The sequence below is a fragment of the Podarcis vaucheri genome (assembly GCF_965113315.1).
Source record: "Podarcis vaucheri genome assembly, chromosome: 6".
Taxonomy (NCBI): Eukaryota; Metazoa; Chordata; class Lepidosauria; order Squamata; family Lacertidae; genus Podarcis; species Podarcis vaucheri.
Window position 1 is genome coordinate 6,623,691 of NC_138764.1, and position 144,179 is coordinate 6,767,869.

Here is a 144,179-nt window from a genome sequence, read left to right on the forward strand (position 1 = left end):
TTTTTTATCACTATTATTAAATCTTTTGATACACCTTATATTTTTTATCTTATTCATTTATTTTGCTATCACGCGTAGTTGAGTAAGATTGTCTTCCATGAATACGATCTTAACAGTGTGTCTGTAGGTGACCGTGGAGGCCAATTCTGGATCCACACATCCTTGCACAGTGGAGACATAGATTTTCGGGTCAGCAACTCAACTACCCAAGTTTGCTATTAATAGTGCATAGGCATTACTTGGGTGGGAAATATATCTATATAATATGACACCCACATACACAGAGATATTGGGGCCAGTGCTGCAAGATGGAATTTGAACTGAATGCACACAAATAAACCAAACGCCACTGAACTACACTTAAAAGGTTTTTAATTTATTTTTTATCTTCTAAAGAACAGATACAGAAGTAGTCCCTGATTTTGACATCCTGGCTGTAGGATGCCTTCAAGCCAAAACAGATGCATCACCTCAGCTACAAAACACACACAGATCAAAACTATATCCCTCCCCCAAAACAGTTCATACAAACAGAAGTTACTTTCTTGAAAACAAATAAACACAATCCTGAAGAAGGAAATAACAAAAAGTACAAAAAGACAATGTGCACAATGCCGCCTTTTAACTTGTTTGTGGGGTGTTAACAAGCACACCTGGGCTTGTAGAAAAAACTGGTCTAAGCTTGGGGGGGCAATCAAAATGAGATCAACTCAGAAAATGGTCTCTGCTTAGCTTCTTCTGAAAGGGAGGTTTTCAGTTTTAATAAAGTGTTCTGCAAGAGTTGCGTCCAAAGCCAAGGGCAGCTGGCCAGTTGCAGACAGGCAGTGCTGAGGCTGGCAGGAGGACAGCTGAAAGCCGTGACTTTCACATGGGCTAGACAAGAGATTAATAAAGGCCCTCAAGAAGGGGGAGGCTTTTAAAATAAAGCATAGCATCCCTAACAAAGGAGGAGTGCCCTAGCAAGTCCATACTGTAGCTCCTTAAACTTGCATTACTCCCCCACCCCAAGGGGCCAAGACTAGCACTAGGAGAAGGATGTGAGCCTGGTGCACTGGGCATCCCCAAGGAACCCCGTATTATGTATAGCTAGGACATCTCTACCCAACTTAGGCCAGCATGTTGGGTGAATGAAAAATCAAAACTTGACAAAACCAAGCTTGGTGTGTGTGGGGGGGGGGGGGCTGCCTGATTTGGCTGGTAATTGCTTGGCAGGGCCAAAAACTCAGCAGGATTCTAAATGCACCCTCAAACCATACCCTTTATTACAGAAAATGTTTGGCTATACCAAAACTGCTTGCTTCAAACTGTGTTATTGGACCATATGAGTCTGAAAAGCAGAGGAAAGCACCCCAAAATGGTTCACCCTTCAACTATGCAACAGTTCCAACACTGTAGCCTTCCTACTGGATTGTGCCCCTCTTTTTAAAGCCATCTTGCACTTTCCCCCAAAAAACACCTTTCCAAAAATGTTTCTGTGTATATTTCCATTAATATTAAATTGTGCAAAATATGGCTTTCTACAGGGAACTGCTTTCAGGATGCTGAGATTTCTTTGTGCCACGATGGGGACTCAGCATCCAAGTGAACAACGCCTTCCTTAATAAAATAATGTTTCTGAACCATTACTCAGCTCTCACTAGGAGCCTGCAAGTTTCCTCTGCCGGAAAAAGGCAGCAGAATCCCTCCATGCTCAAAGGCTCTTTAGCACATACACCCTGAGATGCAGTGGAGGGGTAAAGACAATGTATGGTGGAGTTCCAGTCACATAAGCACATTTTGTAAGAGGCAAATTCACCTGTTGCATGGTAAAATTCTGGCAAAGTAAGGCATTTTCTCAGCATAATGGACAAATAAGAGCTGGCGCATATATTGTTGTTGTTGTTTATATAGTGCTGTCAATGCGCATAGCACCTTACCAGGTAAGCATGAATGTTGGGTCCTTGGCCTGAAGAGCTTATAAATGAAACACGGGAGACAACAGAGGCAGGAGAAGAAGGTGGAGACAAGCTAAACTGGGACTTGTCAGAGGTGGCCTCTCTCCTTTGGAGCATCTTTCCTGCTGATTTCTAGGCCCCGGTAATAAACTCTTAGCTGATGCACCAGCTAGCGCCTGGGTTTTTGGTTTGTTATTTTAAGAATGTTTTGGGTTGATGCTTTCCAATTTTCATTGCCATTTTGTTATATTGTTTGGGCTTTCCCTTATGTTTTATGTATGTCACTTTTGATACCTCGGCAGAAAGTTAATCAGAAAGTTATTTCAGTTAAAAATCAATTCACTTTAGTTACACACTCTGAGCTTTAACTATAACTACCAGCTTATTTGCACAAAATAATTGAGCACAGGAGTGGTGTACTCCAGTGAGCAGGGTAAGTTCAGATAAGCTTCATGACTGCACAATGCCACTTTCAAATCAGCTCAAACGCTGCGGGACAATTTAACCCCTCCTGCTGCCAGTCATAAAAGGGTGTACAGAAGTTACAGCAACTGCATCTATAAGCCAGGATTTCTCTACCTTTGTCACATCCCATTCATAGGAGCTTCTACTGCTACTTTCCAGGTATGTGTACCTGACATTACTTGTGCAAGTGTTATTTGCACAAATGTAGTGGTATGTACAATGTCTGAACTGACTCCCTTTTTTCTATTTTAGAAACAGGCAACAAAGGAAGCAAGAGGTTGCTGGTCCTGTAACACCTGCCCTGGTCATGCCATATTGGCATGGTCTTCTCTGCTGAGAGTGCTTCTGGCATGAGGCTAGTTTTCTCTTGGGAGAAGGCAGCCATTCTTGCTGTAAGTCCTATTTGCTTCAACATGCATTTAACAGATGCATAACACATCATCCCTGATTTACGCTTATCATATAAGTTACCCTGAGCATATCTATATGGAAAGACAGCAAATATATATATATATTTAAAATAAATAAATATAAACCTTAGCCTCCTGGCTCTAGCTTCTTTTCCCTTTGCATGATCCATCCATTTTCTACGAGAGCAGCACATTTTTCTTTCCTATTCCTGACAATTTCAAAGCACATCCCAATATGGGCGCTCTATATGCCCAATATGGGTACTCAGTATGTCCACATGCTCCAAAGGAGTGGGTGGGGGAAGGCAGGGGACCTGCTCTCACTGACTGTGGACATTTAACTGGCTCTGGCTTTGGTAGCCTTTGCATCGTCTTTAAAAGACACACCCATTCCCAGCTGCCTAGAAGCTATCCCCTTTTTCCTGACAGAGTAGGGATTTGCACAGCTACAACTGTTCCCCAACACAGCTTTGCTTTGGCTTCCTTCTGCAAAGCCCAAGGTCATTACACACTGTTCTATGGCCTTATCAAGGCGATCTGTTCAAATATTGTTCATATTACATATTAGTGTTTGCAGGACAGCTCTGCCATGTCCCATGTCCCCAGGCAATGGATTTAGAAGAAGGGAAAGTGCTTTCTTAGGCTAAAAATAAAAATCTAAAGTCAGATATATGAGAGAACATGCGAAGGAGACACTCACAGGAAAGTTGAAACACTACAGCCTTAAAGCAAATTCTGGAGAAGAAGCCTCATATCCATTAAGGCCAAAAGTGCATTTAACTACAGTTGCTAAGCAAAGTTTAGCAAACTGAAGATTGGCCAGTGAGTGTGTGTGTTTCTCTGTGAGTCTGTGTGTAACTGACAAGGGGCTCTTCCAAAGTCAGTTTCAGTTCCCTCTGTGCAGGCTGATATCATGAGTCAACACTTGGGTCTGCACAGTGAGGTCACAAGTGCCAGCCAACAGCTGCTCATAAAGACATGTCCAACCACATTCCAGACAGCACTACAACTTTGTAACCCCACTAGCTAGGGAAATAATTGCTTGCCCATCAACTATACATTATTAACTTGAGGGATGGTTACCCGTAGCATCACCAAAAGATCCATGCTTATGATACAACAGTTGTCTTGAGGCTGAATTAAACATCTGAAGCACTAGAAGCAAGCTGTCTTGGGAGACCTTCATCTGCAATCCACATCACCACAGCTGGGAGCTCCTTGTTTTCTCTCCCCCTCTACTTTTGCCATCGATTAAATCAAAACAACCAAAAGCCCACTTCACCTATTTTTATACAACCAAGTAATGTTTTAAAAGCATCCTGCATGTTACTGGAACAGTAGCAATGGTACAAAGCAGTGGGGACGGATTGGGTTAGTAGTCTTAGAGGCTTATTTGATAGCCTCATGTTGACTGTGATAGACTCTTGACTGAGGCAGGACACTGCCCATAAAGCTGCCATGGCAAACCCATTAAGAAGCAACCAGGCCAATTGGTCATTCCAGGGTATTAAGCCTGACTTTGGGAGCCTACTGTGGTGATTCTGTGATTGCTCTCACAGCAGGAGCTGCCTCTGGGACAGTTGGAGGAGAGCTGTAGAAGGATGTTGTATGGTTCCTCTGATGGTCTCGAAGGTAAAGAGGGATGGAGGAGCTTTTGATGTGCAAGATCCTGGTGTCCATCACTTCACAGTCTATCTGCATCATAACTTCGTAGTCTTGGCCATTGATTATTTTCTCTACAAAAGTAAAAGGAAAGAGTCATAATGGGGAAAACATTTCCCTAACTGTATCATACATTATAACATAATCTAACATAACATAACAATATACATGCAGCTGCTGTACAGAAAAGTTGCTCCTACATTTCTTACAAACTAATTCATATGAATTGAACAACACTTTGTATGAACTAAAAAGAAAGCAGTGTTCTCTTCCATTTTTACTGGGTACATTACTTGGATGGTTTTATGCCATGAAGTGGTCTATAAATGTGTACTATTACAACCACCACCACCACCACCAAATTGTTGTGGAGTTGCTTTCCCACAAACTCAAAGCAGGTAACAGTCTATAAAAAAACAGGAATAACCCCACCACACTTAGAACAAACAAGAACAACTAAAAATAAAACAAACTTCAAAAGGGAGTGATACACAGTAAATTATCCAAATGACCAGTGGGGAAAATATTTTGCACCTGTTACACTCCAGTAAATATGTCAATTTCCAAAGACACCCAGGTTTCAAAATTTAGGACAGGCCACAATAAAGGTCATGTTCCTGGCATCATGGGCAGTACCAGCTGGCCTGATTTCAATCGGCATGTGGGCACAATACAAAGAGAGGCAGTCCTGAAAGTGTGTTCCAGAGCATGTTGATTAAAGATACTACGAAACCCAGGATCCTTCTAGACCAGGGCTGTTTATCAGCCTTCCAGAAGTTGCTGAATTACAAAACCCTCAGCAATTAGACACCTGGCTGAGTCTGATAGAGGGCCACAGGATCCCCACCCCTGTCCTAGATGTACTCAAAAATAGAACTAAACATCCACCAATGAAAATCAGTCCTGGTTGGATAGCATTTGGAAAGTGATCAGTAGGTTTCTATTTATCAAGAAGGAAGAGTGAAGAATCTCACTGGTTTCCAAGCAAAGCTGTATAAAAGTATTGTATGATTTTTAACCTGATCCCTCTGCTGTGCTTAGCTGAAGTGTGAAAAGTTTTATTTGCTTTTCTTCTTTTTTGGGAACATGCCAGCTGTTCTTTTGCACAAGCCCCATGAAACGAGGACAGGCACCCAAGAACAGTGCAGAGGACTGTATCTTGCACACCAGCCTTTCCTTTAGGGCATGGCCACAATGGCTGAGAGTTTGTGCCGAAGGGGCAACAAACCATCTTCAAGAGAATTTTGGGATTTTGCTTTGCCAATTATCTTTGGGAACCATATAATGTGGTGTGGTAAGAACTGGCCCTGAGGTAGAACTTTGCAAAATCACTCCTCACGTGGTCTCTGCCTTTCCATTCGCTTTTTCATTCAATGGACCTGCATCTCAGAGCTGTTCCTGCCATAATGGATGGTATATGGTTATGCCAATATCCAAGCATAAAAAAGGCAAATTTCACCAGATGTGAAAGAGATATGCCACTTCCTCAAACAAGGGCTCAACCCTTGCTATTTCAAAAGGCAAAATCAATATATGTATAGATCACACACACACACACACACACACACGTGTTGTGTGCATGCATTTTTTATTTGCCAAAGTATGTCAGAGATTAGTATTTTTAAGTTTTAGATTTTCCTAGTTCCCTAGAAAGTATCAAGAAACTCTGGCATAAACCAATAATCAGTGCCCAAATAAAAATTAGTTTCCCCCCAAGGAAATTGTCAATATATAACTCAGAAAATACACGTTTCAAGGTAGATGGTGCAATGTCCAGTCCCTGACATCTCTCCATAAAGCTAACTCAGGTAACAGCTGAAAAAGGCTTCTCTCATCCTGAAAATCTGGACCCGACAGATCAATGGCCTGACATGGGCAGTTTCCTATGTTCAACCCTGGCAGGCTGTCCACACGCCTTTGAAGCTCATGGGATTGGGCTGGAGGTGGGGATGAACTTACTTACTCTGGATGTATTTACACATAATGGTAATTCAAGATGGAGAGAAAACAGACCAGAGTGCTGTTTCAGATTATAACAATTTAGATGATAATAGGCTTGTTTCTCCACTCCGCTAAGTGAGAAGAGAAACAGGAATGTGAAACAAGCCAAACAGTTGGGGCTTAGTATTCTGTGTGAATGCAGCCATTCTAAATTTATTCATTCTGAAACTTGTACTCAAGCTTGCTGCCTCAATATTGGATGCTTTTTAGAATTTTTACACTGAGACCGATTAAGAATTAAGAGGCAGACAAGGAATCAGATTTTGCCTAGGTTCTCTTACTCACTGCAAAAATGTTTTGACCGTATTATGAGCCATCTCCCACGCTTGTATAACATAAGCAGTCTCTCTCTGACCTCCCCACCATCCACAATAGCTTTCAACTTCTTTTCTTTCTGCATTCATACAAAATTGCCCTGAAGCTTGCCCCACCCCAGCACCTCTTGGTGGGTGGTCAGCTTCTCATCACTCATCAAGGGCGCAGAGCCGAGAGCAGCTTGCTCCAGGGGTTTCTGCACAGTCAGTCACTGTGCGGCTATTGAACGGGCTCTTTGGATGCTGCTTCCTGCTCTCTGCCCCGCAAAGTCCAGGTGGCTGAACCGGCTAAATGCCTGTTGTGGAACAGTTGCCTGGAGGCTCTTGTGTGCTAAATGATGCTCTTCATCAGGGCTGTTCAAACACAAGGACTACCTTTTTCATTTTCTTTCTTGACAAAACAAAATGGGGAACACATCTAACGTCAACATTTGGGTGGGGGAAAGTGTATGCAGTCCCAGGTGGGACATGCTGGATGCTAATTCTCACTCTTTATGACTGCCCATTAATGAATCATTCACGTTGCACTCTGAGGCACAGAGGTATGACAGCAAGTACTGCCCCTTAGGAATTGAACTACTGTAGGTGGACTGGAGTTCCCTCATTTGACTGGGAGAGAGGAAACTATCAAATTTCTTTTCTTTCAGTCTCCCAAAGCCAGTTTCTCTATGGTGGAGAATCAACACAGCAACATCATTTACTGAGTCAAACCACTGGTCTGTTTTAAACCAGTGCTGTACTCGAACAGGCAATGGCTCTCTACAGTCTTCCCCTGACCTGCTACGTGGATGAGAGTGGGAGCAGAACTATTTCCCCAAACCCAATTTCTTTCTCCCCAGTAATCATACCCCTAATTTAATAGTGCTAAAACAACTTGCATGGGTCACACCCATGAATGCCTTTTGACGTGTGTGAAGCATATGATTCCTCCTGCGTAGGGTCTCTGAGAAACTGAACCTTGGGCAGCGGTGGGGGGCCTACAATCTAGGATCTTACTCTATGCAATTATCTCTGGAATAAACAGACACAGTACTAGAGCCCTGTTTTACCCTATAGGTGCAATCAGTGAAAATCTATTGCTGTTTACAAAACCTAAAGACTGGAGAGCTGCAAAATATCCAGAACAACTGACTGGCCCAAACCAAAAACTAAGGAAATGGTCATTAGTAGTTAAGTGTAGCCTCAAGCTAATAATTCATACTTCGCTCCTGAATAGTCTGAAGACAGATGACACAAGTCTTCTGCTGAGGCTAAAGAGGTCTAGGGCCATAAGCTGCCTGGATAAGAGACCACTTGAGAACCATAAGCAAGCCACTCTGAGTTCTCTGAAGAACAGCAGGGTAGTGGCAGAATGAATATATGAACACACAAGAATAGACACTTCATACATTCAGCAGAGAATCATAAAATCAATATAGGAATAAGTCTGTAATTTCATTAATTCTGTTTCTGGTCTCTCTGTTAAAAGAAGTATTTTATTTATTTAAAAGCATTTAATATCTCCAAGGCGTTTCCGTGTGCTGTGCTGGTGCTGGCTCGCCAGAGCAGCTTTGTCATGCTTGCCACGTGACCCGGAAGTGTCTTTGGACAGCGCTGGCTCCCGGCCTCTTAAGTGAGATGAGCGCACAACCCTAGAGTCGGACACGACTGGCCCGTACGGGCAGGGGTACCTTTACCTTTACCTTTAATATCTCCAAGTTCTCTAAGGAGATATGCATATGATGTTATCCATGACACTTATACAGCTTAGTGAACAACCCAATGTGCTGCCATTAGGACTAAATGTAAGGCCTAGAGGCTATCAGTGCAGTGCAAACTCCTTCCCCTTTAGCTCTCCTACACTGGAACTGGACCAGTGTTAGCAGAGAAAAGTTCTCAATACTGAAGCTGGCTGTTGAATGCAAAGGGGTTCAATGCTTCCTACCTACTCTAAAGTAGTGATATCCAATATGCCTGCCAGTGTCCTTATGGACATTTTGCCAGAGAAAAAAAACAAAGCCAGCTTTGATTCTAAGTGGCAGCCAACTACTGACTTACTTTTTGCCAGTGTCTGTACAATATGTTTTCTAAGCCTAAAGAACAGAAGGCCGTCTGATGGAAACATGAATCACAAGATATGGGATATACATTAAACCCAGTATGCTGCTTCGCTGGATAAAGTTGGGCTCTGTTGGACAGTTCAGAATTACAGACTGCGCCACCATTCCATAGCCAAAGTCACCTGCACAAACCATCAGAGCCCACGTATACATCTGAGGCAGTAACAAAAAGCAGAGCAGTCTCAGGCGCCAAAGGCCCGTAAGAAGAGCCCTTGTCATCAATAGGAACGAAGCCAGCAGGAGTACAACCCCTTCAGGCTCTCAAGGGAGCATATGGCAAGGCAATATTTCTCCATGGAAGAAATAGGATGCTGCCTGCTCATTTTTATTTTTTTTTAGTAATTCTTTTCATTAAACCAGTGTTAGATATGCAAGCTATTCACCAAATGGCTCCTTAAATTTAGGTTATAGGCACAACAATTGAATGTCTAATTGTGTACAGTGGTACCTCGGGTTACCTTTAGGTTACAGACGCTTCAGGTTACAGACTCTGCTAACCCAGAAATAGTGCTTCAGGTTAAGAACTTTGCTTCAGGATGAGAACAGAAATCGTGCAGCGGCGGCACAGCGGCAGCAGGAGGCCCCATTAGCTAAAGTGGTGCTTCAGGTTAAGAACAGTTTCAGGTTAAGAACAGACCTCCTGAACGAATTAAGTTCTTAACCCAAGGTACCACTGTATATTGTACATTTAGCGTTTTACAATTCAGTTGCACATTTTAACAATTACAGTATTATTACAATTATTGTTATTATTATAGTAAAAAATTTTTGGAAACACATGAACTAATACACAATTCACATCAGTAATGCATTTTAATAGCAACTGTTAATTGGACACCACAAACATAAGTGGGGCTCAGGCTTAGCAATAGTGGCCAACCATAAGTATTATGTACAGTGGTACCCTGGTTCTCAAATTTAATTCGTCCGACTTCCAGAATGGTTTGAAAACCAAGGCGCAGCTTCCGATTGGCTGCAGGAGCTTCCTGCACTCAATTGGAAGCTGCAGGAGCCGCTTTGGATGTTTGGCTTCCAAAAAACATTCACAAACCGGAACACTCACTTCCGGGTTTGAAACATTTGGGAGCCGATTTGTTTGACAACTAAGGCGTTTGACAACCAAGGTACCACTGTACTTGGATGTGTGTGTGTGTGTGTGTGTGTTCTCTCTCTCTCTCTCGCCCTCTCTGCCCAATATGTTATGTTGCAACTTCAGCAAGTATTGCAGTCACAGTTAAATACAGTCGTACCTTGGAAGTCAAATAGCTTAATTACCGAATGTTTTGGCTTCCGAACATCACAAACCCAGAAGTGACTATTTCGGTTTGTAAATTATTTTTGGAACCCAAATGTCCCACAGGGCTTCTGCGGCTTCAAACTGAGTGCAGGAAGCTCCTGCAGTTAACTGGAAGCCACGTTTCGGTTTTCAAATGTTTTGGAAATCAAACGGACTTCCGGAACAGATTCTGTTTGACTTCCAAGGTTCGACTGTACGTCTATTACAGTATACCAAAATTCTTGGCAGAACGGGTCTAACAGTGCATTCCTAACCATTTCCACACAGGTATGGATCCTACTGAATGCAAAAGGGACTTACTCCTAGGCAAATGGGATTGGGATTGTAACCTAATTCAGTGGTTTTCAAGCAGTATGCCGTGGCACCCTGGGGTGCCTTGAATGATGGTGAGGGATGCCACACGCAACACTGGTCTCTGTCCCTCTTCCCTCCGCTCTCTCCTCTGATGCCCTCTTGTTTCTCTGCCTCCCAACGGCTTGTGTGACTGTTTGTTGCAGCAGCCCTGGCTAGAAGCTCCACAGGTGAATGGCGTCTCTGGGGCCGTCCAGGGGGTGCTGGTTGCCAGAAGCTGAGGTGGCCTCGGAATACACAAGAAAGCAGGCAAGGGAGCCCAGCCAGCCAGGCCACCAGCCTTGCTGTTAGGAGTGGACAGACAAGACCCAGGCCCTTCTGGGGCAGTGTGAGGAGGCACCTCTCTTTGAGGCGGGGGGCAGGGGCAGCTCAGGGACAGGAGGCGGCAGCAGCAGCTGCCCAGGGGACTCCCAAGAAGGGAGAGGCTGCCAGCTCTAAAGGCAAGGGGTGGCATAACTGTGCTCCTGAACCCCACAAGGATGCTGCAGAAAAAATGTAGTTGGTCAAGGGAGTCGTGGACTCAAAAAGGTTGAAAACCTCTGACCTAATTCATTATTTTTGTGCATTACCTCTCCAGCAGCATGCTTATGAACACTCCATTTGCAAGATTATTTTTTTTTTGCAGGACTGCCTGTACAGCTGAACCTTCAAAATCCTGCTATATAAAAGGTTCTGGTTACTTGGGATGCTACATTTACCATGCAAACTAACTAAATGTTAATGTAGGCATCCCCAAGCTGTGGCCCTCCAGATGTTTTGGGATACAACTCCCATGATCCCTAGCTAACAGAACCAGTGGTCAGGGATGATGGGAATTGTAGTCCAAAACATCTGGAGGGCCGAAGGCTGGGGATGCCAGTGTTAATGCATTTTGCAGACCTTCCTTTTAATATCCATAATTTGAGAATTTCCTAACATTAAAAGATTCATGTAAGCACAATCCTCCCTCTATTCCTTGATGGGTGCCATGTCTTCTCAAGAGTGTTTTATTATGTAAATACAGCTAATGGGATTCCAGTATTGAAGATTCATCACAATAAAACAAGTAGATGTCAGACTTATGCTGCTGTGGCGTCAACAAAACAAACATTTGTAGGCTACAGCCACCTCATGAGACGCATTCAGCAATCTGACAAAGTGGGCTTAAATGTGTTAAGTCTTTATAATGTCATAGTATTCCTTTGGTTTAAAAGGTGGTATACAAACTATAATTACAATATAATGATATGATATGACATAATATGATATAATAAAATAATATATGCCTATCCGTCTGGAATTTGTTGATCATGCCAAGTCCATTTAGTAGAAAGAAAAAATTGTAGAACAGAAATTGGGGTTTTTAAAAACCCACTTTTACTAGACAATTAATATCTCTCAGAATGCCCATTCAGAATTTAACTTTTTCGGTTAGCTTATCAGCTGTGTATAGGATTGCCATCTTTCTCCTGGTGAGCACCTATGGCTGCAGCATATGCACATCAGAAAGAAATTCAACAGGTGATGCTTATTTATCACTGTATGAAATGGGGAGGTCCCAGCTGGTTGACGTCTCAATTCTGCCTGTCATCAAGCTGTCAAAAAGTACAGAAACCCTGACATTAAAAAGTTGTAACTGTGGGAAGGAACTTGTTTATCAAATAAGAACAAAACCATGTTGCGATAATACATTTAACTATGTTTAATGGTTTTGTTAATGGAGTTTCAACGCCTCTTGGCACACTTGACAGGGATGTCATAAGGATTAAAAGAATATATACCTACAGCATCTGAACACTTGCTGCTTAGAGGCCAACTTTGGCAATTAAGAAGCATATAAAGTCATTAATAAAAATACTGCAGCTCATTATTACTATGATGCTGAACTAGAAAGAAATCTGAGAGAGATAAAGTGAAACAAATGTGTAAGTACTGTGGAACAGAGATGGGAAAGTAGATCATTTGGTGAGGGGCTATGAGAAGAGGGGGGGCAGTAGAAATATAATTCTAGGAGAGTTCCTCGTAAATAATGGGGGTTGGGGAAAGAGAGGAGTCCAAAACAGCCTTCCAGCACCTCATTATGTGAAGAAAGGAATGCCCACAAATGGAACCAAGTAAACCTCTTGCCAAAATAACAACAAAGCACCCCCCCATTCTTCCTTGATTCCTCCCCCCCCCCCAGCAAAGCTTATTTTGCTTAAAGGCACATCCATACACACCCCTTCTCTTCTGAAATAAGGGGGTGGGGGAGATGACCAGAAAGAAATTGGGAAGAAAGAAACTGAGGGACACCAATCCACCCTCTCCTATCTAGGAACAAGGAACCAAGAGCAGAGTGGAAATCAGGTTTCATTAACAGGGTGAGAGGTGAGAGGCAGAGGTGGTGGAACAGCCTTCTGAATCCCTGGTGGAGACTGGGAACGTGTTTTGGGGGTGGGTTTTGCTGTCGCAGGAGGACAACTTGCGCTTTGTCTTCAGTTGCTACCTGCAACGTTAGCAATTCAGATCTCCCCTCCTGCTAACCACCCAAGAGAGAAGCAGTGCATCTAACCACAGAAAAGAGCTTTGCAGCTTGTTTACTTGTGCAAACTGTACGAAAAGGGAGTCAGATTCCCTCTTCAGCACATCAAAAGGCTGGTGTAGGGTGGGGTGTAGGGTTGAAAGGGAATTCCAGCAGTTCTATAGCTGATAACACCTTTTCAGCTTTTGTGGTCAGTCAGGGAGGCTGCTGTCCTCTCCCATGGTGGAGATTTCAGTCACAAACCTTTCAGCAGAAATCTCCACTTGGTTGCAAGGGGGCGCTTCTGAGTCGCAAAAGGCAAATAGCACCTTGTTAGTTTCGAATGCTGCATCAAACGTAATTTATAAATAACACCCCAACAATAGAAATGTAAGATAATAATGATGATTTCAAAATTTAAGAACAAACAAACAAGTGGTATGTTGATTGTGATCAAATATTGTAGAATACTAGTGAGGAAACTGTGGCCTCTAATGTTGTTGGACTCTCAACTCCCTTCAGCCCCAGCCAGTGTGGCCAAAGATCTGTGATGATGGCACTATGGCACAGCAACGCCTAGAGGGTCACAGGGTCCTAATCCTATTGCAGAATATTCCAGTTACGCCATGCAACTGATTGGCGTCCAAAATCCACCACTTACAGCCACAGCCTCACCTACCTTCACTACCTCTGTTGGGTTTCAGCCCATTTCTTGTCCCATTCATAATGAAGCCCCCTTCCTATGCACCCTGGCAAGCCCAGCCTTGCATACCAGCTCTTCTGCTCTAGATCTCACCCCCAGTTTTCCTTTCCTTTCCAATCACTGGGAGGTGAGAGGAAAGCAGCACAATGATACCACATTTTTCATTTTCTTCATCAGGAGGACAGGCACACTCCATTCTCCTTGCCTAGAGAAGCAGCTGCCTCAGTGGACTCCATGCATTCCAGAAATCTTTCTAGATCAGGGAGGGGCACCATTGTGGCTGCTCATATACGCTACCTGCTCTTCCACTTCATTGGCTTATTCCTCTTGCCTGATGTAGCCTCACTCTGCTTTAGGCACTTCTGTCTGTCTGTCTGTCTCTCTCTCTCTCAGGCCCTGCGCACTTCTGGTAGTGGAGTCAGGAGAGGGAGAAGAGTGCCGGAACAGACTCGAATATGAACCAGGGTGACTGCTCCTATCACCTTAGGTATTCCTGTCATGAGAACTATCCATTACTGGTTTAACATCTTACTTTCCTCTCCTATCACTTTTCAGGTTACTTCAAAACCATTTGGCCTAAAACTTCAGTTTTGAAGACTTTGCCAGGATGCAGTGAAGTTGGCTGATGCTGAGTTACATAATGTTCGGCTACAACTTGGACATAGTTTTGCCAAGTTGTGTGTGTGTGTGTGTTTTGATGTTTAACTACTGTGAGTCACCTACAATGTATAATATTACATAAATGAAGGCAAGGAAATTACCCCCCTGCCCAGATGTCTGGATATATAAACAAGATCAACTGTTGCCTTTTTCACTCTGAAACATGTGGCAAATCTCAGTTATTATTATTGTTATTATTATTATTATTTAAAGAATGCCTTTTGTATGTAGTATAACATCGGGCTCAGGGTTATGAACTGCAATTTGAAACAGTCTCCCTAATTCTAATCTGACCCTCTAACCACTAGGGAAGGCAGGGCTTCCAGAGAATGAAACCAAGAGGGTCTTTCTCTTCAGGAGAGATGGGCTACCACACTCCTATAGTCAAGGAATCCTATGGACAGTCAAGCACAAGTGAAATCACAGTAAATTAGCTGTGTGGTTTTACTGCAAAAACTGCAAAATCTGCCTGTGGCTCAGGGAATGAGCCCCGAAGACATGGCCACACTATCCAGCAGTAAAATATATGCAAAGGCACTTGACTTGTATAGTCAGTCATGGTGTTTGCAAAAGGCACATTTACACCAGAGTTGTTTGTATGTTTGTGATGCAATATTTGCCTTGAAAACAGGGATATTGGAAGAAATCTCGATAGTCATATTCAGACAAAATTCTATAGTTTCAAGAAGAATACCAGCTCAGCCCATCCCCAATTTTCAAGGGCAACAGGAAAGTCCCGAAGCACACATTTTAACACTGAATCTCAGCCAGAGATCTCACAACGAAGTTCACTATGTATTTCTGCAATGTACCTCTTCTGTTTGAACACCAGTTTCATCTGCTGCAAAATGGAATACAGCAGAGCAGATGCGGCCTTCAGTTTGCCCCTCAGGACTGGACAGGGAGGGGGGAGGCGTGCAGCAGCTAACAAGGACTGAGGCCGGACTGTTTGAATCTGAACAGCGCAGCTGTATCTCATCCCACAGCTCAATTCCTGCAAATGCCGTGACTCAGACTAAACTGCGCTGCTCTAGCTCTACCATCCAGTGTGGTCTGGACAACGTTTCCATCAGAAGAGTTGCTAAGTGTTACCAAATAAGACTATAAACACCCATGGGGCTGTAACAGCAAAAAAATGGCTAAAAATACACTATGTTCCAAGCACATACCAGAACATTTTGACAGATCTCCCTTCAGTGCTTCATTTGTTGACCTAACACATAAGTATCTTTTTGCCTTATGAAACCAGGGACTTCATTTCAATGCAAGAATCTATTTTAAAACCAGTTCCAACCACCGTTACAAGAGACAGCTTCTTCTGCAACACATTAAAAAAAATCTGATTAAGAGTTGTTTGGATCCCATTGCTACTTATGTATAAACACAGAATCCTAGAATTGTAGAGTTGGAAGGGACCTTAATGTGCCACACGGCATGAAACAAAGGGCATCTCACGGATCTGTTTCCCCCACATCCTGGTCCCACCTTCGCTGTGAAAGAGCTATTCCAGTACTGCCAGTACAAGTGGAAGGAAAACAGCTGTACAGACACATCTAAGCTGAACAAAGGGGCCCAATAAGCTTCCTATTTTGCTGCTTGCATGGGACTAGCAGGTCACAACTCATACCTGGTGGGCTGTGATTGGCTAAGAACAGGAACGGGGAACCTGCTAGAGATGAGAAACCCGTGGTCCTGCAAGGGCTGCTGGATGCCTGCTCCCATCTGCATGTCAACTGGTCAGTGATGATGGGACTTGTAGTTCAACAATATTGTGAAGGGCTGCAGGTCTCCCACCCCCAGCTTAGCAGGTTATAAATATGGCTAGTGCACCCCACAATTCCATGGTAGCAACAAAAGTGGAATTGGCCACAAAATGTGACTTTCTGAGAATCTCAACTGTCATTTGAAAAGATCCAGGTTTCCAGCTCCTGTGAGTGTGAAGATATGCTAGAAAGCGTGTAAGTAACACCTACCTATCAGATGCCAAGAAGTTGGCCAAGTTTCCAGTCTGTGGGCTGAGTTTCGATGCTCCAATACTTGCCCAACTCAAGTCAAGTAGAACAATACGCTAGTAGAAAAATATTATACATCATAAAAGAAAATTGTGCAAATTTGCTTGATATGCATAATTTACAAAAGCTACAGAATTCAGTTTTTCTTGCCACAGAATTTGTATGACAGAATGTGATTCGATTTTTTTTTAAGCACAGAACAACTAGGGTTGGGTGTTCACAATGCAGGTGTGAGACGGAAAGCAGCCAACAGTCCCTTGACCTGAGCAAATCTGCAATTTCCCTTGGGATGTAGCAAGACAGCTATATCATGGAGCTCTTTCATGGAAGATGCTATATCAGCCATGATCTCCCTTTCCTCACTATCCGAAAACAATATGCAAGGGAAAAGATGGAAAGAAAGATAAGGTTTATTATGGACAGAGAATGGAGAGCTCAGCCTAGACAGACTGATTTCATAACCCAAGAACAGCCCTGACTCATTTCTCGGACCCTGTTTTATTCCCACGCTTTTGCAGAAGGAAATGTGATGGGAAAAAGCAGAAAGCTGAATCCCAGAGACTGCTAGTCATAAGCTGTAAAACAATAAAAACTGGCAGGGGGGGGAGACTTGATCAGGGATACCATCATTCATTCAGATTAAGTAAAATGCTAATCAAAGCAGAGAGAGAAAGGGCGGGGGGCGAGAAAAAGTAGCACCAATATGTGGAACTTAACTTTTTCAGATTTATAATCATAATCATAATAATTTATTTGTACTACGTGGGTTGCCCCAGCCACTCTGGGTGGCTTCCAGCATATATAAAAACATAGTAAAACATTAACCTTAAAAAGCTTCCCTATACAGGGCTGCCTTCAGATGTTTCCTAAATGTTATATTCTCCTTGACATCTTCTCCTTGACATCTGATGGGAGGGCATTCCACAGGAAGGGCGCCACTACTGAGAAGGCCCTCTGCCTGGTTCCCTGTAGCTTCACTTCTCGCTGTGTGGGAACCGCTAGAAGGCCCTCGGCGCTGGACCTCAGTGTCCAGGCTGAACGATGGGGGTGGAGACACTCCTTCAGGTATACTGGACTGAGGCCATTTAGGGCTTTAAAGGTCAGCACCAATACTTTGAATTGTGCTCGGAAACGTACTGGGAGCCAATGTAGGTCTTTCAGGACCGGTGTTATGTGGCCTCGGCGGCCACTCCCAGTCACCAATCTAGCCACCACATTCTAGATTAATTGTAGTTTCCGAGTCACTTTCAAAGGGAGCCCTGCGTAGGACGCATTGCAATGCTGCTTTTATGACCCACCTTAGGTCAGGCAGGGAACCAGCAGAAGATTCTGATCCACTAGCTGAATGCAAATTACAAGAATCTAAAATGTTGAACAAAAATGGTAGAAAATAATGAAAGTCTCTATTTAAAAAGTACAAATCCTTTGTAAGTGTACAAATGTACAAAGGATTATTACTTAATATGAGTGATTCAATTTGTAATGCAAGATTATTCAAAGAGTTAATGTTTTACAAAGTACTCCTGTGTGACATTCTTGAATCTCTGTTCACAAGGATCATACTTAGGAACTAGTATTTGCTAGTACCTGTTGAGGTCCTATTTATTGTCATTTCTTTTAATCTATGGAAGTCCAAGGTAGGCTACTGCTGCAAAGCTGACATGTCTTTGGGAGAAATGCCACATTAGACAACCTTAGGAGGGACCTCTGAAATCTTTGGCCTTCCTTCTGAAAAAAATAGAGGCAGGCATCCTTGAAGGTTCAGTATTACGATTCTGAGAACAAGTTCACTGTATCAACTTGCTTCAATCTGGTTTGCAAATGATAGTGAATTCAGCTAGATGGCTCTGATAGAGTTTGCTAGGGAGACAAGGTCCTTTGGTAATGCCTTCCCTTCTGCTTGGAAACCTATGCTAAAAAAAACTGAAAAAGAGCTGAAAAATGACACATCGGCGGGCTAAAAGAGATCTAATGCTTGAATCCTAGATCTGGAAGGGACCTCTGTAGAAAGAACCCACCTGTAATTTCCCAGATCCTCCCTAGACCCCTGCTTAAAAATTGGTGTTATACTGGTGACTTTCCAGTCCTCAAGTACAGAGTCTTATCTTAGAGAAAAGTAGCATATTTTTGTTAGAAAGTCAGCAATTTTACACTTGAATTCTGAAGACTTCCCGGATGTATGCCACCTGGACCAGATGATTTGTCTGTTTTTAAGTTGTCATTAAGACCTACAATGACAACTGCCTCAGTTCCTTTTCTAATGTCGACTATGACTGTGTTGGATTTTCCTGGCAACTGTCCGCTTATTGAATTTGATAGCACTATGGTCACAGTTCCCAACTGATTCAACAACGCTTACATGTTGCATCAGGTCCTGGACACTAATTAAGATAAATCTTCAGGCTTGCTGCCCATATGGCCACTTCAATGACCAGTCATTAGATTTTATTGTTTATAGCTAATGGCCATCACAATACTGTATGAGCACTAACCACACAACTACAAAATTTCCATGGCCAACTCTTCTAGGGTACAGCCATTTAGATGACTACATCCACCGAGCTCTTTGTAAATTTTGAGTTAAGAAAGTATTCCTGCTTGGCCCCAAATAAATGAACAAAAATTATTTGTGACACCCACAGTTGCTAAGAACTGTGTTCATCTTCCAAACAGAGGATAGCCAAGCCTAGACGTGATTAGTTTCAGAGATGAAGCTACATTAGCTATCCATGATCACTCCTGCCTTTCCTGACATAAAATCATGATATCTATTCAGTCTAAACACCTCAACAAGTAGTAAGAGAAAATAAAGCACCAGGCAACCCCCTTTTCTTCACTGCTATCAAAGCTGCTGTCTGATCATGTGCAGCCAAAACGCCTTTACAGCATTGAGCTGAACTCAAGGATTACCCAAATTTTCCACCTGTTTTAACTTGGCTACATAAAAATGATGTAATTTATTTACATGCTACGATTGGTATTTTCTTGTAAAAAGGCTGCTTTAACCACAATCTGTCCCTTGTGAACAAGAGGCACCAAATTTACCCTCTTCCCATGATCCTAAAAACATTGCCTGTCAACTCTTGCTCTGCAAGAGAACAGGGCAGGATGCGACAAGATGATACCATCTGTACATGGACTGGCTGAAGAAATATGTTTATACTTACAAGTAAAAGTTAAAGATGATATAAAGCTCAAGGAAATGCACGGTTTACAGCAAAGTTCTAGCAAGCTGTCTATTTCAGCCAGGATGGACACCTATCATAAATCTGTGAACTGTTTCATTAAAAATTTAAAAATAAGTCCTGGCACATACTCCTTTTGAAGTTCAAGACATTGGATGACCTTATTGAGATATTAAATACCGTAGGTTTTCCTGGTTACAAAAAGATCCTGACTGTTCTTCTCTAATGGCATATGCTTGTGTTACAATCCAAATAAATCCACAGAAGCTACCAGAACATGACAAGTTCTACAAGTCCAACTGCCCTAAGATTATAAGCATTATAATCTTAATGCTATGCTTATTTCTTTTTTTGTGAAGACTAGGGCTGGGTGATGTCACCTTTCCAACATTGCGTTGTATCACCAGCGAAACATTGCAATCTGGCGATACATCGTGATGTTGAACCTTGGTTGAACCAGGGCTCGTTGTTGCTGCCATCAAGCGCTGGGAGTAGAGGGACTCCCTCTGCTTCCAGCACCAGGTGGCAGCATCACACAACCTCAGCCCCGCACCCTGCAGAGCACGGCTGCTTGATGCTGCCGCCGCCTTTCCCTTCACCTGGGCTCCCTCTTTCTCCTGGGCGAAGGCACCTGAGGCCCCCACCCCGCCTCTGACTCACATGAGCTGGAGAAAGGGGGCTTGATCGGTTGAGAAGTGGACTTCCTCAAACCCCCTGCTGCAGATTAAAAGAGCCGCCACCACCAAAGAGGTCAGCACAGTGGCGTAGCGGGGGGGGGGGTACAATCAGGCACTCGCATGCAGGTGCTGGCTTCCAAAGGGATCCCTACCCCACCCTGGCAAAGGCAGCAGAGCAGCTCAGGCCCACGGTGAGTGGGTGCGGACAGAGGGAAGTGGGCAAGGGACGACCCCAGTGTAGTCCAGCCTCTGCAGTGTAGTCCTCACTGCAGGAGTTGGGGGGATTAAGGGCCACGTTGGCCAACAGGGCTCTCCCCTGTACAGGCAGGCAGGCGGTGCAGTGCAGTACAGCCCTGCTTGGCTCTGAGGAGGCACTCTGGAGGTATTGGCGGCTGGCAACCCACACTACGCCGCTGGATTAGCAGACCTAAATATTAACAAAAACCATTCGAAAGGTACAAGAGTTGAAGTATTTGATTAAAACAGACTAATCCTAAACCATAATTTATGTTCTGCTTACTGATACTGAAACAAACCAAAATAAAAATGGTTCGAAAATAAAAATCCTGCAACTGCAGGGGCAGAATGAGATGTTTGTGTAGAATATTTGTTTTTCCTTGCTGAGTGCCTAACATAGGCCATCACACATCCAGTCTGCGAAGAGGAATAGATACCCTTTGCTTTAGCAACATAATTATATACAGTACCACATTGTTTCAAACCACACTCTTACTAGTTAGAGAAAAATTCTATGGGATATACTTAGCCATACGACTATTAGAACCCATATGTGTAAAACAGCTGATAATGCTAAACATGAAAAGTCCTAATTCTCTGCCAAGGAAAACCGCAATCATTGCTCAAAGAACTATGCAAATCAATAAGATTTATGCAGATCTGCTTATGGTTACAGCAAGCTCACCCAATTCGCACATTTTATTTTCAATTTCAGATGCTTTTGGGTGGAGATTCTGTTCCATTCAACATTGAGAACTATAGCCAGATTCCCCAGAACATTAAAGAGGCAAATCATTCTCTCATTCTAGCCAGCTTCTATCATCTCTCTCTCTCTCTCTCTCTCTCTCTCTCTTTAAAAAAAAGGGGGGGAGTTTCTGTTGCTTTAATACAAAAGGCGGCAACTTAGAAAAACAAGGCAGGATGTAAAATCCCTGAAGAATTTGCTTTTATATTTAATTTCTCAACTGTTTCCTGTCCAAGTGACTAAACACATATGAATTCTCAAACAGAGTTTCAATAACCTTTATATATAAAAAGACTCAGGCCATTTTTTCTAATCAAGGGTGGCCCTCTTTGTTTTAGAAGTAAAAATATATTTTGCTCACATATGCATATACCTTGGAATGTATACATTTTTTAAAGTGGTCCATAAGAACTAGAGTGAGCTTTAATAAACTGAGAACCACCCAGCCAAACCCACCCTTTCCCAATTTCCCAACAGTCAAACACACCCTTCCCAGACCTTCCCTTAGCCCCTTCCGCTCCCCCATCTGGCCACGCCTGGCCTTCCTCAGTAACATTCTTAAGTCTATCCTTCGCCGCAGTCCCAGAGTGACTGACAACCGACAGTGAATGGCAAGATCCCAGACTCCTCAACATTCTGGAACATGGCACATCGACTTCCTTCAAAGCATGTTAAATAGCTTTCAACTAAGGACCAAATCATTTCAACTATCAAGACATGCCCTCTCTCTTCATCTTCCTGTCTGAAGAGACCACATTACATTTTTGGGTTAGATAACAAATACTTCAAAGGAATAAACAAATGTGGCAAACAGTTATTTTAAAATGGGTGCATTGTATCAAAGCACTCAGGACGCTTGCTGTAGCTCCTTGTCAAGAGTACACACGTTGCAAAATGACCAAACTGTGACTGGCCTTGGTAGTCAGCCGAATTCCTTGTTTCTCACCAATGCTGCTCCTCTCACCCCAGAGGTTTTATTGTGATGCCACACTGCAAGTTAGGGTGCTTCCACAGCCCAGTGTGACTGCGGGAGAAGCCCCTTGCCTTCCTCTGAGCTAGGAGGAGAAGGATGTCTCACTGCTTTCCAAGGCTCTCGGGCTCAGTGCAAGGTCTAAGAGTTCTCCAGCCCTTCTTCAGGCTCAAGGAATCTCAGCAGAACATAAAAATGCTCCTGCCAGTGGCCTCGGAGTGGATGGCAAGCTCCAGTTTCTTGCTGTGTACAATAATCTTTAGCAGCTGACCCTGGCTGGATGACTGCAATGAAGAGTGGCTTTTCATTTAGTTGCAAGTGATGGAATCATGCATAAGCAGATATGTGGAGAGCTGGGTAAAGGGCAGAGAAGGAACCCCACCCTCACAGTGCAAAACGTACAGGGGCAAGAAAGTGCTGTTTGGATGCAGTCAGGGATGCCAGGGATTTAAAACTACAAACTTTTTACACATGTTTGTAGAATTGTTGTTTTCACTCGTGGTTACTCTCTTTTGGAATTTGCTTTAAATATGGAAGCAGCCTATAAACACCCTGCCTCCACATATAAAGGGGAGAAATGCAGAGGAAAGCAGAGAAGCTATTTCTTGTGCTGCTCACTTCTAAGGATCCCTTGGCCTCCTTGTCACTCTGCATGCTTCCTATTTACATGTACCATTCAGTCTACTGTTACATCCAATGATGTTCTGTGACTCAGTAGCTTATTGCACTAAATTATTCCATATGCTAAACATGGTAAAGGTAAAGGTACCCCTGCCCGAACGGGCCAGTCTTGACAGACTCTACGGTTGTGCCCTCATCTCACTCTAGAGGCCGGGAGCCAGCGCTGTCTGCAGACACTTCCGGGTCACGTGGCCAGCGTGACAAAGCTGCTCTGGCGAGCTGGCACCAGTGCAGCACACGGAAACGCCGTTTACCTTCCCGCTGGTAAGCGGTCCCTATTTATCTACTTGCACCGGGGGTGCTTTCGAACTGCTAGGTTGGCAGGTGCTGGGACCGAACGACGGGAGCGCACCCCGCCGCGGGGATTCAAACTGCCGACCATGCGATCGGCAAGTCCTAGGCGCTGAGGTTTTACCCACAGCGCCACCCGCGTCCTTTCGCTAAACATTGTACTGATCTGCAAAAACCCACTCCAGCACAAAACATTTACCATTATATAACTTCCTACATTTGGAGGAGGCCCTTCCTTCCTTTTAATGTAGGGTAGGGCCCACATTTATATTGATTCTTCTGAATATGTCTTATTAACTTGTTACCACTCATTCCAGGAGCCTGGCCACCAGTCTTCCCTCTGCCCAAAGCAAGTTTTACATTTTTTTATTCTTACACACCATTTACTTTTATTTTATTTTATTTTAAAGATATTTATTAAGACACATCATTTACTTTTAATGATGCACGAGAGTAAAAGTGTTATGGACAAGATGGCCCAGCTCTGCTTTTGGACTCTATGGATTCTAACAGAATGCTGCCTTTAAATATCTTCCAAAAGTGCATTTCAAAGTCTGAAAGCACACTCATATTGTTTCCAAGTGTTATGGCTTGATATTTAAAATTAGAAGAGACATTTGGATTTCTTTGGTGAAATACAGACTTCCACCAGAGCTTACTATGGTTGCCTTGTGGAAGGTCAGCTCGGCCACTTGATCTTGTAAGGGCAGATCACTGCCTCCACTTACCATAAGAGGCACCTTATAAATCAATCAAACAAAATAAATAAATAAATAAATGTCAGTCTAGCCATAACACCCTTAGCTGTTGGGCTTCCATGGCCTTACAAGTATATCTCATAACCAAGAGATGGAAATATTGATTCACATCTGGTTTTGTATGCACAAGTATCAGTATGAGTTGAACTGGAAAAATAAAAACAAGTCCATGTTCAGAGCATATCCTTGAACAGTGAACAGGGCACAGCCTTCTTTACAACCTGACCGTTCTAGTGGGGAGGTGGCAGAATCAGCTGACTTTGAGTTGGACAGGGCTTCTAAGGTAGCGTGCTTGGAAACACTATTTTCCCCACGTACAAGACTGATGGGAATCTTGAGGGATCTTCGTGCATAGGAAGCTTTCAGATTTGTAAGGCATTGGGGAACATTTTGAGACACACTGAGACTATATAGGCTCCAACTTCATTTGAATCCCAGCAGGACAAGACTTTTATTGCTTATTATCAACAAAAGACTGCAGAAAATCTTTCCCGAACTGACTTCTAAGGGAAAGTTGACAGAACCTCAGATACAGAAAGTTGGCCCCCAAAAGTCTGAGAGGATGTCAATACCCGACCCCACCCGCACCCATCTTCCACCCCTCCACGCCTCTCCCCCTTTTCTTCCTAATGTCTCAACAAATGAAACTGATTTGTAAAAATGTTACATGGAAAAAATGCAAGAGAGAGACATTGCACATACTTCTGTAAATCAAGAAAATCTTTAATAAAAATACCAAAAAAAATGGTTAATGGGCAGAGATCCTATTATTATACCGCCCTATACCTGGAGGTCTCCAGGCACTTCACAGAATAAAATCAAAATATAAAACCATAATTTATGGAACTTGCTGCCAAGAGTCTTAGTAGAGCACAAGCTTAACATGAGTCAATGGTGTGATGCAGCAGCAAAAAATCTAATGCTATTCTAGGCTGCATCAACAGCAGTATGGTATTCAGATCAAGGGAAGTAATAGCACCACTGTATTCTCCCTTGATCAGACCACACCTAGAATACTGGGCACCACAGTTTAAGAAGGATACTGACAAGCTGGAATGTGTGCAGAGGAGGCTAGTCAAGATGATCAAGGGTCCGGAAAACCAAGCTTTATGAGGAATGGTTGAAGGAGATGGGGATGAGACTGGAAAAGAGGACATTGAAAGGAAATATGATAGCCATCTTCAAATATCTGAAGGACTGTCACATGGAAGATGGAGCAAACTTGTTTTCGCCTGTTCTGTAGGGTAGGACCCAAACCAATGGCTTCAAGTTACAAGAAAGGAGATTCTAACTAAGCATCAGGAACAAACTTTCTAACAGTAAGAGCTGTTCAACAGTGGAATGAACTCCCTGGGGAGCTTGTGGACTCTCCTTCCTTGGGGGTTTTCATAAGCAGAGGTTGGATGGCCATCTGTCAGGGATGCTTTTGCTGAGATTCCTGCGTTACAGGGGGTTAAACTAGATGACCCTCGAGTCTCTTCCAACGCTACAGTTCTATGATTATAAGTTGTGGTGAGGGTCATAGGTAGAGAGAGGTTTAAAATGGGATTCTGCAAATTTATGGAAGGAAAGTCTACCAATGGTAACTAAATGGAACTGCACTTCTTAAAGACAACTGTTGGTGATAAATGGGGGTGGGGAGGAGAGGCTTATTCTTCATTCTGTTGTCTTCCTGCTCTTAACAGAAAGAGGCTCGGCTGGAGACTCATGAGGAGATGTGACAGGCAGCCTCTTCTGTGGGTGGGTACTTTAGGCTCATAGGCTCAAAGTCTAATTTATTTAGATTAAACCAAATCTTTCAATGAAAGCTAATTTACTTTTCATGATGCACAGCTGGGCAGCCTTTTCTGTGGGTGGGTATTTTAGGTTCATAGTCTAATCTGATTTATTTAAATTAGGTTCAGTTTATGGTGCACAGTTTGGCAGTTATTTCACTACATGCTGCTACACTAAGCCTGATAATAAATCAGTGGGGAAACTTACTGTGGCTTTGAAAGTATTTCAAGAAGCAGCTACATCCTTCCTATGGTATAGAAAGCCTCTAAAAGACATGGCCCCTGCTCCTTCCTTTATAAAACCACTACCCAAGGTATGTGACAGCATAATCTAACCAACTCAATTTTTACAGTGAGTTGCTGGAGCCTAGAACCAGCAGCTGGAAAAAGCTAAATGATTTGGGATAAAAGCGTTGATAGAAATGTAACATCTGCAACTGCACAAACAGCTGTTGAACAGAACTGGAATAGCTTTTCACGTTCCTTGGTACAAAGGAGAAAAAAAATGCCCAGCTTTGGCCAAGGGAGGGGGGAGGATGGAAATAAATAAGATTTCTCTGTCTACTCACAATCATGGTGAAAAACTACTGCAGGCTTGATTCAGAAGATTTAGCTAGCCTAGCACAAAAAAAGGCTTCCTATGTATATAAAATTCCCAGAGCTGGCTGTAATGGGCAAGAGAATGATGAGGGAGGTTGCATTGTTATAGAGCTTCATGGAGAGAGGAACACGGGTCCCTGGGCTGTGGGTAAGGATATCTAACCAGGAACATCTAACTAAGCCTTATTATCTAACTATGGGACATCTAGCCAGGCCCTACTGTCCACTTCTGCGATCAAAACACCTGTTCCAAATATCTACATCAGCCTCTGGAAGCTCAAGGTCCAAATCTTGCTGCCTCAGGTAAATCATCTGCCTCTCCACCCCCAACTGCCAACCCAAAGGCTTTTTTAAAAAGTGTTATTTAGAGGGATGTGTGGAAGGGTTGCCACTGTTATGGCAGCAAATTTGCTACCAATTGGCAAGGTGGTGGCTAATCCACAAGCCTCTCACACCCTCAATGTGACTCTCCTTTAAAACAACAACAACCAACAACTACCACTAGTTGCTGTCCAGGCTACAATAACCTGCAGGGAGAGGAAAGAAAAAGGGAGAATCTCTCCAGGAGACAACCCTTTGCACAAAAGTGGCAGAAGCCCCCACTTCATCCTCACACCAAGAGGTATTCTTATTCCATAACTGGAATGAGGCAAAGATGCATGTAGAATTTTTTCATTCATCTGAGAGATGAAATCAATTATCCCTAGCTACTTTATTAAACAGATTGACTAATATTCACCCTTGTGAACTGATGTCTTTTGTTGTCTCAGTGCTTGACTCCCTCACCCCATCCAATACCCTTTCTTGTCCAAGCTTCCCAGTAAATACACTTGAAGACTTTAAAGATCAGACAACATAGCTGCACAATCCCTCTTCCCTCCCAAATCTTTGTTTCTTACATGCTACAACAATTCTTTTCACGTTCTTTGGAAACACTCTTTGCTCCCCTTTGCAATCAAAGGCAGTTTTCCAAAGAAGCTGTAAGATTTCCATATCAGAATTCAGCCTGCAAGCGATAAACCACATGCCTGCAGGAGTTAAATTCAGAGCTTTACTAAGAAATGGCTCCCACTGCATAGGTGTTGGAAACATTCTTCATTCAAATGAATACCAAAACCAAAGTATTATCCATTTTATAACTGTTTCCCTTTCTGCAGTGTGGTTCGATTGTTGCTCTTACGTTTCCATAAAGTTTAGGAAAATATAACTGTTAGGATGTAGACTGATTCATGCCTTTGGCTGAAATTCTTCCTCGTCAGAAAACAATTTTGGTCCCATTGTGGTTCCCCTTCATTACATACACAGCACAACAGGACAATGACCTATCCCCTCCAACAGCATACGAATCCATATGGCTAACCTGACCCAACAACCTAGCCTGCCTCCCTCACACAAATGAGACACACCGCAATCAACTAAACACAACCCACCAAGCTTGGGAACCCCCAACATTTCATTTCGCAATACCAATAAAAACAAATAAGTACACAAACAAAAGGGACGCGGGTGGCGCTGTGGTCTAAACCACTGAGCCTAGGGCTTGCCGATCTTAAGGTTGGCGGTTCGAATCCCCGCGGCGGGGTGAGCTCCCGTTGCTCAGTCCCTGCTCCTGCCAACCTAGCAGTTCGAAAGCACATCAAAGTGCAAGTAGATAAATAGGTACCGCTCTGGCAGAAAGGTAAACGGCATTTCTGTGTGCTGCTCTGGTTTGCCAGAAGCGGCTTAGTCATGCTGGCCACATGACCCAGAAGCTGTACACCGGCTCCCTCGGCCAATAAAGGGAGATGAGCGCTGCAACCCCAGAGTCGGCCGCAACTGGACCTAATGGTCAGGGGTCCCTTTACCTTTACCTTACACAAACAAAGGACCTACCCATGTGATGCTGACACAACCCCCCCTCCTTTCCCCCAACTGCAAGATGTCTATAACAAAAATGTCTCTCACTAAACGTAAACAAACTGAATTAAAAGTGGAGACAACAGATATACCGTTCTGTTTTTCTGTTTACTTTGTAACACAACCCCCCTCCCCAAATGATCAGCTTAAAAGAAACATTTGGCCTCTATTCATTATATATATATATATATATATATATATATATATATATATATATATATGCTTTCGTAGATTTTCACGGGTACAGGAATGCAGGTTTTGGTGTCTTCGGGTGTCTTCCCGTGTAAGAGTCGGGGTGTCTGTGCGACGTTTCGACGAGGTCTCACTCGTCATCTTCAGGCTGGTGCTTTCGGCTTCTTGTTACTGGAACAGAGCAGAGTCTGGTGTTTGAGTTCCTATAAATACTGTTGAGGGGTGTGGTGTATAGCCTCCAACGTTCTGGGCAAAGAGGAAGTTCCTAGATTAGGCACACTAATCTAGGAACTTCCTCTTTGCCCAGAACGTTGGAGGCTATACACCACACCCCTCAACAGTATTTATAGGAACTCAAACACCAGACTCTGCTCTGTTCCAGTAACAAGAAGCCGAAAGCACCAGCCTGAAGATGACGAGTGAGACCTCGTCGAAACGTCGCACAGACACCCCGACTCTTACACGGGAAGACACCCGAAGACACCAAAACCTGCATATATATATATATATATATATATATATATATATATATATGCTTTCGTAGATTTTCACGGGTACAGGAATGCAGGTTTTGGTGTCTTCGGGTGTCTTCCCGTGTAAGAGTCGGGGTGTCTGGGCGACGTTTCGACGAGGTCTCACTCGTCATCTTCAGGCTGGTGCTTTCGGCTTCTTGTTACTGGAACAGAGCAGAATCTGGTGTTTGAGTTCCTATAAATACTGTTGAGGGGTGTGGTGTATAGCCTCTAACGTTATGGGCAGGGAGGAAGTTCCTAGATTAGTGTGCCTTTTCTTCTTTTGTTCCTTAATTACTTGAGGGATATCTTGGGTGATTTCATGAGTGATATTCTGAATACCACTGGGTGGGTCATTAAGTGTAGATTAGTTGCTAAAGCTTTCGTGTCTTGACCTCTTGAGCTTGTGAAGAGTTTTTCTGAGAAGATGGCTGTGCTGCATTTAGTTGTGCTCTGGCTTGGCTTCGTGTATAGGGGCGAGCTGTGATTTTGTGCCTTGTGCCAGCCAGATCTGTGTAGGGATTGCAAGACACAGAAGAAAACAATGGCATGGCCCTCCTTCCTTATATCAAGGGCACTACAGACAAAATTAGCAAAATCCTCCATAAACACAATATCAAAACAGCCTTCTGCACCAACCAAAAAATAGCCAATATCCTCAGAAACCCAAAAGACAAAATCCAGCTGGAAAACCAAGGGGTCTATGAAATACCCTGCAAAGTCTGCCCAGCCACGTACATTGGACAAACAAACAGACGAATAAATGCACGTATCGCAGAACACAAGAATGCCGTCAAAAAAGAAGAAAAAACTTCCTCTCTTTTCCAACACATGAAAGAAACAGGACACGAAATTAATTTTGCAGATTCCAAATTGCTCTTTAACATGGAACATCACCACAAGAGAATAATCATGGAAGCCATCGAGATAGAGAAACACCCTCACAACATGAACAAGCGTGAAGACACGTCCCGCCTGCCAGACATCTGGAAATTAGCCCTCCCCACAAAAACCGACACCAGAACCAGAGGCACACAGAACGCCGTCACCAATCAACCACACCAGACCCAAACCCAGACCCTCTCCACAGACATATTACAGACTCCATCCAGTAGCCAAACTATAGTGGCACCTCCGGATGCTGCACCCCCCTGCAATCCCTACACAGATCTGGCTGGCACAAGGCACAAAATCACAGCTCGCCCCTATACACGAAGCCAAGCCAGAGCACAACTAAATGCAGCACAGCCATCTTCTCAGAAAAACTCTTCACAAGCTCAAGAGGTCAAGACACGAAAGCTTTAGCAACTAATCTACACTTAATGACCCACCCAGTGGTATTCAGAATATCACTCATGAAATCACCCAAGATATCCCTCAAGTAATTAAGGAACAAAAGAAGAAAAGGCACACTAATCTAGGAACTTCCTCCCTGCCCATAACGTTAGAGGCTATACACCACACCCCTCAACAGTATTTATAGGAACTCAAACACCAGATTCTGCTCTGTTCCAGTAACAAGAAGCCGAAAGCACCAGCCTGAAGATGACGAGTGAGACCTCGTCGAAACGTCGCCCAGACACCCCGACTCTTACACGGGAAGACACCCGAAGACACCAAAACCTGCATATATATATATATACACATACATACACACACACACACACACACACACACACACACACTTAATCACTGGGTCTCTGTACTAAAATAGCCAGAATGGTGTCCAAGGACAATTAAGCAATAGAAAAGAACAAACAACAACAATAACAAACGGTAGCATCCAGGCTAGCAGACTAGCACTACCCAATAAAAACTCCTGAGAAAACAAATATGTGCATGCTGGTTTGCCTTTATATTTTATGTACTGTTGCATGAAATGGTGTGCCAGGAAGAAAGTTAAGCAGAAGCCTCCCCCCTGCTGCCCCCTCCCCACCTTGACATGCTAAATTTGGAAGTAAAGGGGCTAGGTTGGGTGTTTTCCTAAAATATTCTAACATTCAGTTCCTCACCCTTGCCTCTTGAAGTGGTATAGTCCAGGACAGGCACCCCCAACTTTCGGCCCTCCAGATGTTTTGGACTACAGTTCCCATCATCCCTGACTACTGGTCCTATTAGCTAGGGATCATGGGAGTTGTAGGCCAAAACATCTGGAGGGCTGCAGGTTGGGGGTGCCTGGTCCAGGAAAAGCATTTCATTCTGCTGACCCTTATTCAAGAATACAAAAGTTATCATGACACCATCATTATAAATAAACACTTCAAGCTTTGTTCATCATGACTTACATTTCCATAAGCAATATACCGTATTTTTTGCTCTATAAGACGCACCAGACCACAAGACGCACCTAGTTTTTGGAGGAGGAAAACAAGAAAAAAATATTCTGAATCTCAGAAGCCAGAACAGCAAGAGGGGTCGCTACACAGTGAAAGCAGCAATCCCTCTTTCTGTTCTGGCTTCTGGGATAGCTGTGCAGCCTGCATTCACTCCATAAGATGCACACACATTTCCCCTTACTTTTTAGGAGGGAAAAAGTGAGTCTTATAGAGCAAAAAATACAGTAGTCAACTGGACTTTTGTAAAATAACTTCTCCAACAGGTTAAACAACACTCACCACTGATGTTTATTGCTGGCAATACTATTGACATCTTTGGTCGTCTGGTCTTATTATGGGTGGTAGCAGGCAACAACAGGTGATCCTGAAAAATATTTAAAAATGCATTAAGTTGCTAAGTATGTATTATGTTGCACTGGGAAAACTGTGCACGTGAAGACTGTGCATTCAGAGTCTTCATAACAAATCAAATCTGAGTTAAAGCAAGGCTAAGGATGTTCATAGCCAAGGAGCTTCTGAAACACCACTAATTCACCATACAGTCCAGAGATAGCAAACTACATTTTCAAGAGTTAGGATCAGTAATAAATCACAAGACAACCCAACATAGGAATTCTACTCAGAATGCCCAGTGGTTTGCTTACGCCAACAAGAAGCAGTGGACTGCTTTGGATTAAGATGGGATGGGCACACTGAGTGTTTTTTAATCAAACCTGGTATTAAGAGTGTCATGACTCCCCTAAGATGCCTTTTTTGTTATGGCAGATGTTGGAGTCTGCTTCAAAGATCTTACAGTTTAAAGAATAGCTATGGCAAACAACTTAAGATTCTTACCCACCACTACAAAAACTGTTGGCAATGGCAACTGCCCTGTTTTTGGATGCTGTTCAATGAAGACAGGAGCAAAATGATCAAAACTGGCTTCTCTAATGGCAGAGAAGCTTGAAACTTAAGAGCTATCTGGCTTTCTTGGGGCAGCTGGAAAATTAATTTAGAGGCAAGAAGAGCCATCTGAACACGGTATAAGTAAAAAAAATGCTGGCTAGATAAAGCCACATTATAAACCAAGGATCATTCAGTCTCAGAAAGCCCCGTAGTTCATTTGATAAAAACGGAGGGTACCAATCTTGGAAAAATAAGTAAATACCACCATAGGGCTTCCTGCTTAGTGGTGCTTCTTCACAAGCCAGGCATCCAGTGCCCTTCCTAGCTGTAGCTCTGGTTAAGAAACTAGAGTTGTTGTTTTTTTTTATTTGATATCCCGCTTTATCACTACCTGAAGGAGTCTCAAAGCGGCTAACATTCTCCTTTCCCTTCCTCCCCCACAACAAACACTCTGTGAGGTGAGTGGGGCTGAGAGACTTCAGAGAAGTGTGACTGGCCCAAGGTCACCCAGCAGCTGCATGTGGAGGAGAGGCGAAGCGAACCCGGTTCCCCAGATTACCAATCTACCGCTCTTAACCACTACACCACACTGGCTCTCTTAGAGCAAGGATGTGGAAGATGGCCCTCCAGAGGCTTCCTATAATTTCTGATGACTGGCTACATTGCAGTGGTCAATGAGAATTGGGAGTCCAACAACATCCAAAAAGCCCACATTCCCTACCCCTGAAAAGAGTCTTCATTCTTTGGTTTTCCATAGTTACTGTATAAGAAGTTTTTTCTATATACTCAGCTTGATTAAAGAAGCATATTGGGTTGAGTTTAGAATGTATATAGAACATCTGGTTTAGGAGGTCACTGAATTAGGAAGATAGCCTTGAAAAAAATAAAACTGCTGGAGTCAGGGGCTAACTTTGGCAATCTCATTTTTCCAAGCTGATAGTTTTCCAGACATCATGCCAAGCACTCGGGCCTAAGACTTCTCCTTAGATTGTCATTTCATCAAAGTGTAAATTTTGGCTCAAAGCTATACTGTCGTCTGTTCTGGTGTCTAAAGTGTTGTGATTTATTCAGTCTATAGCTGACACATCACATGAAAATAGCAGATGGTGGGCTTTTAAGGTTCATATTTCAATCTCTTCCTACATCTGCTACTATTACTAATAACACATTTTGGTTATTTATATCTCAAGTGTTAAAATTGCCAATGAATAGCTTGGGGGTTTTTCTTCCTTGTTTTGGCAGTAACTGAGCACAGGGGTTTAATTACAGACTGATCTAATGAAATGGACCCTAGTTCACAAAAGTGTATGTCATAATAAAATCTTTAAAGGTTCCACAATATCTTCTGCTGTTTTTTTGCTGGAAGGATACTTATTTAGTAGATTTTTTTTTCATTTTAAGATTATGTACACAGCAGGGTAAAAAGTAATTTCTTCCAAATTTCCCCCCTCAAATTTCACTTACTGAATGGACTTTGCAAAATGAGTTCAGTAAAACTGCAGCAGGTTACAGGGGGGCAAAGTAATTTGTTTCATATCCAAATTCATTGCTTAGTGGAAAGTGTTGCTTTGGAATGGTAACTGAGCCCTGCTGAATTTGGAGAATTTGCAGCAAGTATAAAATTAGTACATGTTCTACTTGTAATCTTCCTTTTCTTCTACCCAGCTGTTTTGGACTGTTTAGTATCTACCTAGATATAGGTAGAAATCAAACATATAAGCTGAAATGGAACAGTGGAGCAATCCAGTACTGTGCTTGTGGTACATAAAAGTCTTGCCATAAACAGTGCATGCTTAAGCATGGGAGGAGGAAGGGAAAGAGAACATCTTAAGGTTGGAAGAGAGAAGAGGTGGTGGTGGTGGCGGCGGCACATTACAAGACAAATGGAAGGCAAACATGGTGGGGCATGGGAAGTAGGAAAAGGTGACCTGAAACACAGAGACAATCTTGCATGGTGCTGTGGAATGTGTGAAGCGCATTTCGTCTCCTCCCTTGCAAGTTATCCCACCCTCATGTCTTTGATTGAGCTGAGGGCCTTCTAAGTGAGGCCCTCTCAGAAACATAAACTTTTCCCTGCAGCTCACTTTGGGTAGGAACACATGAACTACTGCAAAGGGTCACGCATGCCAAATTAAAACACTTCCTTAAGCTTTGCTTTCTGGCCCTTTCCTTAAATCTTAATTTTCTTCTTGGACATTTCTGGGGCTCCCTGTTGTCTCCATGCAATACCGCTACACAGAATCTAGATGCCACAGCAATGGTAAATCACCCTCTACTGTCATCCCATGGGTTAATCTTTTATAATAACTGCAGAGTGGCCCTTACATGCTTGGGTGACCACCCAAAATACAACAACATACAAAGGGAAAGCACATTGATCTGACGATGCCAGAAATGGAAGGCTCCACCATGTGTTTCACTGGAAACAATAGAAGAGACCAAATGTTTTCTGGAAACAAGCACCATCTGATCTGTGGCCAACTAAAGGGTTATGCTTCCTTTCATCGTCATAAGTGTCACACACTTTGAAGTTTTCTGATTAATGATTCCAGCTACCTTCAGAGATGTGAAAACTTCTTCTGGGTGCTGTTCAATTAAATATGTAACTAAATCATGTTACAGGCTACTCGCAGGTGAAAAGTGACAGACCACCTCTCTCCGAGGTCACTATAAATCAGAACACAGGAAAGAAGCTCTTGCAGCAAGATGAGGGAGACTTGACTTCTTTTTGTACAAAGGTCCAGTGATGCTGCTCTGGTAACAAAGAGTCTACAAGCATTTGTGGGCAAAATGCCTTGTCTGATGAATCAGAATCAGTAACCTCAAAAGAGGAACTGGAGGCGCCTTAGTGTAGGGCGAGATAAAGTCACTGTGGATCTGATTGGCTTTAAGCTCATCTGTTCTTAAGAGCAAACAGCAGAAAACATGTAGATTTTTTTTGAGTTTGTTCAGGAGATAGCTGTAGAATTTTGCTATTGATGTATTTGTGTGATGATGGTAGCCATATGAGGGGGAAATTATTTCAAGGAGCGGGCTGGTTCCATTTGTACAAACATACAGTTTCATAGATGCTGCTGAGAAAACACTATTATAACCATCTGTTCTGGGCCTCCTGCCAGTTAATCTGGCAATTCCCTCAAGCACAGATCAGGGAATTTTCTCCAGATCTTTACTTGGGAGACTCATCTGATCCACTCTGCAACACAACCACCAGGTCACATGAAATTATGTAAAGCAGGCTTCAAGGCACTAGCTCTTAGAAGCCTAAAGGATCTTAGGTTGTTGTGGTTTTAATGCAAGTCACTGGCTTTAATGGGTCTCAATATATGTTTGAAAATACAGTGACAAAAAGGAAGAAAAATAGAAATGGATATATTTACTGCCCTGTACCATCCAAAGTTTCATTCTTATTTGCTATAGCAATTGGGACGCGGGTGGCGCTGTGGGTAAAAGCCTCAGCGCCTAGGGCTTGCCGATCGAAAGGTTGGCGGTTCGAATCCCCGTGGCGGGGTGCGCTCCCGTTGTTCGGTCCCAGCGCCTGCCAACCTAGCAGTTCGAAAGCACTCCCGGGTGCAAGTAGATAAATAGGGACCACTTACTAGTGGGAAGGTAAACGGCGTTTCCGTGTGCGGCTCTCGCTCGCCAGAGCAGCGATGTCACGCTGGCCACGTGACCCGGAAGTGTCTCCGGACAGCGCTGGCCCCCGGCCTCTTGAGTGAGATGGGCGCACAACCCTAGAGTCTGTCAAGACTGGCCCGTACGGGCAGGGGTACCTTTACCTTTACCTTTTTACCATCCAAAGTTTCATTCTTATTTGCTATAGCAATTAGTAGAACACAAGATTTCAGCTATAGCTTGGTTATAAACAGACTCACAGTCACATAAAAAGGCGAAAGATTTATACGATCTGAAGAGAAACCAGAGTATCACAGTCACATAAAAAGCTGGGCCAAACAGTTCCAGCTCTTAGGAAGAGCTCACTCCAAATAAAGTGTTCTTAAGCCTACCTTATACCCACAGACTTCTAAGTACAGTCATACCTTGGGTTACAGATGCTTCAGGTTGTGTGTTTTCAGGTTGCACACCACGCCAAACCCAGAAGTAAAGGAACGGGTTACTTCTGGGTTTCGGTGCTCACGCATGCGCAGAAGCTCTAAATCACGCTTTGTGCATGCGCAGAAGCACCACGTGTGCAGACGTGACGCTGTGGGTTGCAAAAGCTGTGGGTTGTGAATGTGCCTCCTGCACGGATCACATTCGCAACCTGAGCATCCACTGTAGTCAAGGATCTGCTGCCAGTCCAAGAGAGCAGCCTATAAGGAAAGTGTGAGACAGTAATGGCTATGGAACAACCTGCTATATTTTCTTTTGTGATCTGAATCTTTAGCATTCTTCGCCAAAGATGTTTCTTTAAGTTCTAAATAGTGTTTGGAGGCGGTTGGAGGATGGATGGTGGCTAACAACTTGAGGTTGGATCCCAACAATTCAGAAGTATTGTTTCTAGGGAACAGAGAACAGGCAGGTGTGGGGGACTCCCTGGTCCTGAATGGGGTAACTGTGCCCCTGAAGGACCAGGTGCGCAGCCTGAGTGTCATTTTGGACTCACAACTGTCCATGGAGTCACAGGTTAATTCTGTGCCCAGGGTGGCTGTCTACCAGCTCCATCTCGTATGCCAGCTGAGACCCTACTTGCCTGCGCACTGTCTTGCCAGAGTGGGGCGTGCTCTGGTTATCTTCTGCTTGGACTACTGCAATGCGCTCTACATGGGGCTACATTTGAAGGTGACTCAGAAACTACAACTAATCCAGAATGCGGCAGCTAGACTGGTGACTGGGAACAGCTGCCGAGACCACATAACACCGGTCTTGAAAGACCTACATTGGCTCCCAGTACGTTTCCGAGCACAATTCAGAAGTGTTGGTGCTGACCTTTAAAGCCCTAAACGGCCTCAGTCCAGTATACCTGAAGGAGCATCTCCACCCCCATCGTTCAGCCTGGACACCGGGGTCCAGTGCTGAGGGCCTTCTGGCGGTTCCCTCCCTGCGAGAAGCCAAGTTACAGGGAACCAGGCAGAGGGCCTTCTCAGTAGTGGCACCCGACCTGTGGAACGCCCTCCCACCAGATGTCAAAGAGAAAAACAACTACCAGATTTTTAGAAGACATCTGAGGGCAGACCTGTTTAGGGAAGCTTTTATTGTTTAATAGACTATTGTATTTTAATATTCTGTTGGAAGCCGCCCAGAGTGGCTGGGGAAACCCAGCCAGATGGGTGGGGTATAAATAAATGATTATTATTATTATTATTATTATTATTATTATATAGTTCAAGTCAGAAAATTTAGAATATAAACAGCATTTCTATAAAAAGTTTCAAGATGGTCCAAAAGAGAGCAAAAGTAATCAATTTGCCTAATTTATTTTTCAGAGGCCACTCTCTATAGTGTTGATTATGGTCTAATACCTCAGCTAATCTACCCAATCTGTTTTTATAGCTTTTGCTTCTAACAGAACGAAAGAACAGCAAGATGGGCTTTTTATTTTAAGCACTCTAACAGAAACATTTGAATTCCACAGTTAATAAAACGGTGTAATGTTTCAGATGACTATTTTCTTACAGTCCCAGACAGGCTTTTATAAGGCATGACTAACCACTAGAATGTGGATCAGTCCCTAAATGCTCTGCATTGTTTCAGACTGACCACTCTAGCTTCAACCTGAAATTAGGGTTACCAGGTCTCCTGAGATTCAGACTAAGGATTAAGGGAACCAAGCCTGAAGGCTGTAGGGTCATGACCAACAGATGTACAGCCTAACAGTAAGTATCTAATGGTGGGAGACTGAAGAGCCTATCTGTGCTGGATAACTCAGGATACAAGAGCAAATCACAACACTTCTTAAGCCAAGGGGGAGGCAGCTCCCACCTGAAATTTTACTCTTTCCCTTGGAGATGCAAAAGAAAGAAAGAAAGAAAGAAAGAAAGAAAGAAAGAAAGAAAGAAAGAAATTTCATGTCAAAGATTGATTACTCTTCCTGGAGCCGCATACTAGAAATTTTACAACCACAGTGCCCTAAAGATAAGCAGATACAGGCAAATTACAAGTCCCAATTTACTGCAAAACAAACAAACAAAATCCTGAGAGTTCTTTCAGTGGCACCCTTGAAGTAATCTAGTCCAAATTCTAAAACCAGATTCTCTGTGATGTGCAGGAGTTGTATTCAATGTAGAGCTAAGGTGTACATTTCATCAGCACAAGAGTTTCTCCTTGTGCAGTAGAACACGCTTCCCCTCTCCCACCCATGTGTGCCTCCTAAATATGTTATAGGGGTTCCACTAACCATCCATAGCAAATTTGGGGTTGGCAGAGGGCATACATGGGCAGCAGAGGAGGAAATCTCCTTGCACTAGTGCAAAATGTCAGTTGAATACCACCCCCAGATTTGCTGTAAGACCAGGTCTACACGTGCAGCAGAATGGAACGCACCACTTCAGACTGCAGGTAAGGAATGTAATTTTCTAATGGTTCCTCGCGGGAAGGAACCCTACTATGCCAGGAAGAAAGGTTCTAGCCCAGCCCACACTTTATGGTGCTGGTATTCTAATTGCAGGGAGATGGGGCAGGTTAATGCAAAAGAGCATTATAAAAATGTGATTCCCTCATTCCACCAATTCGGAACGTTAAACAAGTCTCAGGTCCATGAGTTTCAGGCTCAGATGAAGAGATAACTCCGAAACAACAACAAAAATTAGCTGGCAATAACACATGAATTCTTGAGGTTTTTTTAAATGTACTTTTATTTTATAATTACTGTATGCCACATTGTGGGTTTCCTTGTACAGAAAAAGCAGCTTATACTTTTTAAGTAAAAGAAAGCTATTCAATTTTAGGTTGAGGCTCATCCCTCAGAAAGGGAGATGCAGTTAGTTGCCTCTTACTCACTTGGGATGTTTACAGAGTTCTTTCCAAGAACTGCTGGACAAGTGAAGCTGGAATTTACTCTGTTTTCCCACCAAGCCCGATGGCAAAAATGGAATGAAAGCAAACAAGGTGACTGACAATAGCTGTTTTTTCTAATCAGCCAAGCACAACCAAGCCAGCTCTCCACAGTGACTTAAGCTCCAAGTTGGATGGGTCATCCTATATATCTTGGCAGGGAGTTTGGGCAATATTCCTAGGAAACCTAGTGTCTGTGCAGTGGTCTGGCTACAACCCACACTCAAATTCCCACTGGCCTCAAATCCTTTTTCATTAAATAGTTGATTGCATAAACAAACTTTTAGTGTCAAAGCAAACTTAGCATGATATGATTGCTTGTTTTGCATTTGCCAAACGCAGAAGGGACACAGAGCTGATTCACATAAAATGCCAAGAAAACCATTAAAGCCATAAAATGTGTTCTACTCACAAACACCTCATTACACGTGCTGTTAAGTGTGCCTACCAAATCAAGCATGAAGCTGATTGTACTGAGCATGAAACAGATCATAAAATCTGCTCCAAAGGATGGTGGTGCAGGATTCAGATTTACCTTTCACATCAGGCACAAATCTCTATCTTTAAGACCCTCTATCCTTGAAAAAATAAGGAAGAGTCACAAACATGGATCATAAATAGTCATACACAACATGGACCACAAGGTTACTGAAAAGTGGTGTGGGAGAGAGGGAAGCAGCAGCAGTTGGTTTGAAAGGCAGATATACAGAAGCTTTTCCAATCTTCAGGGTGGGGGGTGGAGAGGGCAAGAGGACAAAAAAGGAACAGTATGGCAGAAAGCCCGTAAAAAGGAGAGATTAAAAACAACAGAAAGTGTTTGAGGGTACAGAAGGAGCAAGCAGAGGGGATGGGGGGGTGGTAGAATTGGAGGAAGGAGCCTGATTGTGGAATGTTCTTCCCAGAGAGCCTTACCTGGCACCTACTTTAAGATTTTTCCAGGACAGGTGAAGATCTCTTTATTCCTCAAAAAAAGGTTAATGCTTTTTTTTTTTTAAAGTACAATTCTTATTCCCCATCACTGGTTTTATTCTGCTGCTGTATTATTCTGTTTTAGATTTTAATGTCTATTTTACAATTGTCTGTCTATCTATCTATCTATCTATCTATCTATCTATCTATCTATCTATGCAAGCCACCCAGAAACTTTATCACTCATGATAAAAAAGTTGTAAACCAATGAATTTCAGGTTACACAAAGTCATGTCAACATACAGAAGCAAACATGTCTCACTTAACTTGAATAATTGAAAAGAGAAAGCAACGTGTACTCTTTTTGTATCCCAGGAATGGGGTGGAGGGCCTTGAAGATATAGACTAATAACTTGATGCTGATGTGGAAGGAACAGAAGAGTAAAACAATTTAAAAACAAGAGAAAGTTTTACTGGACAAATAGGGGCTCTCTCTTTACACATTTCATCTTTCCCAAGAAACACCTTTAAATGTTTTAATATTAAAGAGGTATGCCTTAAAACAAGCTGTATGTGGGTATGCAAGAATTGTGAGGTAAACTCTGCCAATGTCATCCCTCGCCCCCAACAAGCACTTCAAGACACCAGCAAGAACTTCCTGATCCCTGTACTCTTCCTTCTCCTGTATCTCTGGCACCAGGAGAGCACTAAGGAAGTACAATTCACACACATCACCCTTTCTGTCATTCCTGGAATGGGGCTGAGGACAAGTGGCAGCCACAACAAACAAGAGGTTGGGACAGGCACATCAGCAGAAGCAGAGAGAGATTTAAAAGGTGCCCCTAGCCAGTAATACCCAATTCCTGGGTGCTGACACCAACCACTTCCATCACATAGCTAAATGCTTGGCCAACTTCCATGAAAACTGCTGGGAATGCCTTCTCTCATCTGCTAAATCCCAGATTCAAAGCAGAGGGAGGCAAGAACAAATTGGTTTTGTTTTTTCATGCAGTTGTCCAATTTTCAAAAGAAAGATACATGAAATAAAACAGAAGTCCTTCCTGTTCTCATTTGAAGAAGAGGCAGCTGTTCAAGATGTCGTGGTTGTTTTGACTCCAAGTTCTCCAATTATATCCCAGGAGTAGATCAGCCTCGCAGTTCCATCTCAATGTGCCAGAAACAAAGCACAGCACCTGCAGAAACGTTCTTGCTCCCTTCCCTTTCATCCCTACCCAGCCACACGCACTTAAGGCAAAAGGAAGCAGCCTTGCTTTCATAAACCTTTTTTTGGGGGGGTATTGGTTATGCTACAACCAGCTGCCAACTGGGAACGGGCAGCGTGATCTCAGGCACCCACAGCGCCAAAGCACCCAGGTGGTCCACAGAGCACCCCAAAGTAAGGCTACCAGATTTTTTCCAATGAATCCGGGGACACTTTTCAACTTCCTACTAAATAGATGGGATTTTGTCAGGGGACTGATTTGTAAATCCGGGGACTGTCCCCAGGAAACAAGGACGTCTGGTAACCTTACCCCAAAGAGCTCCAGAACTGAACCACTACAGAAGAAAAGGCAAATTCAGCTTTTGAACCCATTCACATGATGCTGACTGCTGTGGACCTTATGGAGGTCAATCTAAGGGTAGACACAGGAATGCATCTTTCACAGAGCTATTTTTCACTGCAGAAGCTGCAGTTGATAATGGGGATAAATAAGATCTTCCTCTTGGCTTTTCCTTGTTGGCATTCCTGGCATAATTCCAGAGCATTGTTTAAAATTTTGGTACTATTTTATGGGTGGTTTTTGATCATGTCATTGTCAACTGTTCCTCAATCTCTTGCCATGGTGCAGCCTACAACATTTATTGGAATGGGGGGAGGAGAGGTTATGGGGCTGTGGCTGGAAGCCACATCAATGAACCACCCATGAGAAGAAGCAACACCTGTTTTACTGAAACTGCTCTGTGCTCCATGTATGAGAGATGTTGGTGTCAAGGAGTATGAAAAACTAATACAATATTTTGTTGGGCTTAATATGAAAGCTTTCAGATCACACAGAATTATATCTGAAACAGAATATAGCACTTCTGTTTTTCTTGGGTCAATCTACCACACATCAGCTTAAGAGGCAGACCTACCAAAGGCACATTCTTTATAAAAATGTGCTTTGCTTCACAAGTCTTGTGCTATCCTTATGCTATATTTTAATTTTACAGGGACAGAACTTTTATCCACAGGAAAAAAGTGACACTAACCCCAGATTTAAGTCCCCAATATTCTATCATGTCTGGATTACATAGCATCCTACAAAACTGAAAATACTTTTGGACATCTACACTTAAGCACAACAAAGAGCTTCCAAACTGATTTCAATGCAGATTGCATGCATGAGAAGAGCTCTATACCGTATCTTTCCATGTATAAGACAATGATTTTGGGGGGTTGTCTTATACATGGATGGTGAATGCACAGAGGTATGAGCATGGGCTCTGGTGTGGGCAGCCTGGCCTTGGGTTTGGGCAACCCTAACTTTAGCCAACTTCCCTCAAGAAAGCTCAACAACTTTGGGTGACCTCCCCAAAAAGCTCAAAGTTGTTCTCTTTGATGTTTAAATTTTGGGTTCAAATAAATAGGGGTTGTCTTATACATGCGGGCGCCTTATACACAGAAAAATACAATAATTAAGGAGATCTATTCTTTTAGCCAGCAGGAGGTGCTGTGATACAGGAAAATTGACACACCCCTAACTGCTGCACCTGGATTTTTATAGATGCTGTCTGTTGTGTAATTGTAGACTTGGCAAAACACATGGTTCCAAATTGCATGGGAGGGGAATGGCTTCATCTGTATGGAATTAGCTCTTAAAAGAAAAATCAGCTGTACGCAAGAGAAACCTACAGCTTGCCTGGTGCTAAGTGTGCTTAACCAACGTACAATGATCTTCTTAGTGAGATCAATACTTCAAATTGTACACAAGGGAGCCAGACAAAATGCAGCTGGAAATGGTCAAAAACACAATTGTCGACTTATGCAGTCAATGTGTAAAGTCATGTAAGGATACTGGTGCATTCCCACCAAATGACTGCAGTGGGGGCGAAGGAGGAAAATCTTACAGTGCTGGAGAAGCAGCACAATCTTCATAAACATTTTCTCTCTTTGTAGGTCTATAGAAAGTAGTTCCTGTACATATTGTACCAGTTTCATTTATCAAAAATGACATTATTAGACATCTCTAAGGAGCTTGCTTGGAAAATGAAGAAGTGAACAGCTTTTCAATTTATTCCTGCCCATACATTTCAGTATCGTCAACCATACTCGGAGCCAGAATTAAGGTTGTATTGGAGTTATCAAACAGTATTTTTGATGGGGGGAGGTGGGTGAAACAGGGTAAAAATCCCCCCTGTGCCACCCTTATTCTCATTTTATAGGTACAGAGCAGTAGAAAGGTGGCACTTGAGCCCACAACCCTCCATTATGTCTGGATTGCAGGTTCTTAGGAATAGCAGAGGCTGGCATGGTAGCGTGGGTGGGTGGGCTACACGCCACTGCCCGTTACTGAGGGGGTGGTGAAGGCAGCAGGTAGCTCAGTGCAGGGCAGCAATGCAGCCCCACCAGTACCGACATGCTGGCAACCACTGCTTAGAAAACTGAACACGCTTTTATGCACAACTAAAAGCTTTCAAAACTGATGACAGCACAAGTATCAGAATGCATGTGAAAAGCTGAAATATGCTCAAGGCTTCCATTCCTGCCTTCTGGGGTGCCAGAACCTAAAAGAAGATTCTGCTAAATCTGACTGGAGTGCGCTCATCAGCTGCAAATTAAGATACAACGTGGTGGCGTCCCTGATGCACAACTCTCCCCACCTGTCTTTGCAGCTTTCATCAAAATGCATTGGACTGCAGCCACACTAAAAAGGTAAAGGTACCCCTGCCCGTACGGGCCAGTCGTGTCTGACTCTAGGGTTGTGCGCCCATCTCACTTAAGAGGCCGGGGGCCAGCGCTGTCCGGAGACACTTCCGGGTCACGTGGCCAGCGTGACAAAGCTGCAGCTGGTGAGCCAGCACCAGCGCAGCACACAGAAACGCCGTTTACCTCCCCGCTATACAGCGGTACCTATTTATCTACTTGCACTTGGGGGTGCTTTTGAACTGCTAGGTGGGCAGGAGCTGGGACCGAAAGACGGGAGCTCACCCCGCCGCGGGGATTCGAAACGCCGACCATGCGATTGGCAAGCCCTAGGCACTGAGGTTTTACCCACAGCGCCACCCGTGTCCCTTACCCGTGCAGCCACACTAACACACATTAAAAAGCATGGAATGATTATATGAAGTCATTAGAGATAGTACTCACTACAGTGGTACCTCGGTTTACGAACTTAATCTGTTCCGGAAGCCCGTTCTTAAACCGAAACCATTCTTAAACCAATATGTGCTTTCCCTAATGAGGCTTCCTGCCACCTGTGCCCTTCCACCATTCGGATTCCGTTCTTAGACCGAGGTAAAGTTTGCAAACCGGGACACTATTTCTGGTTTTGTGGAGTTCGTAAACCAAATCGTTCTTAAACAGGACTGTTCTTAAACCGAGATACCACTGTAAACTTAATCCAGCCCCAACTCCATCTTGAAGTTCTCTGCTACAGAGATTCTTTCAGCTACTCTATTTCCTGCCACTTCTACAAAAGTAGAACAACAAGGAATTATGAATCTGAGGGTTGAAAATTCATGAGGCATTGAGGAAGATGGCCAGTATGTTAAGCAGAATAGAAGATCTTTGAGAAATCATTTCCCTTCTTGATGAAACTAATCTCTGATTTTGTACTTTTAATAATATCTAAATATGTCTCGCAGATATATTCTGCACCTTGGAAAATCGATTTCTGGAACAAACTCCCAGGCACTTGAGAACAATTGCTTTATGTCTTTAGTATTAATGACCCTAGAAATCTAAATTATATAATCTGATCTCCCCCTGGAACAGATTTCAACTGAAAAGCACACAACAATAAAACAAACCAATTTCTGCTTAAGTATTACACTTTGATCTCTTAAGCACTGCACCTATAAATTCCCTTTCTTTGCACAATATGAAATTATTAATATGAAAATCCACACACTACAGCTAATTTTACAAATGCTCATAATCTTTCCTCATTTGAGGACTCTGACCCATAGAACTGTATAGCTGGAAGGGACCCTGAGGATCATCTAGTCCAACCCCCTGAAATGCAGAAATCTTTTTTCCACACATAGGGCTTGAGTTGGCCCTGCTCTTCTTTTAAAAGTTGCCTATATGTTGCCCAATTTCCCCCCATATTTTTCTTTTTGACTGAGATTACTTCCAAGAGTGATACCCATCACGGTGTTTTGGGCTCTAACAACTTTTGGTACCTTGTCCAAACTTTATATAGTGAATTCCTGATTGTATGATTTAGGAACTCTTTATGAACCACAACTTTGTTGTAAACTAAATATGCATGCCAGTTGTATCTATTATTCCAACCCTCTAGATTTCAAATGCCTGTGTTGTCCAGCATAATCCACTCCTTAATCCGGCAAAAGCATGCGGCTTCATAATAAATTCTTAAATCCAGAAGAGCAAAACCTCCCTGTTCCAATTTATCTGTTAATAACTTATATTTAATATACAGCTTTTTACCCTGCCAGATAAATTTTGTTAAGTCCATTTTCCATTTATTAAAACAATCAATTTACCAACTAAACCGGCAGAGAGGGACTGAGAGAGATTTGAAGGCCTCGGACGTGAGGAATCCAGGCTAAGAACTGATATTATGGACATATTTTGGGGATTGAAACCGGGAAAGGGGGCGGAGAGTTTTTGAATCCAAAGGGTGCATAATTTTATGTTGTTTTTTTGTTAGTATGTTTAGTAATTATTATAAAATTGGGAAATCTGTGGAAGGGAATTTGGGTCGACCTTAGAAAAAGACGTAAAAGATTAGTATTATGAATTAATTGAGGTATAAGTTAAATTTGGTTAATGAAGAATTTAGTTAAATAATAATAATAATAATAATAATAATAATAATAATAATAATAATAATGTAAAGGTGGGAGATAAGAACTTGCTGAGTTAACTATTGGAATTAGGATGTATGAGGGGGAGGTGTGGGGAAGTCAGGGAAAGTGGTTAAGAAAGTAAGGATTTGACATTATGCATGTTTGTGTTCGTGGTTGTGTGTCTGTGTTGTGTATTGTGTGTTTATATAAAATCTGAAAACCCAATAAAAATTTTATTAAAAAAATAATATTAAAACAATCAATTTCCCCTATTATGGGGATCATTTGAAAAAGGATCAATAATTTATTTTTATTGCTAAAATTCTACCCCATAGTGTCAGTTTCAATCTTGCCCAGATTTCCGTATCTCTTTTTATCTCCTTCCAAATTTTGTTGTAATTATCTTCAAAGTGATTTATATTTTTCATTGTCACCTGAATTGCTAAATATTTAACTTTTTTTACAATTTGTAGATCTGTTTTTTCTTGTAGTTCCTTTTTCTCCTGATCTCCCATATTTTTAACCATTAATTTCGTTTTCTCTTTATTAAGTTTAAAACCTAAACTTTGCTGAAATCTGGCATTTTTTCAAGGATTTTAATGATACTCTCTTCTGGGTTCTCAATCATTAAAATTAAACCATCCGCAAATGCCCTTAATTTGTATGATTTGTTACATAAAGTTTATTTCCTGATCACTTAGAATGTCATGATTAAGTATTTCCAAAATTAGAATGAATAATAAAGGAGAAAGTGAGCATCCCTGCCTAGTCCCTTTTTCTATATTAAAATAATTCTGTCATGTCATTATTAATTATCAAGTTTGCTTTTTGCCCTTTGTAAATTGCCTTTATTCCTCTTGTTCCCCCATATCCATCTGGTCTATAATTTCCCCCAGGAATTTCCATGATAAGTTATCGAATGCGTTCTCTGCATCCACAAACATGAAGGCCACTTTTTTGTTTGGTTTCATATCTAAATATTCAATTGCATCTATAACTACTTATTTGGATATTTGGATATAACTATATCTAGTTAATATTTTAATTTATCTAAAACAATTTCCAACCATTTTTTCAAACATACATTCATACAATAGGGTTTGAACAAAAATATATTTTAACACAGATTTTTAAAACTGTTTGATAACATGCTTTAAAATTGTTTTATAACATGCTGCTAAAACAAAGCCTGCTCCAGACTCACAAGCATGGATGGAACATGGCAGGATGTAAACGTACAAGATTGATTAAACTCCCCACTCTAAAATGTGAAAAGGAAAACTGCACATCAGTCAGGAATTACCCCAGGTCCCAACCAAATGCACACCCCATCTACACTTTTACCCAGTCACAGATGTTGGCAAGCATTATCATTACCTGTTTAAAACTAGGCAACTAGGCATTATGCTTCAGCAACTAGCAGGCCTGTTGGCTAATGTTTTATGGTGGTGAATCTAAAGCTACATTGGGATGGAGGCAGCTATCACACCTGTAAGGCAGGAAAGGTCTATACAATTAAAAATGTTATTTTATTCAATAAGTTTAAGAATGTAAAATTTGTGCCTAGTGCTAATCATCAGCCAGAACAAAAGGCAGGAGTTTTACTTTTTGCTAAGGAACTGGGCAGGATACAAGGAACAAGCACATAGGCTATATTTCCATAAAAGGTGGTCTAAGACTTGTTTTAGGGGACACGGGTGGCGCTGTGGGTAAAACCTCAGTGCCTAGGACTTGCTGATCATATGGTCGGTGGTTCGAATCCCCGCGGCGGGGTGAGCTCCCGTCGTTCGGTCCCAGCTCCTGTCCACCTAGCAGTTTGAAAGCACCCTTAAGTGCAAGTAGATAAATAGGTACCGCTTTATAGCGGGAAGGTAACGGTGTTTCCGTGTGCTGCGCTGGTGCTGGCTTGCCAGAGCAGCTTTGTCACTCTGGCCACGTGACCCGGAAGTGTCTTCGGACGGCCTCTTGAGCGAGATGAGCACACAACCCTAGAGTCGGACACGACTGGCCTGTACGGGCAGGGGTACCTTTACCTTTACAACTTGTTTAGGAATATTTCTAAGGAGGCAGGACTTGCAGCAGCATCTGACAGTGACTGTGTCCCTGCTTGTGTTGCATCTATTCTAGGACAATCGGTTAGGAGGGGAGGAAATTCATATGAATATGAAATTATTTCCTCAGATCATGCTCTGATGTCAGCAGAGCAAAAATATGTGCCACATAGCATTGGAGCTGCCTGCTTTTCATCTGCAAAAGGGAAAAAAAACATAGGCCCAACTGTTTCTGGAGTAAGAGAGAGACTATGAATTAGACAGGAAGAAACATACTTGTTTGGCTCCACTGAATGCCAACTGCTTTTTGTAACTTTGTACATAAAAGATAATATTTCTTCTCCATTATCTGCCAATGAGAGAATGCCATAAGTCAACCTTGCCAGATCATTCAAGTTTGCCAATAACCAATACTTTTTTTAAAAAGAGCAATCCTTGCTATGAAGTTCCAGAGGGTTCTCAGAAATGTTTTATTAAATACAATGGCTTTTTTTCAAGCAATTCTGAATGACTGGAAATGCCAAGTTTCTTAAAAACATTTTCTGCTCTGCAAACTCAAAATTACCACTCTTTTCTTCTTAGACTTTGAATTTTAACACTTTTAAAGCCCAATTGTATGCTTAGAATAACAGAGCCACTGCATACAGGGTGACTCCTGCTTGGCAGGGGGTTGGACTCGATGGCCCTTGTGGTCTCTTCCAACTCTATGATTCTATGATTCTATGACTTTCTTCCAGAAAGTAGAGAGCTGTACAACAAGATGGTATAGGATGCGGGGAGGGGCAGAACTACTAGGACAAGCCCTCAAAGCCTTTTGGGGTGGCCCTCAACAAGATCTGATTTCCTCCCAAACTGCAGCCCTCCTGCTACCTTCCCAAAGTTGGATAAACAAGGTTTGGGAGGGAGGCATGAGGGTTCTGACAGGGCCCTAGAATTCTCCCTCCTCCTTCCCAAAGCCTATTTAGCATTTTCCAGCTTTGGAAAGAAAATGAAAGGGCTCTAGGACCCTGCAAGAGCCTTGCACCTTCTTCCCAAAGCCTGGTGCCTTACTTATCTAGCTTGGCAGGAGGTGTCAAATTTTGCCTTGCTCCTCCACCCACCACACAACAAGGCAGTGTGTGGCCCGCCAGTTCCGTGTCAAAGTACTCTTGCGGCCCACTTGGTATGAGACATCGGACCACCCTGTACTGGAACATGTGGGTGGACTGGACCGACTTGACTCTGAACATAGAATGCATCATTTTATTTGGGATCAAGGAAAACATTCTCCCTTAAGCAAAAAGAAACTGCAGTTACTTCTTGTGGTTTATTTGGAGGAAATAAAGCATGTGCCTAGGTTCAGACAACAGGACAAGCCGGATTCTGAACAGCAGACATCAGCACACTGCTTGCTCACATCAATCAATCAATCAATCAATCTATTTATTTATTTATTTATTTATTTATTTCCCGCCCATCTGACTGGGTTGCCCCAGCCACTCTGGGTGGCTTCCAGCTTATATAAAAACATAGTAAAACATTAACCTTAAAAATTGGACCAAACTGCAGGAGGCAGTGGAAGACAGGAGTGCCTGGCGTGCTCTGATCCATGGGGTCACGAAGAGTCGGACACGACTAAACAACTAACCCACAACAACAAACCTTAAAAAGCTTCCCTATAGAGGGCTGCCTTCAGATGTCTCCGAAAGATATATTATTACTCATCTCCATGACATCTGATTGGAGGGCATTCCACAGGGTGGGCACCACCACCAAGAAGGCCCTCTGCCTGGTTCCCTGTAACTTCACTTCTCACAGTGAGGGAACTGCCAGAAGGCCCTCGGAACTGGACCTCAGTGCCAAGGCTGAACAATGGGGGTGGAGACGCTCCTTCAGGTATACTATTTAGGGCTTTAAAGGTCAACACCAACACTTTGAATTGTGCTTGGAAACGTACTGGGAGCCAGTGCTATATGATCTCGGCAGCTGTTCCCAGTCACCAGTCTAGCTGCCGCATTCTGGATTAGTTGTAGTTTCTGAGTCACCTTCAAATGTAGCCCCATGTAGAGCGCATTGCAGTAGTCCAAGCAGAAGATAACCAGAGCACGCCCCACTCTGGCAAGACAGTGCGCAGACAAGTAGGGTCTCAGCCGGCGTACCAGATGGAGCTGGTAGACAGCCGCTCTGGGCACAGAATTAACCTGTAACTCCATGGACAGTTGTGAGTCCAAAATGACGCTCAGGCTGCACACCTGGTCCTTCAGGGGCACAGTTGCTCCATTCAGGACCAGCGAGTCCCCCACACCTGCCTGTTCTCTGTACCCTAGAGACAAAACTTCTGAATTGTTGGGATCCAACCTCAATCTGTTAGCCGCCATCCATCCTTCAATCGCTTCCAGACACTCACACAGGAACATTCATTGTTTTAAGTGGTTCCGACTGAAATGAGAAGTAGGGCTGACTATCATCTGCCTACTGATGAACACCCACCCCAAACCCTGATGATTTCTCCCAGCGGCTTCATATAGATGTTGAAGAGCGTGGGGGAGAGGACCGAGCCCTGAGGTACCTGACAAGTGAGTGGCTAGAGTAGAGGTGTACTGAATCAAAAGCCCAAAATTCACCAGGTAAGGAACTGCAGAGGTGGTGGCAGTGTTGACTGACTGCCAGTACCCACAGCAGAGATGGCCAATTGGTGACTCAGATTCGAGCCCTGACAGCACTAACAAATAATTCAATCAAGATTGTGGGGGAAGGTTTGCCCCATTTTCATTCCTAAGGAAAAAACATATTTATAAGTTCTAAGAGATAAAGATAACTATTTCATACTTTAACATAGCATCTTTTATTGCAATTTTAAAAATGAAATGACCCAGCTAAGCCAATGCACACATGATCCATAACCAGGAAGTTCATACCGTTAGGTGGCTCTGAATTATATAGAGATCAAATGGAGCAACTACCCATTGGCACAACAGCCTAGTTCTCACAGAGGGCATAAAACTGTCTGGGCTGTACTACTACTTGCACTGAAAGCGGAGACTTGCATCACTGAAGGCTCTATCATAAGAAATAAAATCCCACCACATAGAATATTGGTCATCAGGGGAAGATTCTCACCTAGTGTTCACATTTGCTGGCAAGATTGTTCATGGATTTTTTTTTTTTTTGGGGGGGGTGCTTGTTCTCTTATTTTTGATAGAAAGGAACATTTATATGTTGTGGACTGATATCCTCTTTAAGAGCTAGGCCAAAACATAGAGAAGCTCCAAAACTACCAGCAACTGCTGTTCTTAGTAATATCCATTCTGTGCACTGAACAAAATTAGTTCATGTTAAAAAAAAAGACTCTTAAGTTACAAGGCATCTAACGAATGGGAGAATGTCTAAGGGGTCCAAACTCCTGACTTTGGATGGGCTTGTATAACATTTTGGGCAACACTGGAAAGTCCTGATCAGTATCTAGTTCTGAAGGAAACATAATCTGCATAGCAAACTATGAGCTCATTTTTACACCCATTTTGCCTGGACTGTTTTTTTAAGGAAGATTTCAGTGAAGGGAAGTCTTTGAAGCTCCTGGAGGTAAATAATATCAACCATGGGACCCATTACTTCACACTCTGCCACTTCTTTTCCTACTGTCTCCTTAGATCAAATTGTCTCCAGTCTGCTCCATATACATTCTGCTACCTCAATCCCTTCATGCTATTCCATGCTCATTTTAGCAAAAATGTATGTTCCTGTTCTACCCATATGAGCTAATAATGTTGGAAGACACAGGTGGAGTTTGACTAAGGTGAGACCAGATTAATGTCTCTCTCACCCAAGTTGTGTTTGCTTAAGCGCATACGCACACACACACACACACACACACACACACACTCCTGCTTAGCAAAGCAGGCTCCAATGCTCTCTAGAAGACTGGCGTTTCTTCAGTTAAAGCATCCCTTAAAGCCATGAAAAGGGGAGGGGGTCATTTCATGTTATTGAAGTGTGTAGGTACTCTGGGGGGTTGCTGTGCAGTAACATTTATGCAATCTCTAATCAAACTCTAAATTACATTTCAAGAATCCAATTAAGTTTCCATCAAGTTCATACATACAACATTCTTCCATCAGAGGCAAGGTCATATTAATTCCAATTCTTAAATAAATGTCAGAAGAAAGCATGCAAATTGTGCCACCCTTCCCCCGCAAAAAGAAAGGTGTAGATGGTTTTGGCAAACATTTTTTCAAAAAAAAAAAAAACAAATTTGAAACGAGCTATGCATATTAGAGAGTGAGGGTGTGACGGACAGCAGAGCCAGCCTAGCAGAGCCGACGTCTGTTGAGCCAGCCCCCCTCAACTCCCACCAGAGCTACAGAGTCAACTAGCCACAGAGGAGGGTGGAACAGCACTTTGGGGGGAGGAATAAAGGGGGCCGTTTCTGAGGGAGAGAGTTAGATAGGGCTGGATTTAAGATGAGAGATAGGGTTTGGTTTTGAGAAGGTGCAAAGGTTCAGCTTAGGAAATAGGGTTTGATTGGGAGTGAGATAAGGAGAACTGGTTCTGAGTGAAGTGAATCATGCACCCTGAGGAGACGATCCATAGCGAGAGGATAGGGAGACCAGGTTGACAGTCTGGGAAAGGAATACGGACAGGAGTGTCCTGGGAGGGCTGAGTCTGAGCCCGGAGAGGGAGATCCTGGGGGCATGAGTAGCCTGGAGAAGAGGAGGTTAAGGGGTGATATGATAGCCATGTTCAAATATATAAAAGGATGTCACATAGAGGAGGGAGAAAGGTTGTTTTCTGCTGCTCCAGAGAAGCGGACACGGAGCAATGGATCCAAACTACAAGAAAGAAGATTCCACCTAAACATTAGGAAGAACTTCCTGACAGTAAGAGCTGTTCGACAGTGGAATTTGCTGCCAAGGAGTGTGGTGGAGTCTCCTACTTTGGAGGTCTTTAAGCAGAGGCTTGACAACCATATGTCAGGAGTGCTCTGATGGTGTTTCCTGCTTGGCAGGGGGTTGGACTCGATGGCCCTTGTGGTCTCTTCCAACTCTATCATTCTATGATTCTATGATTCTAATGGGGGGCAGTTAGCGGGAGTGGATCCGCCGCCTTATTAATGGGTGGTATTAAGTGGTGGCTACAGAGGGAAACACTACAGGACTGACACTTACTGGAATACAGTTATGAGGAGATCAGTAATGGAGAACAAGATTCTCTAGAAGACAGATCTCTCATCACTACTGAACTCTCTTTGCAACAGGCAACAGCTGGATGTAGAGGGCATCATTCATGTGAGGTCCAATAGGCTTGGCCATTGCCCTGAAATGTTTCCTGCAAACATGCAAGGGTTCATCTGCAGACCAAATGAGGTCAAAAGGGTAGAGCATTTGAAAACCATTGCCTTAAAAGCACTTAAGCAATTATGCCATCTGCTGGAAGGCAGTGGTATAACCACGCAATGCAACTTTAATGTGGTTTAATTAACTCTCATGCACTTTTACCCCTTTTCCCAGAGTGTGGCCACTGTTGCATGCTGACAGCTTCTAGGAGCCACAGCTGAGAGCTGAATGCAGGGTGGGGACCAAAGGTGGACAAAATATCACAGAAGGAGCATGATGTGTCACCCACCAGAGGTACAACCCCTTCCCTAACACTCTGGGAAATGGATTTGACAGGCCAGGTGAGGGTAGCCAATGGGTCTCAAATCCTTGGCGAGTTAAGGATTTCCCTTGCATGCGAAGATAAGCTCCGGCAGATTGTGCAGATGAGACCAGTAGTGGGTCCCAAAGTCAAGAAGGCAGTTTCTGCACATGCTACAGAGGGAAGTGAGGGACAGATGGGGCTCATCAATCTGGAAAAGAAGCCCATCTAGGAGAAAGAAAACTCTGACCCTAAGCCTCTGCTGCTTTGAGTGAAGAAAGAGTAAGGAGAAACCCTACACAAATCCAGAGTGGAGTCCCTAAGACAGTTGGGTGGTGCCTTGTATGCCTCCTGTAGCCAAGCTTGCTCTGCTTTCCTTTGAGCTACATCAGCAAGGCTAAAAGCAGGATCTTATTGTCTGGGCAGCCCAGGACCTCCGTACACAATGCCTGGGCTTGTGCCCCAGGGAGGTCACTTCAGTGCTGCTGTGGACTTCACCCCCAGAGATGCACTCCATTGTCTCTCGAGACAGATGGATGCCAACAACAACATGCACTTTTATGCTTTCTCCATGGGAGAATGTATCTGTTTGCAGAGGAACAAAACAAAAACTGTCATGGAAGCTTAAATGGCTTTGAGAACTAAAAGAGTATTAACTGGTGATTCGCGAAAAGAGACAGGGAAAAAATGTAATAGGTACTCAAGCTCTACTCTTGAGATTAACATGAGTGGGGGGGGGGGTGTTCACTATAAAATAAGAGGAATTCCACCAGGTGTTTGTTCCTGCAAAAATCAAGCTTTGCTCATGCTAGTGGAACTTTGCTTAAGGTGCCAGGCCTCACTCCCTACCCTGCCACAGCAGCCTGCAAGCAGAGGGCAGCACCACCCAAGACGACCAGACAGTCATACTGCAGCTTTATAGGTCAGTCAATGAGGCTGCATCTGAACCCATAAAACTCTTGACCTGAGCCTAACTCTTCAGTCTAAACAACTCATTTATGAGGTGCACGTGGAGCTGCTTACAGGATGACTTCCTCCCTTGTCTCACTCTCTCCAGGCCACCAGCAGTGACAACTAGTCGACACTGCTTAGAATGGAAGGAAGCCTAAAGGTATTTTCAAGAATACCGGAACTAGCACAAAATAGAGTTTAATATTGCTGTGTTTATCCTTCCTGGGACTGCACTGTCTATTCATTAGAAACTACCAGTGTTGAAAATCTGTAAAAAGCTTTTACAGATTTCTTGATGGACAGGACAGCAAGGATCCATCTGTGCAATGGAAAACTGGGTGCATGCCTAATTGTTCTGATATAAAGGCCTGGATGTGGTAATTTATGTGCTCGCATCTCCTTGTCCCCACGAGGGACAGTTCTCCTCTTTTCCCCTGGGAAAATTGTTAATTGTGAAGAGGTCCATAGGAAGAGGGAAAATCTCACCCTCTGCTGCTTAGCCAAAGCCTAATTCTTCCCAAAAAAGGTAAAGGTACCCCTGCCCGAATGGGCCAGTCTTGACAGACTCTGGGGTTGTGCGCCCATCTCACATTTATTGGCCGGGGGCCAGCGCTGTCCGGAGACACTTCCGGGTCACGTGGCCAGCGTGACATCGCTGCTCTGGCGAGCCAGAGCCGCACACGGAACGCCGTTTACCTTCCCGCTGGTAAGCGGTACCTATTTATCTACTTGCACCCGGGGGTGCTTTCGAACTGCTAGGTGGGCAGGCGCTGGGACCGAACAGCGGGAGCGCACCCCGCCGCGGGGATTCGAACCGCCGACCTTTCGATCGGCAAGCCCTAGGCGTTGAGGCTTTAGCCCACAGCGCCACCCGCGTCCCGTTAATTCTTCCCGTTAATTCTTCCCAAACAAGCCTATAAAACAGTTTCACTATCATGACTAAATAATATAAATGGATCCCTGCCTCTTCTTCCCACTAAAGAACCACAGGAGATGCAGTTTTTGGAAGAGATTAGAAATGATGGCATCCCTTAAAATGATTATCAAGATTTCTTGGAGGGGGGCATTATACCCTCCAAATTTGCAATGGATTCCTCTATACGTTCTGCATTGAACCATAACACACTTACCCTACGGAATGATACCACATAGAATGTATCTCCCCTTCTGTGAATTGCTTCAAACAAATCTTGGTAGTTTTGTGGAGAAGCATAATAAACTTGTAGCTCATTCCCTGAGTTCCTGCTGAAATACATGAGAAGAAAATGCTAGAACCAAGAAGAATTGCATGCACAGGACACTATAATGAAGCACAGGACCTTATTTAATAATGCGCTTTAAAATTTGTAGTGGCTTGTTACTAGGCCAGGTTCAAGGTTCTTGTATTAATTTACAAGGTCCTTAACAATTTGGGTCCAGGATATCTTAAGGATCACCTGGTCACTTGTATCTCTGCCTGATCACTGAGGTCTTTGAGGGAGTCTCCGCTAGAGCTCAGATGCATGGCTCATAACTACTAGAAGCCAGGTATTCAGGGTCACAGGCTCAAGCCTGTAGAATTCCCTCCCAATTGAGATTATACAGGCACCTTCCTTCCTGAACTCCAAGCACATGACAAAGACTTTCTTATTGCAGAAGGTGTTTGAAGGCAGTGTTTCTGTTTGGTTTCATGAATAATTTTTACAGTGGAACCTTGGTTTTTGAATGTAATCCGTTCTGGAAGACTGTTCTACTTCCGAAACACTCCAAAACCAAAAACTCAATACAGAAGCCTCCATACAATAGGGAAATTCAAAATGGAAGCCGCCTCAGAAGTTTGACTTCCAAGGTGCATTCAAAAACAGAAGTATTTACTTCTGGGTTTATGGCGTTCTGGTTCTGAAATGTTTGTCAACGGAGACATTAAAAAACTGAGGTTCCACTGAATTTTTTTTTCCTCTGTATTTTTTTATTTTTATGCATATCACTTAGAAATGTTAATGATTAAGCAGTATATAAATGCCATAAATAAATAAATACTATCTGAAACACACATGCTCAGTTTTATAAAATTCACTCCTGCAAATTCATGGTGATAAGACACAATATTAATTTCCTGCAAAAAGGAGTTGGAAAAATTGTGAAGGACTAATCAACTAACAGATAGCTCCCAATTAGAAGAAGCCTCTCTTAATGATTCTCAGAAGACAATGGATGAAAGCTAAATTCGAGGGGAACTGTCAGTCTTGCCAGCCAGGATGCCTTCAGCAAAACAACTATGATTTCAAGTTTCAGTGGTCCTTTACAAGTAGGATTTAGTTTGGATTTATTATTTTATTATTATTGCTGCACTGGGGCAAGGGAGACCAAGGAATTTTCTTCTCTAGGGAAAATGTTGGAACTTGCATCCAATGGAAGAGTAATGCCATCAAAATATTACGATGGAAGATCCCATCTTCACTCACCCAACACTGTTGTCTGTGTATGGAAGAGCCATCAGCTCAGAATTCGATTTTTCTCCTGAAGCATTCTGGGGTGGGGTGGGGTGGAGAGACAGTGTCATTACACAGAGAGAAATTACTCTTCACTCAACTGAACATGATCTTATTGAGGTGTGCATGCAATGGGCCAATCTATTTTTTAAAAAAACTTCTGTGGAGGTTGTATATATGAACACGGAATCCCAATTAATTTTCTGGCTCATTAAATACTATAAAATCGTCTTCAGTAATCAGGTACATAGATGTAAGAATTATCAGAGTCATAATCCAACTGAGTCAGAGTACATCTATTGAAATCACTAAACTTACATACACTGATTTCAATGGGACTACTCTGTGTATGACTTAGCTGGATATCACCATAGTTTGCTCTTTCTTTTATGCATTTAGACAGCTTTTATACAAACACCCTACAGTATCCATAATATATCCTTTTTCATAGCACTTATTTTATCTATTTTATTTATTGAATTTATACACCATTCTATACCCGAAGGGCAGTTCACAGAACAAAATCAGAATATAAAAACCACAAAATACATAATGAAAATAAAAACAAGAACCAAATAGCCCCCCCAACTTCAAAGGAGCATAGGATGTCAATTAAATCAACCAAAGGCCTGGTTAAAAAGGAACGTTTTTATCTGGCACCTAAAGGTGTATGATGAAGGTGCCAGGCGAACCTCCCTTGGGAGAGCATTCCACAGACGGGGAGCCACTACAGAGAAGGCCTGTTCTTGTGTTGCCACCCTCCGGACCTCTTGAGGAGGAGCCACACAAAGAAGGGCCTCAGAAGATGATCTCAGGGTCGGGTAGGTTGATATGGAAAGAGGCAGTCCTTGAGGTATTGTACTCCCGAGCCATTTAAGGCTTTATAGGTCAAAGGGAGCACTTTGAATTGGGCCTGGAAACTAATCGGTAACCAGTGCAGTCAGACCAGGATCGGTGCAATATGCTCAAACCATCTTGCTCTGGTGAGCAGCCGGGCCGTTGAATTCTGCACCAGCTGAAGTTTCCAAGCCATCTTCAGAATCAGCCATATGTATAAAGCATTGCAGTAATCCAGCCTAAAGGTTACCAGAGCATAGACAACAAAAGTTAGGCTATTCCTGTCCAGATAGGGGTGTGGCTGGGCTACCAACTGAAGCTGATGGAAGGCACTCTGGGCCACTTCCTAGTCCATCTCTCCATGACATTCTAAGCAAACCTTGATTGGCTGCATATCCTGATATTCTACCCATTTGCATCTCAAGTCTTCCTTTATATGATGTTATCTGCTGCTCATATGTCAACTCCTACTTGTAGGTTAGTTTGAATATTGTGCCCTCTTAAGATATTTTCCAAAACTATTTTCCACTCTTCTCTTATCTGTAACTTGTCCTTGTTCCTCAATTTTGCAGTCACAGTTACTAATTTTGTATATTCTATCAATTTATTCTGCCAGATTTCTTTAGTGGGTATCTCTTTTTCTTTCCATTTTTTCACATATACTACTCTGCATGGATCATTTCCCAATACTCTCTAGCATATTTACATGACTGCCACATGCGCATCAGGGTTCCTTCTACCTCGTGGTACTTCCAGCATAAATTAGATGATTTCCTGTGCATTTTCACCAATTTGCTGGGTTTCAAGTACCACTGGTACATCATCTTTTGTACGTTTTCCTTAATAAGATAGCAGGCAGAGAAATTCATGGTCCCCCCCCCCCAATTTCTCTCAAGCAGACATTTCTATATTGTAATCAATGTCTATAGCCCATTTAGTCACTGTCGCCTTTACCATCTCGTCTTTGGTCTCCCACTCCAATAGCAGTTTTTAATGGATATCACCACAGTTTACTTTTAGGAACATTGAAGGTACAACGTTTTGTGCACAGAAATGTTCATAGGGGTGCTTTACACAACTAATCCTTTACAACAATTAACGCTTAAAACTTTTTTTTTTTTTTGTATCAAATTATTTGGGCTACAGGGAAACTATAGCATATAATCCAAGCAATCGACATGACACAGAACTTCAGACATCATTCTGACTTAGCCACCGTACTCTTTGCTCTGGTAACTTCCACACTGGATTATCACAATGCAGTCCACGTGGCGCTGCCCTTGAAGACGACTCAGAAACTTCAACTAGTTGAAAATGCAGCAGCCAGATTACTGGCTGGGGTTGCCTTTACAACTGTTCTAAAAGAACTGCATTGACTGGCAGTTCGTTTCCAGGACCAATTCAAGATGGTCATGTTAGTGTTCAAGCCCCTAAATAACTTAAGCCCCAAATATCTGAAAGGCCACCTCCTACCCTACAGAGCCTCCCAGGTATTATGACCAGCAGAGGAGGCCTTCTTGGTAGTTCCATCTCCCTCAGAGTGGCAGCCCAGGATAGGGCATTCTCTGTAGTAATCCCCCTCCCCATTGAGATGTGTCTGATTTCTTCGCTATGCAGCTTTCAGGGAATGAAGACACGCCTCTTTACCCTGGCCTTTGGCACCTGAGATGTGTGCTTTCAGGACCCACCCACTTCCTGTGAATGTAATAGGTTTAAATATTTTAAATTATGTATTTTAAATAGTGTAATCTGCCCTAAGACCTACTGCTGAAGGGCAGGTAACAAATTTAATCATGACTGCTGTATCATCAAATCTGATTACAGGAGTGACAACTGCATCGTATAAATAAAGCATAAATTAAGCCTAAAATGTTTGAATATAATATCTTTGTTTGGGAAGGCAACTGGAAGAACCAGGGCCCAATCCACTCCTGGGGAGCTTCCATTCTGTTCCTTAGTCCAGCTCCTGATCCCAATAATTCCTACGTCTTGTTGGCCATCTCAACCACTTTCTTGCACAAGGTAACAAGCAGCAGCATAAACATACCTGGATGGGCTGAGCTTTTTGCTGCTGACTATTTAACATCCTTGATTTTGTCCTTTCTTCTTCATGTCTATGCACCCAGCCTCGCAGCTCATGCCTCAACCTGTAAAATGAAATACTACAGTTATCTTTTTATTGAGAAACAAACATATGCTGGAGGGAGGGTCATTATAAACCTCTCTACAACCGATAAAGATATTGAAAAGTGAGACAGAAAGCTGTTTGTGACACTGATATAGAGAGTCTCAGTAATGACCTGGGTTAATTTCAATAATTCCAATTCCAATTCACTGACCACAGTTGTTTTATGAGTAATTTAGCCATTGGAAAATGTTACACTTTCAATAACACAGGAGCTTCACGCTTTTCCACATCTGCAGTTTTCAGATCTGGGCAGCTCAGAGAAATAGCCATAAGACAATAACGGAATAAGGAAACATTCTGAAAATTAAAAAACTAATATTGAGTAATAGCAATATTGATTTGAGGTTTGGATCTAGATCTGTATCTTTATTGGGGTTACAGAGTTGTCTGTCTTCAGAGTGACAGTGTGATTTATCCTTGTGGAAAATACAAAGATGTTTAGGTGTAGAAAGGGCTGAAAACTCAAACACTCTGCATGCCGAAGTGATTGCCACCAAAGAGAACTTTGAAAGAAAGGATCCTTAGGGGTACAAGACACAGAGGTTTGAATGGAGGTCTCTGAAGAGCTGTGAGGACTGAGTGTAAATTTCAGGTGGAAAAGCGATGTGCCACTGGTGGGTGTTGACGTACCAAAACCCTTGAGAAAGTGTTTCACTAACCAGTCCTGGGATAAGGGAGGCCTACCAGTAGCACTCAGAACGGAGGAAATGGATGAGACGTGTCTTTTGAGAGTATTAGGCCTTAAGCCTTTCGTTAGTCCATGTTGGAGATACTGAAGAATGTCTGGAATCAATATCTTGTGAGGTTGCAGGCCGGATTCTGAGCACCAAGATGTAAAGGCCATCCATGTAGATTGGTAAAGACATTTTGTCGAAGGGCATCTGAAGGCTAGGATCGTTGAAACAACTGCGTAGTCTAAACTGTGGCACTTTAGGCTGTGACACTCAAATGCCAGTCAGTTTCAGCCACTGAGGAGACAGGTATAGTAGTGGAACTTGTCACAGCAATGTTGGAGAGAGAGGTAGAAGGAATAGCGGAGTGATTGACAGGGCTTCGAACAGTCTAAGAGAGCCATTTCTGTAGAGGGAACTTTGAAAAGGAATCTAAACTAAAAGCTTTGGCAGTGCGCACCTGGAAAAACTTTGCATAGCCACTAGTTACAAGTCCTTGGGCTTATCAGACACGAAACACCACCATCCTGACTGAGCAGGTTGCTTACCTGAGTGACTCTGTGCGATTGATCATTGGCTGGCAAGGTGGGGGAGAAATGTATATTATTGGTTCCTCCGTAACTACCATCAACGCTTTATTATTCGAAACTGAATGTTTATACCTAGAAGGGGGGAATACAAAGCCTTAGATATTTGTTCAAAGGAGACATACCTTGAAGAAAAGAAATGTGAAGATTGTGTATCTATATATATATATATATGCTGTTTAGTTTATCCTTTATAGGATAATTTTATTTTGTATTCCTTTGAATATTTTTTTTATAGGCTGCATACCTGTATAATAAATTGATTTCAAACATGAAACATCAAAAATACAAAGCCATATAATAATACAAGGCTGTGAAACCATCTGTGGAAAGAAGAGCTGCCTCAGTTTTAGATCCCACCACCACCCATACTTCAGGACACAAATATGTCCCAGGAGAAAAGCAAACAAGTGCATCTAAGCTGTTATTGCAATGAGGGGATGGACTACACTATCCTCATTTAAAAACAAGCAAACTGCAAAAAAGATAACGTCAGCCCAAATTTGTCTCAATAACTCAAGTGACCAAAATAAAGGCATGCATAATCTGAAACTGATTTTAAGTGTTTTTACGTATGGAAGACTTTTTAATTGTTTTATATATGGAACTACTGCATAACTGCTTTATGAAATTGCTTAAATAGATTTTTATGGGATGCAATTCATAAATGGAATTAAAAGCAACCAATGGGCAAGTTTCAATTGCCAAAAATTATTCTGTTTCGCTCAAAGAATCTAGGACATTTTGTCCAGGATGGGAAAGAAAGTCTGGGAAATAACACGTAGGGACAAAGATGGGGGCTGGGTTCTCTGGCTAGACCATTCTGTGGCCTCTGAGAGAAACTGTAAATGCAGTATACTTTCCAGGTTAAATATTTTTTTGTGTTAGGGTTGTGCAGTGGCAAGTGTAAAACATGAATCAGGTGCAATGCATTAACCGAGGAGGAGGGGAAGGGGTTCCACAGCTCTCAACAATATGAGATGGCATCCCTGGTTAGTCCCTCTCCTTCTCTTTCTGCTCCCCCCTGCAAAAAGAAAAATAGAATAAGAAATACCAGAAAATGTATATTTCAAGCAAGGAGCCACCCTTTGTATATTAAGTGTGTTAGGTGTGTGTATTAACTATATTTAATGTATATTATATATTAAATGTATATAAAATAAACATTAAATATACATTGATGGAGATACAGTCATACCTCATGTTACGGATGCTTCAGGTTACATCTTTTCAGGTTGCGTCCCACGGCAACCCGGAAGTACTGGAAAGGGTTACTTCCGGGTTTTGCCGCTTGAGCACAAGCGCTAAATCGCGCTTCGCACATGTGCACAAGCGCCAAATCACAACACGCACCTGCGCAGACACGGCGCTTCAGGTTGTGAACGGGCCTCCGGAACAGATCCCGTTCGCAACCAGAGGTACCACTGTACATAATTAAATAAAAATGCTCCGTAAAGGCTATTTTCATTCTTGTCCAATTGTTAGGCATGTAAGTCCAGGACTGCAACGGTCATGTCACTGCCCACAATAGGGAATACTTCCCCATCAAGGCCTTCCCCATCAAGGCCGGCACCATTATTTTCATCTAAGTTACATTGCTACTTTGAGACAGTGCTCGCATGCTCAACCAAATGACCTACCCCTGTACATTTCAAAGAAAAACCCTAAGGAATAGCTATCCGACTACTCCCTTCCAGTGCAGCAGATGCTAACCATTTTGAATGCTGTTTGTTTTGAACAGTTAGGCCCATGAAATGGGGGTGGTGAGGGAGAGAAACAGTAGTCATAATGGTTTAAAAGTAGATTAGGAAGTCATCATCCTAAAGCTGGCACTTGAAAAAAAAAGGAATGAAAGTTAGGGTGGAAGAACTGCAAGATACCAAATAGGAGGCCTTAAATATGGCAAATGGGAGGAGGGAGGAGACACAAGGTGGGCAGTCAGGATGCACGAGAACTGGCAGGATGGAGGTCCCACAAACGCTCAGTTTGGAGAGTGAGGTGAGGAGTGTATGGTGCCTGGCTGCAGATTAGAGCTGAGAAGAGGCCATTAAATGTGTCCAGAAAACGGTTCCTGGAACCTTGGGAAGCAGTCTCAGTGGAATGGAATGTGAAAAAGACAAACTGGAGAGGGTGGAGGGCAGGGGAGAAAACAGAGAAGAGAACTAGAGGCAGCAGGTGTAGATGAAATAAAACCATGCCAGGCCAACCAACGCTCTGAGAGGCAAGACAGATGAGGCAACGACAACACCAGGAAGGAAAGGGCTGGGCAGGAGCGAAGGCCAAACAAAATGCAAAGGGGAAACCCACACCACCTCCATCGGCATCATGACCCGCTGTCTCTGTGATTTCAGATGCAGGCAAGACAGCAGATACAGGACCCAAACAGGTCAGGAATCCATGGCATAACTTTACTTCTCCAAGCTCCTCTCCAAATGGTATTTATTCTGCAGAGCTCAAGCAGACACACAGCTAGTGCTCCTTCAAGCAGTTGTGCCTATAGAATCTTTCTCGCAAAGACATTACAAAGCTTCTTGTCTTGCTGCCTGCTTTCCAAAACATTCTCAGCTATTCATGCTTTCGGCACATCTGTGGCTGGCTATTAAAAAAAAAACGCTGGAAAGGAAAGGCTCCAATAGGATGGAACAACCTATTAGCTGAAAAAGCCAAAGCTTCAATCTGGAGATGATTAAGTGCACATCTCATCTATTGCCTAAAGTAAACCTCTGTAACAAGCCAAAAAGAGCATTAGCAGAGAAGAAGGCAAATGCTTTTCAGGCTATACATGGAGCAGGCAGAAGCCACAGGCTCACTTGGGGCATCAGGAGCAAATGCACACACACAGAAACAGACCAAGAAGAGATGCAAACATATCCTTGAAATGCTCAGACAGTCAGACACAGGAAGGAACCTTGTCTTGAACTGCTGGGAGTGGGGCAGGACGAGAGAAATGCTGAAAGCAGAATTTTATAAAGAACTAGATAATCTGACTATAATCAGTATTTATTTTTATTATTTAATTTATTACCCACTCTTCACCCTAAGATCCTGGGGCGGGTTACAACATTACAGCACAATATTAAAAATAGTTTAAAATAACTTACAATTACAGAAATAAGGCGGGTTAAAGTTTCTAAAAGCAGACTCTTCTGCAAAAGGTGTTTTTGCCTGGCAAAATAACTATGCATTAGTTGCGAGAAAGAGAACTTGAGAAAGTTACATATGTGTGTAAATCAAGGTGCAACCACTGGCCAAATTAAAAGAGACATTGTATTTATTCATTTCTATCCCACCTTTCCTCCGAGGAGCTCAAGGTGGCACACACAGTACTCTGCCTCTACATTATATCCTTATAAGAGCCCTGAGAGAGGAAGGCTGAGAGAGTGAAGGAGGGACCTGAGGTCACAGAGTGAACTTCATGGCTGAGTGGGGATTTGAACCCTGGTCTCCCTGGTCTTAGTCCAACACTCTGTAACCACTACACTTCGCTGGCTCTGATATCTACAATTCCCCAACTTGATAATTTTCAAAGGATTTTATCTGTGTGGGTGCTGCTTATTGGATGTTAAGATGGAGCCGAACACACCCAAGCATACCACCTCTCTCTCCAGTGGGCCCTCATGGCCCACAGCTGGGACCTAGCCTGCTCAGCCACCTGGGGCTGTGTACACGCAAGCTTCAGGATCCTCCTCAGGCACAGAAGGGTGAGGGGAAATGGTATAACAAAGACTGGCAAGCAGTATGAAGCCTCTGGATTGGTCAAACCTAGCATAAAATACCAGGAGTTTGGCCTTCTACCACTGCCTGGTCAAAGAAGTCGCTTCTACCTACTGCTCTTCAGGTTCAAGTCCTCAACTCTAGTTCCAGTAGCAGAGAGCAGGAAATCAAGGTGTAGTGTTTGTGTGTGTGTGTGTGTGTGTGTGTGTGTGTGTGTGCGCGCGCGCGCACGTGCGTGTGTGATCCCCATTCCAGATTTTGGGACAGTTCTTCACAATCCCAGACTTGCCTTGACATGACAAGGACTTCTCAAACTACAATTTTGAGAACTGAATTCCTTTTCATGCCTATTGTTTCATGCCAGAGCTATAAAGTGTGTCAGTCTGTCCTGTGCAGAAGGAAAACTAACCTGCCCACAAATGCCTTTCCAACTTTACTCCTAGAAGTTGCTGCAATGTTTGGAGCGCACATTTTCCAGATGGAGGCTACAGCTGAAGGAGCTATTTGAAATTGGGGCTATTTTTTTGAGTTTTTTCTCTGAACAAAATGTATGTTGATCCAATACCCCAGAACAGCAGACCCAGATGGTCAAAGACATTTTTCAGCAATACTAGAGAGATTCATAATGGAAAAACATCAAGTTGCATGAAAATGAGCTGGAACAGTGTATGCCCTGGAAGGCTGTAGGCTAAAGACAGAAACCAGGATAGAACGTGCTTCAAAAAAGCACATATGAGCGAAAAACTAGGAGAGGGGCCTCTGCTGGCATCTACATACCCTCCTAAGAAATGAAGTATCTCTTACACTGAAGCTGAAAGGGGAAAGATGTGCAGCATGCTTTCTGCAAACAGGATAGCTCTTGAGCCCCAAAGAACTGGAGCAAAAAGCTACTGCTACAATCAACAATACTATTTCAAATTATTATTTGGTGTCAGCACACAGGATGCAGCCAGACACTGAACCCTGTTAGAGACACAGAAAGCTGGTTTGTGTCAATTTAACATGAAAAGTGGAAAGCAATTTTGTTCAGAAATGCAGCTCTTCACACCACATACACTCAAACACATTCAACTGGCCAAAAATAACCAAGAGCACTGACTGGCCATGTGTCCCACTCGCCAGGTCAAACCCTGTTCTCTATCAAATGAACGTGGCTTAAGCCCCACACCCCTATTAATTTAGTCTGGATTCTGGTCTTGCTTTTCCCCTGTTCCCCTGACACTTGCTTCTCCAATTCATGCCTATATTTTGCTAAGTTCTTCTACTTCCATGCACCTTTCAACCCCAATTCCTATCTTGGCTCTTCTCCTGCACTGTTGGCCCATTTGCTCTCTCACTTCCAGTGTCAAGCACCCAGACCACCACCATCTACAACCTGAAGTTTGCTTCCAGCTTTGATCTTTCTGCCTGGTCTTGGCCAGATTCAGATGTACATTGAACTGGATATGGAGATCAAATCAGGACAAAGATAATCTGGTAGTTATCTGTGTTATATTATCCTAATAAATGAGCCTGTCAGAATTTCTGCATTTTGCACCCACAGTATATTTTTTTTACAGGCAGTCTCACCAAGAGAGTATTACAGGAGTCCAACCTGGATGTGACCAAAACAAACATTACCATGGCAGGTTCAGTGTCAAATTCCCTCCAAAAACATGCTTCCAACACAGGCCGTGCCCCTCTCAACAAAGAACAGCAGAGGAGTCTTGCCACATTGAACATCAGAGGTGCTCAAAGGGCTATACACTTCTCAGTCCTGACTTGGGATGAAGTGGGGTTCAGGGGCAAGGCCCTGACCGCCTTCACAGCTCAAAGATGAGAAGGGGGTGGGATGAGGCCATTATGTTAGCTGCAGAAGTGCTTGGGAAGCACAGTGCCTCACTATTTTCCAAGCATCTCCAAGCCAAAAATATAATATACACCCACCATCATTGAACACAATCATGGACCCTGGGTCCAAGTGAAATTGTTAAGCACTATAACCCCACCCATTTACTGCCTGTGTATGTATAAGGTGCTGGAAACAGGAAGCCAAGATAATGTATGCTTTAATACTCACCCATCATTATTCCTGCCATCTGTTTCCTGAGGTACCCTTGCAGAGAATTCAAGAAGGTGCCTGCTCTGGTGGGCAGAACTACCACGAAGTTCAGTAGAGCTGGGGCCCCATTCAAGCACACTGAAAGCAAAAGATAAAGCTGTGAGTTTCAGGAGTGAACCACAGCCAGATTCCCCCATTCATTTACCTATACTATAGCTTAGCTGAACCTAGGCCTGGAACATTTGAATTGGTTCACTGTTCAGATTTGGCAACTCCTTAGCCAAGGCAGATCTTAAATTGATTTACAGCATTTGTACAATTTCTCACTTGCCCTTCACCATAAGGTCCCAGGGTGGGTTACATTAACAGCATACACAATTATAAAAACAGACGGAACCATTATAACAATAAAACAAGGAAAGTTGTTCCAAATGGAGAACAGTAATTTAAAAAGTTGTTGTAGCTATAACTGGAAAATCCCTGCCCATCTCACCTGAAATATCAACCCACTTAAGCAAGACACTATTCTCTTTGCCTTAGCACTTCTCCACACTGGCTACATGGTTATTATAAGGTTTATAGCTATAATATGCAAACTGCATTGAAAACTGCTATATAAATCAGGAGAAGGGAACCTCCACTCCTCCAGATGTTGTACTCCAATTCCCATCAGCTCCAGCCAGCAAGGTCAATGGCCAGGGATGATGGAAGTTGTTTCACTACCCCAATAAAATGCTTACTATTCTTGATAGCAAAGCCTCACCAATGGAATTCCTTGCCTAGGAAAAGCCATATGGTTACTGCATTGTCTTCTTTTAAGAGACTACTAAACAGCACCTTATTTAGTTGAAAACAGTATTCTGCGAGTCTGATTTTAGTGTGGTGTTGAGTTTTGTCATTAAGTATTTGGATTTTTTTAGCATTTTGACATACTGATGGCATCTTGCTAGAAGGCATGGTTACTGGTCATTAACTATCTCTGTTCAGGGCTACAGAACAACAGAAGTACCAGCAATCAAAATCCAGAGAGAGCGTATTTGGGTGTGGCTTGCATTCTTAACCCCAATCAAATTAGAAATTGGCATAGTTCTGAACTGGTTCACATGCAGTTTTATACAGCTAGTTCAGCTTAACCCTGGAGGGGCTGTTATGGAGGGGGGTGTTTCTGTTTTTATATGTTGTATGAAATGTTAATGTTTTAAAGTATTTTTTTCTTTTCTTCCACCTGTGCAATGTACTGATATATCTTTTTAACTGTAAGTCACTTGGAGACCTTTTAGGCAATAAATAATTAGTAAGTTCTACAGTATTACTCTAGGGACGCGGGTGGCGCTGTGGGTAAAAGCCTCAGCGCCTAGGGCTTGCCAATTGAAAGGTCGGCGGTTCGAATCCCCGTGGTGGGGTGCGCTCCCGTTGTTTGGTCCCAGCGCCTGCCAACCTAGCAGTTCGAAAGCACCCTCGGGTGCAAGTAGATAAATAGGGACCGCTTACTAGCGGGAAGGTAAACGGCGTTTCCGTGTGCGGCTCTGGCTCGCCAGAGCAGCGATGTCACGCTGGCCACGTGACCCGGAAGTGTCTCCGGACAGCGCTGGCCCCCGGCCTCTTGAGTGAGATGGGCGCACAACCCCAGAGTCTGTCAAGACTGGCCCGTACGGGCAGGGGTACCTTTACCTTTACCTTTACAGTATTACTACTACAACCACTACTACTACTAATAATAATAATAATCAAACATAGGGATCACTGGTCCCTGTCCAAACAAAATTCTACCAGACAGTACAAAACCCATGAATGAGCCTATTTGGATGCCTGGTCAATGACTTCATTCACCACATGATGTGTTTCACAACACAAATTGTGGCCTCATTAGCAAGTAGCCTTCTATAGCCTTTCAATAAATTGTGGACATGCAATTATACTGGACTCTTGAGCCACATTCCCAGGAAAAACATGAGTTTAAGATTTGCACAGATAACTGCAAGGAACAGAAGATAGATGTACTGCTGCCCATGACAAGGATACATTGCAGACACAACACCAGCCTCCTGCAAGCTATGCTCTGCACATCAGGAGCCAGACTCATTAATACATTACTCCACACTTCTCCAAAGGTATTTTCTTCCTCCTAAAATTAGCCACAGTGTCTCAAAAACAAACTATTGTTTCCTCGTAGAGATAGAAACCATGGTGTGAAAAAATATTTGCAAACCAAGTATGCAAAGGATCTTGCACACATGCTTCCTGCCAATGCACAAGTAATACAAAGCTATGGTTAGCAACAGGAAAGGAAGATGAGGCTGGTAAAAACTGTCCTAGCCTACTTGGGTAGGGGGGCAGGATATAAAATTAATACCATGTGCATCCTGAGCCCCCTGGAAGAAAGGCAGGGTAAAAATGTAATTATTCCCTACTCTTGTGATCAGAATTGGTGAAATTCAAGGAGAGAGCAAAGGATAATCAGCCACCTTGTGAAATCAGATGGTGGGTAAGAGCATGGGTGAAGCAGAGAGCCTGCCCTCCAGCTTCCTTGATTAGCAAAGCACACGTTTGCCCAGTGACACTTTCTCTGTCAAACTGATGGATTGGAAATCCATCTATGCCAGCAAACTTAACTGGGTCTGATTTGTAAATCTGGCCAAAAAACAAACCCTTGTGCAATTAAAATGTCAGATTTTTTTAAAAAAAAATCTAAGCAGTACAGTAACTGCTCTGCTCCAGCCAACAGTGATATCATCTGAAACATATGCCTGGTTATAAAAGTTTTCTGAGGACAAAATAATCCTTGAATTAGAGCTGGGAAGCTTCCAACAGCATAAATGAAAAACTGACAAGGGCTGGCCAATGCCAGGAGCAGAGACTGCTCCCCCTTCGGACAGAACTTCCACAACACTTCCTCCAGCCAGCCCATTCTTGTAAATTAACCTGGTTAAGGCACCATCTACTGGGCCACTTTAGAATAAACATTGGAATCTTTCATCTTCCAATCAGTGCTGAATACAGATACAAATAACTGCTGGCCTTTCTCTTTTCGGAAAGAGAGTGGTCACTGCTTCATTACCCCAGTATAGGACGACCTGATTTTTTTGCTTTGACTATAAAACAGCATGCAGCACAAACTTACACTTGGCTAGAGCATGGTGCTGATAACACCAAGGCTGCAGATTCAATCCCTGTATGGGGCAGCTGCATGTTCCTGCACTACAGAGGGCTGGACTAGATAATCCTCAGGATCCCTTCCAACTCTACAATTCTGTTATTCTATAGTCGCTCAAAGTGAGCCTCACCATGTTCAATAGTGTACACAGAGTTACAGTCTTAGTCTGCAAAGAGTTTTTAGATCAACATCTGTAGACTGCCACACTACACAGTGGCAAGTGTGAAGAATTTCTCTTTTGCCAGCTAAACTAATGGCTCTCAACATTAAATAGCTCTTTGTCCAAATTTCCCCCTTGGTTTCTTGAAAAGCAGAGATCCCACAAGTGATATTATCTTTTCTGACTGACTGCTCAAAAGGCCAGCGGTTGTGTCTGACATAAACTGGCCCAGTTCAATGAGTGACTCTGGCCATCCTTTTTCCACTATTAGAGGGCAGAAATTCAGAGTGGCTCCTTTCGCTGGCGCTACTTCTCATATATAACATTCTCAAGTTGCATTTCCCATACAACCTTGCCTCACTTTCCATGGAAGGACACCGACATGGATGGCAAAGGCACCAATGAGAGATCTGCATTTCAGAAGAATAATCCATCCAGCTACTGACAAATTCAGAATTAGTCCATGTGAGGGAAAACAACAGCCACACTCTTTTTAATGTGATGGCTCAAAGTTATCACTGGATCTTCCAGAAGAATAGACATAAGAGAAAAGCTTGCTCCTGACACTGTCATTGTCTTAACTTTATTTTCAAACTTTCTGTCATCAGGGAACCTTTTCCATGCTGGTTTGAAATGGCAAAGAACCTTTGTGCTTCTGCCTTGCAGTCTCCATACATTGGAATAGATGCTGTTGCAGATTCTAGTATGAGCAACTGATTCACCCAAAGTGTTGGCCAGGTTTACTGAAAAATGCTGTCCTGTGGATTCACGCTGTAGTGAGATATCAACAATTAGGAGATTTTACCTATTGACCTCAGTAAGCCACCAGAGCTTGAGAATAAAAATCAAAGGATGCATCTCTGTTTTGAAACCAACTCTGGGTATATTGTTGCCTGATGAGGGTGTTGGAAAGGAGCCTCACCTTAGTCTGTCATAATTCAGCATTACGAAGGCTAGGAGCACCATCACACAGAGTGCTCTTCTCTTTGGAGGGGAGCCTTTGAGATTCTGGTTCTGGAAAAGAAGAAAAGCATTAGAGAAAAGTAAGAGTGAACGCAGACAGCATTTCCCCACTCCTTCCAACATTAAGAATGCCATTATTATTTGTGCCAAAAGGGGGTTGCAGCATCAATCATAGTGACTTAATAGTGTTGACATTCCTCACATATTCACCCAAATACAGCATCAGCTGTGATCTTGATTAACAACCAACAGGGAAAACAGAACTCTATTTGATCTTTCAACGGCATCCTTCTCAACATACTTCAGATTGCTTAAGTGACCCCATATTCTTGGCAGAGAGGGCCTTGAAGAGCACATGCGAATCCTCAAGGCTGAACATGTCTACCCTCCAATTCAGATAGCATAAAAAATTCTGCATACGTATGGAGGGCAATGCTCCCAATGTCCTCCTTCAACTGATCTAGGTCCCAAAGCCTTGGTTCTTAAGTGGTACATGGGCAAGTGAAGAAGAGGATGCAGAGTGATCAACCACATCTGAATCCATATAAAGCAGAAGTTGCCATGATCAGCAGATTCCCCAGCATAGAAATGCTTATTAATCCAGGTTCCCTTGTCAGCACGTTACCACAGTAAACAATCTCCTTCAACATGCTTATTTCTCACAACCCCACACCTACCTCCACTGCCAGTTCATCCAGCTGCCTCTTCAGAGTGCTATTCTCTCTCTTAAGGTGATCGTTCTCCAACAAGGCTGACTTCAACCTGGCCTCCAAACCCAGCATATATTCTTTTTTCTTCCTGCGTGATTGACAAGCTGATTCACGGTTCTTTATCATACGTTGCTGCCGTCTCAGAACATTCATCTATGAATGAGGGACAGGGAACTTGTTAATGCTATAATGCTATCATACTTGCAAAGAAAGGGGCACGTTGTTACATAAGCAATGAAGTTACACATTGGGAGAGGGGAAATTGGGGGGAGGGAGCCAACGAAATTCTTACCATGGCTCTTGTTGCTTTGATCCAGAACTCTTATTTCAACTTCAACCTTCTCTAAATTTGATTAAGATGCATTCACCATGTAAGCGACACTGCATTTAAAACCACGGTGTTCTTTTCAGTCAGACACAGCTTTATTTAATAATCCTATTTATTTGTAATACACAAGCCAAACTCTCCTGAAATGTTTTAAGGCTTGTATTTCAGTCTTGGCTATTTACAATGTTTTATAGCTTGTATTTCAGCCTTGGCTAATCTAGCATTTAAATGCTCTGCAAATAATCTTGCAATTTATTCCCACAGAACACCGCTGGGAAGCCCCCAATATTTTGGCTTGTGTTTCTTTAAGGGAAATGGAGCTTTGACTCTTCTCTGGGAGTGTTGTGGGTTCCTTCCTATCTAGCTTAGTCAGAGACATTTTGCCTGGTTATGTTTACAATCTGGTGACAATTGACAAAGCCGGGGGGGGGAGGCTATGCTTTCTGAATCAGCAGGCTGATGAAGAGAGAGGCTCAATGAAGCTAAATTTTCAAGTCTCCCTGGCTTGAGGGAAACCTGGAACTGGAAGCACTCTTGGATCCTGTCACCCTCAATGACCCCAAGGCACCAGGTGAATGGCACCAGAAGTGACCTGACATACCATTAAGGTGTGAGAGAAGTGAAGGGGTCAGCCAAACAAGCAAGTCAACAGGTGGCATTCTTTGAACCACCCCAAGATATTATGATGAAGGGCAGTATATAAATCTAATTAACAACATGTGACAGAGGCTTAGTTCTCACTGAACTGCACTACTTCTGACGACATGTTCCTCTATGCCCCCACAATCTTTCCACACCAAAAACTAGGATAAAAACAAAGTTCTAACATTGTTTAAAATTGTCCCTGGCTTTTTAAAATGCAGGGCAGTCCCTGCACTCCATCCCCATGTAGACCTTCAGTTTGAAGTGGTCCAGCCCAGTCATAGTTTTACCACCGTAGTGATAATTACCGCCTACTGGGGAAGTATGGGAAGACAGGGCATCTAACCAGTTTCTATCTATATTGCAGACCAGTGAAAACTCATTCAATGCAGTTGCAGCCCTCTATTGAACCCAACTCTTGTGTCTCGCAGCATCATTACTGGGATTGGGGACAACTTGCAGTTTTCTGGTCGGAGAGGGAAATTGGGAGAGAAGGTTTTAGTTCTCACCTGCATTTCCAAGTGCTGCATCTTTTTTAAGTGGCTGAAAATAGGACAAAAAAAATGGAAATGCATGGCTAGCCCTGAGATGGCTGGCAAAATCCCTGAGGCAGCAACTTCCAGGGAGGGTGGGGACTGTGTCTCCTGGTACAGAAAAAACAGCTCAACAAAGCTTTGCTCCTCTGCCCTGCAACCACACTCAATATTCCAACAATAACTTCAGCATAACTGGGAAAAAGAAGTTCAACAATGCCATCTACATACAGATTTTTCTTTTAAGAGGATTGATAAAATCTTGGGGCAGGGAAGAGGATGGCTCAAACTGGCGCATCCTTGCAGCCACATCCACCTCCAGGAGAAAAAATCAGGAAATGAGTAAGTCAGGAAAACAGATCAGGCACAACATTGGAAATAGGAAATAGGCATAATGGTGGAAACAGTGTGTCCAGTTCTGTGTTTCCTTCATAATCCTAATGTGTGGGTGGGATCACTTTTTAAAATAGATTTTATTATATTTCCACAAATTTCACATAACCATAATACAATAATCTTTAATTATTTCTGTTGCTCATAGTTCAAATCCTGCTCATGAATTCATCATATTATAGCTCTTTAAATAGTCAAAAAAAGGCTACCATTCCACCATAAAACAATCATCATTAAGTTCTCTTATTTTACATGTCAGCTTTGCTGATTCAGAATAGCCTATCACTTTGCCTATCCATTCTTCTCTGGTAGGAACTTCTTCATCTTTCAATTTCTGTGCATAAAGTATCCGAGCTGCTGTTGTCACATACATAAACTTAACCTTTTTTTTTAACTTCTGTCTCTATAAATCCCTAGAAGAGCCCTGAATTGGTGCTAATGGTGCTCTACAAGTTTTCTTGGAATCCTAAAAGAAGATTTGCAGCAAAAACTCTCTAGGTGCAAGGGCCAATTACAAACTTTTGTTAGAAAGAACTTACATCCATGCTAGTATTTGGGGAAGCAGCATGAAGAACAGGCTTAGCCTCAGTAAGTTTTCCGGAGGTCAAACTCTTTCCTACAGTTTGCGGCAATACATTTACAGCATGGCCTGGTAGTTGTGCGACTCCACCAGTGACAGCAATGGCTGGATTAGTGGCAGGAAGGATTGCGGGTGCCTGAAAATGCACCACGGCAGGCTGAGAAAGCATTACCGGCTGACCTGAAATAGAGAGAAACAGCACTGCAGAACTGATTATCACACAAAGAAACAGATTTCTATGCATGTTAAGTCTTGTCCCTTGGCAGCTGTATCAAGAGGAGAACTGATTTATTGCCCAAAGTTGAAACTTAACACTGATGCCAGACCTAGAAAAACATTTCAAATCCTAGGCACTCTGTCTCCTAGGATGGGATGCAAAGATTTCCTTTAGTAACACCCAATGAGTTGCAGTTGCCCAGTGATACCCCCTCCCTCCTTTTAAGCAGTACACTCTGGGCCATAACATATATCACTTTGGATACTACCTTCAGTTTTTAAAAAAGTTACAAGGTGGCAAAGAAGCTGCTTAACAGTCTCTGCCAAATCAGACCAAAGAGTCTTCTAGTCCAGCCCTAGATTTTCAGCAGTGGCCCATCAAATACTGTCAGGAAGCTTAGAAGCAGAAGAAAGCTGGAGGTGTATTTCTTATTGATTATGACTCAGTGTCAGGTAATCAGAGAAATACTGCCTCTGAACACAGAGGTGTCACTTAGACATCATTATTAAGCTACTGTATGTAGATGGTTCCTTGAGCAGGAAGAACCCCAGAGGAGGGTGTGGTTTCCCAGGAATGTTTACCAGCCAGACATTCCACCTTGGCTGCTGAAGAGCATTAATGTATACGGTAATTGATGGGTACGTTCTTCTTTGTAAATCATGTGGAGATCTTTTTTTAAAAAATGTTGAAAGACAACTAATAAATGTTTAAAGTTTGCATCTTCCATTAACTCACAATGCTTTTAAAAGTCATCTATGCTTGGGCACATAGATGGCTCTTTGCAACCTTGGTCTTACTATAGAAAGGACCTACAAAGTAGTACTTGACCATTTCACCACTGGGTGCCAAAACTGAACATGCATAATGAGCCTGAGGGTTGAAGCTGCTTAACTGCGTACATTAAAGATAGTTCTATATTAAAGCAATTTAAGAACATTGGCAACCCACCTTGCTTAAGAAAACTGGCACTGATCCAGTTTCCTTTTCACACATGAGAGCCAAGCTTTCCACCCTCCACCAACTGCTCACATACCTTTTGCAGGTGCTGGCTGGATAGCAACAACTGGCTGCTGCTTTGGCAGTGCCAAGAGTGTTTGAAGAGCTGGAATGACAATAGCTTTTGCATGAACACTGACGCTGGTCTGAGGCTCCCGAAAGGCAGGCAACAAAGGTTTAGGTTGAACCAAAGGTTTGGAGGCTGGCTGACTACATCGACTGGAGGTCACAGAAGATCCATTTGCTGGAGAACAGAATGAAACTGGATTGAAATTGAAGTGCTCTTCCAAAAAGATTACAATTACTGGTTCCTTTTTATCCAGGACATGCATTAGCATGAAGATAAGCAGTCATGCACCTCAACAGAGGTGACATCATAGGCCAGGAGAGCAGGGAGGAAAGCAAGAACATAGGGAGCTGCCTTATATAATCAGACCCTTGTGTCGATCTAGTTCACTATTTTCTACGCCAGAGACGTCCAGCTTTCAAGAGACTGTGATCTACTCACAGTATAAAAAAACTGGCATTGATCTACCCATTGTCAGAGTTGTTGAGCTTTTTTGAGGAAGGCAGAGTTGTTGAGCTTTTCCTTTTTGGGACTACACTAACTAGCAGCGATTCTCTAGGGTTTCAGACAAGGGATCTCCTGTCTGGATGCTCTGCTACTGAGGTACGAATCCCTCCTCAAATAGAAAATGCATCAGATGAAGGGAACCATTCAAGATAGCCTAAGCACAAACCTGGAAGCTACTTATGATTAAAACTATTAAAAACATGTACATTTCAAACTAGCTTTATATATGTTGAACTTGTGTAAGCAACCATCCTTTAATTCTAAATGTTTGTGACATCAAGAGGTCACTGCAAGCCCCCGCTAAGAATCAACAACCAGAAAAGGAAGCTAGATGAAAAAGGGGACAGATCACTAACATCAACAATAGTAATTTATATAGCACATTTCAAGTGTCCAATACACAGGGTTTAGTGAATGGTCTTAAGGTTTTTAAAGATGCCAAATAATTGTGTGTCAAAATTTTAAAATATTGCTAATGATTTTTAATACAATTATTTACAAAAGCTGCAGGTAATAAGAATCATCACTGACACAGGAGATAATGCCTCATCTACAGTGCTGATGCTTCTGATACATCTCTTAAAAATGAAGAATGACTCTTTCTTCAGAACTACTGTTTATACATATGCAAACTTACGCATATATACTGATCAATTAAAACTCATACAATTCATTTTCTCAGCTATTTTAACTGAGTGACAGCCCTAATTCTCAGTCACACTTATAATGGGAGAGGCCAGGATTATGACTCCTATAATGCAGATGGCCAGAGCAAACATATCTGCTATACCCGAGCGGTTTGTTGTTCTGGGTGGAGGCTTCTTCTCCTTTCGTCCTACAGGTGAGGAAAGACTTTGAGAGCCCCTGTCATACAAAGACACAGGCGATGGGTGGGAACTGGAGCCCAGCTCTACCCCCTCCTGAGAAAGTAAAAACAAAAACGAAACAAAATGAGTCAATTCCAGTTGCAATAAATAAGGAGAAGACGAACACATGCTAATAAAAAGTCTATTTTCAAATCTGCACTCTTTTCACACGCTATCTATGGCATGTTATGCTAAATCTTCAAGATCCCAACCCAGCTCATTAAGTCCTATGTTAGCCATTTATACCCAGTATCTGCAGTTATCACAGTAGCTGGAAATGGTGGATTAAAGGGTGCGGAGGTTGAGGGGGAGAATGTACAGCAGCCCCAAATAGAATTTCAATTAATAAAAACCATGAATTGTAATAGGTGAGGACTTGCAATGAACCATATCAGTCTCTAGGTTTGGAAAATTCGTAGGCAAATATCAAATCAGTCAAAGACTCACTCAAATGGCCTTGGGCAAGTCACCTGCCCTTAACCTCAAGGAGAGAGTACAATAATTTATTCCTTGCATCATTCCTACTGCAGCAGAACCTTAATTCTGGTTTGCTCCCAGGTATTTTCTAGAAAACATCGGCAGAAGAACATGGAAGTTACATAGCAGAGACGAAAAGCAATCACTTCTATGCAACTTTAAAAACTACCTATAGCTCTGAATTCTAACTCCATTAAATGCTACCCCACTGCATGTGACTAGCACAAAATGTTCAGCTGCTTACAGGTACATGTGCCGGAGAATCCACAGATAGAGGAGAAGGAACTGAATCAGCTGAAGTGGCTGGCGAGGGGGGCTCCACTTCACAGTCTACATCTGTAAAATGAGGATGTAAATGAATGTAAGACTAAACAGGTGCCTCTATGTGTAGAAATCTGGATTGTAAGTATGAAGCTGAAATAGATTTAATGAGTTAATATCCTCTTTGGTTTGAGTGCTTGGGTTCCCCAGTGTCCCTTCTTTAGAAAGATTAAAACACAGCATGAAGTTAGGAACCTTATCCATCATTTCCCCTTGGATCAGACTACTTTCCCCATATCCAGACTATCAGGATATGCGCAAAGAGATTTTCCATTGATTTAGGGAGAATTCATTATGGTTTAAAGTCAGCACAACAGAGTGTTGTTGCACTCAGGTCCTGCTTGTGGGCTTGCTATCAACATTCGGTTGTCCACTGCAAGAACAGAATGCTGGACCAAAATGGCCTTTGGTCTGATCCACCAGGGCTCCTCTAATGTTATCTTATGCAAGAGGTCTCATTACTACCGTGTCAACGCCAAGCACTTAAGCTGTGTGAAGCATGGGTATATTTCAGAAGCAGCATCTAATATTTTGCGATGAGCAACCCATCCGGAGATTACCTGCTGGGATCTGCTTTGAAACATCACAGGAGTCCAAGTCCCAATGTATCAGATCCAAGTCAAAGTCAAAATCACAAAGATTGTTTTCCTACAAATTAAAGTGAGCAAAATTAGAAAGAGAGAGAGAAGCAAACTGAATAAGCAGTATATTCAAGAAATACTAGGTAGACTTCCGGTTTGCTGCAAGGGGAGAAGGAAGCAGGTACTGCTATCGCAGTGACCCGGCTGCTGCTTTTTTGGAGTTTTGGGGTAGCTCAGAGGCAACAAGCACCCCAAAGAAGGTCCTGGAGATGACCACGGCATTGAGGGGTCCCGCAGTTACCAAAGCGAGCTCCCAATGGGTCCGCTTGGTTCCACCAGCAGCCGGATCGTCCCAGTGGTTGAGCCGTGGTCACTGGGCTCTAACGCACTCCAGCAGCAAGCTGCCTTGTCATTCCTCTCTCAGGAGTGGAAAATTTCCCAAAATTCAATCAAAGAAACAAAAGGATTAATTCTGAATTATTTTGAACTATTGGATCTATTTGGTGTATTGACTGGAGAACGAAAAGGGAGTCTTCTCTGGAAATGTTTGCTGCCCTGCAAGGGAACAAGCTGTTTGAAGAAATCAAGGTAACAAAAAAAGCCTGCCATCGCAAATAAGGGGATAGGGTAGTCAAATTGAGAAGCTTAAGTGAATGAGCCTTAACGGGGGAAACCCCCATGACTATAACCACTACACTGCCTATAACCACTTCTATATTTTAAAGGCCAGTTTTTTATACTTCTTTATATTGATGTGAGAAGGAGGATATTAAGAAAATGGACTCTTATCCGAGTGATTATAATATACCTGAGTGTCTAAAGACAAACAGTACAGTGGTACCTCAGGTTACATATGCTTCAGGTTACAGACTCCGCTAACCCAGAAATATTACCTCAGGTTAAGAACTTTGCTTCAGGATGAGAACAGAAATTGTGCAGCAGCGGCGCAGAAGCAGCAGGAGGCCCCATTAGCTAAAGTGGTGCTTCAGGTTAAGAGCAGACCTCCAGAACGACTTAAGTACTTAACCTGAGGTACCACTGTAATTTTGAATGCACCAATATTGATTTTGGAACTGCAGGTGGCAATAAACTGAATGAAGATGGGCAAAGCATCAAGACCAGATGGACTTACCACAATTTCTTTTAAAAAGTTTCAGGATGTACTTATAGAACCACTTAAATACACCATGAATAGAATTTTGGTGACTGGCACGGTATGAGCTTCTTGTAAAGATGCATTTATTACTTTGGTCCCTAAACAAGATAGTGATCTAACAAAGACTAAGAATTATAGATCTATTTCTTTATTGAATTGTGACTATAAACTACTTGCCACAATTTTGGCTGATAGATTGAAAAGGACATTGACCAAGTCAGTCCACAGAGACCAGGCCAGTTTAATAACAAGCCGACAAGTGAAATATAAAATAAGAAATGTAATTAATTTGAGTACCTGGAAGGAATGAAAAAAATTGATCTTTCTAGACATGGAGAAAGCCTTTGATAATATTTCCTGGTCATTTATGATCAAGGTTTTAGAAAAGATGGAGACAGGTAATTCATTTCTAGCAGGTATTAAAATAATTTATGCTATTCAGTCTGCAGATATATTAGTAAATAATATTCTCTCAGAAAAATGTAAAATAAGAAAAGGAACTAGACAAGGTTGTCCCCTATCTCCGTTGTTATTTATCTTGAGGTTAGAAATATTGCTTCAGAATATAAGGAGAAATAGGAAAATTAGAGGTTTTGAAGTGGGACGAAGGGTCTATAAATTAAGGGCATTTGCTGATGATGTGGTGTTAACATTGGAACAACCATTGGAGAGTGTTCCCAAAGCTCTAGAAGAAATTAAAAGGCTTGGGGAAGTGGCAGGTTTTAAAATAAATTCAGACAAAACCAAAATGTTGGTAAAAAAAATGTTTTTAAAAAAAGTTTTAGAAAGGTTGTCTGGTTTAAAAATGTTCTGTTAGACCCAAAATGGAAAGTGAGCGAGGTCCCTTGTAAAGAGGACTGGCTCTAGAATATGATGCTAGAATATGCAGAACTTACAGGCTTAACATGCAGAATAAGAGAGCAAGAAGAACATATATTTAAAGAAGACTGGAAAATATTGACTATATGGAAAACAATTGTACACAGCTGAAAATGCTGGCAGTATTAAGATAAATTCAACAGAGAAAACAATATTTGATTAATGTAGAAGTGGAAAATTGATTTGAATGGTTAAGGAAATTATGCAGGAAAGTACGATATGTAATATGAACTATGAAAGGAGAAGAAGGGAAGTCATTGGATATTTTAAAGTTTGTAAAATGTTTATTTTGAAATATAGAAAATTGAAAACTCAATAAAAAATATTTTTTTAAAATACTGGGTATTCAACTAAGTTTGACTCGGAGTAGACCCACCTAAATGAAACATAATTTAGACATGTTCCAAAATTTAAATAGTTCTACTATGAGAAAACAGTTGAATATCACCCACTACTTCATTTACTTTTGCTAACAATAATCTATCAAGCAGGCTGAAGTTAACTGAGGGTCTTTGTCTGAAAATGCTCAGGCATTTGTGAGAGGCATCAGTTTCAACATGTCCTCAGCCTTTACTTATTCCCTTTACATCTCTTAAGTCTAGATTCCTAGAATCTAGATCACCTGTTCACCAGATGCATACGTCAGGCCTTTCTAGATATGGCTGCAGAGCTACAGAACACCTTGCCTATTTGAACCTAAAATGGTTTTCTGTACATTTTCCACTATGTTCATTAGCAGCCCATGACTTCTGAGTTTGAAATTTCAGGCTGTCCAAACATTAACAATACAGTATTGTGTGCTTAAATGGTTATTCCAAGATAATATATGCCGCACACATTCTGGATATCAAATGTTGAAATAAATGTTTACATAGAATCAGATAAAACAACATACTAAGGCCATAAAGCTAAAAGCTGGTTGCCTAAAACATCCAATACATACCTGCCAGCACATGTAGAACATTTGTTACATATAAACAAATTGGAGGCAGAATTCATACATGAATATGCTTTTCTTACATATAGAGTAAAAAAAAATATTACTACTTATTTTTTTAAAGCATCTATGTGCTACTGAAGAGAAAGAGCTTTTCAATAAAAACTATCAATTGAGCACATCTCAAGATCATTTTAAGCCTACACAGCAGCTTAAATATGTTATAAAAGTTAATATTTTACTTTTCTCCAGTTCCAGAAAAACACGAAGTCCCAGGTTTCAAAGCCACATTTTTTGGTTATAGTATCATCATAAAAGCACCCAACATTACAGGGATTGACTATGAACATATTTCAGCTTTTAAATACAAATGAGCAACAGCAAGATTGCAACTGAAGATAAGTAAGGAGTTTGTTGAATAGTCAATTCATACCAAAGGGATTCACAGAAAATGTTAAAAATACAAAGCTTCATTTACATTCTCTTGTGCAATGGTAATAAATACACAGTTGAAAGTGCAAGTCAGAATATGGTTGTGTTACTGATTGCTAAATTAAGCTGCATGCATGCATTAAGTAGAAAGAACTATGTAGAAAGAAATGCTTCCAAATTTGTGCTAGTGCAGGAGAGAAATAATATTGCACTAGGTAAAGTTGTAACGGGTGCAAGCAACAAATACTGTACTAACTAAAACCAAGGGAGTTTTACGTGTTGATTAAATACACTGTAGGGTCATGCAACTATCCATACGACTTACATAAGTTTCATTCTCTGCATTTAGCTGCAATTCATCTTCTATCAGATCACCAATTTCAGTGAAGAGAAGAGACTCTGTAGGATGTAAATCAACATGAAGGGGAGAGAACATTAAGGAATGCAAATCAAAACTGAGCAGGTACTGATAGTCAGTTTTCATGTTACCCAGAATTGAGAAACCACTAATTCTCTATCCTGCAAGTACTGCAGCGGGTACACATGACTCAAGTGTTTACTATGATTAATTTACTGCTTCCAAAATTTTGGATTATTTTTTTATAAAAGATATACACTTGTCCAGGTAGGAACTGTTTACAAAGCAGGCAAAATATACAGGACAGAATAACTGTGTTGCAATTTACAGAGGATTATTCTTCAAGCAGTACTCTTTGGGTCAAGTTAAGAGAGAATAAGTGATCTATGACTGACTGGAAACAACAGAATTCAGTGATCAGCATGGAGAGAGAAGGATGAACACCTTTCTTTCCTACATGCCATTTATCAATTTAATTTCACTCCAAAGCTCTCATTTACCATGGGATGATAGGAGACATATAGACGCAAGAACGAACACTTCAGTGCCAATATGTTTTAAAAGAGACCTGAGGAGGCTTAAACAGATTGTCAGAATCAACAAGAGAATGTTCATGTACGAAGTTTACTTCAAATAGATTCCACTGATTTTTTAGAAACATTTAATTGCAAGTAAAGATGTTCAGGATTGCAGTCTTAATTCCACCCCCCACTCCAAAAGCTAGTATATTGACTATGTAAACCAAAGAAAGATGCCTTGCGGGCCTTAAGTAGCATATTCTCCCTCAGAACCCCCTTCTAATACCTGCTTAAGTGTGTATGTGTGTCTGTTGGGGGGATTATGAGGCAATTTATATGAAAGAATATAGGTAAAGGTAAAGGGACGCCTGACCATTAGGTCCAGTTGTGGGGTTGCGGCGCTCATCTCACTTTACTGGCTGAGGGAGCCGGCGTACAATTTCCGGGTCATGTGGCCAGCATAGAATCATAGAATCATAGAGTTGGAAGAGACCACAAGGGCCATCGAGTCCAACCCCCTGCCAAGCAGGAAACACCATCAGAGCACTCCTGACATATGGTTGTCAAGCCTCTGCTTAAAGACCTCCAAAGTAGGAGACTCCACCACACTCCTTGGCAGCAAATTCCACTGTCGAACAGCTCTTACTGTCAGGAAGTTCTTCCTAATGTTTAGGTGGAATCTTCTTTCTTGTAGTTTGGATCCATTGCTCCGTGTCCGCTTCTCCGGAGCAGCAGAAAACAACCTTTCTCCCTCCTCTATGTGACATCCTTTTATATATTTGAACATGGCTATCATATCACCCCTTAACCTCCTCTTCTCCAGGCTAAACATGCCCAGCTCCCTTAGCGTTCCTCATAAGGCATCGTTTCCAGGCCTTTGACCATTTTGGTTGCCCTCCTCTGGACACGTTCCAGTTTGTCAGTGTCCTTCTTGAATTGTGGTGCCCAGAACTGGACACAGTACTCCGGGTGAGGTCTGACCAGAGCAGAATACAGTGGCACTATTACTTCCCTTGATCTAGATGCTATACTCCTACTGATGCAGCCCAGAATTGCATTGGCTTTTTTAGCTGCCGTGTCACACTGTTGGCTCATGTCAAGTTTGTGGTCAACCAAGACTCCTAGATCCTTTTCACATGTACTGCTCTCAAGCCAGGTGTCACCCATCTCGTATTTGTGCCTCTCATTTTTTTTGCCCAAGTGCAATACTTTACATTTCTCCCTGTTAAAAATCATCTTGTTTGTTTTTGCCCAGTTCTCTAATCTGTCAAGGTCGTTTTGAAGTGTGATCCTGTCCTCTGGGGTGTTAGCCACCCCTCCCAGTTTGGTGTCATCTGCAAATTTGATCAGGATGCCCTTGAGTCCATCATCCAAGTCGTTGATAAAGATGTTGAATAAGACCGGGCCCAAGACAGAACCCTGTGGCACCCCACTAGTCACTCTTCTCCAGGATGAAGAGGAACCATTGATGAGCACCCTTTGGGTTCGGTCAGTCAGCCAGTTACAAATCCACTGAGTGGTAGCATAGTCAAGACCGCATTTTACCAGCTTCTTTACAAGAATATCATGGGGCACCTTGTCGAATGCCTTGCTGAAATCAAGGTAGGCTACATCCACTGCGTTGCCTTCATCTACCAGGCTTGTAATTCTGTCAAAAAACGAGATCAGGTTAGTCTGACATGACTTACTTTTCAGAAATCCATGCTGACTATTGGTGATCACAGCATTCCTTTCTAGGTGCTCACAGACTGTTTGCTTAATGATCTGCTCCAGAATCTTCCCTGCTATTGATGTCAGACTGACTGGGCGGTAATTTTTGGGTCCTCTCTTTTCCCCTTTTTGAAAATAGGGACAACATTTGCCCTCCTCCAGTCTGCCGGAACTTCGCCTGTTCTCCAGGAATTCTCAAAGATGACTGCCAGTGGTTCTGAGATCACATCTGCCAGTTCTTTTAATACTCTTGGATGCAGTTCATCTGGCCCTGGAGACTTGAATACATCTAAACTAGCCAAATATTCTTGTACTATCTCCTTAGTTATTCTGGGCTGTGTTTCCTTTGCTGAATCATTTGCTCCAAATTCTTCAGGTCGGGCATTGTTTTCTTTATCGGAGAAGACTGAGGCAAAGAAGGCATTGAGTAGTTCAGCCCTTTCTGTGTCCCCTGTTTGCATTTCACCATCTTCTCCTCTGAGTGACCCCACTGTTTCTTTGTTCTTCCTTTTGCTACGAACATACCCATAAAAGCCTTTTTTGTTGCTTTTAACCTCTCTAGCAAGCCTGAGTTCATTCTGTGCTTTAGCTTTTCTGACTTTGTGTCTACACGTGCTGGCTATTTGTTTGAATTCCTCTTTGGTGGTTTCCCCCCTTATCCATTTTTTGTACACATCCTTTTTTAATCTTAATTCAGTTAAAAGTTCTTTAGATAGCCACCCTGGCTTCTTTAGGCACCTTCCATGTTTCCGTCTCATTGGTATTGCCTGACGTTGTGCTTTTAGTATCTCCCTCTTAACAAACTCCCAGCCATCATGAACTCCCTTTCCTTTTAGTATTGTTGTCCATGGGATCTCACCCAGCACTTCCCTAAGTTTTATGAAGTCGGCTTTCTTAAAGTCAAGAAATTGAGTCCTAGTATGCTTGGCTGCTCCTTTCCGCTGTATAGTAAACTTCAGAAGAGCATGATCACTCGCGCCTAATGATCCTTCCACTTCTACCCCACTAACCAGGTCATCAACATTGGTTAGGACCAGATCTAAAATGGCTGTTCCTCTTGTTGCTTCTCCCACTTTCTGGACAATGAAGTTGTCTGCAAGGCCAGTGAGGAATCTGTTTGACCTTATGCTCTTGGCTGAGTTTGACGTCCAACAAATATCCGGGTAATTGAAGTCCCCCATTACTACTATCTCCCTTCCTTTTGCATGCTTGGCCATCTGTTCCAGGAAGGCATCATCTATGTCCTCCGTTTGGCTTGGGGATCTATAGTAAACTCCCACAATGAGGTCTCTGTTATTCTTCTCTCCCTTAATTTTGACCCAAATGCTCTCACTTTGGCTTTGAGGATCTAAATCTTGGATCTCTTCACAGGTATACACATCCCTGACATATAACGCCACTCCTCCTCCTTTCTTGTCTGGTCTGTTTCTCTGAAATAGATTGTATCCCCCCATTATTACATTCCAATCGTGGGACTTATCCCACCAGGTTTCAGTGATGCCTATTATGTCATATTTAGTTTGCTGTACCAAGAGCTCAAGCTCATCTTGTTTATTTCCCATGCTTTGCGCATTAGTGTACAGACATTGAAGTCCATTAATCATTCCCCCGTGTCTCTTATTTAAGGATTTTTTCCTCCCACCACTAGGTCCGTGTGCTGTTTTCTCCATTTGGTCTATGACATTTGGATGATCATCTTCATTAATTGATAGGCTCCTACCTTCAGGAGCACTGTCTCCCTCCCCCACATTAGTCAGTTTAAAGCCCTCCTGACGAGGTTTCTGAGATTTTTGGCAAAAACATTTCTCCCAACCGTTGTGAGGTGCAGCCCATCACTTGCCAGAAGTCCATCTTCAAGAAACTGCAGTCCGTGATCTAAGAATCCAAACCGTTCCTGTTTACACCATTTGCGAAGCCAGCTGTTCACTTCCACTATTTCCCCCTCTCTCCCTGGGCCACGTCGTTCAACTGGGAGGACAGATGAGATGACAATTTGTGCATTTAGTTGCTTCAATTTCCTGCCGAGAGCCTCGTAGTCTCTTTTGATCTTCTGGAGGCTATTGCTTGCAGTGTCATTGGTTCCCACATGAACCAAGAGGAAGGGGTATTTGTCAGTGGGTTTTATGATTCCTTGCAGTCGTTCAGTTACATCTTGGATCTTAGCCCCGGGGAGACAGCACACTTCCCGAGACATCTTGTCAGGCCCACAGATCACTGCTTCTGTTCCCCTCAGTAGGGAATCCCCTATCACCACTACACGCCTCCTCTTGGGTTTGGTCGGGGTTCTTCCGTGAGCTGTCCGTTCCAAGGTCGCCTGCACATTCCCTGAGGACTGACTTTGCTGCTCGTCTTCATATACCTGATCGACTGTAATGAGGGAGAGATCCTCAAATGGAGTCTGCTCTTCGTCTTCCATGCTAGGGGAGAGGACCTCAAAGCGATTGTGTATTTCTAAGCAATCAGAGTGAACCCTGGGCCTCCTACTTCTTTGAGTCACGTTTCTCCATATATCTGGCTCCTGTGTTGGTGAACTAGACTCCTTCTCAGGGGAGTCCCCTGTCTCCTCCTTGGTGGAGACGGTGTGCTCTGTTGCTTCCAAGAAGAGCTCCAGCTCTCTAATTCTTTGGAGCGTAGCTACACGTTCCTCCAGTTGCTGGACTTTGTCTTTTAAGAGAGCAATCAACATGCATTTGCTGCAGGTAAAGCTGCCTGCAACCTTTGGCAAGATGGCAAACATTGCGCAGGAATCGCAGGCGACTGCAGCTGTTCCCTCCCCTTCCATCTTGAGATCGTGTCGTTGGGGTTGGCTACAGAGGTCCTCCATCATAAAAAGCTTGAAGACAGGACAAATAACTTCCCCCCCCCCACAAAAAAACACCTAGATCTCCCCCCACAAACGTTTGAGACTAGCTCCCCTAAATCTAAAAGATGGATTGCCGCTGCCCTGCAAACTCATGACTAAGCCGCTTCTGGCGAACCAGAGCAGCGCACGGAAATGCCATTTACCTTCCCACCGGAGTGGTACCTATTTATCTACTTACACTTTGACATGCATTCGAACTGCTAGGCTGGCTGGAGCAGGGACCGAGCAACAGGAGCGCACCCCGTTGCGGGGATTCGAACCGCCGACCTTCTGATCAGCAAGTCCTAGGCTCTGTGGTTTAACTCACAGTGCCACGCGTGTCCATGAAAGCACTAATGTAAGAACATAAGAATAGCCAACGGCCTATCTAGTACTCACAATGGCCAACCAGATATCTGCCTGTGGGAAAGCAGTGAGCAGGATCCATGCACAAGAGCACTCCCCATTCCCATAGTTCCCAGCAACTGGTATTCAGAAGAAATTGTGGAGGCAGACCACAGCCATCCTGGTTAGTAGCCACTGCCAGCCCTCTCCTCCAATCCTTTTTCCAAGGTATCCAAGTGGGATGGAGTTCCACAGGTTTAACTAGGCACTTCCTTTTTTTTTAATGTGCTTTTTATTAGTTTTCTTACTTAACAAACACACACAAGAAATTAACAAAAATGATAAAATAATAATAACAACAAAAACATACATACACCCATAAATCCATGCGTTCTTACAAAAGAACTTATGGCACCAAGTTCTTAATTCCATATTCCTTATCTTCCCCAATAGACTTCCGTTTTCCTCAAACCGGGTCTGTCTTATCTGTTTAATAAACTGCTTCTTTAATCATTTAGCCATTTCTTCTGTTATCTGAATACTGTACTTATAATCCATTTTGTGGTTTGCGAAAATAATCAAAGCATGTCCACTGTTGAGGGCACTGTTTTCTGAAATATTCTTTATAAATTTCCCACTCCTTTTTGAACTTTTGGTTTGGCTGTCTCCTAATTGTGACTGTCATTTTTGCCAGTTCAATGTATTCAAATAATTTATCCTGCCATTTCTCTTTTGTTGGTACTAATTCTCTTTTCCAATTTCTGGCAATTAATATTCAAACTAGGCACGTCCTTTCCTCGGTCCTGAATCTTTCAACGCAACTCGAATGTCAGCCGCTGCCCTGGAAGAGGGGATGCCTCCGTCCCTGGGCGAAGGGCGGCAGAGGCATTTAATAAGCAAAGCAAGAAGAATAAAGGACTGTGAGGCGAGGGCTCAGGGAAACCGGGCTTGTGCCAGCCAGTCCCTCTTAACGGGCACCTGGGGCGAACCACCAAAGGGTGCCCCCCCCCACCCCGCCAGAGGGGAAGTCCACAGCAGGAGCCGAGCGAGGAGGAAGCGGACATTTGCCAAGAGGCTGCCCGGGGGGAGGCGGCCCTTGACGGGGGCTGGGTCTGCCCCCCCCAGGGTCCCCCCCCCCCGAGGGTAGGCTGGCCCTGCTCCCGCCCGGGCCTAAGCTGCTCCTCACAGGATTGGGGCGGAGGGAGACATTGTACGTCAGGATGGACAGACAGAAAGAGAATTAACCGGCAAGCCGAGCTTGGGGGTGAGGAGAGAGACAGGCCGGGCCCCGTCCCCGCGGCCCTTACCCCACTCGCCGCCGCCCGGCTCCCCCGGCTCCCACCCGGCCACGGCCGCCGCCATCTCGCTTCGCCGGCCGCTTCCGGGATTGCAGGCAGAGCTCGTGGGATTCCAGTCACACACGTGTACTTCCTGTCAGCGAGGCGCCCCGCCTCCGACGCCGAGGCCCGGCCGCCCCAGCCCGAAGGCGGAGGGAAGGAAGGAGGGCCGCCTCAGAGCGGAGTCCGCCGAAGCCTTCCAGGCGCTGCCTCGGGCGGCCTTTCCGGCCTGCGAACCGGTTCGCCATCAGCACGTTGAATAAAGAGCAGAGCAGTTCTCCCCCTCGAAGCAGGGCCTGGGCATAAAATCCTCCTCCTCCCCCGTCGTGCCCCAACCTTCCTTAGGCCGCCCACCTCTTTCCTGGGAGGTCTTCCAGCCGAGCTTGGGTGGCCCCGTCAGGGATGCTTCACTTTGGAGGAAGCAACCCTCAAGGCCCCTTCACATTTTACCTTCCTGGGCACCGGAGCCCTCAGCCCACTGTATAGGATTCTGCAGTTTCTGCTGTGCCAAATAGGTTCTTCCTGGTCTTCTTTAGGTCTTCTATTTATTTAATTATTTTCTTTTCCAACATGGTTTAAGCTGTTTATTAGCAGAACACACTGGGCAGAAACTGAAACTGGGATGAGGCAGTCTAAGAGTGAAGTCCTCCTGTCCTCCATAATACTGGACAGATTACTACAGAGTGTGGAGAGGGGTTATTTTGAACTATGAAGTGAGAAACAGCAGCCGTAGTCGAGGCCAGAAGTGCTGAAAAGGGGGGGGGGTGTTTGCAAGGGGATCTTTTCGAGATCTTTTCTAAATAAATGGACTAAAACCGCTTAACCCACTGAAAGATAGATTTGAAAAGTGACTGTGAAGGGGAATAATTATTATTAAGCAAGATAGCTAAAGTAAGGGGGTCCTGTCCTCCATTGTGACACGTCCCCCTGCTGAGTGACTTGGCTGAGCACTTTGGGAAGAGCAACCATTTGAGGATAGCTAGTGAAGGAGAGAGGAGAAAAATGCTGCGAGAGAGATTTCAGAGACTCTCTTCATGTCAAGTGTAAGTAGGATTTCTCCTTCTTTCTGAAACGTAGGGGAGGTTTAGCTGCCAGGTGCCCCAAATCCAGCACAGAGATCTCTAGAACCCATTTCCTCATTGTTTCCTCTTCTCCCCTAGGTTCCGAAGTCTGAGGCGGCTCCGCAGGCTGCTGGTCTCCTGCTGCCGGTTGCCCAAGATACATCCCCTGGTCTGCCAGGCGGAGAAAGGAGATGAGTGGAAGGTAAACATCACGAAGGACGGAAAGGAGGAGAAGATTAAGATTTGATCGATTTTTGTGAGACCATGCGACTAGGGGATGGAGTCCACCGATAGCAACGTGGATGGTGAGTGTTGATCTTTCTTCCTCAGGAACAGAGAGGCCAGAGAAAATCTGGCAGTGGGACGGAGGGAGCAGAAAGATGGGTTATCAGCATAAGAATCAATTAAAATATTAAGAATCCTTTCTCTTCTTTTCTCTTCCAGGCAACGGCAGCAGTGAGACCAGCAGCTCGAGCGGAGCTCTTACCCCCCCTCCCATGCCCAGTTCCCCCCTCCCCACAATTCCAAGTAAATAAATAAAGAAATTTGAAAATAATTTTTGTATGGATTTAAATAAAGTTTGGAATACAAATGTACTAGTCTTTGATCATGTTTTTATCCCCAGGGGTTTTTTTTCCCAACAGTTGTGAGGATGGGCAAGAAAGTTACTTGCCCAAAAATGGAAAGAAGAAGAATACGTCCCAGCGAAAGAAGAATGGATGTAAAAACTTATGAAACATGCCATAATGGCGAAACTTACCGGGAAAATAAGAAAGCAGTATAACCAACTGTTTATAAAAGAATAGAAATGGTTTATTGGAGATTTACAAATAAACTGTAAACAGATAAAAACATTGTAATAACCTGCAGTTTTATAAGAGTTTACAGTGGTACCTCGGTGATACGGAACGGGGGGGGGGGGGCAATGTCTTCTTCACTACAATATATTTGCTCAATTTCTCTAGGACTCCATCACCCCTCCCCTGTCCTCCATAATCTCTCAAGTAATACTGTCAAAATCCTGTTACAATGTATCCACTCTGTTTCTGCTTTTGCTCTCTAGTACAGAGTGGCTTAGAAATCACTGAAATCTTCAAAAATTGATATAAAATCAGCCGTGGTTCTGATCTGCTCGTTCTCGGTGCCATTCAACTCAGTTCCCCTTGGACTCCATGATGCTATCCCCACTTCCATAATCCCCGAAGCGGCAGGTCACGTACACAGGAACTTCTTAATCCTGTCAGATAGTCTTGCAAAATCCTTCCTTCGGGCAATATTAGGTGGCAGACGATGCATATCTCTGACCCATTGTCTTGCCACCACCGGTACTCAATAAATGTGTATCTATGTATATTTCCCGCTCCGCATATCCCCCCTCCCTCATCCGAAAATGCTAATTAATGTAATCCCACCTTTTCATAATGTATTCATGACGTGTAAAGTATATTCATGATGTAACTTGTGAAACCCAACCTTCCCATAATGTATTCGTGACGTTTCATGCACTGTATTCTGGGATATGGAGGGAAATCTCAAAAGTTCATGTCACCCCTTTCTGGCTGTTCAATCCCGCCTTGAACCTGTTGCGCAATAAACTTGGACCTTCTGCAGTTTGCTCCTGTGTCCGGCTGAGCTCATTTTCTTCCGCAGGGACCCACGGACTTAGTCCGATGAGCTGGGTGGCAGAGTAACCCCGCACCCAGATTTTAGCCGTAACAGTTGGCTGCCCAACGTGGGGCTTGCGGTTCTCCCGAGCTGCTGACTGGGGGCCCCGAAATCTTCAGCCGGCTCCAGGCCATTTTGCCTGGGAAGATCCTTTTGGACCCCCAGCCATCTTCTGGGCGGTAATCAAAAGCCCTAGGAGTTCAGCCGGGGAGCAAAAGAGGGATCCAGCCGGCTTATTCATCGATCCCGGGATCATCATAGAAGACGCGTGAGTATAAGGAAAAAGGAAAATCCAGTGCACTGGTGGGAAGGGGGTGGAAGTCTCCTGGCAACTGAATTCTCTGCCCTCCTCTCTATCGCTCCTTCTTGCCTTTCTCTTGGTCCGGTTAGTGAGAGAGACCGGGGACCGCTGCTCAACCCGAAAGGGGGGTTCTGAGCTCTATCCCTTTTCCTTAAAATCTCCAGCCAGCCGCACCAATTGGGAGCCCGAAAGTAAGACGGAGAGACCCGACTTGAAAGATAGCCGACTCTCTGCAACGGGCATCCCAGTTGAAAGCAAGGGGTTGGAGCTCTCTTTCCGATCTTCCCGAGCGTCCTTTCTAGGGGGCAGGAAGTGGTCTTGCTTTCTATCCCAATCCCAGCCGCACCGGTCGAGCTACATACCACGTGTACTGTAAGCTCGCTTCCGAAAGCAAGGGGGATTTTCGACCCGAAATTCTATCCAGGGACCACCCGATCTGGCACTGCATGGCGCGGGCGTCCAGTAGGGCCCCTTTTCCTGAGATGTGACGATAGGTAGGAGGTTGCCAGGAGGGATAGCCCATGAGGAATTGGGCAGGACCGGCAGAGTGGAAAGAGACCCCAGGTTACAGGAAATAAGGAAATAAGGAAATAGGAAATGGAATGCAAGGAACCGGATAGCTAGAGCTCTCTAAAACCCACTAAGGAAGTTGCCAGGCAACTAGAAGCCCCTTCTCCTCTTTACTATACGTCCCTGTACTAAGCATACCAAACCCCTAGACATACCAATCCTAATCAACCCCTCTTTTTCCCCTTCTCTATCCCAGACACCCCCCCCCCAAAAAAAAGAAAAAAGCAAAAAAAGCAACAACAGCAACGCATGCATCTATAAAGGGGTACCCAGTCAACCAAGCGTTGTGAGCCCTACCAGTTTGATTAACTGGTGGTGTGTTTGAAGAGGCAAGGAGGCTCATAAAACCATGTGGGACCTTCCTACTAATTTCACTTAATGAAGCCAAAGGTAGTGGCCCAACTCCTTGCAATAACCAACTAAAGGATGAGAATATATATGTTTACATGTTGTCTGTTATGTGTGTTGTCTGTTAATACATATATGAGAAGATGTATGTTTACATGTTGTCTGTTATGTGTGTTGTCTGTTCCTTCTGTCTCTGGCAGACTGCCTTTCTTAAGTGTGCATAGTTTAAACTGCAAGCTTGCTTCAAAATTTAAATCTAAGGAAGCCATGCTGGATCTTAGCAGTCCTAAATAAGACAAAAAATTGAGAATGAAGTGTGCAAATGTTTACCCCACCTCTTGCTTTGCCCCAACTTTTGAGATTGTGAGTCTACAGTCTTATTTTGGAAGGTGCTGATAACCTAATGTTTCTGCTGCAAAAGCCTAGTTGAGCCAACTGCTCTCTCAAGCTAAAATGCAGTGTATGTACTTCATTAAGTATATGCCTATGAAAGTATGGTGTTCATTCAAAGAAAAATATTTGAATCCAGTTTTAACTTTGATTTGGTTGGACAGAAGAGTTATTGTAAGGCTCCTGATATCAGTCTCTATAAGACTTCATGGCCTCTTTTGTTAGAAAATGCCCCCCCTCCCCCTTGTTTCACTCTGCCTCTTTCAGTTGTTTCCCCCCTTCTTACTTCTGTGCCAGGTAAATTTACTCCCGAGTAAGCTTCCTTTAAAGGAAACTGCAAAGAGGGGAGGGGGGCAACACTCGTGTATTCCCTTAAAAAAAAAATCAAATCTAGGGCTGCTTTAACTGTGCTTTATAAGAGATCCTCTCCCTATCTTACGAAAACTGTTCACTTCAATCTTCCTTAAATATCATTTCAAACTCACTCAAACTATCTCAAGATCTGCAAAAAGGGTTCTGTGTAAAGTTATGTACTTTTATTTTCCTCTTCCTTAGTACATGATAGGAGCATAGATGTTTCCTTTCCCAGCTGTAAATCTGTACTTAAATGTGTATGCCTCTTTGGTAGTACAAATCTTGCTGCAAAATCTTGCTGTGAACCCTATATTTTGGAGGGTTGGACTAGATGACCCCAGGGTCCCCTTTCAACTCTCCCGATTTGTGGCTGTGTGGAAGGACATGTGTCTGCAAGCATTGGAGGGTACTTCTTAAATTCTGGTGACGTGATGGAGTTGAAATTCAACCTAGCTATGCTCTTTAGTTTTAAAAGGTGAGAGGTGAAGCCCAACTGGTAATATCAAGCATTTAAGTGATTACAGTGTTCATCATTTTGTCTATTATTTTAAAAAAAAAATCAAACTTAAAAGTCCATTAAAAGTTTAAGCACATAAAAATTCATATAATCAAGTAGAATTAGCCTTGACCATCCATCCTGTAAATAAAGGGCAGTAAAATTTGTCTGCAGATGGTAAGGCTGAGAATGTTAAAAATAAAAATAAAAAAAAATCATATGAATTCTAACTCTCTGGCCATTTTACTCATAAATAAGAGAGCGGTTGATTGTTCCGCGAATGACCAGATAAAATGACCAATAATGATAGTCCTTTCCTGTACATAAAGGAAGCACTCCTGTTGCTGGGGCTGAAATTGCTAGCTTTGGTGAATACTTAAATTGCTGAGTTTCTCTTTTTTGTTGTTTTAAAATCTAACCCTATTTTTAAAATCTACTCCTTACCTTTCCCTTCCTTATTCTAATTGAGCCAAAGGATGCAACATTTTCAATGGTATAAAAGGTTTGCTGAGACATGAACTCTGCACATGCACAGAGGCTAGATCAGCTTTAAAAAAAAAAAAAGAGAGAGCGAGAGAAAGGAGGGGGGAGAGAGAAGGTTTGGAGAGCGTGAAACCTATACAAATTTCCTTATGTAAAACTTGGAACCATTGAGCGAAATCATCCTTAATGTGTTTTGCTCCAGGGCTACTTAAGACAATAGAGTTAAGTACTGGACATGCCAAATTCTTTTCACAGGTAAATATCAAAGCACTCCCACTGTGAGTTCCTCTCTTGAGTAGTTTCCCCATGGGATTTAAATTTTATAACAGTTTTCTTGTGTGTGTGTGTATGTGTATATGCCTATGCATTTTAGGAACAGCATTTCCTGACAGACCTCTCACATGAAATAATTTTCCCTTTTAACAGAGTGTCCTTTCTGAGGGGATGCAAACAGTGATTTAAATACTCTATAAAAAGTAATTGCATTTGTTTTCCTTTTGTCTTACTTCCCTTAAAGCCAAACAGTCACTTTCTTTCTGTTCAGCAAAACAAGTCTGAATCCCTGCTATATTAGTTGATTTCCTTCTATCTCTTTGTGGCTTTGACATTATTTTTTAGGTTACAAATAATCTGTTTTCCTTTATTAAGTTCGTTTTATCAGTTCTTCCATTATATATATGAAATTAATCGAAGCACAACCAAACATTGTTTGTGGAATGGTATTTGTTTACCTTTTTGCCTGAGCATTTCTTAATTCTGTCATTTTGGCTAGTGCAAGGTACTTGCACAACTTTAAATTGCCATTCATTTTCTTGGTATTAACTCATTTCCCAGTATTCCACTATTAACATTACAGCTGATGTCACATCAAGAAACATTTTTATTTTCATTTGGGATGTTAGAATGCCAAAACAGATTACTTCAGGTTACTTATTAATTGTGTGTCTTAGCATTTATTTATTTTTGGTTCCTCATAGCTCATTTTGTGTGTTTGTGTTTTACTTTGGGGACATGTTCATCACATGTTGAAAGTCAGTCTCATGAAGTTCTTTTATTGGATAGCACATGGTGAATTTTAAGTTTTCCCCATTGCTTTCCCATTTTTTTTCAGTTCAGTAGTAATATGTGTGGTTTTGATAATATCTTTGTACTATTTAATAATAGTTATTTTCTGAATCTGATGTCTTTGTGTCAAGTCCATTTTCATCTAACTGGTAATCTAATTTTGCTTTCCTTTTATTTTTTAACCTTTGTATTTTTTACAGTTCTCTTTCTATACATGTGGAGTAATTTTTATTTTATAATATGAAAAGAACAACAACAACAAAAATTAAGTAAAGGAAAGCAAACAAACTTAGCAGACAATAACAGTAATTATGTGGAAAAGTGATAATGAATAAAATGTTTAATCCACTAAGATTGTTATTATTTGCAGCTTCCCATGGAAACTGGAGGACATCCTTTTTGCCTTTTGCCCCTTCCTTATCTGTGTTTTTAAGTCGCCCCAAAACCCTGCCCCTTACAGGATATCACTTCTACAGATGTGCAATGATGAAAAGCAGCAACAACCCCTCAACTCAGTTCTTCGCTATCACAAGACCTGCAACACCAGAGTTTTCAAAGTGGCCACAGCTATCTCTTTAAAATGATATAGACTGACGGGGGGGGGGGTTACAAAGGGGGGAGGAGTTGAATTGCAAGGACATTTTTTCACTTGAACCTCAAGCCTCTGCTCCAAGATTCAAAAGATACATACGTAAAAGATCACAATGGTGTCAAGATATGCAACAGATATTTAATTATTTTGTTTTGTATTATGTGTTATTATGTAAGAATGTTGAAATGTGTCTGACAGTGTGATTTCCACAAAGGGGGGCAATTTATTGTGTGTAACTGTTTTTATGTTTAATGTCTTATTCCTTACACACCAGTGGAGAATTCTCATGCATTTTATACTTTCTAATAGCTCACACTATTGTGTAGTCCAATGTTTAGATAACCACAATTCGTTGTCCCACCTGGCACTATGCCAACCTTCCCTACCCATTTTAAAAATGTGCTAAAACTTGCTTTACCAAGGAGAAGCTTCTAAGAAACATGAAGGTGGATATGCTTTGGTTTAGCAGGAATGATTCCTTATAGACTTAAATTGACTTATTTGGACAACTGCCCTTGTTAAGAATGGTTTTCTTTTAACAGATTGGTTTGAAGAGTTGAGAACCATGGGGCAAGATAAATTCAAATTGGACTCAGTTTGAATTGGGCACGTGTATCCAGGCTGCAATTAGCCTTTTGGTCCTTTAAGTGCAAGTGAGCAACCCCCATGCGTGCAAAACCACAGCCTATAATAAAATCCCATAGCTAAAGGCCAAGGCGAAGACATCTCCCTCAGAGATGCCCAAACCTGTGCCAGCTATGGTGAATGCCAGGCGACATGGTTAAATGAAAGCCCTGAGGGGATTCAACAGACAGGATGTGTTGCTGTAGCACTATGTCAGTGTGAGACCACAGAAGAGCTAGCTTGACACCTGAGAAATACACAAAAATGGCGAAGGACAAAACACCAACTGCATTTTTCAGTCAATTAGACCTTCCTGCTAGGTGTAAAGCATAAAACACTACTGAGAATGCCACAAGTAATTTAGCAACAAAATACAAGAGGTGTTCTTTATATAATACCCTATATGCAGCTACCTGCACTGATATACTTGCAAATGACCGTAAGAGGCATGGCTTGCAAGTCCCTTTCAGGTTTGCATAAAGCCACACATCCCATTCACCGAGATTTAGGGTGCGGAGAAAAGATTTGCAAGTTCTTACAGAACTTTAATGCAAATCTATCTCCGAATGGGGGACTGATACGGAACGGGGGGGGGGGGGCAATGTCTTCTTCACTACAATATATTTGCTCAATTTCTCTAGGACTCCATCACCCCTCCCCTGTCCTCCATAATCTCTCAAGTAATACTGTCAAAATCCTGTTACAATGTATCCACTCTGTTTCTGCTTTTGCTCTCTAGTACAGAGTGGCTTAGAAATCACTGAAATCTTCAAAAATTGATATAAAATCAGCCGTGGTTCTGATCTGCTCGTTCTCGGTGCCATTCAACTCAGTTCCCCTTGGACTCCATGATGCTATCCCCACTTCCATAATCCCCGAAGCGGCAGGTCACGTACACAGGAACTTCTTAATCCTGTCAGATAGTCTTGCAAAATCCTTCCTTCGGGCAATATTAGGTGGCAGACGATGCATATCTCTGACCCATTGTCTTGCCACCACCGGTACTCAATAAATGTGTATCTATGTATATTTCCCGCTCCGCATATCCCCCCTCCCTCATCCGAAAATGCTAATTAATGTAATCCCACCTTTTCATAATGTATTCATGACGTGTAAAGTATATTCATGATGTAACTTGTGAAACCCAACCTTCCCATAATGTATTCGTGACGTTTCATGCACTGTATTCTGGGATATGGAGGGAAATCTCAAAAGTTCATGTCACCCCTTTCTGGCTGTTCAATCCCGCCTTGAACCTGTTGCGCAATAAACTTGGACCTTCTGCAGTTTGCTCCTGTGTCCGGCTGAGCTCATTTTCTTCCGCAGGGACCCACGGACTTAGTCCGATGAGCTGGGTGACAGAGTAACCCCGCACCCAGATGAATACGTCCCAGCGAAAGAAGAATGGATGTAAAAACTTATGAAACATGCCATAATGGCGAAACTTACCGGGAAAATAAGAAAGCAGTATAACCAACTGTTTATAAAAGAATAGAAATGGTTTATTGGAGATTTACAAATAAACTGTAAACAGATAAAAACATTGTAATAACCTGCAGTTTTATAAGAGTTTACAGTGGTACCTCGGGTTACATACGCTTCAGGTTACATACGCTTCAGGTTACAGACCCCGCTAACCCAGAAATATTACCGCAAACTAAAGAGGAATTTGTGAAACTGAGCATGACTTAGCGGGCAAAAGATGTGGGTCACTGTATTGATTATGAAATATGAATTTTACAGCATGTTATGCGACAAAAGAAAATTATTTTTTAAGCTGCCATGTAATCAATGGCACACTAGAAATATTTGACTGCAGCCTCATAGGCAGTCAATTTAAAATTTACAAGTGCAGAATGTGGCGCTGACTGCAGAATTCAGCTTTGGAGGATGTTCTCTTTCGTTTGCTTAAAAAAAAAGACGTTCCTGTTCTGAGTGGCAGCTGGCATTCTCCGTAGTATAGTTTGTGCCCACAAATTAACAATGTTTTCCTAGTCTGGACAGCAAGGCAAAGGTAGGTTTTACTAGCACGGTATGTGCATATTACATGATCTAGTAATATCTTGGCAGTGATCCCCACGTTTGTTTTAATGTTTGGGTATTATTATTTTTTAAAGGCAGCCTTACAACAGGATCTGAAACCAAGTTTGGGTGAAGAAAGATAAATCAGTATGTCCAGAAATATTTTACAGCAGCTTTTGACAAAGTTTTTCAGCAACAGCATCTTTGCAAGACCTTTTAATGATAATGGTTCTTAATGTTGACAGTTGGCAGGAGTCTGACAGCATAAGAAGAATGCAGGTCATCTAAGATAGACAGGTGATGAAGGCAAACGCTGAGACAATTTGAAATCCATTAAACACCACAGTGCGGATGATGACTGGAGGCACGAATGTAAGCAGGGCTTGCTGGATCAGGCCAGTGACCCAACTAGTCCAGAATCCTGTTCTCACAGTGGCAGAGCAGATGCCTGCAGAAAGCCTGCAAGCAGGACCTGAGGACAAGAACACTTCCCTGCCAGCCCATGGTATTCCGAAGCATGAATTTATTCCATCTCCAGCAACCAGGCAGCAGAAGCTCTCACTGACAGTGGCGGCACAGATTAATGAGGTTGCAAGAAAGTCCCATTACATCAGCACTTTTCTTCCATGGACATGATCCAGATGAGTTCTGTGTGGATACAAATGAAATGTAGGAATACAGCTTACAATCACAGAAATAAGGTAGGTTCTAAAAATGTACATCTCAAGTGTCAAAAGCCACTGTAAAGTTGTGTCTGAGACAGTCTGTAAGGAAAGAGGTGGTGTTTCAGGTATTTGGGGCCTGAGCCATTTAGGGCTTTAAACATTAACACGAGCACCTTGAACTGGGCCATAAAACAAACCAGCAACCAATGCATCTATCTGAAAGCAGAAGTTATATGCAGTGGCGTAGCGTGGGGGGTGCCAGGGGTGCCGGCCGCACCGGGCGCAACATTTGGGGGGGGGTGCTCGCTGCCTCCAGAGTCGCCAAAGAGCCTCGGGCGCAGGCTGTAGCGGAGCCGCATGTCTCGCGGAACCGACGAGCTGTGCGCGCGTCCGGGCTGAAGGCGCCCGGCAGGCAGCGGCTCTCAGCGCTCGCCGCGGAGGACGCGCCAGGCAGCCCCTCCTCACAGCCCCGCCTCCGCCGGTGCTGCTGCAGCTGCTGGGCAGTTGCATTTTACTCGCCTCTCTGCCCCCCTCCTCCTCCGGGCAAGCGGCGTCGTTTGGGCGGCAGCGGGGGGCGCAAATTACTTGCCTTGCCCCGGGTTAGGGGGTGCAAATTACTTGCGTTGCCCCGGGTGCTGACAACTCACGCTACGCCGCTGGTTATATGAGAACTAAGTGGAACCCCAGTCAGCAATCTAACTGCTGCATTTTGGCCCAGTTGAAGTTTCTGAGTAATTTTTGAGCACAACACCACATAGAGGATTAAGCATGCAATGTGGAACCACAGTAATAATCGCACTTCCACCTAACAGCGTAAGAAGAGCAATGCTTTAGCAGCATGAAAGAGCCCCGGGACAGAAGCAACCCAGTTCAGTTCACATAAACCAGCCACAAGAGGGCATAAAAGTACTGGCATCCTAAGCATCACATTAATGCAATACAGTGAATTAAAAAGTGTTCTGTAAGGAGTGTAGCACAAGATGCTCAGATTCAGAAAGGAGAACTGGGCTAGTGGGTCTGAAACATATCAAAGCAACACAATGGCAGGCTTACCTTAAAAAGCAGAGCTGAAGCCTGCGTTGGAGAATACACCAGGTGCTCCCAAATCACTGTAAAGGCAATACAAACAGAGGGTTGTTTTTCTAGAGCTGGTGTAGCCTGGAGAACAAAGGGCCCAATCCTCAGAAGGCACTTTTGCTCCATTTCTGTTCCCACAGGAAGTAATTTTAACTCACCAAATTACCAGGATGCCCTTGCTCAAGTTTCTCTCTCCCCCACCCCATTTTTGTTTTCCAGAAGAAGAAGAAAGCCAGTATCCAATATCAACAAGAAGTATGCCCTAAGCAAATTCTATTTGGTATATTGCCAGGCGTAGCAAAATAGCACAATAAGTAGGACCAAAATTTATAAAAATAGGAACACTTGTGAAATGAAAAAGTCAGCAAGAAGCTATAGACCATACACTGATTGCTGTTGCTGACATGTGACTGTCTGGTAAGTTTGAAGAAGGTGCAAATTGACTTGAATGTGGGAGCTTGTTATCATTCCAATTCCATCAAGAGCAAAATAATCATGAAAACACATTAAAAAGACCATCTGGATCAGCCCAACCTGTAATTTTGCCTGCCCTTGCAGCAATGTGGCCCTCATGATACTGACTTTCAGAAGTGTTCGTCTTTTCAAATGCTGTTGCCTAAAGTTATGTTTCTGAGTAACAAGAGTTGGTGAGAAAAGCACCAGAAGTTCAGCCTTTCCTAACTGTAATTTCAGCTATGAAGAAAGGTCATTGTACTGAAACAAAAGAAGCCTTGGGGTTGGATAGAGGAACAAGACTGATGACAGAGGCCATTTGGACAACCGTTCACTTTGGCTTGAATCAGAATCTTGGTTGGCCATATCATGGGAAGTAGAGTACAGTATTTTTCTTCCAGCAAGGCTTGAGGGTGCCAGGACACAGCTGTACCTGAGCTTTCAGATGCTGAATGACTGAGGATGCAATCCATGCACATACAAGGAAGGAAGGAAGCCCCATTTGTCTCAATGGGACTTACTCCCAAGTAAATATGCTTAGGATCATGCTACACATCTTGCTAATTAAAATTGTTTGACCAGATCTGAATGACAGATCTACTCTCTCTGTGTTAATCTTTACCTCTCTTTTCAAAACAGCTTGCGAATCTGTCAGAATGGACTCTGGTACATTAAATCTTATGCCTCATTAAATTATTAGCCATTCTTTTAGAATACTAGAAAAAAGAAGTTGGTCTAATTTTATGTAGTAATTCATAGTACCTGGTATGGTCAAGGAGCCTTTTCTTTTCCCCTGACAGAGTCAAAGTTGCCATTGGATGTTGCAGAGAATTTGAGAAAAAAAGAGAGAGAGAAATTCAGTTACTGTCATTTATTTATGTAAGCAGCAGATAATATAGAAGTGATTTGTTCTCAAATACGAAGTAGTGATAGATGAAATAATTCCATTTGCATTCCGCCACTCCACCCAAAAGCAGAGGGAGTCAGATGGGTTTTTCTTCATACAACATTCCTGAGAGACTGGTTAGACTGAAAATTCCTGGCACAAAATTCCCCATTGAGTTTCGCCCCAGTTCCAGACACAGAAATATGTACAGCAAACAATGCTATGGCCATCCTGACTATAAAAGATCATTGGCTAACAAACTTGCAACAAGTCAACTGGTTATATGATTCCCAGACCTCAGTATTAAAACATTTCTTAAATGGAAATGGATACTGCAGCCTCACCCCAAAAAACTCCCCACAACACGATATTTCCCCCCATTGTGAAACATGATAACTAAGGCGGGTGACATTTGGCCTTGCACTCTTGCGTGCAGATGCATCAGTATAGAAATACCTGCATGCATGTCCAGAACAACAACAAAAATAGAGGTAGTGGAGGAGGAGGGGATGGGGGGGGGGACAGGAGACAACCAACAACAACCCAGAGACATTTTGCTAAGCTCTGTTCACACAGTGAAATAGCAATGAATATCCATGACTGAAAAAAGGGTACGTGTGGAAACTAATGCACACACAGAGAAAAATCTAATTTCCAAGGTAGGGAAAATAAATGACTTATTTGATATTAGGCCCCATTTGAAAGCACCCATATATCACAAGGTGCATAAGCTGCAGATGTTGCTTGTGGCACAGAATGAAGTGGGGACTGTGGTAGCAGAAAGCCACTGCACCACTGTGCCACTTCCAAATGTAAGTGGGGAGACATTTTAAAATCCCCAGCCCCGCCATGTAAAAAGCTGCCTGCATGTCAAACATATCAGAAATAAGCCTCCCACAAAACATCTCTCAAATTTACAACACGAGAGAAGGATTGTTTTTACATAAGAGAGTCACCCTGGGACAATACACACACACACACACACACACACACACACACACACAGCCTGAAGTGCTATGGAACATAACTTTACCAGCACTTTCTGCATTTCTAGCTCCTCAAGAAGATGTTAATCAAAATAAAAAGTTGAAAACATGACCTGGTTGGGGGAAGTAAATAAGTTGGGGCACCTGGGTTTTCTTACCTTTTTTCCTGAAGCGTCTGATAGCCAGAGCGATGAGACTCCCAGAAAGCACGAGGGCAACAGCCGACACTGTGGCTCCACCAGTATAAAGCAGAGCTTTTGTGTAATAAGGGGCAACATTTTCTGGAATGAATAACAAACCTAATAGTTAGAGACTGAGTCCCCTAAGCTCTTCTTAGGTTCTTCATTTCCAGTTCTATGGTCTGCTGCCTAGTGGCACCTTCAGCATGACAAATCCAAGTGCTCAGACTGTGATCAAGCCAGAGAGACTTCATGGTAATATAGTCACCTGTATGATGTTCTGTCTTCTCAGAGTCCCTTCCTTCCTGTACAATGTGGGCGTTGGCTCCAGTGGGCCGAGGTTCTGTGGGCCCCCTCAATCTTTTTTTATAAAGAGGGCGGCTGCCTCCATTGCTGAGGCCAAACACAGAACCCCCCTCAATGTTCCTCAGAAGATGGTACCTCTGCTGTGCCAGCAGCACTTTGCTCCCCCGGCTATCCAGGTGGATTCAGCTTTACCAGCCAAGACCAGCCTGGACACCATCAGTTGACCCCACAAGCCACCTGCCCCAGACTTTATAAAACCCTTCCATCCAAGAACGCTCCTCAACTATCAGTGCAGGTCTTACTTCTAACAAGAATGTTTCACATGTCTGCAGTGCCACCAACTGCAGTAGTTCTGCAAATGTACAGCAAACCAAGCTGTCGGTACCACCAACTGGCTACCATCCATGGTGCCAGCAGAATATTTCCTTCCTCCTGAGCCCCAGGACAGTTCCGCAACTTTTTTGGGAATTATTTTCTTTTTAAAAAATAAGGGTGCTTCTATGCTAAGCATTTTAGCAGAAACTATTCACAGGAAAATCACAGTCTTTCCAGTTGTGTGGAAAGCTAGCTTACAGTGGAAGAAGAAGAATTAGATAAGGCTAGAAGCCACCCATCTGGAAGCCCCCTTGAAAAGGGGCTACAGGTGGGGGGCCACTAGGGGCACATTGGAAGATGGCCGACAATACCAGCTCTCCGACCCACACGGGGTAATTAAGAGGCTGTTATGGGAGTAGGCAGCCTCCCTTGTTGCCCCAAAGGAATGGGGAACACTGCCCTTGCCTGCTGTGCCCATAAATCACCCCCAAATTCGAAAGAAGGGGGTGAGGGCACTAGGCAGAATGCCCCCTTGTGGACCTTTGCTCTCCTGGACGCTGTCTCTGATAGCTCACTAGCTGCAGCAATTTGGAATAATTAACTACAAAAGAAGCAAATGCACATATTTCAAGTGAAGAAGGGGAGTGAAGACTGCTAATTTAAGGGACCTCTGCGAAAGAAGATGACGGGTTGGAGCAACAGGAATATTTTACGATGAAGATACACCAAAGGCTGGGTATGTCAGCAACGGGACTGAATGGGGGGACGGGACCTTTTTTACTTTTCTTCTATGTGATTTACCAAGAATCCCTCCTCATTAGAACCGTCGGTTTAACTGACCCAAGCAGGATGATTAAGGTCTGTGCGGAGATAAACTTTAACCAAAAGTATGCTTTATGGAGATCGAGAAGGAATAAGAACTTTTGGAACGGCGCAGCAATTAATTCAGAGTCACCATCTTGCCAAAGGATTTATAGCCGGGAGGAGGAACGGACTTGTTTTCAGACTGCATTCCTGGTGAATCTCCTCAGAGGTTTGAGAAAGAAGGCAGATTGGTGAAGATTAATGACGCTAAGACTGTTTTGATGTATGGAAGTGATGTTACATGGAAAACGTCTGGATATGGCTACTGGATAAAAAAATAATAATATCCACACAGGATTACAAACTGTTTTAACCAGCTTGTGGAGACTATCAGAGGTCACAAAGAGAAAGGAAAAATATATGAAAATAACAACAAGAGATGTGGAAAAACAATAAGAAAGGACTGGATAGTACTGTGAACATCATATGGTTAGATTTGTGGACATTAAAACAGCAGCAAGAAGCAAGAAGTTGATTGGATCCCCTTCGGAACTTAAAATATGGGTACCCCCAACAAAAATTTAAAATTTGGCTGTGTAATTTGGAATTTATGTAATTTGGTTTGATTTGATGTGATTGGTCGGTTAATAAAAAAATATTCTTAAAAAAAAGGGGGGCTACAGGTACCTTGGCAAACAGGCATCTCGGGCGACCACTGGCCATCGGCCTGGCACTGGATGCTGCTTGTTCCATTGAGGTTGTAGCCCTCAGCACACTGGAAGAGGCAGGTTGACCTGTATCTGAAGGAGTCCCAGGGACCAGAGCAATTCATCTTCATCTTCCCCAGAGCCTTCAGGGGGGGACACTTTATCGCTGTTGGGGGGATGGGAAGAAAATATGAACCACAAACTTGCTTTACACATTGGATTAAAGGAATGTTATGCTATTTCTAAATATAGCATTGTAAGAATTAGACAAACGGCTTAATAAAAGCTGACAAGTGACAGAGGCAGCTGTATTTATGTGATATGTCTTGGCTGTCTCTTAGTGCAGACCCAGATAACTGAGCCTGAGCTTCCACAGCTGCCACTCTCCAGGAACCACAATCGGCAGGACTGGCAGCAACAGCGGCAGATATGTTCTATGCTTGAAATAATACTTTATTCTCTTGCTAATTATGCTGTGTTAAATGTGTATTCTGTTGTTGACCTCCTTTGTAATGTAATATTTCATTTACTGTTAAATATGTTGCTTTGAATATATGATTTATATTTTATATACTTTCTTCAGCAATGTTTTATTCTGGATTGTTTAATTTGATGTTTTAATGTAGCTTGTGAGGCACTTTGAAAAAATTTTCTTAAAAATATAAAGTGGTATAGAAATGAATAATAATAATAATAATATAAAACAATCAGAAAAATAACCCAAAACCAAGGATGTTACTGTCAAACACTAGGCTGGACATAATATTTGGCTGCTAAGTGGGGAGACCAAATGGAATACCCTGATGTTGTGCAGTGAAATAAGAAGTGAAACTGGGGGGTAGAAAAAATCTAGTTCACCCATGTGGGGTAATAATTAAAGACTTGGCTAGATCTCTAACTCCAAAGTTTGGGGCTAAACACACTCTCCAGCAAGAGTGAGCCCCCAGGAGAGTATTAAAATAACAGAATCATGCTGCACAGTAAAGCATGGAAATAATAGGCTGTTAGACCTTTTAAACATTACATTCTAGTCTGCTTTCAGTGCTTCCTCCTCTAGCCCTCTTGCAATGAACAGACCACACTATTAGTAAGTTTAAATGCTTTACTTACAAACTCCAAATGTCAGATTCATGCATTATTCCATGCAGCAGCAAGAAGAACACAGGTAGAAATACTGGGTTTACAAAACATAGAAAAATATTTCTGAGCACGCACTCTGGGCTTAAAGCTTCACATGGTGGAAAAGAATGAAGAAAGAAGCTTCACTTCCTCCTTCACAGCAATAAGTCCAGCATGACCTAAGTCCAGCTGGATGGGCAGGGTATAAAAATATATTATTATTATTATTATTATTATTATTATTATTATTATTATTATTATGTGGTCTTAATCCCTTAATGCATTAACTAGCCCTACACTTGCTAACTAGCCCTAAATTTGACTGCAATTTCCCATACAAACTCCAAGGCACAAACTGAAAGCGTGATAAGACATGCAAGAAGCTCGTCAGTGGGGTAGGCCTACAGAAGTGATGGCCAAACTTGGCCCTTCCCATCATCCCTGACAACTGGTCCCATTAGCTAGGGATGATGGGAGTTGTAGTCCAAAAACAGCTGGAGGGCCAAGTTTGGCCATCACTGGCCTACAGCGTTTTGTATCACTCTTCCAGTGTTGAATAAGATACATATTTTGGCCTCTGAAGCCACTGTGATACACAACACACAACACACCCTTGGAAAGAAGCCCTAATCCAATTCTGGGGAGCAAATTATGACAAGCAGCACCCACTGTTTGCCCAAGCCTGTCTCAGAAGGAACCAAGGTTATCTGGAAGCCCTACCTTCACAAATGGGCACATCTCTGCTCCAGTTTCCCTGATCCGTGCACTCGAACTCCTCTGACCCAACCAGCTCAAAGCCAGAGTTGCAGGAGAAGATGCAGCTGGAGTGATAGGCAAAGCGGCCGTATGGATGAGAGCAGCTTCCCTTGCCATTGTCTGGAGTTTGCAGGGATGGGCACTGGACAGCTGGAATAGGAATGGGCAGATTGTACAGGAATATTGGATGAGTCACAATACACTGCAGCAGATGCATATTCAAATTATAAAGTGTTCCTTTCCCCTGGCTGGTGACCATATTGCAAGTATCCAAGATATCAAAATACAACTATATGATTTTATGTTCTGGTCTTCCTTCAATGCAGAAAGCTTCTGAAAGAGCATTTTACGGGGTCATTTTCCTTACAAGGAATAGGAGACCTGTGGCATTTTTGTCGTATACTTTAATTTCCAGTCATACGCATTGAACTCTGAGGAGTTATGGGAAATGCAATTACTGCAGGTGTCAGTCAACATGGCACTCTCCAGCTGTTGGCTGGGGGGATGGGAGTTGGAGTTCAGTCACCTCTGGAGGGCACCATAATAATAATAATAATAATAATAATAATAATAATAATAATATATTATTATTATTTGTACCCTGCTCATCTGGCTGGGTTTCCCCAACCACTCTGGGCGGCTTCCAACAAAGATTAAAAATACATTAAAATGTCACACATTAAAAACTTCCCTGAACAGGGCTGTCCCTGTTTTGCTGGCACCGACCTTGACACTGCGGCAGTTGTTCAGTCCAGCGGCCTTGAGCTGTGCAGTCAAGCATCTCTTGTCCAAGCAGCTGAAACCCAGCACTGCAGGAAACGTTGCAGCTGGAGCCATATGCAAAGTGCCCAAGAGGGTGGGTGCAATTTAAATGGCCATTGTTGGGCTTAGGTAGACCTGGGCACTTAACAGCTGAAGCAAAAAGGACAAGTAAGCCAAAGTTATAGATATGGTAAACTGAAGAAAATCCATTACGAGCATATTATTATTACTAATAAAGCATTTATTAGTTATATAGCAAAATGTGTTGCAAAGGCAATGCCTCCATGAAGGGAATATTTATGCCACAGGAGAGCTTAATGCAGATGAAACATCTATTACTATTTGTTGCTTTTGTTTTATTAATCTATGTCTTGCCTTTCACATTTTTGTCAAGGCAATTTACAAATGTTTCATAAAAAACAACTAAAATAGTTTTTAAAACGGTACAAAGAACAGTTGACGAGGGTCCAAGGCTACCTTCACAAATGGGCACATCTCTGCTCCAGTTTCCCTGATCCGTGCAGTCAAGCTCCTCTGACCCAACCAGCTCAAAGCCAGAGTTGCAGGAGAAGATGCAGCTGGAGTGATAGGCAAAGCGGCCGTATGGATGAGAGCAGTTTCCCTTGCCATTGTCTGGAGTTTGCAGGGATGGGCACTGGACAGCTGGAATAGGAATGGGCAGATTTATCAATATACACCCCAAAGAAATATATCACTTCAAATTCAGCTTGCATTGTATGATATCAAATGAAAGGTACTAACTTTGGGATTGGGGCCAGCCTGCAGATAGATAGTTAATTCCACCTCCCCACCCCACCCCCGATGAACCACATGCTTGCGTGGTGAGGTGGCACCTCCTGAAATTCTGCTACAGTAACTAAGCACATTTTGAAGCTTTGACACCCAGGACATCAGTGCTAAAGAAATCTGGAAATTAACAAGGAAATAAACAACTATCTGACTTTTAGAAGATGTCTGAAGGCAGCCCTGTATAGGGAAGTTTCCAGTGTTTGATATCCCACTGTGTTTTAATTTGTTGGAAGCTGCCCAGAGTGGCAGGGGAAACCTAGTCAGGAGGCATAGAAATAATAAACTATTATTATGAGATCCAGTTTTCCCGTATGAACCAGCCTTGCCGCATGTCCATTGACTGAGCTCTCTAGTGCTGTACTCCAACTGGCAGCAGTACAAAGTTAATTTCAAGCAAAGGTCCTATTCTCTGCAGCTGCTGCTTGAGATCCTTTTAATCGGGAGATGCCAGAAATGGAAATATGCAAAACATGTGATCTTAACCGCTGAGCTATGGCCTCTTCTACTCACATCAAGAGTCTGCCCTCTTGATATACACACAACGGCAAGTAAATTGCCAACCAGCTCTACATCTTACTCTAAGCATAAAAAAGCACCAGAGAAACACAGATCCATACAGAGATGTGTCTTAAATGGCCAATAAAATTATGTCAATTTAATTTACTTATATCCTAAATTGTATTTAGTCAAAGGCAATTATATCTCCATTGGGTGAGCTAAAAATAAATGGATTGTGCATCTGGGGCTGTGCTGTCTGCATGTCTGGAGTGAATGTGTTCTGCACCTCTTCTCAGCATTTTGGAGAGTGATACAGATGATATAGCTCTGCTGGATCAAGGCCCATCTAGTCCTACATCTTGCTCTCACGGTGACCGACATGATGACTATGGGGCCCAAGCTCTCCCCACTTGTGATTCCCAGCATACTGCTTCTGACAGTGGAGGCAGAACATAGGACGTACTGTATGTAGAACCCATATGGAGGAATTGCCAAGCAGATGCCACTAAGAATGTTGCTACAGTGAATGGAGCCCAGGGACAGGACAGTCACCATCACCCAAAGCCTGTGTTGCTGTTCTACACACCCAAAGTTCAGGTTTCATACTTTTCAGGAGGAGGGTGTGCTACAGTAATTCACCTTTAGACACTATGGATTAGTGTCCTTATTTCCACATCAGTCTGTGACCTCGTTAAGGAAGGTTGCCCCTGTGATCACTCCAGAATAAGTACCCAGTTCTTGGTATTCCTGTTTGTGTCCTGTTCCTTTGCAAGTAGCAAAGGATAATCTTCCAGGGCACCCAGGCAGTTTTGTTTAGATTCCCAAGTTTCAGAGCAAGATCTTGTATGAAACTCAAGAAAAATCAAAAATTGCTGTTCCCCCTGCTATCAGTGGAAGCATGACACCAGAAGATCCAGTTTGTTTTTCAATTTAGCAAATGCAACATCTCAATTTTATATACTCGGCTACCATCCATTTCCCAGCTGATTCCCAAGAGTATACTCAGCACTGACCTTCACATAAGGGTGGTTTCTCCTTCCACATTCCCAGAGCTGTGCACTGAAGTTGCTCTGCTCCAACTTGCACAAACCCTGTATTGCAGGAGAAAGTGCAGCTGGAGCTATATGCAAAGTCTCCATGTGGATGAGAGCAGTCAAATTCTCCATTCTTGGGGACATCCAGTTTGGGGCACTCAATAACTAGAATGAAAGAGAATGCTCAGTGTTGGTGAAAGGAGGAACTATTCAGTCCAGATTCTCCCAGCCACAGGAAGAGGCAAATCCAGGCATGAAATGAGACCTATTCTTCTGGGGGGGGGGGGATGAAGGCAGTTATTTCAGGGGTGCTTCCAGATATAAGTTCTCCCTTGCATTTAAGGTAGGTGCTGCTCAACAAACCTCTACCCCACCATTCTTTTTACATTTAACTGTTTGGCTTGTCCCCACCATTTCTCATCTGCACCAGTGGATGGATCACGATAGGATGTGTCTGGAATGAGTATTTAACTCATTCCTCTCACAGAAACATGTGCGTGCATGCAGGTGGTTCATATATCTGCATGGGTTCCTTATTTTGTTTTTTTTTTTAAATAAACCAATCCTGCCACAAGTGTGAAATTAAAAAAATGCAGAAGTCTCATTGACCAATGTAGAGATTGATCCATCAATCCCCCTTTTTGCTTACCACTGCAAGGTGGCAATTGAAAACACATTTAAAAAATATGTTTTCCATCAGAAGCCAAGAAACACCTTACTTTTGCCATTTTGAAAAACAGCCTTGTGTTTTGTCTCTTCTCATCAGGACTTCCTCAAATTCTGCTTTCTCATGCTCAAGAAAAAAGGCATCACATGCACTTAACATTATGTTTAGGCAATGTGATGCCTCCCCCCCCCCCAAGCATGAGAAAGCAGCATTTGAAGACGTGCCTGATTTTCCATGCTGTAGGACCCACATTTTCTTCTCATGAAAACCTTCCCCAACCCATGAAAAACAGTATTACAATACAGGCAGCAAAAGCCACATTTGTGGCACATGACACTTCCTGTGTCAAAAACCACAGTCCCTAAAGTCCCAGTGGTAAAAGTGCAAAGAAGCACAAACACACCCACACCGAAGACCTCTTTGCACTGCTGTTCTGTATCTTTCCTATCATTAAGAAATTAGAAGGGGAGAAATTGATGAAAGGAAGATAATTTCAAAACAATGATGCTGTTGTGATATGCATGCTCCCATATGAAGTCTGAGGAAAATGCTATAAGAAAGGGCCATCTGGAAGTAACCCAGGTTACTATAGGGTAGCCAGGCTGGAGGTGCTCAGACTTGAAAGACCCTGACCAGACAGATCAGAGTTTCATCACAAAAACAGGCAGTGAAAAGACCTTAGTTACCCTGACATGTTGGCAACGGAGCACTCCAGTTCCCAGTTGCTAAGCAGCGGGTTGAATTTCTTCCAGCCAAGGTAAATCCAGCCTCGCAGGCAAACTCACAGGTAGATTGGAATGCAAACTCTCCATTTGGATGAAAACAGGTAATCCTCCCTTGCTTGGGGGTCTCCAGACTGTGACACTGCATGGCTGAAGATGACAATGGTGATGATGATAATAATCATAATTTCTTATACCCTTCCCATTTGACTGGGTTGCCCCAGCCAGTCTGGGCAGCTTCCAAAAAAATACAGGGAAACAACAACAACAATGGGATACAGAAGGAGAAGAGATACAAGTGGGCAAAGGGCGGGGGGAGCCAGGAGGGAGAAGGTGGGGGGGAAGGCTGTTGAAGAGTATTATTCCTTTGACCCAACCTCTACCCCTTGCACATATTGGTGTTTATTCAGGTTATGTGTAAATGTCTTGTATACTGCAAATGTGTTGGTGGCCAGGAGGCCAAGGTGTGGAACGCATCAATTGTTAAGAAAACTGCGAATTAAAAGTTAGTATATTCAGGTGATGCATTCTCTAGGAACTATGGCTTCTGGAAGAAGTCAGGAAAGATGTCATTTTATCCTTATTCCACCACCTCATACCCAAAGAAGAATGGTGGTTCTTCCAGCAGCCTCACCTTGGCAAGCTGGGACTGCCGCTGTCCATTCTCCAGATGCCGTGCACTCCGTCACCTTTTCTCCAAGTAACTGGAACCCTTCAGCGCAGTGGAAGGTGCAGAGAGACTGGTACTGAAATTTCCCATGGACATCAAAGCAGGTGCTGTTACCATAAGCAGGAGGCTGCAGCAGCTGGCACTGAACAGCTACGGAAAGTAGATGTGCAAATCAGGCGAGAGGCAACAGTTAAGAGTTGGAACTGGTTCAAGGGTGCGATTGCTTCTCATGTCCTGCCCACAGTTTAGCAGAGGTGAAAGCATACAGCGTCCGTGTTCAGTCTCAGGGTGAAACTACATAGCTCAGTTGGTTAGAGCACAGTGCTGATACTGCCAAGGTTGCAGGTTCAATCCCTGTCTGGGACAGCTGCATATTCCTGCATTGCAGGAATTTATTATTTCTACCCCACCCATCTGGCTGGGTTTCCCCACTCACTCTGGGCAGCTCCCAACAGAATATTAAAAACACGATAAAACATCAAACACCATCAGAGCCCCCTCCAATTCTACAATTCTATGATTCTAAGATTCATGCAATAGTGCAACACTTCTGTATTAAAAGTGGATCTGGCATCAAGTCCATAGCAAGTGTGGAAGTGAAAATAATAAAGGGTTCAACTGCTTCCAGTCAAGCACCCCACATGGACTTCATGTACATTTGGCAGGAACCAGTCAGGGACTACCACCATCGGGTCTAGCCTGATTCTCGGGACATGATGACCTGCCAGGTGACCTGTTTATTGAGCATTCATCATGATTTGTTTGCAAGGAGGTTAGATGGTGGTGGGCCCCTCCAGCCTGGTCTTATATTGCAGATGTGTTCTACAACATGTTCTTGAAACACGAGTAGCACATTAGTGGTGGGTTTATTCTGCTTCCATGTGTTCTGTAATGCTTTCCCAATGCTGTCACATTATCGTTGACAGGAGGGGCTATGGGACAATAAAAGTGGAACAAAAACCAGAACATTTGTGGCACAAAAAAGTTATGGGGCTTCAGCAGGAAGTTACAGGATATGCACTAATTGGAAATGAAGCAGTGCAACTGCCCCATAACTTTTGCAGATGCAAACCGTATTGAAAGATGGAATGTGTGTGACTGCATTGATAGCATCATGAGCACAAATAGTCATGAATGCACCATGAAGAAAGATGTCTGGAGGGGCCGAGTGTGTCAAGGCAAGTGTTATTGCACACTTTCCAGTGCATTTTCCTTTGTGCAACCTGAGTGACTTTCTTGATTATACAAATTACAAGGTATAGAAAATTACCCAATAACGAGGTAGAATATAACCCAATATTACCCAATTTACAGCACAGTCTGGTATGCATGACTTACACATTGTAATTCTTTCTTTCCCTCTTTCCCCCTTTCCTTCTCTACTTTTCTCCTTTTAACTTTATAAATTCTAATACAGTCGTACCTCAGGTTAAGTACTTAATTCGTTCCAGAGGTCCGTACTTAACCTGAAACTGTTCTTAACCTGAAGCACCACTTTAGCTAATGGGGCCTCCTGCTGCTGCCACGCCACCGGAGCTGATTTCTGTTCTCATCCTGAAGCAAAGTTCTTAACCTGAAGCACTATTTCTGGGTTAGCGGAGTGCGTAACTTGAAGCGTATGTAACCTGAAGCGTATGTAACCTGAGGTACCACTGTAGTTATTGATACAAAATACCTTTTACTTATGGTCACTAATCAGGCAACATACATTACTATACATCACTTCATATCTTTAATAATTTTGGCATATATACTTTGTTGATAGTCAAAAAATTATCTGATGGTATATTCTTATTTTATTTTTTAATGTCAAGAATTGCTGCATGCCATATGCTCTATTGTAAACAAACAGGTAGCTCAATGAAACCATGTTAAATAGTTTTTTAATGAGAATTAAGAAAAACAAAAAATTAATAATTGTGCAATCTGAACTTGCCGACATGTGAATGAATCCCACAAAAAAACCCCACAACAGTCTGTAGATGCCCTCAGTTATCAAGCCCTTGAAAAGCCCTTGAAATTCTGGACAGCAACATACTGTAAAACATAGTATCTCTCTGGGCTCACTGACTACGTTCTTGGCCTTGGGTCCTGCCCAGTCCTCCAATCACTACACAGCAGGGTTAAGTGGACTATTCAACGCTGCAACTGTACAAGGTAGCTGCAGCAGACCAGTAACAGCAAACTGAGACACTAAATTCCTCTAGAGGCCCACAAAAGTCCATACGGATGCCATACCATGACAAACAGGTACAGAGGATGTCCACTGGCCAGATGCACTGCAGTGCAACGTCTTGGGACCACTGAGCTGAAAGCCAACTTCACAACCAAAATCACAGGTGGAGTTGTAAGCGAAGTTGCCCACTGGATTTACACAGTCCATGGTTCCTCTTCTGGGTAACTTGATTTCTGGACATTGCTTAACTAAAGAAAGAAAAAGGGGTAAACTAGAATGAAATAGAAATCTCCAAAACCACGATGCAAGGGGTCTGCTTGCACTAGATTTATTTAGTATATGGAGTTTATAAACCATGAGCCTCACCTACTACATTTTGCATGATGCCAGCTTATCTCCTCACCAACACCACAGGCACCCCTCCTCCCAGCTCTGCTTTGGTAAGTCTTGCTAGACACAGATGGATGACTGACTTAAGCAGACCCATTCCCCATTTGACTGGGGGACCCTCTGCCAATCTCCAACAGTAACCTTAAATCGGATTGCTATTCTCCCATGGATTTGTAGCCTTCACGGGTGCAGAGATAGTCTAGAATTAGCCACAAATCAGATAAAACAATTAGAAACAAATACATTTATGTTCTTCTAGGTCAACATATACTTCTGGTCTTGGCATTTGATAGCCAACAGCTGGATCTCCAAATATATTCATCGTACACCCTCTAAGTACTACAGAGTTCTGAGACAATAATATCGGAATGGGATTTAGAAGGAAACTGAACCTTGACATATTGGCTCCAGGGAACTCCATTCTCCAGAAGCTTCACATCTAGTGGTCTCCACTCCACTTAGCAGAAAGCCCTCTGCACAGCTAAAGTTGCAGCTAGTCTGGTACTGAAATTTCCTGTGAGAGCAGCTGAGGCCTCCATGAACAGGGATTCTTAATGGCCAGCACTGGACAGCTAAGGAACAGAGAAGGGAGGATTCAATCAGGTATGTGTGCGCTATGCATGATGGGAATTGGCTATTATTATTATTATTAATGCCACCCATTTGGTTGGGTTTCCCCAGCCACTCTGGGCAACTCCCAACAGAATATTAAAAACACAATAACATATCAAACATTGAAAACTAGAAGATCAGGACTCTGGTTATGAAGGACATCGACTGAAGATGAACTACAGTACTCACTTATTGCTCGTTTTATCTGCAAGTGCGCCCCCTTGCCCCCACAATTTAGGGGGCTGGGCGATGTCAGCATGCCACATGTTGTTGATGTGTCATGTGCACGCCACACGGCTTGCACACATGAAACAGGCACACCCTACTGCATGCACCAGTTTATCCGTGAGCTGCCTTGAGTTTTGTCAGGGAAAAAGGAGGGGGAATAACAACAACAACAATTCCACTAGGAATATCTCCTGCAACTAGGGATGGGGGTGAAATGCGCCAGAAGCAGAATGAGCACTGAACTGGCCTGTAACCTGCTTGTCCACTCTCTTATGTGAAGTGGTCTTGCTTGCAGCGACTTTCTGAAGATTCCTCCAGTACTGCTTCTTTTATTTTAGGGGGCAGGTAGAATTTATTTATTTTTCTGTAAATAATTTTTATTCATTTTCCAATTAAAAACCAGATTTTTAAAAATATGATGACATTTATTCCCGTACAGTTTAGTCAGCTGCTGCCATCACCAACATTTAATCTTAACTGTCTGCTGAAATGTACATTCACATTAACTTCTGTCTCATTTATTCACAGTTGAGGTGATTATGTTAGCCATTAACCCCCATTCACATTTATTGTTTTAATGTTAACCTTTCTCTCATTCCCCCCACCCAACTTCAGCCAAATGCATACAGAAAGTACAGTCACTGTCTTACGTCTTAATGTGGGCATATGATATTTATTAATGTCACCCAAAGTGGACTTCACTTGTATTTGTGAATGCTAAAATGAGACTCTGGAGCATATATATTTGTAGCAACATTGCTGCATTACTTATTATAATAAATTATAAATTTATAATAAATGGTGAGTTTTTCTGCCATCCTGTTTATGCTTACTGCTTTTCAGTTTTGATCCATGCAAAAAGGAAAACTCCATTTTTTTTTTGTTGTTGTTGTTGTTTTCTGGGCAAAGTTTGTGGGCTGATGGGGTGTGTGGAATTATTACAACAGTGCTTGGCTCAGTGGGCCTCTTGCCAGTTTCTGGACCTTGGCAACTGCCACACTTGCGTTAACACCTGGCACCCACCGTAATAGCACATACCTACACACTGCGGTATCTCTGCTGACCAGCTCCCAGATGGCAAGCACTGCAAAGTGGCCAGGCCATTCATTTCAAATCCTTCATCACAACTGAAGCCACAGCTGGAGTTATAACTGAAGTTCCCCAGAGGATGACTGCAGTTCATGCGCAGTGGTCTAAGTGCAGCATCCAAGTCCTTGCATTTCACAACTAAATGGAGACATTGAAATACAGTACCAGGTTATGCCAACACTACCATCAGCAAATGTGTTTCTAACCTCTCCTTTGAAAGAGATTGTGGAGCTGAAACACTTGTTGCCTGAACCCTTCCTCACTCACTTATAATACTGTACCAATCCTTTCAGACCTTGTGTTTTTTTGGAGCCAACACAGCAACCAGAATTTAATTCTCTCCCAAAGAATAGTCTGGCCAACTTGAGTTAAAGTACCACTTAGTGGTGGTAAAGATGAGTGACTAACTCAACAATCAGGAATTTATCATGGTGGCCCTATTCTGCCTTAGGTGCAGGACCAGACAAGTTTTTCTGGGGACATGAACAACAGTGTATGGGGGGGGGTTGACTCCTTTCCCCTCAAAGCACACCCCTAAAACTCAAATAAAAGTTACCGTATATTTAAAAGACAGATATATTTCACTGGATATATTACAAGACACATTCGCAAGAAGCAACATGTATTCAGTTCAGTGGCGCTTACCCTGGGAAAGTGGATAAGGAAAAGAATGGCTCCAGTGAGCTGTGGAGTTGGCTCCTGAGTATTTAGGTCAGCATTTTCACCCATCCATTTCTAAGTCTCCTTTTAATTTCAAATATGCACTTTGCATCTCAGTGATGCTGACAGCATGCTATCTTTCTGGAATGTCTATATAGAGCCTAAACAAGAAGGTTATAATTTAGGCTAGATGCAAGACAGCCACCTTGGGCCAAATGAGGAGGGAGAAATGCTTTTGCTATATGCATCACTTATTAGTACATCCACTTCAAAGTTTCATGCAGAAACTTAGGATGGAAGCTACTTCCCCCCACCAAATTCAGTGTCTCTAGAACAGCTTTCTGGAAAAAAGCTTTGTTGTTTTCAGCATATCAGACTACAGCTAAACTCAGTAGAGCAGAATCAGTAGTAAGCTGGAAATCCTGAGGTCTAGAAAGCTGGATTTCTCATATGTGTGTCTGCCAGAGCAGTAGGTAGGCAAGGGTGGATGGGAGAAGAGTTAAAGCACCATCTCCCCTTCCTAAGGCTTCTCCACTCTAGATTATCCCTGCTCCCATTTGGATTCCTTGATTCCTCTGGTTTAGCTCTCAGGCTGCATACACACAATACCTTTAAAATACATTCAAAGTACATCCTTTCCCTCGAAGAATTCTAGACAGTGCAATTACACAGAGTTACAATTCCAGCAACTCTTAACAAACTACGGTGCCCAGAATTATATTTTGTTGAGGGTGGGGAGTGTGCTTCAGATGAGCTTTAAAGGCATGGTGGGTAGACAGGCTTATTCACACAACTGAGGCACACCTTTCACTGAGACAGTAAACCTGCATCTTTGAGCAAGACCACTTCAAACTACAGGTTAAGACTTGCATGGCTGATATATATTTTTAAAAACCCTCGCTATTATAGAAAACTGGCACATCAGGGAGAAGACTCAACTAGAATCCAGTATCTAGTTCTATATATTTTGTGTGAAAGAGCCACCAGCCATGTGAGCCCCCATTCACAATATAAAGTGCAATTCAGAGGTGAGTTTTCTCCTTGTGGAAATAGGGCAAACTTGCCCTTTTGATTCCCCCAAACCAGGGCCAAGAGTAGCTGAGGAGAATTTGTACATTTTGTTGTAAGACTTAAAACCCCTGGCATGACTTCCAACATAGATGTTTCAAAGGAAAATTATACTGAGCTGGGCAGTAACGTTATTTGTGATGCATGTCAGTCAACACAACAGGGCTAAATATTTCTCACAGAGCAATCTTTGTTATCGCATTCCGATGTGCTTCCTTTTGGGGCAGAGCTACACTACAAATGTAAACTAGTTTTAAAAATGATTTCCTCTTTCCAGAGAATTCTGGCTACTGTAGTTTCATGAAGGGCAGGGTGGGCGGAGATGTCTGCAGCCTCAAAGTACAATTCTCAGGATTCTGGGGAGAAAGCCAAAACACTTAAGCTTCTTTTAAAAACACACACACACACACACAATATAAGTTAGCAGCATAGAACAATAATCTGCACAGGAAGAAAGCTGACAAAATAGGAGGCTTTGCAAAAGATGCTACTGGTTTCATCACATAAGCTTGATACTGTGAATGGACAAAGCCCTCTGAATGTCCTTTAAGTAAATAGGTAGCACCAGTTCAAACCTCAACAAAAGCCAAGAACTGGAAAGAAGCCTTGAAGAGGAGCAGTTTCTCTTGCTCAGCAAAAATTTATTCATAGGAAAACCTCTTAAAAGTTATACAAGAGAAATAAATGTCAATTTTGTATTTTGTGGTGATCCAGAGACTGAGCGGAAAATCAGATAGTCCCAGGTTCAAAATTCAGCTTAGCCATTAATTCCCTAGAAGGCCCTGAAGGAAGCCCCCCTCGCTCTCAAATGGGGATCACACTGGACTTCCTTACAGGAAAGCGGACGCGAAGCACTCAGAACCATACCCTCCAACATTTTCCCAATGAAAATAGGGACATCCCATTCCATAATGATAACTTTACTATTTATACCCCCCCCCCCACACACATCTTACTGGGTTGCCCCAGGCACTCTGGGCAGCTTCCAACATATATAAAAACGTAATAAAACATTAAACATTTTTTTAAAAACTTCCCTATACAAGATTGCCTTCAGATGGTTCAGGGGTCAGATAACTCCATACCCTCCAGCATTTCTCCACTGAAAATAGGGACAACCTAAGGAAAAGTGGGACATTCCAGGATCAAATCAGAAACTGGGATGGCTTCTCTAAATCAGGGACTTCCCTGGAAAATAGGGGCACTTGGAGGGCCTGTCAGAACATTTAACTCAAGCGCTAATTATTCTTATATGTTTTGTCAGCACGTAACAAGTATCCATCCCCCAGCCATGGCTCTGGTCCTTGGGCTGTTAGAAGACTCACCATATTCACACTCCAGCCCATAGAAGCCAGGATAACATTGGCAGGTATAATTCCCAATGGTCTCCACACACTCCCCATGCTGACTGCAGGAGGAAGGCTGGCAGGAAGCTGCGCAGAAGAGAGAAGTGGGTTAGAGTTGCGCCATCTCTTGAAACTTAAGCTCTACTCCCACGGGAACACAGAACTGCAGTTGCCAGGATCTCTTTGGAGAAGAGAGGAGGGCTACACTAGTTAGCAGCCGATTTCATTCTGCAGTGTCAATGTGAGAAAATGGAGGCCAGTTTCTCCTGTGTTTAGTCCAGTTGCAATCATTCCCTGCAAACATAGGAGTCAACTCCTAGGGGTTGAGGTCCCTTTCGGACCCCCAATAAAATATTTGATAGCCACTGCCATTCAAATGGTGTGTGCACTCTGCATCTTGTGATCAGTTATGTAGGGCGGGGCTTAACTGCCTCCCCCCCCCCCATATTTTATTCAAGTAAAAATGAAAAACTAATGACAGACTAGCTAAAGCCCAAGGAGGACTTTAATAACTGCACAAAACAGGCAAGAGCAGGTCAGCCATGTAGTGTGAACAAAGCTACGCATATTAAAATTTTCCTCCTCTAACCAGCTCTTCAAAGATACAAGCATCTTTGGCATCAAGCTATTCTTAACAGAAGGGAGCTGTGGACCCATTCTGCAGAGTTCAGTACTCAGGGCTGATTCTGCTTCATGTTCTACTAAAGAGCTCCAAGTCTGGACAAAATCAAAGTCTACAGGCTATTCCACACCACACTTTTAAATCATGCAACTTTCCCCAAAGAACCCTGGGAACTGTAGTTCCCCCTCACAAAGCTACAAATCCCAGCACCCTCAACAAGCTACCGTTCCTCGGATTCCTTGAGGGGAAGTCATATGCTTTAAAACTGCATTGAATATACTTTAGATTTATGGTGTGGATATGCTCTAATCTCTCGTCAAATACACTAGCTTGCTTTTGAACAAACTGTCGCACTTATAGATGCCTGTTTTTGCCAATACAAGGTTCATGTTTGTCCATTTTCACTTAGCAATATCTGAAAAGGAAAAAGGAAATGATAGATTGATCCACACCTCTAAAGCAGTACCAAAAGTCATGCCAGAAATCGGGTCACAGATTTTCATATCCAAATTCAGCTTTGTTCCTAAAGGAGATTTCAGCTAAACATTAAGAATAACTTTCAGGGGGTAAAATCTGTTCAACGGTGGAGCAGACTCTCTCAGAAGGTGGTGAAACCGTCATTGGAGGTTTCCCAAGAGAGGTTGGCTAGCCATCCATCAGGGATTCTTTAGCTGTGATTCCTACAATGCAGGGGGTTGGACTAGATGACCCTTGGTGACCCTTCCAGCCTTACATTTCTATGGTTCCAAGATGTGCTGCAAATATATCAGGGTCCTGAACCTTATACTGCACAGGAAAGAATATCTCCATATGCGGACTCAGAATAAGCTGTGCTTGATTAATTGCAAGATCTCAGGCTGCTGTTTACAGTGCAGAACAGAAAAATGGCAAGCAAAAGAGGCAGCAAGCTAGCCTGGCCATTATAGTGGATCCTAGGCTGCAGCTCTCTACCTGGGAGTAAGCCCAACTAAACTTACTTCTCAGTAGAAATACATAGGAATGTGTTGTTAGAAGGCATGGAGGAGAATTAAAGCTGAATCTACACTTTGCAAAACAATATGTGAACTGAAACACCTTTGAAATTTGCATTTATCTGAATTTTTCTGTGCCATTCTGCAACAAAACAGTGTTGACAAAAAAAATATATTGGGGAAAGCGTGCATACAAGTGAAGATATGAGTGAAACAAACATACAGAAACACATTATATCAGGAAATATAATGTGTACATATGTTATATGCAGAAATGTGTACATATGTTAAAACTGCATATAAAAATGTGTTTACAGTATTATGAGAAATTCTCACTGAAATGCTGGTGAATTTTCATGAGGAGTCTTTAAGAATAAAATTCACAAATTGCTGAAAAATGTAGAGAACTGAATATTAGATTGGAAAAATAAGAAACTAAGGCTGGATCTAGACACATCAAATAAGTGTTTCAGTTAAACGCGTTGTAAATTTAAACAGGGAAATCTGGAAGGGAAAAACAGGACTCCACAGTGCATATAAATTGCTTTTTCTTTACCAATCTAGCTGAGTCCTAAGAGAACCAAAACTGATCAGTCCTTCCATTCCTAGCTGTTGGTATTCCACAGCTATGACATAATACGGGGTGCTTTCATTACCTTGGTAGCACAGTGGCAGTTTTTTGTTAGTACAACGTTCATCATTCCATTTTCCAGATTCCACAGTCCTTTTAATGTATATCTCAACACAGTCTTCTCCAGACCGTCTGTTGTTGGGTTCCCGAGAAGCCCAGTTTTCTGCTTCCTTTGTCAGGATCTTGCCCGTTCCAACCCAGGTCCAAACATTCTTAATCTTCCGGATCCCAATCCAGTAGTACGTGCGATAGTATGGAATGGTAGCATTGAGATAGGCAATTTCTTCTTTGTTTTGGATTGCTACTAGGTCAGTATAGTGCTGCTGGCAATATCTTCTTGCCATGTCCCAGTTTATCGGGGGCATCGGCCCATAGTGGTAAGTCCAGGCACCCACAGAAGAAAATATCCCTGCCAGAGCAACAAGGAGCATTAGAAAAAGGCTGCAATTGCAGACAAGCATCCTGAGTACACAAATGGTGATGAATACAGCTGGCCTGTTCTTATTAGACGCACTAGATAACTTAAAATTAGCAGCCACAGAGGACAAGGCATTCTGCAGAACAGACTCCATGCTCAAAAGGAAAAGGTGGCACTTTTGAACTGATCCTAACAGTTGAAAATCAAACAGAAATTAAAGAGGTGCAATTGAAGGAGGGAGCAGCTAGCCTAGTAGGAGAGACATATTTGGAGTGTAACAAGGACCTTCTACTGGTGGAGGGAATTGTTAATCTTTTCTCCTGGAAACCCCATTAAGGACTGCTTTGGACAAAGAACTTAGCAAAATAAATTAGTCAATAAGTATTTTCTTCAAAAGAAGGGCTAGATTGGAACTTTTTACGGTTTTGTGCCACCTGCAATATTTTCCTGTTGTGACTATACCAGGAGATTCTTCTTGGCGTGGTCTTACAGGGCACTTGTTTCAATGGGATTGTCAATGAAGCATTCTAGTTTCCATTTGGAATGGTGAGAACAGCAGAACCCAAGCAGCCTCAAACATATTTCTGCTTGCACAACTCTTCCCATCCCCAGTGTTGCTTCATATCCTTCCTTGGCAAGGTCAAAGTAATAGCAAAAATGACATTTTTTTCCAGTAAATTTCATAAATACTTACCACAACTAATGATAGTAAACAGCAGCATGTGGTCATCTGTTCCTGTAGACCACAATCTTCTGCTGGTTACACCCTGTTTGAGGATACAGATTTGCTGTTAAAGTGACAACGTGCGTACAATTTTAAATGCAAATTAATAAGCCTCCTTATACAATCCAGCCAAAATTGCCTTTCAAGGGTCAAACTATATGTAGCAACATCCACACAATTAGCAACTGTGCTGTGCAGATACTTTTTAGAAAGCAGCAAGTCTGCAAGGTGCAAATGTGGCTCAGGAGAGCTCTGCTGGTGCAAAGGATTAAGGCAGTTCTCCTCAACCTTTTTCCAACTCTGGCCCCTTCCTGTGCCTCCCCCCCCCCCTGCCGTCAACAGGGGCTATTTAAATGTTCCATATGTAAATAGAACATGTTTTATTTATTATTTTATAATTTATACAAAATACAATTACCCCTGTGCCTGATGACCAGAAACAAGTGCTGTGAGTGCTGCTGGCGCTGATGTTTCTTTGCAAGGAGCGATCCTAGAGCTACAGAGCAACATAGCAGCCAAAGTAACTTTCTGTCAAGAGAAACACCATTTTTGGATAAAGAGTACAATACAGTGGTACCTCGGGTTAAGTACTTGATTCGTTCTGGAGGTCCGTTCTTAACCTGAAACTATTCTTAACCTGAAGCACCACTTTAGCTAATGGGGCCTCCTGCTGCTGCCGCACCGCTAGAACACGATTTCTGTTCTCATCCTGAAGCAAAGTTCTTAACCTGAAGCACTATTTCTGGGTTAGCGGAGTCTGTAACCTGAAGCGTATGTAACCTGAAGTGTATGTAACCTGAGGTACCACTGTATCTAAAAAGTTTCCAGAGCTTTGGGATAAAGTAAAATTGTATTTCATAGTATTTCCTACTTTGTATTTGGTACAATCAGGTTTCAGTCGTGTTGATTACTCCAGTGTTTCCCAACCTTTTTTGGGCAAAGGCACACTTGTTTCATGAAAAAAATCTCGAGGCACGCCACCATTAGAAAATGTTTAAAAAATTAACTCTGTGCCTATATTGACTATATATAAAGTAACTCTCTTTAATAGGAATCAAATAAACACAAAGATAGTATTTTATAATTACTTTATTATGAAATAGTAAGTAAACAGAAATATGAAAAATTATAAAATACTTTATTCAGTGCGCAACCTGGGCCTGTTTGGCTGAAAGTAATGCAAAATGGATTAATCCATTCCAGACATTTAAAAACAACCCCTAAAACAGCAATTTAACATGAATTTTACTATCGATAAAGACCATTGATCCATAAAATGAAAGCAATAAACAATGTACTGCAGTCACACAATCAGTCAATCAATCAGTCACAAAAACAAAACAAAAAAGTCAGAAAGACAAAAATGCAAAATAAACAGCAAAAGCAGACAGACCGCAAAACAGAAGCATGGCACGCAAAATGGAGCACGTTTGGCTTCTGAAAAATGTTCGCAAACCAGAACACCTGTGGCCCACCGCCTTCCATAACCAGTCTTCAGCTTCCTTGCCTATAGCGGGGGGGGGGGGGAATTAGTTTCGGTAACTAACGACTGGAATCGAGCTGCGTGGCTGCTTTGCTTGCAATTCCCAACCGCACTCCTTGCAAAGAGGTGGGCCGGCCATGCAATTTAAAGGAGATGGAATCCCAGCCCGCGCCCCTGCCCCGCGCAGTCCAGTCTCGAGGCGCGCCCACCTGCCCGCCGGCAGCGAAGCAGCGAGCGGGCCTCCTGCGCCGTCCGCCTGCGGCTCAGGCGCTCCTCCAACAGCGGGTGCCGGTAACGTTTCGGGAAGCGGTGCTTCGCCACAGTTGGCCGGCCTAGGAAGAGGCCCCGGTAGACCCGGGCTTCGGCTCCCTGCTGGACCATCTCCAGCCCCGCCATGGGCGGAACAGCCGCTGCCTCGGACTCGGCGCCGCCCGCGCTCCCCTCAGCCAGCACAGCCGCCATCTTGGACGCCAACGACCGCTCTCTCCGAGGAATGCGCCTGCGCCTTTCCTCGAGAATTCTTACGTACGGCGCGGGATCGGCGAGTTGGGCCGGCGGAAACAGCCGAGTCCGGAATCTGCACTTGCCGAAAACAGCCGAGACCCGAATCTGCACTTGCCGGAAACAGCCGAGACCCGAATCTGAACCTGGCAGACTTCGCAATCCATTTGCTTCCTAGCCTCTTGCCGCCCGACTCGCCCGACTCCCTCCCACGGCACAGCAGGCAACGTCTCGCGGCACACTAGTGTGCCGCGGAACACCGGTTGGGAAACACTGGTATAGGCAATGGGTAGGCGTAGTCTTGGACAGAGGACAGAGGGGAGGTTGTAGCCCCTGCCTGCCCCTCTGAAAATGGAGGTCCAGGAAAGATGCTTCTGGACTCAGCTAGACTGGTAAAGAAAAAGCAATTTATATGCGCGGTATATGTGATATAACATTGTGCCACCAGATGTTGATGTGGAGTTCCGTTTTTCTCTATCTGTTTTCCCTGGTTAAATTTACAACGCTTTAAGCCAAAACGCTTTTTTGAGGTGTCTAGATCCAGCCTCTGTCTGGACGCCCAGGCGGGGGCGAGGGGCCACAGCTCTCTCCAGGTACAATCCATTGGGGGAGCGGAAGACACAAGATCTACCCACCCGGGAAGAATGGCAGATGAAGCTGATGGACTACATGGAATTGGTGGAAATGACTGGCAGAATCTGAGACCAGGGAGAAGAGTCGGTGGAAGAAGATTGGAAAAAAATCAAAGTATATTTACAGAAATATTGTAAAATTAATGAATGTTAGAAGGATGTTGGAATGAAGCTATATGGCTTTAGCAGAAATGTTATAAAGAATTAAGTAAAAATAGATTGTTAATGGGCCAAAGTGGAAAATTTAAGGTTAGATTGTGTTAAGATAAATTATAGAACAAAAATTGAGAAAGATGGAAAGGATTTGCTGAAATGGCTAATTGAACTAGAATACAAAAAAGGGAGGTGTGAGGAGGTCGATGAAACAAGTAAATGAAAGGTAAAGATATGGAAATATTGGATGTGTTTTTAAATGTTTTGGGGTTTTTGTGTTTTGCTGTATTGTTTTTTGTTTTTCTATTTTTTGTGATGTATTGTAAGGTATTGTTTTGTTTTGTTTAACTTTTTATTGTTTCTTTCTTCTTTTTTCTGTAACCTTCAAACCTCTAATAAATATCATTTAAAAAACAAAACAAAAAACAATCCATTAGGGGAGCTACTCCTTGAGGAAGGCCAAGGACTCCTTCACTTCTGGTTGACCCCAAATGCAAATCCTTCTCTCAAACCTCTTACATCTGTAGTCAACCAAGTTGTGACCTGATTTTACCCAAACACTAGTTGTCATTCCTTCTATTCTTGGAATTTAGGCAGTCCTCAGGGCAGGAGGGATGCCTTGCAGCACAACAGCAATGCCGGGCTGGATGGGGCCCTGGCCTGATCCTGGAGACTCGTTTTAGGTTCTGACGTTCTAAAGCTTCACTCAACCAGCCCCCCAGAATACCTCATGCTGTATTTTTTTCCCCCAGCAACATAAATTTTCTCTCCAGAAATTTAGGAAGAGGTTGAAACAACTACAGCAGACTATAAGACTAGCCATTTATAAATAATAAGACTGCATATATTTTTTAATGGATGCAGGTCCCATCTGCACAACACATTTAAAACAGTCTTATACCACTTTAAACAGTCCTGACTCCACACTCTGAGGACTGTAGCTCTGTGAGGGGAATAGTGATAGCCTAACAACTCTCAGCACCCTCAACAAACTACAGTTCCCAAGTTTTCTTGAGGGAAAGCATGACTGTTTAAAGTGGTATGACACAGGTTTAACTGCATAGTGCAGATGGGGCTGCAGTCTATATCTGGGGTGGGTGGAAGGTAGCTCAACATCTACTGGTAGGTCTCTGGGGGATATTCAGCAAACCACCTCCAGGGATTTATGCTTTCCAGTAGCAACAACAGCTTTTGCTCACATACACACCTGAAAATCAGGCTGCTGAAATAAAGAAGGGTTGGAGGAAACCTGGAACAATTTACCCCCCCCCCATATCAGTTCTTGTACTGAAAAAAGATTCCCGTGCTAAGGTGCACTTTGAGTTGCCCTGCTCCATAATTCTAAGCATATGTCTGCCGCTGCTTCCGCCACCTTCCTAAGCCACGTGTCATGACCCCGCTGGAGGAGTCCCCTTCAGAGCACCCCAAGGCCAACATTGCAGGGGGACAGGGAGACATACCAGACCCTTCAGGGTGTTTCAGCCTCTTCCCCCAGACACAGCAGGCTCTGGCTCAGATACCGAGGCAAGGACTGAGCTTCCCCCAAACCTAAGAGAACATTCACTCGTAAAGGCACAGAAGCAGTCAGATGCCAGAGTGCCTGCTTGAAGACCAAGGTCCCCTGTGCTACTCCACACAAGTAGACCAAGCTCAGGCAGCCCAGATGGCCTCCAGCTGTGGTCAGGGTGAGGCTCTGGGGCACATGGCTAAAAGCTTTCAGTTCCTTTTCTTGTACCAGCCAACTGCTATGTTGGTTAGTTGGTGCTTTGATTGCCTTGGATTTGACCTCAGACCATTATTGCATCTTGTCTCTTGTGTTGCCTTTAGACTGTTCCTGGAACCTGCCTTTTTGGACTGGGACCTCACCTGGCCTTTCGGGTTGCCTGTGTGTGTGGATTTGGAACTGCTGGCTTGGTTGTAAGTCACTTTGGGTTGCCCTGGGCAAGATAAAGCGACTAATTAACTAATTAATTAATTAATTAATGTACTATCTGAAGCAGGGCTGCTATATACAACTTGGTTACTGTCCAATTCAATGGGAAATGTATGAGCATGGATTCTATGTGATTCAGTGGGACTTATGAAGGGGACTTTACCATCAGCTCATACCCAAGAAATATTTTATATATATATGAATATGAAGTGAATAGGGACGCTGTGGGTTAAACTACAGAGCCTAGGGCTTGCCGATCAGAAGGTTGACGGGTCAAATCCCCACGACGGGGTGAGCTCCCGTTGCTCGGTCCCTGTTCCTGCCAACCTAGCAGTTCGAAAGCACGTCAAATTTCAAGTAGATAAATAGGTACCACTCCAGCGGGAAGGTAAACGGCGTTTCCATGCGCTGCTCTGGTTCGCCAGAAGCAGCTTAGTCATGCTGGCCACATGACCAGGAAGCTGTACGCCAGCTCCCTTGGCCAATAAAGTGAGATGAGCACCACAACCCCAGAGTCGGCCATGACTGGACCTAATGGTCAGGGGTCCCATTACCTTTACTATATGAAGTAATATACCGTACATAATTTCTTTTATTCATACAAATTATAATGAAAGATTTTTAGATGATGGCTTCAGCTGCAACTGCATACTAAAACATAGACAAAATTAGCCATTTGCATGTATTTTTAATTGTTGCTAATGAAATCTCAATAGGTTTTTCCTTGTTTAACTTAAATCAGAATTGATTCTGGCATGTCATTTCCACAAACTGTATACTCTAGGCACTTAATCCAGTAAAAATCAGGCTGTCCTATTAAAATCCATGACACCCAAATTAGGCATAAATAAGCTGGCCAACTCCTTTTAAAGCAATTTAGCTGTGACCTTTATACTGTAGTGTATTATTTGAATGCAGTTTTTCTGAAGAACAACCTTTGTATTAAAAAACCCCACACTATATTTTTACTGGAATTTTCAATACAGGAGAAAACTGGCGTACATGGCAACAGGCCATCAAAAAAGTAAAAAACAGATTAAATCCATTGAAATAAAGTACGTATGAGGAATAACAAAAAAGGAATACAGTATAAGCTAAATAAAATAATAAGGAGTTTACCTTGTCATAATTATGCCAAAGCAAATCATTTGATTTAGTAAATTGAATTACAACTTTTGCAACTTCCCCATCGGGTTCTTCATTTGTGGACGTGATCCCTGAATTGTATGTACAGCACTAGACTTCTAAATCATAGTCCCACAATTTCTGCTCCGAGGGCTTTGGCATGCTGAAGTAACATTATTATTGTGAACAATGTTCATTCACTGTTCATTCAATTCCCCACCCCCCACCCCCAACCTCCCCCCAATTTTCCTTGTTTGGACTTGGGGGCTTCACAGCTCCCAGCCCCATTCACAGTTTTTCACATTTTTTCACATTCACTTCTGCACCACTCACCCAGCCTATAAGAGACTAGTTGTAGGCATGCTACGGGGGGGGGGGGCAGCTTTTTCCTTTTGCCTTGAGGTCATGGTCACCAGTGGAGAAACCACTCTCCCCAATACTTTTGTGTTCCATTGCTATGCCAAAGATAGAGGTAATCTGCAGAGGAAGCTCAGAGCATACTCAACTGTCCCTTATTCCTCAATTCTATGGATTTGCCCCATATCCATGAAGAAACTGCACCTACCACGTTTAAAGCTGACCCTTCTGATTTCTCCTTTCTGTGCTGCTTCTTATGTGGATAGGCATGAGTATTAAACACCTCCTTCCTCCCCGCAGCCTTCTTGTGCCAGGCGAACACTTCCTCTAAAGCAGACTGAAGCTGATTGCATCCTTTTCCTATTGCCTGCTTTCACTGTGTTGTCCTGTCACAACCACATGCGTTAACTCCTTGTCAGCTGTTGGTTTGGGCATGTAGCAGTGCCCTTCTTGGATGCTGGGATACGGCAACAAAAATAGTAGCGCCGCAGCAGAAGCAGCAAGAAACTGGAAGTAGTAAGGGGCATCTATTTCAGGTGGCAAGATGGACTCCCCCCCCCCCCGGCCAAAAAAAGCAAATGTACTTGCTAGTAGAGTGGGCACCATCCAAAATCAGATTTGGGGTGAAATATATGTGTTGAAATCAGCTCCCCCCCCAAGAAAAATAGAAAAACAACCATGCCTCTACCACCACCCCACTGCCACTTGCCCACCCGTCCACTCACACTTTTGCTGCTTCCTCCATCATTGCTGCTGCTTCCTGTGGCTGAAGGCATGGCCTCCCAGAGGTGCTTTGTTGTGACCGTTTTTACAATCGCCGTATCGCCTTCCAGGAAGCTGCCTGATAATTGTAAATAGGTCATGCCAAAGTGCCTCTGTTCTGGTGGGTAAAAAGGTAAAGGACCCCTGATAATTAAGTTCAGTAGCAAACGACTCTAGGGTTGCAGCGCTCATCTCGCTTTACAGGCTGGGGGAGCCAACATTTGTCTGCAGACAGTTTTTCCGGGTCATGCGGTCAGCATGACTAAGCCACTTCCACTGAAACCAGAGCAGCGCATAGAAACACCGTTTACCTTCCTGCCGGAGTGGTACCTATTTATCTACTTGCACTTTGACGTGCTTTCGAACGGCTAGGTTGGTAGGAGCTGGGACCGAGCATCGGGAGCTCACCCCATCACGGGGATTCAAACTGCTGACCTTCTGATTGGCAAGTCCTAGGGTCAGTGGTTTAGACCACAGCGCCACCCGCGTCCGGTGTTGGCAGGACCTTTTCACAATAGTCAGGCACCTTGTTGGAAGGCAATTTGGCAATTGTAAGGGTGGCGCCAAAGCGCCTCCAGGAGGCCGTTCCTGCAGCCATGGAAAGTGGCAGTGGCAGAGGAAGAGGCAAAGGGGCAGGTGGGGAGGGAGGGAGGGAGTGGGTGGGCGGGCAGGAGACAGTGGTGCTGAGATGGTGGTGGTGGGGAAAGAGATGGCGGTGCAGCGTACCAGTGCGTACTGCCTCAAAAAAAGCGCACTGCTTTAAATGGAGCATGCAAAGATACACGTGCCTGCATTGCGTCAGACAATTTTGTCTGCTCCCTTTTGTGCTGCAACCTGTATCTTTTCTGCCACCTTAATACTGGTCCCCCAAGAGGGTGAGTGCCACCAGCACTACACCAGTGTCCTGAGAAAACCTCTTAATTCCATTTTACCGTAATTTTATTCTTTGGTAGACTCATAAAAAGGAAAAAAAAACACCAATAAATAAATTTTTGAAAGGGAAAATGTTAGACATGGAGGCATAGAGTACCAAAAAAGAAAGAAATCAAGCCTCCTTGCTCTCTCCTTTTCTTCCTGCCCTCTGCCTGGGGCCTCCTCCTCACCTGCTGCTCTCCAGCGGCTGCTATGAGCTGCTCAGCAACAGCAGCTGTGGAGAGAGCGTGGTGAGGCAACGGGGTGCTCCCTCGCAGCTGCCACTTGGGACCAGCACCAGCTCACCCTCCTCCCTGAGCTCAGTGGTCAAAGGCCTGGAAACGATGCCTTATGAGGAACGGCTAAGGGAGCTGGGCATGTTTAGCCTGGAGAAGAGGAGGTTAAGGGGTGATATGATAGCCATGTTCAAATATATAAAAGGATGTCACATAGAGGAGGGAGAAAGGTTGTTTTCTGCTGCTCCGGAGAAGCGGACACGGAGCAATGGATCCAAACTACAAGAAAGAAGATTCCACCTAAACATTAGGAAGAACTTCCTGACAGTAAGAGCTGTTCGACAGTGGAATTTGCTGCCAAGGAGTGTGGTGGAGTCTCCTACTTTGGAGGTCTTTAAGCAGAGGCTTGACAACCATATGTCAGGAGTGCTCTGATGGTGTTTCCTGCTTGGCAGGGGGTTGGACTCGATGGCCCTTGTGGTCTCTTCCAACTCTATGATTCTATGATTCTATGGTGGCAGCACTTGCAGGGGAAATGGGGACATTCGGGAACAATTCAGAAGCCAGGGTGGCTTTTTTAATTCCAGGACTGTCCCTGGAGAGTCATGACACTTGGAGGGTACAATGTCATATGCTACAAAAGAAGGCCCAAGGAACCCACCTCCTGGACACCAAATACGTGGCTGTATTAAACCGAGTCTAAAACAAAACACACCACATTTATACACAGCAGCTGGGTTGCATGGATGTTTAGCATGGCACATTTATTAACGTGGAGATGCATGCCCTAAACAATTTTGGGGAGGGGCAGAGGAATGAGCTGGGGAGCTGTCCCGGGTGCAAGTCCACTGCATATTTGGAGAGTCATATATTTCTCTGATACATTTGCTCTCAAGGTGGAGGGAACTTTTTTCTGTGGAGAAGTACTTGGTCATCTGAGCTCTGCTGTCATCTACACTCAGGTTTACAACAGCAGTGAGAATGAAACATGAGTCTTCCTGGCTTTTTCTTTTTACTTGGATGGCTTTTCCTATATGTGTCTTTGATTTAATTCACTCCCCCCAAATTTACGCTGCTCGTTCCAATGACAACAAAAGAAACACACACTTCAGCTCTCATTTCCAAAACACTCGTCCCGCCATAGATAGGTCCACCAGCAAACAAAAGGAGGAAGCTCCTTTTCAATCCAGGAGTCCAGAAATGTAAGTAGGCCTTGTGCCAGATTGAATCCAAGCAAATTAAGAGAGAAAATATATAATGGTTACTACATGTTTCCAAGTAAGCTCCAATAAGGACCAGCAGGGGCATTAAAACAACCAGAAAACAGCACAAAGATGTTCCCATATAACTAGTTACCTTAGCAGTACAGGTTGTGCCTCTTCACCTGAACTGATGGCCGGCTATTTCAGGGCTCCCCATTTTAGCAGATTCTTCATTTAATCTCTTCTCTTTCTTTCTCTCTCTTTACAAACCTTATTTAAACAATAAAAACCAGTGGTTGCATTATTTCAGGGGTCTGAGGGTGAGTGCTCATTTGCTGATAAACACAAATAATGCTCACATTTTCAGTTAAGTACTCTACTCACTTTTGGTAACCAGTCTACTGTGGTGTGTCGTCTTCTCCAATAAAACAATTCCCCATGCTCTGTTGACTCAGTTTGCAACCTACAAGAAGCTTTTGGCCTCTTTATGGCCTCTGACATTCTTAAGGCCTCATGGCCTTGCCCATTCCATACTAGACAAAAGTGCTGGAACTGGGTCAGGGCAATAATAGTAGAAACAGTGCCTGAAATTATCCCCAAATCCTCTGTCCAGAAACTCTGGACTTTGGGGCATTCTGATCACAAAAGTAATAGGATTCTAGTCATGCCAGCATTGGGAAGACTATTGCTAGTTCATCCTGTGAAATCTCTGGGATTTATAGTACAAATGGTGCACTAATTTAAATGTGGCTCTTTACTTTTGCCAAGGTTGTCTTCTGCCAAAGACTCTCTTCCAGTTGTTGGCTTCTATTGTGCATTTAATATCTGCTTCCCACGGGGTCCAACATTTTTCTAATTTTTGCTTTCCTTCGTGACTCTGGGATCACCCATCCTCTACTGATGCTATTATACAAGCCTTTCCCAACTCTGCTCCCCCCATGCCCTCCAAACTGGTTCAAGGAAGAGGCTGGGTGAACCCTTGGAACAGCAAAGCCAAGGGGAGGGGAGTGCAGATCATTCTATCAGACAAGCAGAAATACCTGTGTTGACAGAGCAATCTGTCACTCAATTTCTCCCTAATAAAACAGCTAAACAGAATTCCACAATCTGGGAGCCGCCACATAAAAGGCCCTATCTCTCATGCTCACCAGCTGGGTTGATTTCACAAGTTGATAGAAAGCAAGGCCTCTGAGGCACATCTTAATTCTTGGGAAGTTTTGTATGCGATCAAGTAGACTTTCAAGTAACTCAAACTATACTAGATAATACTAAGATATGGAAAGACGCCAGCAATATTGAAAACATTTAATAGTGTATATTAGTGGATGAATATATATTACTTTATTTTTAGATGAGGCATGCTTTTAACTCACTAATAAGTGAATACTACCACTAAGAAAAAAATTAGGTAGTATTTGACACATAAAAGATTACATTGTATATAATTATATCCAGGAGCAGAATACAGATTTTGGAAGATATGTGAGGACAGATATAGCACACGTTTTCTGGGAAAGTGTTTTGGAAAATATTAATGAAATGACGGGATATAATTTAACCTATGACCTGCTTGTTACTTTATTTGGATATGTGAAGGCTGAAATTCCCCAAGCGGATATGATTATTCATTTATTAATGGCTGCTGGAATTTCAAATGGAAACTTTTGGGGAGAATGGCTGATGGAGGTCTAGGAACTGTAGTCCTCTAGTCCCTGTAACAGACTTTGGTAGGTAAGTCATTGCTGAAGGCAATATTGGTGACATAATTTAATAATTTTAAAAAAGGGTGAATCCTGCGTAGGGGGGGTGTAAGTTTGCCAACACCATTTTCCAAAATGGCCACCAGCCCCCCTCCCACTGGAGAATACAATTTTGTGAACCATGGAATTTATGTTTTAACATATATCTTTGGGGTGTAACTTTTGGGGTGTTTAAATAAACACTAGTACAACACAAGGTGAAATTCAGCATTGCACCCTTCTATCTGTGCAAGCCTTCCAGCTTGCCAGATAGAGTGATACCCCCAGTCTTGCCCCAAGAACCATTCTGGGGGTTCTCCTGACTTCCAGATCCATTTGGGGGTGCGGGGGGAGGAGAGGGGGACACAAGCAGAAGCCATTGCATTTATTGTTGTTGTTGTTTGTTGTTGTTATGCCACTCATCTGATTGGGTTGCCCTACCCACTCTGGCTGGCTCCCAACAAAAAATAGTAAAAACACAATACAACATCACACACTAAAAACTTCCCTGAACAGTGCTGCCTTCAGATGTCTGTTAAAAATCACAAGCTGTCCAGTTGAAATCTGCTGGGATTATCAAAAAGGTAATCCCCAAAAGGCCTGCTGCTCGGTTCCCTATAACCTCACCTTTTGCAATGAGGGAACCACCAGAATGACCTTGGAGCTGGGTCTCGGTGTTGGTGTTGGAGAATGGAGGTGGAGCCACTCCTTCAGGTATACAGGGCTGGAGCCATTTAAGGCTGTAAAGATCAGCACCAACACTTTGAATTGTGCTCAGAAACATACCTGGAGCCAGTGTACCTGAACGAGCGTCTCTACCCCCATCATTCTGCCCGGACACTGAGGTCCAGCTCCGAGGGCCTTCTGGTGGTTCCCTCGCTGCGAGAAGCCAAGTTACAGGGAACCAGGCAGAGGGCCTTCTTTGTAGTGGCACCCACCCTGTGGAACGCCCTCCCACCAGATGTCAAAGAGAAAAATAACTACCAAACTTTTAGAAGATATCTGAAGGCCGCCCTGTTTGGAGAAGCTTTTAATGTTTAATAGGTTATTGTATTTTAGTGTTTTATTGGAAGCCGCCCAGAGTGGCTGGGGAAACCCAGCCAGATGGGCAGGGTAGAAATAATAAATTATTATTATTTAGGATCAGTGTTACATGGTCTTGGTGGCCGCTCCCAGTCACCATTCTGGCAGCCGCATTCTGAATTAGTTGTAGTTTCCGAGTCACTTTGAAAGGTAGCCCCACATAGAGTGCATTGCAGTAGTCCAAGCAAGAGATAACCAGAGCATGTACCATCCTGGGAAGACAAGGCTCAGGCAGGTAGTGTCTCAGCCTGCGTACCAGATGGAGCTGGTAGACAGCTGCCCTGGACACAGAATTAACCTGCAGCTCCAAGGACAGAATTAACCTGCACCTCCATGGTCCAGAATGACTCCCAGGCTGCGCACCTGGTCCTTCAAGGGCACAGTTACTCCATTCAGGACCAGGGAGTCCTCCACACCTGCCCGCCTCCTGTCCCCCAAAAACTGTACTTCTGTCTTGTCAGGATACAACCTCAATCCATTTGCCTCCATCCATCCTCCAACCACTGATGGGACTGGTATGGTGAATTCCATCCATTATAGTTTATTGTTGTAATATAATAATGCCAACAGTGGCCAAAAGGTAAAAATATAAAATAAAATACTGTATTTCCAGGAGAGTATCCTTTACAAGAAGGCAGTGAATTGTAAATGGCTGAGCACTTTGTATAGAAGACACTGCCAAGGGTGTGGGCGTATAACACACTCCAATGGCATGCAGCCCCAGAAGGATACCTATAATGGGACGTGACCTAAAAAGGTTCCCTATTCCTGATTTATAATGATAATTAAAAATAATTTATTATTTATACCCCGTCCATCTGGCTGAGTTTCCCCAGCCACTCTGGGCAGCTCCCAATCAAGTATTAAAAACAATACAGCATTAAATATTTAAAACTTCCCTGAACATCTGGTGGGAGGGTGTTCCACAGGGTGGGCGCCACTACAAAGAAGGCCCTCTGTCTGGTTCCCTATAACTTGGCTTGTTCCCTGTAACTTGGCAACATGCAGCATGTTGAACGCAAACCAAACACTGGACCATAGTGGACACTGTGGGGAAGCTGCATTTTACTTTTGATAGCCCAGTGCTCATTTTACGGTGCACACTTCCAGTTCCTTATTCTTTTCTTCGTATTGCTACATGCCACCCCTCCCCCCCACCCCGTATCTGAGGGGTGCAAGATTCCAAGCATTGTAGGCATTTACCCAGAAGACAGTTTGGTCTCCTCAGAAGCAGAGAAAGTGGAGACTGTGGTGTCTTTAGGATATACGGTTTATTTACACATATATACACCCTGAGCCTACATAAGGACTTGCTTCTTCCCAGGGGGTGCAAAAATCATGCTTCTCTACTCAGACTGGCTAGGAGCCTGTCCGTCTGTCCAGCTGCCCCCCTCCCCTGGGCAGCTGGTATATCTCCTTGCCAAGGGAGCCTAGGACACCTTTGCCTCTCCCATAGCCACATCCTTGGATTCCAAAAGCATGTTCTTCACTCTGGCTTCTGCTTGCTTCTGGCCCGGCTCAAGCACACACAGCTCTACCTATTGTCACTGCCTTCTCACTGCCAGCCAGGTGAGGGAGGGAGCTCCCCCACTTGCCCTCTGGCACAAAGCCTTAAGAACCTCTGGCACAAACCTTAAGAACCAAGACTTAGGGGCCATTAGATTTTAACCTTTGCTGGATCCAGAAATTAGAAGGGACTCAGGCATACAGCACCCCCCCCCCTCAAAAAACCACATCACAATATTATTGGCATGGGGCACCATGCTTGACCATGCTCCTGTGCTCAAACAAAGCACATAATTCACTGCCATTTTGTACAGGACACTCTCCTGGGGGTATAAGTACAGTATGTGGATGAAACTGAGCTCTGTCTTGGAAGCCTATGGGATTTAAATTCCCACTTTTAAGAGTTTAAAAGGGTTGCAGCGATCCCTTGGTGTGCTCGCACTGACTTGAATGGGACAGCATGTGTATAAGAATTCAGATTGAGCACACTTGTATTTGAAACTGGTGGAGCTTACAGTCTGAAGCTTCCACAGTTTGAACCATGCGTGTCTGCTTAAAAGTAAGTTCCACTGGGGCAGCTCAAGCCAGCCCCACCCTTTTCCTCTATTCCATCAGCAGTGTGCATATATAAGGGTTGCGGGGGCGGGGGGAGTCCAGGTAAGCCCCACCCCACATAATCAATCACAAAATGTGGCACACATGCACCATTTGAATGACAATGCCCATCAATTTTGTAAGGGCCCTGGGCCCCTCAAACAGTTTGGGGGGGCTGAAGGGACCCCAGCCCCTAGGAATTGGCTCCTATGTCCTCTCTGCAACCCAGCGAGGTGACTAAGCCTGAGAGGAGGTAGTGACTGGCTCAGGGTCACCAAGTATGCTTCATGCCCAATTCTGGATCTCCCCAGCCCTAGTCTCATGCTCTGCTGAGACAAGTGTCAAAACCTCCAAGTGTCCCTATTTTCCAGAGACGTCCCTTATTTAGAGAAGCCGTCCTGGTTTCTGATTTGATCCTGGAATGTCCCGGTTTTCCTTTGTTGTTGTTGTTTACTTTGGCCACCTCATGAGAAGACTCCCTGGAAAAGACCCTGATGTTGGGAAAGATGGAGGGCACAAGGAGAAGGGGACGACAGAGGACGAGATGGTGGGACAGTGTTCTCGAAGCTACCAGCATGAGTTTGACCAAACTACGGGAGGCAGTGGAAGACAGGAGTGCCTGGCGTGCTCTGGTCCAGGGGGTCACACTTTTCCTTAGAATGTCCCTATTTTCATTGGAGAAATATAAAGTGTCTCTTCTGAAAATGCCCTTATATTGCCTTCTCTGTTAAGCATTTTGTCGCTGCAACTATGAAAATTAGAATGTTCCTCCTTTTTCAAGAGTCTACAGCTTGCACTGGATTACAATATGGAAGCAAACATGTTCAGCCCTGACATGGTCTGGCTTTGCAATAAACTAGTATACAATAGAAAAGAGCAGTATGGATCTGGATTTCAAGGTCATGGGAACAAAGTTTGTTATCATTCTACTGCAAGGTTTGCAGAATCATCGCTACACTGACTGGCTTCCTGTGTGGTTTGCAATACTCTGTGACATCCTGTCCTGCTGCACCACACAAATCACATTTGCGATCCTGAATTTGGAGCCCCTTCCCCTGCCACCAGCACAGCTGCCCCACGTCTCCATCCAATCCCAAAGGGAACTCAGCTGGAAGGCAAAGGTTTACCTTAAGCACTAAGGCATGGGAGAAGCCAGTTTACCTTCCTGAATCACATTGTTCTCCTGGGAACAAAGTAGCAGTTGTCCTGGAACTTTGAGGAACTGAAACTGCAGCATTTGAGCACATGCAACATGTGGGGAACTGCACACATTTCAAGGGATGGGATTTCAAAAATTTGCCTTCCTTGGTTCATGTTGGTGTAACAAGGGAACAACGGGCTTCCTGACACCAGTCCTCCTTGCAACACTAATGTGGAGTCAGTGGGGCAGAGAGCCATCCAGCCTGGGAGTCCAGCATCAGGTGCCTTCTCCCAGCCACCAGGGAAACTTCTGCGGCTCCTGTCCTACTGGTGTTGGTAATGGAGATGGGATCTGCCAAGTGGATTTGCTGGACCTGCTCTGGCCAGACCCATGTACAGATTGGAACACAAGTTCCCTACAGAACCCACAGCCCAGATGGAGCCCTGGGGGTGGCCATGTTTCTTCAGTGCAAAGGGACCACGTATTCTTCAATCCCATCAACCCCAGGAGAACCTTCCGCGTTCTTTACATGGCATCCCCAGCAGGTGCCACAGCCCTCAGGCAACCTCACAGTTCCTTTCCGAAGTTTGCTTCCTCATATGGATCTTTTTAAAAGGAATTTTCCAGATTTCTTCACAAAAACAGGATGAGATGGAGTCTGGCCCAGACCCATGTGGAAACAGGACAGCCTAGAATTTCATGGATATCTATATGCCAAGTTGGGTAGGACTGAAAAGCTGTTGTGCCTGGGCATATTCAGGACATGCCCAGCCTGGGCTGGAAGGAGGCCTGGATCTCATGGCCCCCAGCTCCCTGCCCTGCCCCCAAACCAGGGAGAAAACCCAGCGGCTGCCCCAGGCGGAATAAGCTATTCAAGCAGGACTCTGCTGAGGGTTCTCATCATCCACCAAGGTCGTCACATCCAGGGTTTAGTGTGGGGTCTTCGTCTTCTTTCACCTTTTCTCCTCCAGTCCTTGAGCTGGTCTGGTGAATTCACACACAATGGGAGGGAAATATTTACAGGAAGAAAAAACTGGGAAAGCAGAGAGGAAGAAGCACAAAGGAGATGCCAGGCAGAGCCAGGCAGAGGACAGGATGCTGTGTGTTTGTGTGTGTGTGTGTGTGTCACACACAAACATTTAGTATTTTACCGTGAGTTTTTCTTTGTTTTCACAGGAGATTTATTGGTCATTTCCAGCAAATGTCTTGCTTCCTCTACTGTCCATCCAAACATGTCTAAATGGCACACACTGGTATGTATTTACTGTATTTTTTGCTCTATAAGACTCACTTTTTCCCTCCCAAAAAGTAAGGGGAAATGTGTGTGCGTCTTATGGAGCGAGTGCGGGCAGCGCAGCTATCCCAGAAGCCAGAACAGAAAGAGGGATTGCTGCGCAGCAATCCCTCTTGCTGTTCTGGCTTCTGAGATTCAGAATATTATTTTTTCTTGTTTTCCTCCTCCTAAAATTAGGCGCGTCTTATGGTCTGGTGCGTCTTATAGAGCGAAAAATACAGTATGTCTTTTAGGTTACAATGCCAGGACTAAGCCCAGTTCACACCAGCTTTTTAGATGTCTGGTTTCTCCCTCAGTGAAGCAAGTGAAGGGGAAACAAGGGCTGTGGTGTTTAAGTGTCGCCATCTAGCGGCTAAGAGCTCCTTGCTTCCCTCCCAGAACTCCTAGAAATATTTTCCAGGGTGGGGTGAGGATATGGTGGATTTTGTTATGCGGCTTGCCTTGGGTAGCTGTTTTTTTGTTTTTGCTTTAACGCAAATAGCTGGCGTGAGGAAGGGGGCCAAGCTGGATTGGGACCATGGTGTGTGTGGGGGAGGGTTTGTTTGTTGGCTTACATCTTGCCCCCCCCCCCCACAGATGAACGCAGAGCCCTTCTGGGCTTGCTCTTCCCCATGGGAGGGCCGTGTACCAAGGGAGGGCCAGCATGACCCCCGCTCCCTCCCCCATGTACACTCTTTCTCATATAAACAATTTTCTGCTTGTTAAAATCACATTAAAGCCCTGCTTCAGGGGGAATAATTTCCCTTTTAGCCAGCCTTTTAAATCTTGAGGATATAAAGCAATTGCTAATAATTAAGGGAAGAAAGAGGCTGTCAGATAATGTATGGGGGTGTGCAGAGGGAAGGAGTTAACCTACCTACCTTTAATTACCAGTTGCTTCTGAGTTCATCCCATAGTATAAAAAATAATGTAATATAAAAATAAAAAAGACAGTCACACTTCAGTGTAGGCTTCATTATGCAGCCCCAGAATGGGATGCTCATCCACATCGAAAGAAGTGGGTTTCCAGTGTCACAAGGTCGGTGCATCTAGCTGTTAATCAGAACGCTGGTGGTTCAAGGCCACCAGGGACAGCGGTGGGCAGGAGTCTTGCATTGCGGGGGGGGTGACCAGATGGCCCTCAGGGTCCCTTCAAACTCTGATTTGAAGTGTTGATTAATATCACAAAGGAGATATTTCCAAAGTGGAGTGAAGGTCCCAGTTGGATGCAGCTCCTGAGATTTGGTATTTTTAACTGATATGTTGTATTGGTTTTTTATAGTGGTTGTAAATCTCTTCAATACTTCTTTATTTGTAAGACGTTACTCGTAAATTAATTAAACAAACGACTATGTTTCAATGCAGCTACCATCCACTGAAAGCAGCAAAAAAAACAAACCCCGAAAGGGGAATGTGTTAAATCACCAGTGGGTTTTGAGCCATGATCCCTGGCACCAGATGCCTTACACCATGAAGTGCTATGGCAGCTTGAAGATGGAGAGATTCAGACTGCAAGTCACTGGCCTGATGGCCAAAAATGCACATGGAATATCTCCATAACTTTGTTTTTCCTGGTGTAGAAGATTCTGAACTGATTGGGTCTGTGATGCTGGGGGGGGGGGTGTGCTTAACCCTTTCCTCAATCAATATCTCACACATCTGGAAGAAAAGATATTGGTCCCATCAATCTTATCCCATGCATTGAGGAAAGCAGGTCAGGAAGGATGATATTTACTAGTACAAATGGCCTGTGGGCAGTGCTGGCTCAGCCATTAGGCAGACTCAGGGGTGCAGAAGCCCTCAAGGCAGCAGCCCTTTGGGCTTCCCGTCACCTCTGGTGGAAAAGCGCCACCGGCACCAGCTGAAATTATGCAAGATCTCATGTGATCTCACCCAAAATTTGGGCTGATGCTGGCACCACTACTTTGCCAGTGGCAGACACAGGATGGTGGGTGAAGAAACTGCGCTGGTGGCAGCAGGTATGGGTGGCAGTGGCAGTGGCAGCGGCAGAGGGCAAGGTGGCACTTCGCGTTTTGCCTCAAGGAGCAAAAAGGGATGTAGTGCTCCTGCCCTTGGGGAAAGGGCTAACCACTCTTCAGCCCACTGCACCAATCAGATCTGAAGGAGCCTGCAGTGGGAATGTAGTCCAAGCAAAGAGAATTAAGCGACGCCCCACCTGCGTTTAGTTCGATGGGGACTGAAATCCCAGGCATGTTGGCAGAGCCTTTCATATTTTTTTTTATAATAATTTTTTATTGCGTTTTTTCCAATTACAAATGAAACAGAAAAAAGAAGAAACATAGAAAATAGAAAAGAAGAAAAGACAGAAAATCCAAACCATTTCAACAACTTATTTCAGATTTCTATCGAACTTCCCCACATCTCCCGCCAAGTGCATTCTTAACAATAAAATTATCAGCAAGTTATACCCTTGTTTCATGTGTTTCTTTGTACTTTCAATTGCAATTTAAGTTTAAATCCCTTATTTTCCATTTATTCTAAAAATATAGCATATTATCATTTTTACCCATTTAAACTTTGATTCTTTCATGAATAATATCCAATTTCTTGTATAATCCACTCTCGTTGCTGGGGCTAACCTTCCAAGTCATACGGCATCTCAAAGTTCATATAGCTTATAAAACTTTTGCAGATAGTCCTTAAATTTTTTCCAGTCCTCTTCCATTGCTTCTTCTCCCAGATCTCGGATCCTGGCAGTCATCTCAGCTAGTTCCATGTAGCTCATCAATTGCGCCTGCCAGTCCTCCAGTGTGGGCAAATCTTGAGTCTTCCAATGCTTAGCGATAAGTATCCTTGCTGCAGTGGTGGCATACATGAAAAAAGTTCTATCCTTCTTTAACACCTTCTGGCCGACAATGCCCAGGAGGAATGCCTCCGATTTCTTAGGGAAGGTGTATTTAAACACCTTTTTTAACTCGTTATAAATCATTTCCCAGAGCCTTTCAAGCTCTCAGTCATTTCAATGGAAGCGAACGTCCAGTAAAACTGTGCCCACGATTTTCAGGAAAAGAACCAGAGATGTCTCGGGAGAAAGACTGAGAAAGTAGCAGGTTGTAGCCAATTAATTTTTACTCAGAGTAGACCCATTGAAATTAATGAGCATGACTAAGTTAGGTCCATAAATTTCAATGCTTCTACTCTGAGTTAAACATGGTTGAGTTGGGTCTTATAATTACATATACAAAGACGCTTCTATGTATCCAAGCTATTTTCTGCAGCCAAATATCTCCCATTTCTCAATGCTGTGGGACTGTTTACAAAGGAGAATAACTAATTGTTGGAGTAGAGAATTTCCATTACACAGTAACTGCAGGAAACCCAGTGGCTAGATTTTGATGTTTTTTAAGTATTGTTGCAAGCCACTTTCCTTACAAGGTCACATATTTTGGCTGGCACATTGTTCTACTTTCACCAGACCATGTAAGGAGAAAATAAATACGCTAGAGATACAGGAATTTTGTCAGGAGTGGCACCCCACCTTATCACCTTGGTTTCTTCATTTCTTTCAACCCAGGCAGTTGGAGCAAAGTGGCAGATTTGCATCTCTTGGCTTAAGAAGGATGCTTCTGAGGTCAAAATTTCCATGGAAAGGGGTGACTCACAGAAAGGGATATTCTGAAACAGGGATTGACAGATCATGTGGGATCTCTCCTTTGTTTCCCCCCTAGAACTCCAGGATTCTTATGTGGTGTAGGGAAAGCAGGCAACCCACAGTGATTGTCCTGTTCACAGAAATATGATAGGAAATGCATAACAATATGTGTTTAATTAACAGGACCTCAGTCACTGGTGAGGAATTATATTTCCCATTGATTACAGCAGGGACGGGGAACCTCCCTCCCATGGTCCTATGGTCATTGGCTTGTGGAGCCATTTTGGCCAAGCCATGGCTCACATGCCCTATGCCTGACACAATACCTGACCTCAGGTGTGGGGCAGGTAAAGATGCAGCTGGGCCAAAGGGGGATTGTAGCCAGTGGGTGGCGCCAACAAAGCCCTGCGCACAGTGCTCTCCAAGCACCAA

At 43.3% G+C, this 144,179-nt stretch overlaps 2 protein-coding genes and 1 long non-coding RNA gene across 5 annotated transcripts; 1 reads left to right on the forward strand and 2 right to left on the reverse strand.

Moving 5' to 3' along the window:
• Positions 1 to 355: 355 nt before the first annotated feature.
• Positions 356 to 89,309, reverse strand: ATF6 (activating transcription factor 6). 2 transcript variants are annotated; one of them, XM_082229080.1, is made up of 16 exons: positions 89,151 to 89,309; positions 82,396 to 82,469; positions 78,646 to 78,733; positions 78,009 to 78,100; positions 77,212 to 77,341; positions 75,885 to 76,091; positions 74,594 to 74,814; positions 72,126 to 72,311; positions 71,408 to 71,499; positions 67,190 to 67,309; positions 61,378 to 61,491; positions 60,018 to 60,117; positions 57,107 to 57,171; positions 55,793 to 55,904; positions 31,522 to 31,606; positions 356 to 4,545 (listed from the first exon to the last, which is right to left on the reverse strand). In XM_082229080.1, the coding sequence occupies exons 1-16, from the start codon at positions 89,203 to 89,205 to the stop codon at positions 4,337 to 4,339; spliced, it is 1,950 nt and encodes a 649-aa protein (XP_082085206.1). In that variant the 5' UTR covers positions 89,206 to 89,309; the 3' UTR covers positions 356 to 4,336. The 2 variants fall into 2 exon arrangements, with proteins under 2 accessions (XP_082085206.1, XP_082085205.1); XM_082229079.1 differs by having other exon boundaries at positions 55,793 to 55,907; positions 89,151 to 89,308.
• Positions 89,310 to 89,970: 661 nt separating this feature from the next.
• LOC309535736 lies at positions 89,971 to 90,834 on the forward strand. The gene is made up of 2 exons (XR_014221361.1): positions 89,971 to 90,546; positions 90,686 to 90,834. It is a non-coding gene; the product is annotated as an uncharacterized lncRNA (long non-coding RNA).
• An 8,358-nt stretch (positions 90,835 to 99,192) lies between these two features.
• LOC309535692 (P-selectin-like) lies at positions 99,193 to 130,050 on the reverse strand. Of its 2 annotated transcripts, XM_082229058.1 has the most exons (18): positions 129,895 to 130,050; positions 123,473 to 123,545; positions 122,386 to 122,769; positions 120,116 to 120,223; positions 117,012 to 117,200; positions 115,526 to 115,705; positions 114,806 to 114,991; positions 112,532 to 112,717; positions 111,862 to 112,047; positions 110,488 to 110,673; positions 108,644 to 108,829; positions 108,131 to 108,316; positions 107,369 to 107,554; positions 105,510 to 105,695; positions 103,377 to 103,499; positions 102,109 to 102,139; positions 100,870 to 100,925; positions 99,193 to 99,799 (listed from the first exon to the last, which is right to left on the reverse strand). In XM_082229058.1, exons 2-17 carry the CDS (start codon positions 123,498 to 123,500, stop codon positions 100,871 to 100,873), a joined length of 2,586 nt encoding a protein of 861 aa, XP_082085184.1. In that variant the 5' UTR covers positions 123,501 to 123,545; positions 129,895 to 130,050; the 3' UTR covers positions 99,193 to 99,799; position 100,870. The 2 variants fall into 2 exon arrangements, with proteins under 2 accessions (XP_082085184.1, XP_082085185.1); XM_082229059.1 differs by lacking the exons at positions 107,369 to 107,554; positions 108,131 to 108,316.
• Between the last annotated feature and the right edge of the window lie 14,129 nt (positions 130,051 to 144,179).

Bases quoted from the DNA above. Each gene is read 5' to 3' on its own strand.
- ATF6 (XM_082229079.1), bottom strand. From the start codon at position 89,205: ATGGCGGCGGCCGTGGCCGGGTGGGAGCCGGGGGAGCCGGGCGGCGGC. The intron at 82,470-89,150 runs GTAAGGGCCGCG...TACATCCTACAG, and splicing joins GCCGGGCGGCGGCGAGTGGG to AGTCTCTTCTCTTCACTGAA. The intron at 74,815-75,884 runs GTATGTGAGCAG...TCTCTATTTCAG, and splicing joins CCAGCCAGCACCTGCAAAAG to GTCAGCCGGTAATGCTTTCT.
- LOC309535692 (XM_082229058.1), bottom strand. From the start codon at position 123,500: ATGCTGCTGTTTACTATCATTAGTTGTG. The intron at 117,201-120,115 runs GTGAGTCTTCTA...GTCTCCATTTAG, and splicing joins TGGGCTGGAGTGTGAATATG to TTGTGAAATGCAAGGACTTG. The intron at 112,048-112,531 runs GTGAGGCTGCTG...TGTCATCTTCAG, and splicing joins GGCAGTCCCAGCTTGCCAAG to CCATGCAGTGTCACAGTCTG.